Raw genomic sequence first — 144,179 nt, 5'->3', positions numbered from 1 at the left:
AAGGATTTAATCATCCCCTGCACCAGTGTGTTAATATCTATGTATGTAACAGTCAACCTCGACATACATACAATATATAGATATTCATACATACATACATACATACATACATACATATACATATGGAAATTAATTAAGCAACACCCGTATTTGCTCAGACTGAGCAACTTTAATGAACTGGTGCATGAAATGTGTCAAAGATTTCCATACCATATGAAATTTTCAGTGAACAGAAAGGGATGAGGAGAAACATAACCAATAATACCATGACATAATGTGGTTTATTTGAAGATGGTACAGATTTGGAAAATGACTTCATTTCATTCAACCGGCCTCGGTGGCGTCGTGGCAGGCCATCGGTCTACAGGCTGGTAGGTACTGGGTTCGGATCTCAGTCGAGGCATGGGATTTTTAATCCAGTTACCGACTCCAAACCCTGAGTGAGTGCTCCGCAAGGCTCAATGGGTAGGTGTAAACCACTTGCACCGACCAGTGATCCATAACTGGTTCAATAACGGCCATGGTTTGTGCTATCCTGCCTGTGGGAAGCGCAAATAAAAGATCCCTTGCTGCCTGTCGTAAAAAGAGTAGCCTATGTGGCGACAGCGGGTTTCCTCTAAAAACAGTGTCAGAATGACCATATGTTTGACGTCCAATAGCCGATGATAAGATAAAAAATCAATGTGCTCTAGCGGCGTCGTTAAATAAAACAAACTTCTTCATTTCATTCAAAAACATTACAAATTTCACTGTTGTTGCACAGACTTAACCGTCAGTACCATGCATACATCTGGTTCACGGAAGTGAAGAATAATGTCTGGCAAGTCCAAATATTGACTTTCCATCAGTATTTCGTGTAACCTCCCTGCACACGAACAACTGCTTCAAGATGCCTCCTCATTCCTTGAATCAATCTCTGGATTTGATTTTGAGGAATCCTGTTCCAATCATCATGCAAAGCAGCAGTCAATTCATTGAGAGTCTGGACAGGTGGGTCTCTCTGTCGAACACGACGGCCTAAAATGTCCCACATATGTTCAATGGGATTGAAATCTGGACTCATGGCTGGCAATGGAATGGTCTCAACAGCATTCTGTTGCAAGAACTGGGTGACAGCATGTGCTCTGTGAGGACTGGCATTGTCATGCATGAAGATGGGTCTTGTGGCTAGAGGATGATTATCAAAATGGGGGACAACAGCTCTCTCAAGGATCTCCTGTTGATACTGAGGCCCATTAAGGTTACCACGAATGGTGATGAGGTCCATCTTGCAACCCAAGGAAATGCATCCCCATACCATGACTGACCCTCCCACAAAGGGAACCGTCTTCTGAATATTGTGGGGAACCATGGCTGTGTTCCTTTGTCTCCAGACACGTGTACGACCATCCACCATATGCAATAAGAAACGACTAACATCGGAAAAGTGAACCCTCCGCCATGATGCAATGTTCCAGCGAACACGTTAATTATACCAGGCAAGTCGTCTTTTGTGAGCTGGAGACAAGTTTTATATGTTTGATGGGTCTTCTGGCCCTGTATCCTGCTGTTTTCAGCCGATTCCTGACGGTCCTGTAGGAAATGGCTCTCCCTGGTAACCACTGTTGTTTTAAAGATGTGCTTGAGTCCCATGAAATACGCCCAACAAGCCTCAACAATACTCTATCCTCTCTTATTGTTGTCTTACGGGGTCTGCCAGGTCTTGGACAATCTTTAACATCATTGGTAGCCCAGTGTTTGGTCAACAGTCTTGAAATGATGGAAATATTGCGCCCAAGTTAACGTCCAATTTGTCTGAGGGACATTCCTGCATTTCTCATGCCAATAATTTGCCACCTTATAGCCTCTGACAATTTACGACGTGCCATGACAATTATGGTACTGAATATTCAATGCAAATTGACAAGAGAGAGTGTGACATGTAATCATTACAAACTTGATTTCAACACTGTTGAGGGTATGACATTTCACGTGCATTGTTCGTCGTTGCACGTGCATTGAATATCTCCACGAAAGTCATGCTGTTCAGCAAGATGCCACATGTCAATATATCATTCAAGAAAATGCTCTGTTTTCTTAATTCACAGAATTATAGGTCTATGAATTGGGTGTTGCTTAATTTATTTCCATATGTATACATATATATATATATATATATACACACAACCGTCTCAGTTGTATCGGCGCGTCCGGTGATTCAGCGCACTTGGTATTTTGCTTAAGTATGCTTAGGAAGTTGTCATGTTGTCGGGGTTTTTAACGGATTAACGTTCAATTCCTTTTTCAGTGGTTAATCAAGTATCAACATATTTATTGTTACGGGTGCAATAAAAACAAATATTAGAATTATCAATAATTATATCATAATTTCAAAATAAATCATTCACCTGTTTTCGTGTCTATAAACGCGAACTAGGTCAGCCTTATTGATATTAAGAATGTTAAAACCAATCTAAAAACACCTGTTCCGCATTTTTTAAATTATAGTAAACCGTAATTATTTTTGTTTAAACTGAAAAGGAAAACGCAGACAAATACCAACAAAACAAAACTTTTACACCTTAATTGATAGTCATTCCAGTTCACAATTGTCACATTGTTATAAAATATAAAAGCGAAATAAGATCCACGTGTGTGCACAATCTACCCGAGAAAAATAAAATCCACGTAGGCATCTTAAATAGCCATGCATGACAATGAACATGTATACATCTGAAGTACTGTGCCACTCAAGAAAACGATTCCAAAATTGATCATGAGATGGGTCATGTGTGATCGTTCATTTTCATAGTAATATTTTTAACAAGACAAAACAAAAAAGTACTAAAATAATTCTGGGACAACAGTGTAACGTTTATGGGCTAAAAGTGAGGTCATGAAACAATTTGTAGTGTATTTCAGATTGTGCACTGCTTCATTGGTGAGAGACACATTTTATTAAGTATTTCACAGTGTTCACATAGAAAATGGTCCTTGAATGCTTAGGTGCGCCGATACACCGGACAGCACTGTATATATATATACTACTCAAAAGAATTTAAGGGTCAAAAATTTATAACCAAATAAGTTTCAGAGTGTATTAGATTGATGATGTAAACTACACAAAAAATTTAATTTATTGTTCCATATTTACCAAAAAACCCCAAATAAACGTCACTGTATACAAGAAAGTCACATGACATGCTGTCAAAGTTGAAGGTTGTCAAACATGGATTTTACACATTAGAACATTCGTTTAATAGTGTGTGAATCCACCCCTGGCGCGAATACACTCGACACATCGTTGCCTCATGCTGTTGATCAGACGTCTGAAGAACTCTTGGGGAATGGCCTGCCCCTCTGCCATAAGAAGTTGACCCAGATCATGAAGGTTGGCCGGAGGGGCATGGTTATCCCGAACTCTCCTGCCTAATTCGTCCCAGGCGCACTCTATTGGGGCCAAGTCAGGCGAATATGCTGGCCAATCCATCCTGGCGATACCCTGTTGTCTGAGAAAGTCCGTTACCACCCTGGCGCGGTGGGGTCTGGCATTGTCATCCTGCAGAACTGCCCCGCCGCCAATCTGCTGAAGGCCTGGGAGAACCAACGGCCGGATAATCTCATTCAGATAGCGGATTCCATTCAGATTGCCATCCACCACATAGAGGGGGGTCCTGTGGTGGATAGAGATGCCGCCCCACACCATGACGCTGCCACCACCGAACCGGTGACGTTGTCCAACGTTAACGTCAGCGAAGCGCTCCCCAGGACGTCTGTAGACACGAACCCGACCGTCGTTGAAATGGAGACTAAACCTGAACTCATCAGTGAACATCACTCGACCCCACTGAACATGTTGCCACTGCAGATGAAGCGTGCACCAGTGACGTCTGGCCGTTCTGTGACGTGGTAGGAGTGGTGGTCAAACAGCCTGGCGATGGCAGCGTAGATTATTGGCTCTCAGACGATTGTGTATGGTTTGATCAGACACTCGAGTTCCAGTCGCAGTCCGCAGATTGTCACGTAATCGACGTGCAGTGGTTGTGAGTTGACGTAGAGCCATATTGGTGATGTAGCGGTCCTCTCTATTTGTAGTGCTTCGGGGTCTTCCCGAACGTGGACGATTTCGAACAGAATTCGTTGCTTGGTACCGTTGCCACAGTCGGCCAACGACACTGACTGACACTAAGTCTCAGAGCAACATTTCTTTGCGTATTGCCATCCTGAAGCCAAGCAATAGCCCTTCCTCGATCTTCGATAGTCAGTTGAAGTCGTACCATTGTCGAATTTGGAGTGTGCACCGTACATGAACGCAAGCTCCAATTATACGGAAATTCAGCATTGGGAACATGGAATACACATGCAAAGCGTGCAAATGAAGTGCTTTGTGAAAAAGCTAGTTATGGGCACTTAGCAGACCTTTCGCGTTTGCCCTAATTTACGTGCAAATGTAAGCATGTTTTCGCCATTAGAACTAGTCGACAGTGTCAATGACAGTGGATTTTAATTCATTTATGGGTTGCTTAGACCCACTTTCGTCAAAATGGAACAATACCATGCGTGACATTATGATCTAGCTAATATAATTGACATTCAGAAAATAATGTCGAAAATATCGTCTGACCCTTAAATTCTTTTGAATAGTATATATATATATATATATATATATATATATATATATATATATATATATACTCTTCAAAAAAAGAAATGCAAAAGGGTACAAATGGGTTACAACTCCGATTTTATGTTTCCTACCGGTTCATGCTTTGTGAATATAAGGTCATTGCATGTCCCAAACACATTCCCACGGTTACATTCGATAAAACGCAGCTACTGTACAATAAAGTTCCAAAATGTGAATATTCGCAAAAACGCAGCCACGTGCAAACCATGTCACCACTGCACGTGCGTTGTCTGCACGTGCAACATGAACACCGACAGTATAAAAGTGCAGGGTGTTCGCTTGCCTGGCCTCTGTATCTGGCCGACAGTTGACAATCCAGGACATGCCACGTCTCAGTGAACCGCAGAGAAACAATGCCATCGGCCGACTAGACGCAGGCGAATCCAGAACGGCCGTTGCCAGGGCATTCCATGTGTCCCCAAGCACCATCTCCAGACTGTGGGACCGTTACCAGCAACATGGATCAACACGTGACCTCCCTAGATCCGGTCGACCACGGGTCACTACCCCCGGGCAGGACCGCTACATCCGGGTACGCCACCTTCGGGAACGATTGACTACTGCCACCTCCACAGCCGCAGCAATACCAGGTTTGCGCAGGATATCCGACCAGACCGTACGGAACCGCCTACGTGAGGTAGGAATTCGTGCCAGACGTCCAGTTCGAGGTGTCATCTTAACACCACAACACCGTCGACTCCGACTGCAGTGGTGCCAGATTCATCGACAATGGCCTCAACTGCGATGGAGACAGGTGTGGTTCAGTGACGAGTCCCGATTTCTGCTCCGACGTCATGATGGAAGATGTCGCGTGTATAGGCGTCGTGGTGAACGTTATGCGGCAAACTGCGTGCAGGAAGTGGACAGATTCGGCGGCGGTAGTGTCATGGTGTGGGCAGCCATCTCACACACTGGCAGAACTAACCTGGTCCACGTGCAGGGCAACCTGAATGCACAGGGCTACATTGACCAGATCCTCCGGCCACACATCGTTCCAGTTATGGCCAACGCCAACGCAGTGTTCCAACATGACAACGCCAGGCCTCACACAGCACGTCTCACAACGGCTTTCCTACAGAACAACAACATTAATGTCCTTCCTTGGCCATCGATATCACCGGATTTGAACCCAATTGAGCATCTATGGGACGAGTTGGACCGACGCCTCCAACAGCGACAACCACAGCCCCAGACCCTGCCCGAGCTGGCAGCAGCCTTGCAGGCCGAGTGGGCCACCATCCCCCGGGACGTCATCCGTACTCTGGTTGCTTCAATGGGCAGGCGGTGCCAGGCAGTTGTCAACACACGCGGAGGCCACACCCGGTATTGACTCCAGATGACCTTGACCTTGGTGGTGTGTCCTATCACTTACTCACAATGGACTAGAGTGAATTGTGAACAATCCTGCAACATTTGGTAATTATCGGACTCACCATTCAATAATTAAATCAATTCTCCAAATGTTACGACAATGTGGTTTTGCGTTTCTTCTTTTGAAGAGTATATATATATATATATATATATAGTTATCCTGCAATCACTGTATATATTGACAAGATATGATGACTAGATAAATCTATATATTTTTGGTCACTGACGAAAAATATAGGTCACGTGACATAAGCCCGACTCGACTGAGTATTCCAGACTAGATTTTTAATAAACATACTCTTTAAATCATTTGTTTAAGTACAGTAAATACAAAAAAAAACTTTTACTTTTGCAATAACAATACAAAACCTGTATATTTATTTATGAATTACAGTTTAGAAACGCTTGAATGTGACAGAATATAGCTAGCGTCTTACAAATAATGACGCCATGTACCTTGTATGACGTCATACGGCAAAAGCCTTCCTAGGTTGACGATACTCTATTTACATATACAAAAAAGGAATAAATAATGATTTTCCAACTATTCCCATAAGATTGCAGGATAAAAGAAATAACTGGTTACTGTCTTAAGATATCGGCTTTATCCTGCTCAGGTCAAATGGCGAATGCCATTCTAACCTTCGCAGAATAAAGCCAATATCTTAAGACAGTAACCAGATATTCCCTATATATATTACCCTCCCAAAAAAACCAAAAAAACCCAGCAGTCCAATACTTAAGCGGTGACACCAGGGAGTAGAGAAAAGCAACCTTTTAAGTGGCCGCTGATTACAGGTTGCAACATATACAGTCTTTAAAACTTTAATTTTTTTGCCATTTGTACTGCTAATTATCAATTACTAAATGGTTATATGCTCCACAGTTGACTATAAATAAACTTTCGACATGTCGCCTCCTTCAGAAATAAGGTGATTGGAAAGTACCAGCCTCGGTGGCGCAGTGGTTAAGCCATTGGACTACAGGCTGGTAGGTATCCTTGAAGGATCGTGAAGCGTCCTATTAACGGGAAAATGGCTACAACACACACGCATTGTAATTGCACGATCAACTTGATTATTTGATCTATTACCTTATTCAATTAACTACAAATATCAATTAATAAAATGTTTATATCCTTACCAGTGTATTCTGTCGATAGATAAAACACATGCCACAGTTGAATGTGTACATTCCAAGGTTGTTAAAATATCCCTTTTATATAATAGTAAACTTTTAATGTGGACGTTTAATACAGGTACTTTAGGGATTTGGGATCTGATTTAGGTGGCCGCTGGCCGTGTTAGACAGGTGACCGCTTATTACAGGTGCATTTACATTATAAATTGCCTGGAAGGAAAAAAGTGGCCGCTTAAGGCAGACGACTGCTGATTACAGGTGGCTGCTAGGACAGGTTATATATATATATTTACAGTCGAAACAGGTATAATGGCTACCTGTATATAATGGCCACCTGTCCATAATGGTCACCATTTATATAATAGTAAACATTTACTGTGGCCAGGATTCATTTTAGGTGGCCGCTGGTTGCGTTAGACGGGTGACCACTTATTACAGGTGCATTTACATTAAAAAGTGCTTGGGAGGGAAAAAGTGGCCAATTAAGGCAGGTGACTGCTAATTATCTAGGACAGGTTTGATTATATATACATATACAACTGGTCAAAGGCTGTGATATGTACTTTCCTGTCTGGGAAAGTGTATATGTAAGATTCCATGCTTCGTTCGGAAAAATTTAACTAGTTTCCTCTGATGACTACGAGTCAGAATGACCAAATGTTTGACAACCAATAGCCTATGATTAATTAATCAATGTGCTTTAGTGACTGTGTGTGTGTATATATACTGAGCAGCATTGAAAACGCACCACCAAGAAATGTTTGGATTTCAAAAAGAATACCTGAGCAATAAATGTTTTTGTTGTGAACAGCAATAGATGGATGATTGATAATGATAACAAACAAAAAAGGATGCACAATCATTGATTAGTTTTAATTCATCTATGTATGAAAGACGTGGGGTCACAATGAAGTCAATAGCGCATATGACCACCATCTGCATCAACACAAGCCACGCAACGTCTTCTCATCAACCCGACAAGTCTGCGAATAGTATTGTAGGGGATAGCATTCCACTCCTTCTGTAGTGCATTTTCCATTTCTCTAAGGTTATTCATTTGTGGACAGCGTGAGATGCGTTGACCAAAGTAATCCCAAAGATCCTCTATTGGCGATAAATCAGGGGACAGTGCTGGCCATTCAAGCAAAGGGACATTATTGTTCGCTAGATACTGTGTTGTAACGTGCTGTGTGTGCTCGGGCGTTGTCTTGCTGAAATGTGTGCATATCCCGATGCTGATGAAAGAAGGGAATGACATGATTTTGGAAGATGTTATCCCGGTAGTAAATGGCATTTATTCTGCCACGGCAAACATGGAGTGCTGTTTGGTGATGATAACTGATCCCGCCCCACACAATGACACTCCCTCCACCCCTACCGGAAGTTGGGGCTAGGGCGTAGGCGTTTTTGGTCGTAAGGTGTGATAAAGTATGTCCGGGGGTCTACCCAGCCCCCCCCCTCCCCTCCTTCCTCCTGGCGGCAGGTCACACCAATGTTCCTAATAGATGGATGCCCCTCACCATCCCAACTACTAATTAACTTCCTGGGACATTGACCCAACCTCTCCTACCTAACCTCCCCTCCTCATAAGGGCCAAATTAATTGTTGTTGTTTTAATTTTTAAAATTAGGAAGCCTGATCATAATTTGCGACTAAATTAGTAATTAGATATTTTATTATTAATTTTTGTTTAGAAATGCACTTTAAAATTTTAAACTCTCCTTTTGAAATATTTTAAATCATAATTTCAAAATTGCCCCGGTAATGATTTCTGTCCCGAGTCATGCCCTTGGCTATCCAGAGTCAGGACCCGGGATAGACATGCTCGAAACCTTAATGGTAGAGGAGCATGTTAAAATTATCCTCCGCCACACCCGCAACCGACCATCAGCATTCCTTAAATGGAAACGGGATTCGTCAGAGAATAGCACACCATGCCAACATTGTAATCTTTAATGACGATACCTTCCTGCCAAACGTCGGCGCTCATTTTGATGTCAATCAGTCAGGATAGGTCAAACATATGGTCGTTGAGCACGCACCCCAGCAGAACGAAGATGGCGATGCACAGTGTCTGCACTAATAACCCCTCGTCGACTGTGAACAGTTGGTTCAGTTCTGGCAGCTGGCAGCGTTCGATCACGAATATGGAAGCTATCTCCTGTGGAGTCTAGTGATTGTTGAATGGTGGCATCCAAACCACTGTGCGATGACTACTCGAAATGCCGACTTGAAGCATGCCTAAGGCACGTTCACGTTACTCAGCTGTCAACCTTGCCATCACTTGTTTAACGTTCCCTCAAAGACTACTTCATAAATGAAAGTTGCTTTTCAGAGACCATCTTTTATAGCCCCAATCAGCATGATTTGCACATTCAATTTATTTTGTTCATGCTATGCATACAATATGTTGTGTTTCATGGAGTGTTCAGGCAATCGTTTTTGTAAGTTATTCGTTGCCATGCATGGTCTGTAAGGTAGTACAGTACTTATTCATTGATATTTTTAATGCTGATATACACTCAGTGCTGTTCAGTATACACAAACGCGCACACACACACACATGCGCGCACACACACACACACACACACAGTCGGACCTCGTTACAACGACCACATTCGTCCATGGGTCACTATCGTTATATTTAAATTGCTGTTGTATCAAAATTGCTGTTATATCAAAATTACCATTATAAAAATTTGTTTTGTTTAAAGACATCACTGGACCACACTGATTTATTAATCATCGGCTATTGGGTGTCAAACATTTTGTAATTTTAACTATTGTCTTAGAGAAGACTCGCTACATTTTTCCAGTAGTAGCAAGGGATCTTTCATGTACACCATCCCACAGACCGGGTAACACATACCATGGCATTTGATATACCAGTCGTGGTGCACTGGCTTGAATGAGAAATAGCCCAATGGGCACACTGACGGGGATTGGTCACAGACCATTATTAAATATAGTATATTAATCAAGGCGCATTAAACCGTTATTCTAATCATTCCTTGGTTAAAGACATCTATGATTGGTATATGATTGGTACCTACTTCATAATGTCGTAAAATAGTAAGACTTGAATGTTTGAAGTTGATCCTTTAATTGAATGACTAAAGGCTTATTTTCAAAAGCAATACACATCTACAGCACACGAACCAACCATAATTGCGTCTAGACGGCGACTCCGTCCAAGCTAGACGGCGTCTAGACTAGTCGGCAAAATTTTAAAATTTCCTGTTTAGACGGTTGATCGGCGGTAGCTGCAGACACTGAAAACGTGCACGAGCTACTTGATTTGAGCCTCTAAGCTTTTTTTGTGGGTTGTCAATTGCCAGTACATGATGTTATGAAGTAAAAAAAAAAAAAAAAAAAAAAAAAATATATATATATATATATATATATTTATTTCACGTGGGGGGTTTTTAAATCGCGATTGACGTGTTTACAAGGCATTCGCACTACATTGAAAATAATAATTAAATAATAGATTTTTATTAACCAATAGCCCTTGTAAATCGTTCAGTGGGAAACGATTACAATAAACAAACAATGAACAGGAGTGTATGGAGAAGGAAGAGTTCTTCGGTTTACTAAGGAAAGAAGTGAAATCGAGAGAAAAAGGGGGAAATGAAAGAATAAGCTTGCTTTTGCGTACATGATAATTAGCACAGCAGTGGACAGTTCATTTCATTTGTGAGGGGATGTCGAATCTGTTTTTACGTTTACTACATTTAAAAAAGTTAAATAAATAATAATAATAAGAAAAGAAAAATGATAAAAATAAGTGTTTTTAAAAGGGTGGTGGGGGTGGTGGGGATACTGCGTGTTAATAAATATTTAAAAATAATAATAAGTTTGCTTTTGCCTACGTGACGATTGTCATGGGCAGCTATGAATATTGTTTTATTTGTCGGAGGGAATCAGGTTCCCAGGTCCGTAGGAATAATATCTGGGAGAGGGTGCACAACTTAGCGGGGGGTCACAGCCTCCATAATGTGGAGATGGGACACAGGCCATATTTTTACTTTATTTTTGTCCTCGAGTGCAAGCGGGGCGGGCTGCTCCCCCCCCCCCCCCCCCCCCCCCCCGGTCCACCTAAATTCCCACAGGCCTGGGATGTCGAATCTGTTCGCTGGGGCGTTATTTTTCAAATTTTATTAATGTTCTTGTTTAGCCAATAAAATACATTACATATATGGTATTTGATCCCTGCTAAGTCTATTGGTATGTTTTATGATACCTTTTCAGGTGCTGCCACACATTTTGGAGCAAGTAGTATATTGTAGTATTTACTTTATTTTTGTGTGTGTCTTCGTTAACGTTTTCAACAATAATAATAAAATGTGACTACAAAACTCATTGTATATTCACCGGCGATGTGACCAACGATCCCAACGATCGCGGGTTACATGTCGTTTACGAGTTTTGTTCAATAAATGTGTGTTGGCGTGATTTCCAAAAAGAACATGGGTACAGGTTTTTTCTTGAGCTGTTGTTTCAGGTTTATTCTCTCTAGCACCCATTTATATTTTCCTCCATTAACTATACCAATATTACCTGTATACGTTCACCGCCGATGTGACCAACGATCCCAACGATCGCGGGTTGCATGTCGTTTACGAGTTTTGTTCAATAAATGTGTGTTGGCGTGATTTCCAAAAAGAACATGGGTACAGGTTTTTTCTTGAGCTGTTGTTGTTTCAGGTTTATTCTCTCTATAGCACCCATTTATCTTTTCCTCCATTAGCTATACCAATATTACCTGTATACGTTCACCGCCGATGTGACCAACGATCCCAACGATCGCGGGTTGCATGTCGTTTACGAGTTTTGTTCAATAAATGTGTGTTGGCGTGATTTCCAAAAAGAACATGGGTACAGGTTTTTTCTTGAGCTGTTGTTGTTTCAGGTTTATTCTCTCTATAGCACCCATTTATCTTTTCCTCCATTAGCTATACCAATATTACCTGTATACGTTCACCGCCGATGTGACCAACGATCGCGGGTTACATGTCGTTTACGAGTTTTGTTAAATAAATGTGTGTTGGCGTGATTTCCAAAATGAACATGGGTACAGGTTTTATCTGGAGCTATTGTTGTTGCAGATGTATTCTCTCTAACACCCATTTACCATATCCTCCACTAATTGTACCAATATTACCTGTAAACGTGTACCGCCGATTTGACCAACGATCACATTGATCGCGGGTTACATGTTGTTTACGAACTTTGTTAAATAAATGTGTGTTGGCGTGATTTCAAAAAGGAACGTGGATATAGGTTTTATCTGGAGCTGTTGTTGCAGATGTATTCTATCACCCATTTACCTTTTCCTCCACTAATTGTACCAATATTACCTGTATACGTTTACCGCCGATTTGACCAACGATCACGAGTCGTTTCGTCTGCGAGCTACTTTGTTAAAGGGACATTCGCGACTTTGCTGTAATTTTTAAGATGTTATTGACTAACAGATACTTTTTAATGATTGTAATTACATATCAAACATATTTTTTCTGCATAAAATATTAGTGGCTGTATATTAAACGTGTTTCTGATCGTTCTAATATTTGTACTAGGTTAAATTTCATTTTATTTCCTAAAATAAATTTGTTTCGTACGTACGAAATTATTTGAAGACAAAATCCAGTTTGGGCTTCTTACAAATATTAAGACGACCAGAAACACATTGAATATACAGACACTGATATTCTAAACGAGAAAATATATTTAATATGCAAGTTTAATCGTAGAAATATTTTATTAGTCAGAAACTTCTTATAATGCAGCAAACTCAGGAATGTCCCTTTAAAGGGACATTCCTGAGTTTGCTGCAATTTTTAAGATGTTATCGACTAACAAGAGACCTTTTAACGATTGTAATTATATATCAAATATATTTTTATGCATAAAATATTAGTGGCTATATATTAAACGTGTTTCTGATCATTCTAATATGTGTAAAATTTCATTTTATTTCCTAAAATATTTTTGTCCCTTTAAGACAAATTCCAGTTTGGGCTTCTTACAAATAGAAACACATTGAATATACAGACACAAGAAAATATATTTAATATGCAAGTTTAATCGTAGAAATATTTTATTAGTGGGAAACATCTTACAATGCAGCAAACTCAAGAATGTCCCTTTAACACAGGCACCTAGCGTTAGCAAGCAGAACAATACTGTCGAATTACGTACTTTACATGAACATGCACGCTCTTTGAACTGAATACACATTACGCAATACGGTTTTATGGCTCTTTGCTGTGTAGCTTTGTACTTGCTTTGGTGGGCTATATGGAGAGATGGTAAGAACACATGTACGTACACCTGGTTGTGATGCAATTCACATGAACACCTACATACATGTGCAGATGCGGACAATGACATAAAAACAAGTTTGTCAACTGGATTTTGAATACGGGGTTGTTGGGGGTTTTGGGGGGTTTGTGTTGTTGTTTTTTTTGGTATGTTTGTTGTTGTTTTATCTGTTGCTTTGATATTGCAAGGACTGTGCGGTCACGATGAAGCTTCATTTTGTCAATCCAATCTTGGAATAGTGGTAGTCCTCTTACTTCCGGTGCAGGAAGGATGAAGTTGTCTTGTGCCTTGCTCGGACGCATTCATTTAAGTCTAGAATCGTGGTCGATCCCCGCCAGTGGGATTATGTCTCGTTCCAGCTACTAAGTATGTACTATCATGGGGGGAAGGGGGAGATATTTATAAATAATAAAACTGAAGTGAAAATATTTTATTTTGATTTTTTTTTTTGGGGTGGGGTGGGGAGGGATATAGCCTATAACAATGACTGCGGGGTGTATTTGAAAGGCGTGGAGAGGGTGGGGGCATGGTGTCGGTTCAGTGGCCTGGGAGATGAAAATAAATATATTTCACGGTCTGAACCTGCTTCTCTGAGAAAAGTTTGAATTTCAGGTGTTAAAATGTCACATTTCCGGCCTTCTGAACAGAGTAACTGGTAAAGTGGGAGAATGAGGACTATTATGTCGGTACCTTTTAGGATATAAAAGGGACATTCCTGAGTTTGCTGCATTATAAGAAGTTTCCGACTAATAAAATATTTCTACGATTAAACTTGCATATTAAATATATTTTCTCGTTTAGAATATCAGTGTCTGTATATTAAATGTGTTTTTGGTCGTCTTAATATTTGTAAAAAGCCCAAACTGGATTTTGTCTTCAAATAATTTCGTACGTACGAAAAAAGGTTATTTTAGGAAATAAAATGAAATTTAACCTAGTACAAATATTAGAACGATCAGAAACACGTTTAATATACAGCCACTAATATTTTATGCAGAAAAATATGTTTGATATGTAATTACAATCGTTAAAAAGTATCTGTTAGTCAATAATATCTTAAAAATTGCAGCAGAGTCGGGAATGTCCCTTTAATAGTTACATAGTAGGAGGGGAAGGGGAAATGCAATACATTTAGTCTAATTCAGCCAAACAAGTGAACACTAGATTAACAGTTGGACACAAATTTAGAGGGTTCACCAAAAATAAAAATGCAGACATTGGTCTCAAATTGTGTTCGTCAATAAGAACCAAAATTGTTCTGAATGTGCAATTTAAACATGACTTGACCTGACTGAAATTTTAAACGGAGTGCTTTAAAAATCAGGGTAGGTCAGGTCATAGGGTTTAACGTGCACATTCAGAGCAAGCTGTTTTAGCGCATGCCTGTCATGGGCACAGGTGCCGGCCTCAGCTGGCTCCTCCGTCCAGGTCAGGAAAGGGTTGGGGTGGGTGGGAGAGGGGACTGTCTGCGCTGGCAGGTGTAAGAGAGTAGCACGTCCAATCGGTAGCAGGTGGAGGTGGTTTTGGTGCTATGGCATTTGGGATATCCCGTAGGATTAAGCATAATTGAATGTAGGAAATTTGACGCATTTTTGAACGGTCCGCCTAAATGGAAATGGGGAGCTATATATACTACTCAAAAGAATTTAAGGGTCAGACGATATTTTCGACATTATTTTTTGAATGTCAATTATATTAGCTAGACCATAATGTCACGCATGGTATTGTTCCATTTTGACGAAAGTGGGTCTAAGCAACCCATAAATGAATTAAAATACACTGTCATTGACACTGTCGACTAGTTCTAATGGCGAAAACATGCTTACATTTGCACGTAAATTAGGGCAAAAGCGAAAGGTCTGCTAAGTGCCCATAACTTGCTTTTTTACAAAGCGCTTCATTTGCACGCTTTGCACGTGTATTCCATGTTCCCAATGCTGAATTTCCGTATAATTGGAGCTTGCGTTCGTGTACGGTGCACACTCCAAATTCGACAATGGTACGACTTCAACTGACTATCGAAGATCGAGAAAGGGCTATTGCTTGGCTTCAGGATGGCAATACGCAAAGAAATGTTGCTCTGAGACTTGGTGTCAGTCAGAGTGTCGTTGGCCGACTGTGCCAACGGTACCAAGCAACGAATTCTGTTCGAAATCGTCCACGTTCGGGAAGACCCCGAAGCACTACAAATAGAGAGGACCGCTACATCACCAATATGGCTCTACGTCAACGCACAACCACTGCACGCCGATTACGTGACAATCTGCGGACTGCGACTGGAACTCGAGAGTCTGATCAAACCATAGCAATCGTCTGAGAGGCAATAATCTACGCTGCTGTCGCCAGGCTGTTCGACCGCCACTCCTACCACGTCACAGAACGGCCAGACGTCACTGATGCACGCTTCATCTGCGGTGGCAACGTGTTCAGTGGGGTCGAGTGATGTTCACTGATGAGTCCAGGTTTAGTCTCCAGTTCAACGACGGTCGGGTTCGTGTCTACAGACGTCCTGGGGAGCGCTTCGCTGACGTTAACGTTAGACAACGTCACCGGTTCGGTGGTGGCAGCGTCATGGTGTGGGGCGGCACCTCTATCCACCACAGGACCACCCTCTATGTGGTGGATGGCAATCTGAATGGAATCCGCTATCTGAATGAGATTATCCGGCCGTTGGTTCTCCCAGGCCTTCAGCAGATTGGCGGCGGGGCAGTTCTGCAGGATGACAATGCCAGACCCCACCGCGCCAGGGTGGTAACGGACTTTCTCAGACAGCAAGGTATCGCCAGGATGGATTGGCCAGCATATTCGCCTGACTTGGCCCCAATAGAGTGCGCCTGGGACGAATTAGGCAGGAGAGTTCGGGATAACCATGCCCCTCCGGCCAACCTTCATGATCTGGGTCAACTTCTTATGGCAGAGTGGCAGGCCATTCCCCAAGAGTTCTTCAGACGTCTGATCAACAGCATGAGGCAACGATGTGTCGAGTGTATTCGCGCCAGGGGTGGATTCACACACTATTAAACGAATGTTCTAATGTGTAAAATCCATGTTTGACAACCTTCAACTTTGACAGCATGTCATGTGACTTTCTTGTATACAGTGACATTTATTTGTGGGTTTTTTTTGTAAATATGGAACAATAAATAAAAAATTTGGTGTAGTTTACATCATCAATCTAATACACTCTGAAACTTATTTGGTTATAAATTTTTGACCCTTAAATTCTTTTGAGTAGTATATATATTTTTGAACTATAGTTACGAGAGTAGCTCGTTACTGGGACCTTGTTGGAGTTAAGATGTCTCCCTAGGTTGCCCATAGTGGCCCTTAAAAGGGCCCGATCTGTTCAGAAAAGGAAATATTCACTTTGTTTCACACACACAAACCGATTGCCACATTTAGTAAAAATTGTAGGCATTAGGACAAATATTGTTAAAATAGCAACTGATTCAAAATTGTAAGTACAAAAATACTAAATAAATTAAGAATAAAAGTACACAATATTTCAACTCAATATCTTTGTTGAGTGCTCGCTTGCGGTGTTTGGGCCGCATGATCGAACCACCTCGGTGTATCCATTCACCTGATTGGATTTGTTTCTTGTTCCAACTAGTGCACCACATCTGGTCAAAGGCTGTCATATGTATTTTCCTGTCTGTGGGAAAGAGCTTAAAAAAGATCCCTTGCTGCATCAGAGAAAAAAATGTAGCGGGGTTTCTTCTGATGACAACGTGGTGTTTGACATCCAATAGCCTATGATCAATGTATTCTAGTGGTGTTATTAAACAATGCACTTTAACTTCTAACAATATTAAAGTACAGATAAATGTTCATAAATGGTAAATTTTTAAAGAACACCACAGTAAAAACGAGTAATATAAATAAATATTATGTACCGGCTTCGGTGGCGTCGTGGTTAGGCCATCGGTCTACAGGCTGGTAGGTACTGGGTTCGGATCCCAGTCGAGGCATGGGATTTTTAATCCAGATACCGACTCCAAACCCTGAGTGAGTGCTCAGCGAGGCTCAATGGGTAGGTATTGGTTCAACAAAGGCCATGGTTTGTGCTATTCTGTCTGTGGGAAGCTGCCTATCGTAAAAAGAGTAGCCTATGTAGCGCCAGCGGGTTTCCTCTAAAAAACATAAAATATTGTCAGAATGACCATATGTTTGACGTCCAATAGCCGATGATAAAATAAAAAAATCAATGTGCTCTAGTGGCGTCGTTAAATAAAACAAACACACTTTACAAATATTACGTAGTAACACGAAAATAACTGCGATTTGGCTTAGATGATAAAACGTTCTCAATTTCATGTCGGCTTTTTCTTTGACCTACAAGCCCAAGTCAAAACTAAAACAATGTTTATTTCTCAAGCAGCTCGTGCGTCTTGTATCAGGGACAGTTCTAACATTGTCTGGGTCACCATAATGGATTAAGTACTAGCCAGTGCACTGTTCGACGATTAGTCTTCGAAATAATTATTATCTTTTGGATATAAATTAATAAATTAATTGTGCTAAATAATAATAACTACATTTTTAGGGGTGATTTTAAAAAGTCAATGCAATAATTTGGATAAATAAAATCATGGGCTCCGTTTGTTTCGATGTTTGATCTCCCCGAGCAGTATGGTCTAATCGTGTGTGTGCGTGTGTGTGTGTGAGAGAGAGGTCAGATGACGTCACACTGTTGCAGCATGCCACATTCATTGTATGTGACAATCGGTTGAATCGACCGTTGCCAAGCATGCAAATCGGGCCAGTATTAGGCTAACCCAGCAGTGGCCGTAAGAAGCTGCCAAAAGGGACGGAGGTGGGTGGGGGGCGCACACCTATACACGCACACATATATATATATGCATGGATCATCAAAGGGGAGAAACAATCATCACACTGATAAGTGTGGGGATTCTGTTTCCAAGTTTCGTGCAGGGCCGTATTATCCACAAGGCTAACTACGCTGAAGCCTAGGGGCCACACAGGTACTACGGAGCTCGTCAATTTTAATTTATTTATTCTTCTTTTTTTAAAATTTATTTATTTTTTTTTGTTGTTGAGGCACTGTAGTGGGGTGAAAGATTGAAGTACCGGAAGGGACCCGAAGCCTTGTGGCCCGACCATGGGTTCGTGTAATCCACTACAATACCGTTCAGCTGGTATAATGTATTCTAAACAAAATAATATACTGGACACTGCAAGTGGTTCTATCGAATACTAAATGTGATATTTCACAAATTATTGTTGATACCTGTCACACTGAGTCCAGTGAATTGTTGCAAGTTGTACTTTCAGGAAAACGTTAGTATTTTCAGTTAAATTTCCCATAAATTAATCACAGACAATTTGCAATAGAGTCATAGGGTTTTACCTGCACATTCAGAACAAGATGTAGCGCACGCCTGTTATGGGCGCATGTGCCTCCGCCCAGGAAAGGAAAATGGTTGTGGTGGGTGGGAGAGGGGGCAATTTTGATACTATTGAATTTTGAATATTCCAAGCACATTGATTATTAATCACCGGCTATTGGATGTCAAACATTTGGTAATTCTGACTCGTAGTCAATAGAGGAGACCCGCGATATTTTCTTAATGCAGCAAGGGATCTTTCATATGCACTTTCCCACATACCACGGCCTTTGACCAGTTGTGGTGCACTGGTTGGAACGAGAAAAAACCCAATCAGTTGAACGGATCCATTGAGGTGGTTCAATCCTGCGACGCAAACACCTCAAGCGAGCGCTCAATTGACTGAGCTAAATCCCGCCCCTTCTTGAAGGAATTTTGGCGTATTTTAGAACGGTTCACCAAGCAAACAGTATAACATTGTTAACATTTATGAGTTTGGTGGAGTTCTACATTTATAGGGCTATTTTAAAAAAATGACCATACGGGGGGAGGGGGGGGTTGAAGGCATTGCAATTGTAGTACTCGTTCCGATGATAAGAAGAGACGTACGCTTCTACTTGGGTCAGAAAAAGGGGCGGGGGTGGGGTTGTGGCAGTATCAGTTGTGGGTGGCATAACGGTAAATAATTATTGGGTGGAGGGGTTTTTTTTTCGGGGTGAGGGTAGGAATAGAGTCTGTAACTCACTTTGGTGAAAACAACGTCCCCTCCGATTACATGCCACATAAATGATGTATAGACTTTCTTCTCTCTTTTTTGTTAATTCAAGATGTCTGTGGGTGCATTCTGGGATATTTAATTTCATTATTCATTATTGGGGTGGGTTAAATTCTTTAACCATTAAATGCGTTTTTGGTTAATATATCTTGATAATTTTATTTTATTCTACAAATACATAAAATATATCAGACACTACTGTAACGGTCTTTCTTCGTTGTCTTCTTATTATTTGGCTTTTAACTTACTGTATTAAATACCTGAAAAAGAGAAAGAAATCCAATGACAGTCCAAATATAAATTAAAAACAAAGTAAATTAAGTGTGGATGAAACCAATCTTCGTCATCTCATTTATTTTTTACTTTACTGATTGATTGATTGATTTTTCTAGGAAGATAGACAATTTACTGTCATCACTGCTGATAGATCGCAACTATATAAATAACATCCAGGCGCGGATACAAGTAGTTTTTTTTTTTATTAAAGCAGAGTACACATCTAAAATTTCAGTTGCTATATGTAGTACCGTAGCGTCATCTTCCATGTATATATTTACCATCGGTTGATACCGTGCGCATATGGTGTAGATTTAAAAAAAAAAATTATTATTAAAAAAATGTTTAACCAAAGATCCACAGGTTTTTATTTTATTTTATCAAATTTAGTAAACGTTATTCTTATCGAGTCTTACCCATTGTTGGTCCCAGCACGAGGAATTCGCACCTCCACCCCCTGGCCTAGTTGTGCCTCATCGCCGGCCCAATGACACCTATTTTCTCCCACCTTTTACAATTACCGGCCATCCCATATAACACGTGGAAAAGAGGGAATTAACACCCAGGCACGGTGTGGTGATTTGCTTCCTTTGAGAGTCTGTGTATTCGAGACGTCTGGAGTCTGTGTATTCGAAACGTCTGGTGGTTTGCTGTAAGGCAGGCAAAACAAGACCATAAAAGAGAAATGTTTTGCATACTTCGGATTGTGGTTAGGTTGTGGGGAGCATAATTGTATATAATTATTATTATTTTTGCTTTTTAAGCCTGTAACACATTTTGTTCGATGAAGGGGACCTAGGTACTATGCCTACACAGTTTTAATTCAGTATGTGAGTAGATGAATTCTAGGATATTTGATTGCATTATTCATAAATACAGTCGGAAAATATACTAGATACTAAGTTATAAAGGTCTTATTTCATCTGCCGTGTTATTTTATTTTTGAACTTACTGTATTAAACACCTATGGGGGGGGGGGGGGGGGGGGTGTGTGTCCAGAAAGTGAAAATATAAAACAATAAATATAGCGTGGATGAATCCAATCTTCAGACTGTAGTTGTTTCTCCACTCCCGCTGCACTGAATTTTATGTGCTTAAAAAGGAACAGCTGCGAGACAAAATTTGAATTAAAATGTTGTTGTTTGGGGTTTTTGTTGTTGTTTTTTAAATCGTCACAATATTGTAAATCGTCACAATATTGTAAATACTAATCAAAGTCAAAACTGATATATTTGAAGAAAAAGACCCTAATAAAAATAAAAGAAAAGTAATTAACACCTGAAATAACCCCAGAACCCCTCTATCTGTGTGTGTGTGTGGGGGGGGGGGGGGGGGGGAGTGTTGAGTCGCGAACACCAGACAAACGTGCACCCAAATTACTTTCGTAAATCGATCCTTTTGTAATTGCTGACACGTTTTGAGTTATTAAAAGAAAGCTCCTAGACAAAATAACATAGGACCGTTGGTAAAAAAAATATACTAGTAAGCATACTGGTACAGCTATTGGAACACAGGTAACTGAGGGATATATATATATATATATATATATATATATATATATATATATATATATATATATATATATATATATATATATATGTATATATATGTATATATATATATATATATGTGTGTATATGTGTATATATGTATATATGTATATATGTATATATATATATATATATATATATCCCGCAACAACAACAGTCCCAGATAAATCAGGTACCCAAGTTTCTTTTGGAAATCACGCCAGCTCACAATAACTATTAACAGGAGTTATGAAACGAAACAACAGGTGATCATCGTTGGTCAAATCGGCGGTAAACATAATATTTGTACAGCAAGTGGAGAAAGGGTAAATGGTGGCTAGAGAGAATACACCAGTGACAACAACAGCCCCAGATAAAACCGGTACACACGTTCCTTTTTGAAATTACGCCAGCTCACATATTAACAAAGCAGCACACAAACGATCGGCGATCGGCGATCGTTGGTCAAATCGGCGGTGTGACGGTACATGCTCTTAAATTTGTTTCGCCTGTGGCGATTTTAATTGTGTTAGAGGGCCGTGTGCAGTTTCATTGCACTTAAGCCCAGATGGGCAACTTGTTACGTAATACTTCTGCGCGACGGTCCTCGATCGGTACGCCTAATACACACCCAGCCAGGTGCGGAGGCCATGTGGCTAGTAGTTACGTAATATCTCCGGTAGTGCTGTTTATGGCCAGGAGATTGCTCGCGGTTGGCGACAGCCAGACTGACGATCAGAGAGAAAATATACGGACTCTAGTAGAGTTGGAATATCAGATGATAGGGGGAGGTACCGCCTTGTACCCCCAGGCGTATTCTGATTTATAATAAATAGCTAGGATTTAGAGATATCTGGGGAAACGGAAAAGGAAGCTTCCTGGGAACGTTAGTCCGTTTGGACTTTGGTAAATATCATTTCTGCTCTGTGTATAACCTTGATGTGATTGATGTGACTTTAAATATTTTAATACTGTATTATACCAATATTCTTTAGACAGTGTCTTCGGTCATCTGACGAAGTAAATCGTAGACTTTTTGTTCTAACATTATACGAGTATTTGGTAATATAAAGCTTAGCCAGTCATCCTAGACGACCTAGGTAAACTGTAGGTTATTGTCTTTATTGTGATAGGTACCAGTATTAATTCTGTGTCACAAGGTTACTGAATGAGTAGTTAGGGTTAATTAAAAATTAACCCGTTAGGAATAGAGCTGTAATTCCTTTATTAATTAAGTTCCCCAAGAAGCGTTCCTAAATTATCACACGTTACTGAACGAGTAGTAAGGGTTAATTAAAAATTAACCAGTTAGGAATGGTGTTGTAATTCCTTTATTAATTAACTTCTCCTGTAAGCGTTTCTCAATTATCACACGTGTGGGTGTGGTGTAACGGTGAGGTGATTCGCATATTGTGTAACTAGACACCTAGAGATTAACTAATTAAGTGATCAGTTCTGGGTTGTTATTATTGTTGTTATTAATTAACTACTACGGCTGTACATTTGTCAGCGTAGATTAATACAGATTCCAAAGTGTATTGTGTTTTTGTTGTGTTTTCTAGAGAACTAACGTGCTATAATAATATATACTTTATATAAGATCGTATCTCTGATCATACCTAGACGAGCCATACTAGGGTTTAACAGCCTGTTACAGAGAGATCTAATAGATATACAGTTAGGAGAGATATTTTGATAATCGTGTTTTATTCAGTTACGGGAATTATAGAATCCCCGTGACAGGCGGTAAACAAGTATACAATGTTATTGATACAGCAAGTGGAGAAAGGGTAAATGGTGGCTAGAGAGAATACACCAGTAACAATAACAGCCCAGATAAAACCTGTACCCAAGTTCCTTTTTGAAATTACGCCAGCTCACATATTAACAAAGCAGCACACAAACGATCGGCGTTCGTTGGTCAAATCGGCGGTAAACAAGTATACAATGTTATTGATACAGCTAGTAGAGAAATGTAATTGGGGGTTAGAGATGATATACCGGGCCCATAACAACAGCACCAGATAAAACCTGTATCCAAGATCCTTTAGGAAATGACGCTAACTCACATTAATTAAATAAAACAGCTCGCAGACGAAAAGATGGTTCGGATCGTTGGACAACTCGGCGGTAAACATGATATTGGTACAGCTAGAGCAGAAAGGGTAAATGGTGGCTAGAGAGAATATTCTTGCAACAACAACAGCCCCAGATACAACCTTTACCAATACGCGCCTGCATTGGCAAAAACAGAAAAAGAAAAAAAGAAACGAATTTTAAAAAACACCCTAAATAATTACATATAATAATAATACAAATAAAATGAAGTTTTTGTTAGCGGCTTGTGACAGACGTCACGTAGGCAAGCCACATGCACATTTCTTTTCTCTCAAAACCGCAATACCCCACCCCCCGACACATGCAGTGACGCTCCTTTTCCTTTATAGTTTTTTTTTTTTTTTTTTTTTTTTAAATTAAATTAAATTTATAACATATCGGCAGTTAACAACAACCGACAGATAAAGAGGTCACAGATTCGCAGCAAAGTGACCGGTGCGAATTTGCAGAATCGCAGCAAGTTGTTACTGGTGTGGAACAAAATAGTCTGATAGCCAATTTGGTTTTAAACATCCGTCCCTCAAACCACCCCCCTTTTTAAATCGGTGGCACATCGAAAAGTCAAACTGATCCCCATCATATATAATGAATTCTTCCACAGCTGACGCAAGTTGCACGTGAGTCAGTTTCACACTTTATTTATTTTTAAAAATTGGTGTTTCACTTTTATGACTTGAAGCTGTTAATAACAATGTGCATGTAAACATGGTCAATATAATCATAATGAACAGTTCTGCGCGTTGGATGAAGTGCAAACGTAATTCTTGTTGAAATAAATATTTTACAAAATTGCTGATCCGCCGATCGGAAACATATTTTTTTTCCAAGACCGCCGAAACCGCCGAGCCGATCTCCGATATTGCCACTATGGTTGGTTCGTGTACTGTACAGCTGACATCGGAACCTTGGACATCATGCGACACTGTCGGCTCACGATGAGATGAAGGATGCCAAATGGTTGTGTGTACTGCCAACATGCTACGGCTTCTATGATTATGTAACGCTGTTCTAAAGTTTTCAGACGTCAAATGCACGTTTGTTCTTAATTTGCTATCCGTGTCGTAAGGTGTGAATTCTTGTGTAACGAACAGAATAACATTGATGCACATTTGTTCCTGACAATTTGTGGTCAGATGGTGTAAATGTCCAATGTTTTTGTCACGAGGTCCGACTATATATATATGTGTGTGTGTGTGTGTGTCCATCTATCTACCAACCTACCTATCTATAATTAAGTTGGACAGTGTAAATGTATCTTTTAATCATGTCGATGTCAAGTATTATTCCTTGTATGCACTACCATTACATTATAACAACCATTATGCTGTCAATTTAATTATTTATTTAAATATTTTTGTACATACTTATATGTTACATGCTCCCGTCAAAATCATGGATTTGATGAATGTTCAGTTGAGTCCTGATGACCAATAATACCACATTATTTATAAAACACATTAAAAAGTTGAAGTTTACTGGTTAAAAGCATAGAAACTACCAAAATGACCTTGCCCTTGGTTACATGCACAGGGTTGATGTGTGTGCACTGTTCGTGTTACTTGATGAACGTCAACTTCATATCAAATAAGCAGGCCATCCATTCAAAGATACAAAGTTATTAACACCTAAACTTCTGCAAAACAGAAGAAATTAATATTTGTAAACATTAGGGCCAATAAACAAGTGGAAATACGATCAAATATGAATGTTAGTCAACCAAATGTCACAGTCAAACCATGGACAGATTTGCTTTTTTTTTAATTGCATTATTCATTGCATCAAAGACAAAAACAATTTGCACAGAACGTGATAATTCCAATATTATTCTTTGGTCTTAGTTGGTAGAGTGCCCACTTGAGATGCTTGTGTCATAGGATCAAATCACCTCGGTGAACCCATTCTCTGACTGTTTCCTGTTCCAACCAGTGCACCACGAATGGTATATCAAAGGCCATGGTATGTGCTGTCTTGTACAAAGTACATATAAAAGATACCTTGCTATTAATGGAAAAATGTAGCAGGTTTCCTTTCTAAGACTGTCAGAATTAAAAAAACATTTGGCCTCCAATAGCTGATGATTAATAAATCAATGTGCTCTACTTTTGTACATTGATTCATTATAACAATTGCAATACTTCAGTATCCTAGATTCGAAATTCTTAAAAATCTTTTTAACCTGTAAACAAAATGTTTTAACATTGTGCCACCATTTTTATTATTTTAATAATGATAAATAAGACAGAACAACTTTTAGTACTACATTTTATTATCAAATAAGGATTAAAATACAATTTGGTGTAAAAAAAAGGGACCCTAAAATACTTATGTTTACCTAATAAGAATATGACATCTTTAATAGTTTGGCATTGGGTTCCTCTATTTCTTAAACATGCAAATTGTGATCAAACTTTCAAAATATATTTGTACAAAAAAATCCCAAACACTTGTAGTTACAAATCGTTGAAAAATATAAACATCAGCAGTTATTTTTGTGACTTGAAATATTTGTAAATTGAGAATATTACAAAAAAATTTCTAATCAACCAGGCAACATAAATTTTGAATTAAATTCCAAAAGGATAATAAACGGATCTAATATCAAAAAACATATTTAATTTTAAAAATATAAACATGCTTTCCAACTAAACCTGGTAAACCTGCGGTTATCAGGTTTATAGCCTGTGTAAAAACCTTAGCACAGCTTGATCTCTAAATTCTGTAATGGACAAAATTAAATATTAATCTGCTGTGAAAAAAAACCCCACCAAGAAAATGGTAACATTATACTCTGACAGTATGCAAACATCATACCAGTAATATATAATACTGGATATGAGCAATAATATTATGACATTAAGAAAATAACCATGTTACCATCAACTCTCTTTGCAACTTCCAAATTTCTTTAAATGTGCAATATTTTACTGCATATACACCCCAAATATCACTGTTAAATATATGTTATCTATATAATTTGGAGATGTGAACCCAACCAGTTCATGTGTGTTTTAGTCACATAACTGACTGTACAAACTACAAGTACAATCAGTGATGAAGGTCAGGAGAGAACAAAGGGTATGGCAGTAGTTTTTTTTTAATTACCAATAATATCTTTACAGATGACATGCACATTATTATACTTGTAACAAACAATACAAAGAAAATGCACTTTTGTTCTTCTAAAACAGTGTTAATGCTTAACAAATGTACAATGATTTGAATTTGTTTCAAGCTAAATACTGCAAATAACAAAATTTGCGATTGTATGAAGGTTGATGTACATGTAAGCAGATTATGTATACCTACTAATAGTAATTTCCAGAAAGATCATACTAGACCAATCAGAAAGTCTTATTTCAAAAGCAGTTGCACACTGTAGTCATGCTTAAAAAAAATAAAAAATAAAAATTACTGCTTGAAAACTCTTCAACAAACACTGAAATCATGAAATTGATGAGACGAGTCCACAACAAAGCAGTTTTTGATACTGTGTATCAAGTGATTAAATCAACTTACGTTTTGAAATAACTTTATATCAGTCACACGAGAGAGAGAGAGAGAGAGAGAGAGAGAGAGAGAGAGAGAGAGAGAGAGAGAGAGAGAGAGAGAGAGAGAGAGAGAGAGAGAGAGAGAGAGAGAGAGAGAGAGAGTAGAGGAGAGGAGAAGAGAGAGGAGAAGAGAGAGAGAGAGAGAGAAGAGAGAGACATTTATTTATATGCCAGTACAATAATGTAAATAATAAATGCAGTGGCAAGGTAAAATTTAGCACAGTACATACATAACAATACTAAAGTTAACAAACTGAACATACATCACGCCTACCAAGGCAAAGTTGTGTTTGAGAGAATGGCTATATGTTGAATGAAGTAGGTTTGGAAAGCAAAATGTTGGTATATAAATGAATAATGAAGAATGACATAAAAGAAAAATGCTTTATATGCTGAATACTACAATATAAACTAGAAAAATCTGAACCAAGCAGATTGATATTTTAAACATTCAGTCACCCATGGAATCTAAAGGTACATGTAATTACATGAATTTAAATACTTTGGTTGAGATTGACAACAGTACAAAACCATGAAATACTTTAGACAAACACTAAAAACATACACAAGCAGATTCGACACAAAACAACTTTACATTTTTAATGATTAATTTAGAACATTCTCACAAGTACTCAACATTGAACTGTAATAACATTGTAACCGAGTTTCAAAGCTTGAGCTGTACATAAATACAAAACTTTTGTTTATACAAAACAATACTAAAAGCAGTGTGCATGTGTGTCTGTATGTCTAACCTATATCTCACTACATTTGAGATAATTAAATGTACATATTTTGTGGAGAAAAGTAATACAAAACAAGAGTACCAGTGAGGTACATGATACATCCATCAAGAGTTTGATGGAAAAGCACACAACTTATTCAATGTGTTATATGAATTGATAAGGAAGATATGACGAGACGAAGATTTCCTTTATGTGCAGTAATGCATGAAAGGTAGGTCACAGTAATCTAGTTATTATATGCGACACACCACCATCTCAGATTATACTTGCATGCAAGGTTTGAAGATTCAGTATGAATTGATAAGATATGGCCCAGACAAGGAAAAGGACTTCCTTTAATTTGCAGTAATGTATGAAAGTAGGTCATGGTGACCTAGTTATGGTTCACGACACATCGCTACCCTAAGTTCTACTTGCATACAAGATTCGATGGTCCTATATGAATTGACAAGACATGCCCCAAAAACAAAAAGTTTATGGATGTACAGACAACGCAATACCATTATACAACCCATCAAAGACATATGTATAATAAATTAGAATAATGGGATTTCAAATTCTTCAAATTCATTATGTGCATCAAATCAGTTTAACAAGAAACTTTATTGCAGACCTTTTAGATGTGGGTGATCAGGTGGGTAATGATTTCTTTTAGGTTTTCCTTTGATGTTGATCAATCATTTTATCACCGGCAAAACACCAATCAGTGAGCACTGCAGATGTCATCCATGCTGTCTTGTACAGTACTGGCATGACAACTATTATACAGGCTTCAACTGGACAGGCTGACTACTACTCTGTAAGCATCAACTTATCTGTTCCATTGAGGTTACAAAGAACAAAATTAGATCAACAGCTTTTCTTTTCAAGTTTTGCTACCATGACAATTCACATCTTTAAATCCCAGTAGACATTCTGGCATGGTGAGATGACATACTGTAGTTCTATCTTCAGGACATTTTATTATTATTATTATTTTGGCCCCTCTTTGGTGATCTGTTATGACCTAATTATGTTTACTTCAAAATGGCAAGACAAACATTTTCTTTGCGTTTATGAACTAAGTGGCAATATGATTGGCTGAAAGCCGCTGGATCTTTTGTTTTCATGTCTTGAACCCTGAAATTTATGCCAGACTCTCCCCCCCCCCCCCCCCCCCCTTCTATAAATAGCTGCATTATTCAGGCACCCATGTTTAAACTAAAGTTGATGATTATACATTCTGGCATCATTATTTTGCCTTCGTACACAATAAGTTTCATATATTTTATCACCACTGTTTTATATTTTAAAAACACTTTTCCTGTTCTGGTTGTTTTGACACAAATTTAATTGGTATTGGTGGTATACTGACTTTTTACACAGGTATTACATTTATCTGTGAAGCCTACTACAGGTTATTTGTGAACCTGTATCAGTCACTTCCTTAATTAGTATATAATAGAGATTAACAACAGTCTCAAATGATGGCTCTGTTTTGAGGATCATGACTGTTAATGCCACAAAAATAGCAATGAATGTGTGCCTTAAGACTTCATCTGTTGACACAATTTCTAAATAAATATAGATTTTTCTAATGGGATGGTATAAGAATTGAGGTTGTCATTAGGTGTGCTTTCACTGTGTGTGTGTGTGTGTGTGTGTGTGTGTGTGTGTGTGTGTGTGTGTGTGTGTGTGTGTGTGTGTGTATGTATGTGTGAAATCACCAAATGTAAAATTTCAAAACTTAATTGTTAAATTTTAGCACTAAAATTACCTCTGGCACATAAAAAATAGTGATTTTTAAGCAAATAAATTTATTTTGAAATGAAAGTTAAGTTCTATAAACATATTAAAACTATTCAAAACTGTAATTTCTGACAAGTTCCCCAATATTGAATATGAGACATTAAAGTATCGCAAAAGGCCAACAGTAGATCAAACTGCGAATAGAAAGTATTACGATGTCATCTCTAACTTACACAATAAATATTTCATCATCTGTTACTCAAAGACAATAAAAATTAACACCATTTCCAAATGAAATGAATGCTTTCAAGCTACTTAGGCACATTTCCCCCGGAATAGTTAACAGAGGAATTTATTTACTGCCATTTAAATATGCCTGTTGTCACGTAATCAAGCCATTTGATGGGTGGTAGGATTGTTTTTTGTATTAAACTGTTGAAAGAGAAAAAAATAGTTATGCATGGCTGGTGTTTATGGGTTTTATGTGCTCTAATCTGATTTGAACTTCAGTGAAGAGACAACACCTGGACAATTTACAATGATCCACAATGTTTTTGTGGGTTTCTGTTTAATGACAGTAATAGTGCAAAATATTTAAATTTGTGCATTCTTTTATTTGTAGCAAGGTTATTAAATTATTACTGTGATGTGTTAGAATCCTCATTTATTTGCAATTTTTGCAAAAAATTAATGATCTACAGTATAAATTATTTTCCTTTTGCATATGTTCTAATTTTGTACTTAGCATATAATTAATTGCTAATCATACAGGGTTTTTTTTTTATGGGGGGGGGGGGGGGGAGAGAAGAAAGAAGAGCAAGTATATATATATACCAATCCTTGAACTTTTTTTTCATCTTTTTAAGATCTTAAAACTTAAGAATTAACAAAATTAGTTAATATCAACACTTCACTACAGGTACAGGAGAAAGAGCAAGTATATATAGGTATACATGCCCTTAACTTTAAAAAAAAATCTTTTTAAGATCTTAAAACTTAAGAATATCAAAATTAGTTAATGACAACACTTCACTACAGGTACAAAAAACCCATATTTGCACAGATAATGTAAGTGCCTAAATTAAAATATTTATTTAAGAAACTGTTAAAAATGTATGATGTATATGTTGAATGACACTGCTAAATGTCATAAATAATCCCATCAAGTACATTTTTTAAATCTAGATTCTGCACCCACATAAGCCACAATATTGTTTCTAAATGAGCTAATAAGCAATATTATAATACATATTAAAGGGACATACCCTAGTTTTTAAACACTAACGCAGATTTTTACTATTATAACCATACTTAGATTTTATTGTTTAGATTACCAATTTCCGTACATTCAAAGTTTTTTTTTATCATCCTGGTGTTTTTAATATCACAAAATGCATTTCTCATATTTTAAAAAATGCACGTCCGTTTGAGAAGTAACAGTTATGGAGTCAAGTTTTAGTCTATTTCTAGAGGGTATTTCACCATTTCAAAGTAACAGACTCATGTTTCACTCAATTGTAACTTTATCCAAATGTGTTACAGGTTTGTAGATTAAATAAACTTAGTGTTAATTTTCACGGGCTGTAACCAGGGTATGTCCCTTTAATGAATTACAACAAATTTACAATTAAATATATTGAAATAAATTTTATCTGCAAGCTTTCACTGTATAATTCTTCTTTTTAAGAGAATGTCAACAATCAGCACATTTAATTGGTTATTTTGTACACCTATGCTGACTACTTATTACAGTAAAACATTCTGAGTACATGGTAAATGAATCATTTTTGTGAGCGACTGAACTCAATGACTGTCCTAACAGTCTCTTACTTTGGCATACATCATGAAAATACTGCAGTGATGATGTTCATGATAAATTTTCCTTTATATTGCAACCTCCAACCACTCTAATGTGATCTTGCTTCTAAACTGAGAAAGGTCAGTTTCTTTGCTCGAAGAACAGAACTTAAGTTTATTGTTATTAGCATTCCTCTACTGTCAACACTGTTCACATTTTTACACATAACTTCATTTAAGTCAATATGACAACAGCTAATAAGATGACCACATTTCGATCAACACAAACAGATGATTTCAAACACCTTTTCTTCCACTGGAACTTTATACATGCTTTTATACACTTATTATGTCCTATACACAATGCATACCTTTACAGACACATATATACATATGTACACTTAACAGAAATAAAAAATGATATTATTTCCCCAAGACAAACATGATTGTAACTGGTATTGAGTTTATAATTCTATATATTACTCAAGGCTCATAAAACTGTTCTTTTAAAATGTTCTCTTTGTTCGATAAATGGAAGCTTAGTAAATAACTCTATGCCCCATTTTCATAATTGGGGTCGTAATAACATTTTGCTTTAATTTTATTTTAAAGAACATTCACAGAATAACAGGTTGTTCAGTTCAAGAGATCAATAAAATTAACTTTCTCAAAACTAAAATCTTAGCAATGGAAAACTGAAGTGTCATTTTGAACGTTGACATCATTTTTAATACACGACTGAACTCTGGGGTAATAACTTTTATATTGACAAAATGCTGAATTTAAATATTAAATGTAATTTTGCTCATGCTGTTTTCTGCTCAAATAATTTTAATGACAACAAGAAGCACTGATAGCAAACATTTTTGCAGATGTCAAACCAACATGGATATACCAAATGATAAAATCCAGCATAGTTATCTGCATTTTTATTTAAAAAAACCCCACCCCTAATACAATGAATAAATTTCTTAAATGTCCCCAAAAAGGAGAGGGGGTGGGGGCTCTTAATCAAAGACATTAGCCAATTTCCAGTCAAATACAGGAATCATTTTTCAGAAATAAAGAATAAAGTATGAACAAAAGCCTGATCACTGTTTTCAAAAGGTTTTTTTAGTAATCATCTGCCTATAAAACAGAGCAAGCAAATTAAAAAGATACTTTTGGGGGGAAATATAACAGTTGTCCCCGTTTAGTTATTTAAAAAAAAATAATGATCATGTCAACAATTATTATTCAGTCTTTGCCAGGAAAGGTGAGTGATCACTCCCACTCGCCTTGAATGTTTCAGGAGAACTATAAAATGATCATCTTTCAATACATTTTTTAAGCCTGACATCATTTCAGGAGAGTGATCTTCAGCTCACCTTGATTTTGCTCATGGCAAAGACTATTATTGATGTTACTTGTGCTGGCTACTTATCAAAATAAACTGTCAAATGTTCTAAGTTGCATTCAGCATACTTTGTGGTTACCTGTATAAGGGTTTACCAAGCACTATGCTGATGTGTGGGTCACGAGTATCATGATACATGTCATAATACTCAACTTTTCATATGAAAAGTATGTTTGGTTGTATAATGATAATACACATTCATGTTTTCAGAAATATTCTTAGAATATTATAGAACATGTTTGTGCATCATGACATAGCAATACCTAACACATTTTAGAGATATAGATGTCTTGAATGCTAATGGTTAAATTTGTAATTTGATCTGTTTTTCCATCAATACCAACATTTTATGGACTAGCATTATAGTTTTAACTTCTGTAGCTCATGCTTGGTAGTTCAAATATGGACAAAATAAACATGAAGGCTCCATAACAAGCTATAGTTTTACATCCACACAACTAATGGTAGACTCACACTGACACAAGTAACAGATATAGAACTCTCAAACTTTACATCCACAGGTCTTATGATAGATGAAGTAACATACATGTACAACATAGAAATTTGTTTACATTTGCTCGCAATAGATTACATTTTATTAGATGCAGTGAAATTTATGAAATAAATCTATTCCCCCTCCTTAAAAAAACAAACAAAAACAAAACAAACCCAGTAACCAGATAATTATGACATTATATTTGAGGTAATATTTTAAACTTTTCACATTAGTTTCTCACATCATAAATTAAAAAAAAAAAAATGCAGTAATTGCATTTAAAGAGAAGACATCAAGTCTTTTTTCAGTTCAATTTTGCACACTGTATCGATTATGTAAGATGCTGAAATATATGTGTGTGCAAAAACACAGGCAACTATGTGATAGGGTGGAAACCTTTGTTCATGGGTATGAGCCTAAACTCTTGTTATAATACTAGAATTTGTACATGCACTAACAAAAATACATTATTTCTGAAAACTAATTTATATATGACATCCATTTATTCATAAAAATTGTACTAAAAAAAATTCAGTATAAGATATTTATTCATATTGTCAAAAAAAAATATTGTTGGTAATTTCCAAAAATAAATTTAAAAAACCCCACTCAGGAATCTACCACTTGGTATGCATCTGTTAAACAGTGAGCATTTAAAAATATGGAAGGGCCAACGCTCAGTTTCATAATGAACTGATATTAATTCCCCAATGCAGAAACACTACATAAGTTATTCTTTGTCGTAAACAGTCATTCTGTAGTTTCGATAGATGTACTGACTTCTCAGTCAAATTCACTATCAGTTAATTGTATTTTGAATAATAAAAACCAAGCTTCTATGTTAACATCATGCAAAATCTACATAAACTAACAAGTGATAAGGAAAATCAATTTCCAAAGCACTCTGAGACATGTTGTAATGATGGAATGCATATTGTCTTATGATTCCTACGTTGCAAGTGATTTAGTCTGGAGACTCCAATGTCATTTAAGTCATTTGTTATCATGAAACTGATGAAATTGGATTATGAGGTGATCCCATTTGGGTCAAGACTTTGTCCAACCACTGAAGAGGGCCATTCAAATGAATTTCAACCCAGCACGGGGTACTGGTTACATCCTGACGATGGTACTCTGCACCCCATCCTTTCACAAAGCTCATGCGAATCGTGCACATCTTGGTAAGTTCATATACAGCTTCAAAGCCATGGTTTACCGACTGACTAAGCAGTGTAGCAAACTCCTGGTTGTTGAAGATCTTCAGACTACAGCCAGGTGGAATCTTACACACGGTTGTCGGATGGAAGCCATGATGGTAGTTGCAATTACGACTTTGTACAAAAATACTGCTGTCACTCAAACACTCTGCATAGACCTCTCCACCAACATAATACAAGTGAACACCTGTAATCAAAATTAGCTGTTAAAAATATGGTAATAAACATAATAGACAAAACAAAAATGGCAAAAATAGTTTCAGCATCTTACAACATTAATATTTTAAAGATATAACAATCATTCTTTGCGATTACTGAATCCATACCATATATATTGCCATATATTAGCTGAGTTTTGAAGACCACTAATACTTCCCACAAAAGGGCAGTCGGCTTTTACACAGAGAGTCAACAGATAGGTACATAAAATCCCGATCGCAAACTTCTGCCATTCTGGTCTCGACTCACCGAGTTCAACTTCTGATAAGTCAAATGTTTACACCTTATTTCAAAGCTTAGATAGCAGTAACTTGCACAAAATATAAAACACCACATCATGTAATAGTGTGTTGTTTATATATAATAAATTACTTGTTTTATTTTCAGTGGAATAAAAAACCAGTGTTATTGCCCTTGTGTGTTGTCTGCCATCTTTGATGAAGACCGGTTTTTGTATCTATAGTACATGACGCGTTTTTTCTTCCATTCCTTGTATATCTTATTATACTATTATCTTTAATAGGCAGACTGCTTTAAATACTATAAGTGATGTAACAATTAAATAACATGTATTGACCATACCGAGTAAAAATGATACATTATTTTTTTTAAAATCTAAACTTCTCCAAGCAAAGTCACACGTTCTGGTTTAAGACTATAAAAAACATGTGACAGTCTTCATCTTTGTTTTTCAAAGCCGGTGGTCACTAATTATTGTGACCGCTGAACTTTTAGTTCCATAGTACAAGCAGAGTAAGAAAAGGGTCGGATTGGGAGTAGCGATTAAATATACTGGGGTTAATTAGATTGATATTTTACCATCCTACTAATAAGATATTTTTGGTATACAGTGTCTCTGGGCAACACCATTCTCATCAATACTGTCATGCAGCACCACAAGTTCGAAAACAAAAATGATCAACATACGATGTCAGTTTTAAACTACGGGTTGTCAAATTTGCCAAGATGAACAACAACTGTGTAGCTGCTCGAGAGTTTGACATAAATGAAAAACAAGTACGGAACTGGAGAAAAGATACAGACTCGATAGCTGAAATGCCGAAGACGAAGAAGACGAGATGACACTCGTTATCACCAAATCTACCACTCAAAGAAGTCCTGGCACCCTGGGTCAGAGAACAACTACAGTGCTGTAACATCATTACACGTATGATGATACGACAGTGGGCCATGTACATCTGCAAGACCAGGACAGACCTAGAAATTCCCCCCACATTTAAGACATCAGGCAAATGGTGTTCCAGATTTATGGAGAGAAACAACTTGGTACTCTGGCAGAGAAAACATATTGCTCAGAAGCTACCAGCTTAAGTCGACAACAAAGTTGAACTGTTTCACCAGTTTGTAATAAAGGAAAAGAAAGGAAACGATTCGAGTTCGATGTGGGACAGATCAGGAACATGGATGAGACGCCCATGTTATGCCAGGCAACAGAACGGTAGATAGAAAGGGGACACACACAGTCCAGGTGAAGACGTGGTGCCAAAACACAGCACTTCACAGTGGTCCTTGCATGTATGGCTGACAGGACCAAACTGAAGCCGATGGTAATTTAAAAAAAAGAAGACAATGACAAATAATTAGTTCCCGAAAGGTGTTGTAATTGCAGTAAACGAGAAAGGGTGGATGAATGAGTTGCTGATTCTACAGTGGTTGAAAGATGTGTGGATGATGAGGCCCAGTGGTCCAGGTCACTCCTTGCCTGGGACATGTTCCGCACTCATCTGACCGAGTCGGTGAAAACGAAACTAAAAGAGATGCGCATTTGACAGGCTGTCAATCTGGGTGGATGTACATCAGTATTGCAGCCGCTCAATGTTAGCTTGAACAAGCCATTGAAGTGTAATGTGAGAAATGCTTGGAATGAGTGAATGGCGACCACAGCTACACCAAAACTGGCAGCAGATGCCGAGCACCCCTTACCACTGTCGTCCAGTGGGTGAAGGACGCGTCGGACCAGATCCCAAGTGTAATAGTTGCAAACAATTTTTTGAAGATGGGAATTTCAAACGCTATGGACAGATCAGAAGATGAAGCACTGTTTTCCGAGCACTTATTGAACAGATATCAGTGAAAACACCAAAGAAACAGAAATGGCTGACTACTATGACGACAATGTAGATGAAGCTATCTGGGCTATAATCTCTGCACAGGATCCAGATTCCGAATTTAACTGCTTCAGAACAACCAATCTCCCATCTGACGACAGATCAAGTGACTGACCAATTAATCAGACAATGACATTTTAATTTGTGTTTGATTCATTACTTAATTCACTTGTGACAAATATATACATGTGTAAAATATTTATAAATGTATCTATTACATAGGAATAATAATCTAAAAACATGTTCAGCATTTATTCCTTTGTTACAATACTTTATGAGTGCTAAATTATGCATATACCACCAGTGTGGCACCGACAGCAATGTTTTTAGGAGGGCGGACACTTGTGAACAAGTTTGACTAACAAGATTGTGTTCCATTATATCACAAAAAAGAAAACGGTTCAACAAACGTTTGTAAGCAATCGCCCTTCTGAACATGCCTCTGACATCACTTTCAAAATGGGCCTACTCAGACTACAGCAAGACATAACAATAACAGAATAAGACAATCCCAAGTCATTTGTGTTTTTTGACATGTTTACCAAAATCGTTGGTTCGATTAAAAAAAAGGAGAAAGAATGAATTACACGGGACCGATCATTTTGTAATAGATATTTAGGGTCAAACTAAGGGGTTGGTTTATACATGGAGCCAGCTAATACACAGCAATATATGTTAAGTTACTCTTCACAATACTTCACCTGATTGTAACCTGTATGTAGCTACCATGATCTACGACTGAAACGGTGGCATATTTATTTGCGTTGACAAGCTATCCATATAATTTCAAAAGGTGACTGGAAAATAAGGAGACCTATTATCTCAAGTAAGAGGATCTGAATCCCTTTGACTACTTTAGGTGTGGCCCTGCAAGAAAACCCAAATCTCAACTGTTTTTTTTAATATACACTTTCTCATGGAGAGTAGCTTAGTGCAAATAACTAAACACCTCTCCTATTGAGTCGGGTCCTGTACTGGAGCTGGTACTTGCATTTGAACCCAATAACTATAAGCAATGCTTGATGTTATTAATAGATATGATTGAATTACAAAATAGCAATATGTTCTCACTGTGTACACAAAACATTTGGTAATTCAATCATATTGCCTTTGCAGAGATACGGTCTTGGTCTCGGATAATGGTTTTGTTGTTCAGATTTGTTACCTACAACAAAATTCAGCTACCACGGAATAGGGATCACAATCATGTTAGTTTGCCAAAACATCTTCACATGCAAACCACGTTACCAGTGCATGCACACATTACATACATGGAACATGAATTGAGCAAGATGCAAGTTAGCTGTAACGAGGACATTCCATGCATCCTCTAGTATCATATATCGAGATTGGCATCAGTTCCAGCAACAGACAACACATGACCTTTCTAGATCAGGTAGACCATGTGTGACCACGCTAATTTATCTAAAGCAAATAATCACCATAGCAACCTCTACTGCATCTACAATACTAGGTTTGCGTTGCATGTATGCTTAGATGATGTGGAAGCAACTGCATTAAGCAGCTACTTGAATCAAACAGGTTATCACATTTTATAAAATGTTACAGTCAAGGCCTAACTGTGTGGCATAGAAGATCTTGTTTTCTGCTTATCGTGCTGATGGAAAATGTCAAGTGTACAATTCAATTTCAATTTTTTGTACAGTCGTTGTGAAAGTTATTCTGTAAACTGTATATAGATATTCAGCATTGGTGGGGTGAAGGAGTGGGCAGTAATCTCACATTGGCTGAACCAATCTGATTCACATCCAAGGCAAATTAACAGCACAGAGATACCAAGATGAAATTAAGCCGTCACATTTTCGTTCCCATTATTAAACGGCAGCACAGTATTCCAGTACAATAATGCAAGACTCATAACAGCAAAGCTACACAAAATTCATGTCGTGTCTTGAATCCTCTTTTACGTAGCGATCTTAGTGACAAAATCACCTTAAATGCATAATAAGCATTTAAGGTGATTTTTAGCACTAAGAGTCCCATTTTAAAGAAATGAACTAAGCCTAAGATCATCTTACGGTAGCTATTCACTTTTAAAGTTCATTTTAGTGTTAAAACGGGCCTCTGCCCTGCTAGATCTCCGGATTTGAAAACACTGAATGTTTACATGATACAACCAACCACAATTTTTTTTTTAAAGGAGTTCAGGCCGTAGGAACATGGGGTGGTGTATGAGGACGAAAATGGTTTTTTTTGGTTCTACTCTATATAAAGATAGATAAAAATATGGCTTGTGTGCAACCCCACCATGACCTACTGACTAGAGATTGACCCCCCCCCCCCCCCCACACACTTCAGATATTGTGAGGGAGTGTCTCGATCACATTTTATTACTTTGCAATTAATACATTCAGGAATCTTTGGATATATTTGGGATTTGCCGATAAATAGCTGGGTTTTTTTTTTTTATGCCGACAATGTGTTTGCATGCTGAATAAAAAAGTTGACCCCGACCCCGGTCTATGTCAATAATTTCTTGTTCAAGTTGTATATTATCACGATTGTAATGTTTTGTTAAAAGCTATTACCTTCCTTTTATTTATAAGATGTATAACAAAAACAAATAACTATTTAGATAATTTTTTCAGTGATAATATTTACTTGTTAAAATTTGATTTTGATCCTTTGGTGGTGACCATATTATCGATGATATAACTTTTAACTAAACTAAGGTGAAGTGAATTTCATTCAAACACTTTAGTTTAGAGGTATATATGACTATTTTGCCATAATGGCCCCCAAAGATGCAGAGGATGAGGATGCCAGGTGGGTGCAGAGAAGTACACAGAGACTGCACCCGTGGAGAAAGTTGAAACAAGTAGGCGATGGTGTGGACAGCTCAGAGGAAACTGACAGAAAGGGTTGAAATCGTGGGAGAAATTGTAAATTTTTTTTTTATATTAAGATAATGAGAATGATAGGCAGAGGGTGATAGATGAGAAAGATGAATGAATGTATGAACCAGCTTTGACAGGATTTGAACCACTGTCATCAGCTTAATTGTCCAGCAGCTTATCCACTAGACCACGGAGCTCAATGTGTTGATCTAGGACTTGATAGTTTGTGTGAAACTGATCAATAGCCCTTTCCATCATGGAATGTTGTTTTCTTACTGTTATTTACTACAATTACTTATTTCTGAGCCGATTGTTTTTTAAATTGCACACAAGAAGTCGGTTTTTGTGATTTCTAAAACACTTTTACTTTTCTTCTTATATGTTCAAGGAGGATGTGAAGGACTATAAATGCAAAATTTTAACACAAAAGTTGATGCTGTTGCCATGTCTATACTTCATAGGGACTAGACAAAAAGACCAGCTCATCTGACCTCAAATGACAGTGTCAGGGAATAATTTGTTGGGGTTCGCATCACAGTTTGCTAGTCATTCTAGCTCACGTGCGAACCAATTTTGCACTATGGATCGCTGTTACTGCGAATCAAATAATCTAATCGTTTTCGCGGTTGTAGCAAAATTACCATCGTGTTTTTTTCCACTCTTTCAATTGGCAAAGTTCGGCTTGAATAATTCAATGTTAGAATGTCACATTCAGTATTCAATCGAAATTTCAATGACGTCACGTGTATTCGGTAAAACTCGGAATTAATACCGGTAGTTGACTCTATGTGTTCTAAAAATAACTTTTGTGCTGACGTCACTTGTGCAAACCATGGATCAAAATGGTTGTTAATTTGTCAATGGTAAACAAGTGGATTTGCGAAATTGACCCAAGGGAGAAGTGGATACATCCTCTAACATCAAAACTGATAACACTGGAACTTTCAATCAAGGTACACAAATCATTTTATTAAGGTACACATCAAATGATGATTTATTCACACTCCGCAGTATATCTTATTGCTTAGAATACATCCTGAAGACATACAGTAGCTAACAAAATCTCTTGAGCTCTGAAGGGATTCATTGTGCTGTCCATAACTTACATGCTTGAGCCTACGTGGAAACTGCTAATTAAATTTACAAATGTGCTAATCAAATCACAAAATGATTAGCAGCAACTGCTAACCATTTTTTTCTGTACAAATTATTCCCTGAGTGTAACTTAGCTACTCTTCAAAACATGATATTAATACTATATCACAAGACCGTTGACTTTTAAAATATCACGATCAGCTCTTGAAATTTACAGCAGAAAACAACAGTGCAGGATTCATACACCTTGGAAACAAAAACAAATCCAGACTTTTTCCAAGACAAAAAAATATTTTTCAAGACTCACGTTACTCAATAATCAGTATATAAAATTACCTGAAATTGACAAAGTAAATACATCTGCCCATATTTTCGGAAAATTTAACAAATGGACTATCTTTTTGTCATATGCATTGCACAAGTATGAATCTTCGGTAAATGTTGGCAATTGTGAGTCTCAATTTCCCAAATGTATGTTAGTGCTTAGATCGGAAAACGTTGTCAGATTCCGCTGGTTTCACGCAACCAAAATTTCCATACTTTTTCCAAAACAACTCACAAAAAAGGTATTTTTCCATACTTTTTCCAGGTTTGGAAAATGGATGTTCAAAATTCCATACTTTTCAAGCTTTTTCCAGACTCCGTACGAACCCTGACAGTGCTGCCATAAAACTGATTTGCAACAGCATTTTAATAATTATTTGGCATTTACTTTTATATTTGTACTAAACTGATGGTGCAAATTGATCAGAACCTCAAAGTTTATGGTATTATTTATATACAAACCTTTTCCAATGTGTCTGCGAGTATTTTCAATAGTAGAGTTTCTGTTAACATTTGACAGAAGTCCCAGGCAGAATCGGTCAGCATTATTTGATGGATCTGTGAATCCATCAACCACAATGCTGGTGTGTGATGCATGGAAAGCCTCTCCCACACGATTGTTTAGCTCATAGTACACTATTGAACACCAGTATTGTGGCTCCTGGTATGTCACAGGTTGAAGATCTAGAAAAAAGGAAAGGAATGTTTGGTTAACACCACCACATGACATTGTTTAATTAACCATTTTAAAGTGCCCACATCATGTTTATCTGCCTCTTAGTCACAAAGCATACTGACACTATAACTACTCTTATTATTAACAGTAATAACATTTTCTTAAACAATTTCAGAGTTCAAATTGAAGTGCCAAAATTAGTAGCTATTTGGCAAATTAGGTCAAAAGATCTGTAGCCGAAGACGTGATTTAATTAGCTCAATAGCCAAAATGCCCGAGAACACATTTTAATCAGCTTTTTGGTCAATTAATAATTTGCCTGTTAAGGATCAGCAAAACAATATATATTTAATGGGATAAAAAACCAAACATTATTTAACTTCTACGGAGAAGAAAAGTGGAATTTTCACAGTAGTTTAATTTACCTATGTGATCATTTCTGATCATGAGAGGAGCCTGCGGTGTAGATCTGGCACATTGCTGCGGTATACGAAGGTGACTTCTATCTAAAAGAAGAAAAATATAACTGCTAAAACAGACCTAATACAGACCAATTTACCAATCAGTTTCTTTCACCAGCAAAAATAGTTTTGGTATTATTAGACTAGTTTCAGTATCAAATTAGTTTCAAACCTGAGCTTATTTTAACTTAAATCAACTGAATCAATTTCAGTTTCAATAATGTTAAGAACTACAATAATTTACTCTCCTACCTTTAATTACCATTAGATTTTCTCCACTTTTTGACCAAACATAAATTGTGAAAAAACCTATTACATTGACATGGATTCCACATATTAGACTGAAACCATATCACCTATATCGACTTTGTTAAAACCTCCAAGGCAATTTTTCACCACTTGTCATTTTGCTTTGCTGTGGAATACGCTTCAAGAGGGGTGGATGCCTCCTAAGGATGTGACATAATTAATCTGATGTCATGATGAGTGTGTTATATTGTAACGCATGTCATGACATTGTTAGATTATGTCATATCAACCGACCCCTCTTGTGACAGTCTTGTATGTGGAATCTGTATCACTGTAATGGCTGGGTGTTTTTTTTACCACAATGGAGATGATTGACATGTAGGCAAGTACTGTTCCCCACTAGCAGGTTAATTTAACTTTTATTACTTTAGAGAAAGGCCCCTGATCAAGGTAGATATTATTTTTTTAAAACTTCGAAATATAATTTTTCTAAAGTCACCACATGCATAAGTTATTTTAAAAGTAATATTCTAATTTTAAAAATATATGCAGTACTTGATATTTCTGCTTGATTTCCCATTGATGTGTCCATAGGCTGTGGGCCACTAGCTGGGTTAGCCTGCTGCAGATTATTGGGTGGATTCATTCCCAAACTATTTTGACTGTTGTCATCTGGAGGTTGGTATGCTGGTGGAGGTGTGTCCGCTGCAAATAAATGCTAAATTATCTACATACTCTCCATAGTAAAATTGAGCACAGAAAATAACATGTGCTTATAAACAACAATGTTGTACTTACAAAGTAAGAATCTTGCAGTATTTTAAATGAAACCTTTTTCATCAATTTGCTCACAAATGCTTGATGTTTGGGAATTAGCTCATACTGACATGGTCAGCTGCTGGCATCCACAATAAAAATCTATATTAATAGACAAAGTGTTATAATCTACCAGTTCATAAAATCACATGTAATCTCAATTCAGCAGTTATCTATCTTAATTGGCACATAAAATCCTCCTAAACAATCATCAGTGACCTGTATTAAGCCATCTAAATTGGATCTCAAATTGCTAAAATACCTATGGTTAAGCAGTCACAGTACATATTTTTTATATACATTAAGGTCGACAACAGTTCCTTTTTTAACCCTTATTTTGGCTTCGTACACAATAAATATAGCATATCTCACCGTAATTTGACTTGAAATCCATATTTTGCAAAAGATACAATTTTTTAACTACAAAATTTTCTTTAAACACATTCAGGTACATTAATAATGTTGAAACAAAAAACTTTCAATAGCAATTTTGCATTGGATTTTTCCAGCGTTCTGGAAACGGAAACGTCATGTACCCAGTTTATTGTTATTGTAAGATGCAAAGTGACGCCATTAGAATATTGACGTCATTCAATTTCAAATATTAGCTGTATTATTACAATGCTTTGCCACATTAAAATAAAATATTAAGTTTAAATATTAAAAGAAATAAAAAGTAATTTTTGTCAAATATATTACATCAAAACATGATCACTGGATATGTTATAGTTATTGTGTACGAAGCCAAAACAAGGGTGTGAAAAGTGACTGTCGTTGACCATAGTTAACACAAAAGAACTATTTTAAACAAAAGCTTCAGGAAATAAGTAATCTTCAATGAATCTAATGGCCTCTGAATAGGCTAAGCTTGACATTTGTAGATTCATCTTATATTCATTGATCACCTGTCTTAAATGACCACTTTTTACTACTCCCTTGCAGTGTTTCTGCCAGAAAGAAATTTTTGGGTATGGCTCTGTGGAATTGAATGCAACCAGAGTTAACAGTGGGTATGGGGGACCTCCCCCAGAACGAAAATGAGTTAAGTTTAGAGTTAGGGTTAAGAAAAGCATACAGTAATGATAAGAATTAATTTTGTCAAAAGGTTAAATAAAAAATAATAATATCTGCAAAAATTTGGGTATGGCGCCATACCCGTCTTACCCTCTGGCAGAAAGCCTGCGGCTTGTGTGGCCGCTTAAGACATTTGACTATACATAGTTTATTGTAAGTTGTGACAGCAGTGTTATCAAGAATACTAGTAGGTGAATTCACAGCAGGGTTTCCAGGGCTCGAACTTAACGGCGTCAACGATGGCAATTGCCATCGGTGACATATAAACTGTCGTCAGTCTGGGGTGTCACCGATGGCACTTTTGTGCTGTCGGATAAAAATCCCTGCCATCGGTAAAGCTCCTGACCTATAGCAAAATGTATAAATGTGTATGAACATTATCTGCCAATATTTAACACGGGCTTTTGGGTCCTGGTTGGAGTTAATGGGTGTTTAGTTAGTACCACGCGACGGAACTATATTTAGTTATTTTAGTAATAAAAACATTTTATATTATTGTTTCAGCAATCTTGACTGAAAAACCCCCCACTTATTTGGCGCCAACTTCGTCACGTGATCAGAATGGTCATTCTGTATTTTGTGTCCACTAACTCGTGTCTGATATTTTAATCTCAGTTGCAGATTTAATTGGTCGTAATTGATGATTTTTACTTACTGTCATTTGTTTATTCAGCAATTCCTTATAAAATATTAGAAACGTTTATTATTATTTTTTAATTAAAAATTTTGGGGGGGGGGGGGGGGGGGGAAGGGGATATCACCGCTTATAAAAACGGAAGTGGTAATGTTCATTATTAAAATCATTTATCTTAGATACCAAATAATATATGCACTGCCTTTACAAAAACGAAACTATGTTTTATCATCTGGCAATATCAATTGCGATCGATTCACTCGATGAAGATGGAAATAACACACACACCCCCCCCCCCCCCCCGAAAAATGTTATCCCAAGGTAGGGGATCGCTTAAAAAATATCTTTATTATTTTTCAGATATCTTAAAATCTTTATTAAAATAATATTAAAACTTTGATCGGTTTAGCAAAACGAATACCCGTGAATGTCAGACCGACACTCCGTTTTAACTGAACTATGTTTTAACTAACAGTCCACAAAAGATAAGGCAGTTAGCTTGTTCATTGTACCAACTTTTCAGTACCAGATACCAATTAAGGGGCAAAAGTTGTTTTATTATTAATTTTTTTAATGGTGCAGTGGGGTGGGGGCTGTATGACCATCCTCTTTTAATTTTCACCCAGCAAGAACACTATATACATGTAGGCACAATTTTTATGTCATATTCACCGAACACTTGAGCAACTTCGTCTCAGAAACACCAACTTCCGTTAAATGTTAGCTTATACTAGTAGTCCATGGTTCATTTATAATAAATTCTTGTTTATTGAAGTTTATTGACATAATTTGAAGAAATTTTACTACATGTACATACAGAAAAATAACCTTTCAGATAAGTTTATTTGCTGCAAAAATCAGTTTAAAAAAATTGCCGTCGGTCAGCCCTTTCACCGACGGCAATTTGTATTTTTAATTGCCGTGAGTGATAAATTCTTAGGTTCGAGCCCTGGGTTTCTGCCAGAGGGTAAAATGGGTATGGCGCCATACCCAAATGTTTTTTTTTTCAGTTAACTTTTTGTCAAAATTAATTACTCTTATCATTACTGTATGATTTTCTTAACTCTAACCCTAAACTTAGCCCATTTTCTTTCTGGGGGAGGCCCTCATACCCCATTGACTGTGGTTGTATTCAATTCCATAGCGCCATACCCAAAAATTTCTTTCCTGCAGAAACACTGCACAGGTTCAGAAAATTTAACACCTGGATGATTTCATTTCTGCAATGACTTGTCAACTGGCAGAACCTCATCAAGAAGTTTCAAATACATTTTGAAATTCATCAATCTTACCAAAAAATCCATAACTAATCTCAAAATTCCTGATGCAACTGTTACCTGGCACAAAATACATTAATTACAGACAAATGTGTTTTATATTTATAAGCTTTATCAGTTTACGGTGCACACATATATATATATTACCTGGCAATCCAAATGGGCTGCCTGGACCAGAATTTGGCGGTGACTGTGGTTGCTGCTGGAAAGGGTAGGTAACATTGTGGGGCATAGAAGGTTCAGGAACTTGCTGAAATGGTGCCAATGCTCCAGGGTGAGCTGGGAACTCGCTGTATCGAGGAACCAGAACAGGCGGAAGCACTAAAATAATAATAATAATACACACACACACACACACATTAAATAGGTGCAACAGATAAACTAGCAGGCACATAGAAATCAGGAGTCTATAACCCACATTTTTTACAATTTAAGTGAACTTGACTCACTGTTTAAATGAACAAATTACGATTATATACTGTATCATATAGAAATAATTATTTTCTTAGTTTTGTTTTTGTTTGTGCTCTAGAATTTATATTTTAAAAAATAATAATAATCACTTGTAGCCATAGGCGAGCAGATTCCATGGTATTTGTGCCATGAAGAGTGATTTTTTTCTTTCATCGTTTTGGTTAGTTGTCAGATAATTCAACTTTTAGGAAATGGATTTTTTTTTTAACGAAAACGTATATCTGCATTTATCTACATAAGAGAAAAAATTGTTATGGATAGAATAATAATTTTCTGGCGGTATCTTTCTTTTAACAAAATGTTTTTAATAAAAAAAGTTATTATGGGGATACATTCATTACATGAAAGAACCAAGAATACCATCATAACATTTAAAGTAGTTTTACATTATTTTTTCAATAGGCTTCATTAGTGTCTTATCCTGTCAGCAACATTCAACATCAAAAAGTTTTAATAACTTTGATCCCGAAGTTAAGAAAGATCAAATGTTTTGTATTCTCTTCCTTGGCATATTGCTGCTTTCAACTATGTATAAAAGAGAAATTAAAAACCAATAATTTTAAGATATTGGAATTTTAAAATTGTTGTGAACGGGATATTTAAAAAGCAATTTTTTATTTACAAGTGTAACCGTCTAAATACATGTACCATCAACAAGCATTAGATAAGCAACTGTGTTTGGTCTAAAGACCATTTAACACGCCTATTTAAAATGCTCAGACATTTAGTAACAAAGAAAAATATTTTTGCTACCGACGGTTAATGAACTTCAAGGCTCATCCTGTACAGTGTCAAATTTGCCAATTGCTAATTTTTATACAAAGTGGCTACAATATTTAGTCTTTGGCTAATAAAATAATCCTTAAATTAACCATATGAAACTTACTGTTTTATATAAAATATGGCATCTTGTATTAGCCATGTGAAATAATATTTACATGATTTCTTTTACTCATTGCAACACCCATAGTATGCCGTATATGTATGTCTACTAGAAAATTTCTAACAAACACCAATAAAAAATATCAATGGTTGAAGTCTGTGAATGTCCTGTCCACGACAAAATGAATACAGAGGAATTGCCCTAAATGATTATTCTTTGTGGTTACCCGTTAACATATTTCACATTCAAATATTGAATACTGTCTAAATCAGATTACACTAGGGACCTAATATATATTTGATTTTGACAAGATTTGGTGTTAGAGGGTCAAGTTTTATAATTTAGAAAATTCGGGACCATGAAAGATGGCTGGTTTTGACAGGATTCAGTTTCTTCAAGGTCCATTTTATACAGGTTTCACTGAAAATAAATACTTCAATCAATTGCAGAAATGTACTGACACAAGTTACTCCTTATGGTCCTATGTAAACTGCAAAATGAAGGTTTCTTTTTTCCAATACCCCCCCCCCCCCCCCCCCTCCGTAGTGATTAGCAGTAGTTACAAATTGAAGTCCCCGTAATATGAAATCAACCTTTTTTCTTGGAATGGTGAAGTCACTTTTCCTACTTTCTCAATTCTAGACTAACAGTAGTGCCAGAGTTACTGACTGGGTAAAAAGTACAAAATTCACATACCTGGACTTTCCACTCTTTTGTAGTGGTACGGGTTAATACAAACTTCTTTTTGCTTAGCACTAAAAGGGTATTCACAGCACTCTAGTGGCTTTAGTTCATGATGGCTTTGTAGATCAGGCCATCGCCACACTCGGCAATAAATTACATGGGGCAAGCCTTTTCGGTGTGACACCTGTAGTCGTCCATCCAGTGAACGTGGAATAGTAACACACTTGCTGTTTTGACCCGGACAGCTTAGTGCCTTTTCTAAATCTTCCAAAGCTCCTTTCTTTTTCTTCAGTTTTTTAACTAAAGAATCAACTGCCTTTTCTGCCCATTTTTCTTCTTCATCTCCCTGCTTCCAACCCAACAAACGCTTAACTGCAGGGCTTGTGAATGAAAATATGCTGGACAGTGGTGATGTCATGGCAATCCTTTGTACAACTAAAAAAAGAAGAACTGGTAATATTATTTTGCTACTGTAAATATTACTCTAAATGCTAAATGAATTTTTAAAAAGGCCTTTGAAAATTGCGAGAATGGCTGTCTTGTTTGTGCATTGCCTGCGTAACCAATTTTTTTGTCCGCTCAAAATTTCAAGCACCATTTACATGGATGGAACGGGTTACATGGATTTATTTCTGCGTAACCGATAAATGGGCAATGCAGATTTTCAATTCTCAGAGGCTAGAAGTCATTAAGTTACATGGAATAAAATACCTTGCACAAAGCAGGGGTGGAAAAATACCTTTGTCCGACTCCTGTGTACAGTAATATTTCACAGTCAGGCAACCCAACTTGCCCATAGGCAAGTAAGGAATTAAAAAAAAAAAATTAAATACTTACTTTACACTAGGAAAAGTTCTGTGAATAACTTACTCAACAAAACAACAAACGATTGATAACGTGTTTTAATTAGTTACGTGCAACCGCCTTCACTAGTTAAGAGTAGTCTCCCTTGTGAAAAATTATTTTTATCATAGCACAGAACAAGGCGTTTTTTGCCGCCAACGGCAAATCGACAGAAAAAAGAAAAGGGACCTTGGTAAATGAGACATTATTAGCGAAGAATATATTAATTGATAATTTGTCACAAAATAACTGGGTATCTATACAATTTGGAAGTTTAATAGATATTTTGGCGAAAATATCTGCTGATCCAGAGCTATAGTCCATCCAATCATTCTATTAAAAACATTTTTGTTAATAATTTCAGTTTGGTTTGACGTAAGAAGAGTGAAAGTGTTTTGGATATAACAAAGAAATAGAATTTGTGTGTGCTATTTACAGATCAATCGGCTCTGAAATAATTAACTTGTAGTAAATTACATAGTATGAAAAAAATGTGATACCTGTGGGACGGACTATAGCCGTGACACATACCAGGGTTCATACACTTAACACATTTTCATTTTCCAGGACTTTTAAGCACCATTTTGGTTCATTTTCCAGGGCTATTTTACATTTTTCCAGGAGCACTGGAAAATATTTTTTTAACGGCACCACAATAAACTGTTTATTCAGTGGTTGTTATGTCTCAAACATAAGCTACACCTAATCTAGATATATCACATGGATGTTAAAGTTGTAAAAATACATAAATAAAAAAAAATTATAGTGTACATATCTTTTTTGACTGTGTGTGCAGGTGTGCATGCATCTGTGTCTTAATGCTGGATCTTACAGCAAAACACCCCATAACCATAATACATATCTAACCACATTGTGGAAATGTTTTTGAGGGTTTCAGTTATTTTTGGTAAAAATTCATTTATTTTTATCCATGATTCAGAATTATATAACTTTATATAGATGGGACTTTTGGACTGCACCAAAGCCAAGACGAAAGGCCTAAAATTGTGCCCAAAACAAGCAGGCCGAAATTGAGCATAAACAATGTTATATGCTAACCTTAATACCACTAAAATATTATGATTAATTTGACCGATATAAATTGAAATGGATTTTAGCAACATCTTTACCAGCTGTTAACATTACTATACTAACAAGATCTAAGACTAATAGTGCTCAGAACAGACAAAAAAACACAACAAAAAAACAGTTGTGCTCAAATTAATGAGATTTAAAACCCTGATAGAATAATAATCCATCAAAGTATATATATTTTTTAAAAGACTTGTAATTCACTTACAAATAAACAATTAATAAATAAACAATGTACTGGGGTGTCATTATGTAAAAATAAATAAATAAAATTTAATGTATAATTTATATTTAATATAAATTATTTTTTAAAGTTTAAAAATCTGGATAATATCCAGATTTTAAAATTTTAAATAAATCACTCTTCTACCCAAAACTATCAAGAAAAAGAAACAGTAATGTTTAAATACCGGTATTATGCAGCTCTATTATTTAAAAAAAATAATAATATATATATATTTTTTTTTTAAAGAATTAAAAAAATTGTAAGTCACAAAACGTCTAACATTAATTAATACATTTACGGTATTACATTTATAGGTCAGTGCTTATAGAGTACATGTATGTACTTTAAATCATTATCTATTTGTTTGTTAAAAAGTACCTAATGACAAAATTACATAAATCATATAAACATGTTTTATTTTCATTAATAATTATTTTAAACTCATTAGTGACATTGTGTTTTAAATACGAAATTTACCAGAATTATACTCATTTCCCTGAGTAACTAAATGTCAACCACATTATTCATTGATAGCACAAACATAATCTCTTGAAGTGGACTCTGTTACCACCAATTTATATCAAACCAATCAAAACTAACCCATAAAATGATTGTTTTAGTTAATTGGTTGCTTCGTTGACATGTGGATACCATTTTGCTGTGTATTCGGTCATCTAAGACTTCAATGGAGATCAAAAGAATATGTGTCAACTACAAGTTATCAACTTTTGCATGAGTCTCACTGCACAGAAGCATAGCAGACATAAGCCTTATGAGTATTTGTTTTGTTGGAAGGCGCTGGTTACAGCTATCTACTAAATTATTTATCTTGACAGTAGTTTCGAACTCACAAACGTCAGAAACAAGACTGCTTACAGTTACATAATTTATTCAATCAATCACAAGTTGTGTTCATATATGTCCACGCCTTCTTACTGTGTATACATTTTAACAGTTGACCAATGACAGTCGACCTCTTATAATTACTGTTGCATGAAGGATATAGTTTGGAACCAGGCGTCAAATGCGATTATTTATAAATATATTTTCAAAATAATAATTATTAAATGAAAAAATATACATATATTAAAAATAGTAAAATTCCAGGTCTTTCCAGGGGGGTTAATTAATTTTTCCAGGAGTTTTAAGCACTTTCAAGGATGAAAATAAAATTTAAGCACTTTCCAGGGTTTTCCAGGATGCGTGCGAACCCTGCATACAGCCTGTAAAGTACATGCAGGTCTGCAAATCAGTTGAGCTGATATTTGTAATGAGCCCATGCACAGCTATATGTGAGAGAATGTTCTCTAGTATGAACTTAGTTAAGACGAATCACAGGACTGTCCTAAACCAAGAGACACTTGAAAACACACCGACAATAATGACACATAAATGTTTCTTTATACATTTTTTATTCACTTATAAATTTGATCTACTCAAAAATTGAACGGGCAAGTCAAAGTGCTAACATGACTCGCCTAAATAGCAAGTAAAAAAAAAAAATCCCAAGTGCACAAGCTGTCATAAGAAATCTGAAAGGCAATAAACAATTCAAGAAATAAAAATAATTAGAGAAATTGGCAAAGATCCAATTATTTTATATTTCAGAATCGAATACAAGCTTGAATTGTGACAATATTTCTCCAAAAACAAATACATACATGTGTACACATGTATCTGTTTCAGGATTGATGGACATGACCCAAAAATCAAAGAATATTTTGGAATATAGCCACGCCTGTATTATAAAACAAAATCCATACAAGTCTTCAAATCAATAATTTATACAGTAACTCTTACAAAAACCAACTTGTGATGATCCACTTATAATATGTGACCAACATGAAAGTGAGTCATGCAATCAGCTCATGACAACACTATGAACCTCTATCAGTCAATCAAGGAAATGGTTTCAAATTATCTTCTGAATCCTCAAATGTTGAATAAAGATCATATTTCTGATTTATGTGAAAGAAGAAGAAGAAATCAATAAATGGAATTTGGTTTGAATAACATTTCCCTTGTATTCGACACTTGTGTGCAGAGTGTACAGATTACTCCCTAGAGCATTGGCCAATCAATTTATAGCACTTTCAACTGAAATCTTCCAGAATAAAATGCATGCGGTTTCAATCAGAAAAGGAAAAGACAATTAAAATTAATTCACCAAAGGCTAAGTAACAGTAACAAGATGATGGAAACGGTAATTACATTTCAATCAATATTCTAAAATTACAAAAGACCAAAAAAAAAAAAAAAAACCTGTTGAGCCTATACCTTTCAGCAAGTAACTCAATTTTGTATACAGTAGTATATTAAAAAAAAAAAATTCAATTAAATTTTACTTAGTGTAATACCGTAAAGGTAATTAATGTTTAAATTTCTTGTTCATGTTTTATATTTTTTGATAAAAGAATTATTTTTGTAAATATGTATTAAATCATAATATTTAAACTTAAAAATTTGTTATCTGTCAATCTTTTTCATTCTGTTGATCATACAGTTGTTATTGTTTGAATTTGTGATTTACTAATAAAAAAACGTCAACTTTCAAATTTCACTTCTGACCCCAATCGTCCTTCAAGATCTTTGGTGGTCATAAAACCTACTGTAATACTGAACTACCGGTTGTAATGTTTACCCAATTAATTCACTATTATCATATAACCATTCCCCACAGCTAATATACCATACAATTTTGGCAATTGTAAATTCTTATTAGAGTTCCCCTACTTTTTTTGAAGAGTATACACACACATACATATTTTGTAAAATTAATTAAAGGGACATTCCTGATAGTTATTTCTTTGACATTGTAATCGTATCTTAACATTATTCTGTGGTATACTATAACCAAAAAAGTAAAATTATCATGCCCCGGACGATTCGTCCACTCGCTCGTACATTATCTCGCATGTCACGATGTGGTAAATAGGTAATGCAAGCCTCCGCGTCGGAAGACTTTATTACCCCCCCCCCCCATGTCATCCTTCAATGGCGTACATTATATCCACTGTACCCTCCCTCGTCACATGTTATCCCCATATGCCTAATAACCTCGAAATAAAATAAAAACTTGTTGTCTTCAATTCCAATATAATTAAATGTACATTAAAAAACAATTCAACAAATGTCATTCAAACAAAGCGTGTTGTTTTAGACGCAACTTGATTCAACTTTCCGGATCTCGTTTCACGGACTGCGATTTTGTGTTTCCGTTGACTGGTGATCGCATTGAGTCAGTTTTGTCGGAATCGAACGAAAGGATCGATGATCTCCGTAACCACCCCCTCCCATTTGTGCTATTGGCCCCGCGAATCCTTAAACTGGTTCTGAATACATAATTCTAAACAGTTTATGTAATTTGTGCACACGGCACGCTAGTTAGGTTACATAGAAACATATATGTGTAATCGAGTGGGTACTAGTCATTCTTACTTGTGCACTTTTATTTTTTGGTTCACGTTTTGTAATAATACTGGACCAAATAAAATGTTATCATGTATTTATTTATTTATATATTTTTGGCAACTAATGTAAGATTACAAACAATGCATTACCAAGTTCTTGTTAATATTTTCATGAAAATAGCGGGGTTTGTCAAATGTGTGTTTTGTTTATGAATCTTAACCATAATCCATTAAATGAAATGAAACTGAAAGCCACACAATCAACAATTATGTATTGTTTGAATTTAAGGGAGAATGGATCTCTTTATTATTATTATTAAATACAAACAATAATTAACAGTAATTAAGTTTGCAACTTTGTTTTAACTGCGGCTTATGTACGGACGAAGGTCGAAACTTTGTCTAAAACCAAACGGTGCGGTTTATACACCAATGCGTGTAATAGGCCAGAAAATATGGTGCATCACGTTTTTAGTCTTTATTAGTGGCAAGTAAACATTACTTAACTTCTTCTTTTTTAAAGTTTGTGTCAACAAAAATGTTTACAGGTATTTAAAAAATAGCAATAGCCAACAAGCTCAGAGCTGGAACAATAAAACACAAATGGATATAGTTTATAATAATAAAACATGACACTAATTAACACACAAAAAGGAAAACCCCCAAAACAAACACGGAATTTGCAAAAATCTGAAACGAAAAATCATCCCCTCTACTAAAGCATCAGTCGAAATCACATGGGTTTGTTTGCCACTCGGAACTCCTCGGCCGATTCTGTGAGACATCAGGAAACATCGTATTCCGAATAGTAAACATTCCAGTGCATTCGATTAGAAAATAGCTGATGTGTCGCCAAATCACAACAATCTTAAGCAATTAGGCCCTATGTGTACATGTGTATAACAAAAAACATTTAAAAACATTATTAAAAAGTTTCAAAACACTGATGAAATCAGGGCAACCAAATTTTTGGAGGGGCAACCTCAATGTGAACCCATACTTGCCCTCCGGGCAAGCAACCAAAATCCTTAAAATTGAGCACTGAAAACCCACAAAAATAATACTTACCAATTCAAATATGAGCCTTATTTAATGTTTTTATAAAACATTTAAGTGAATATATATGAGTAAAAATTTAAAACTTGTACCCACTCAACGTGGTTTTTGTCAAAAATTAATCCAGTAGGCTAAAGATTAAAGGTGCATTCTGAAAGTACCAAGTGTCCTATTTTGCTATTTTTACTTAATATTTATTTATAATAAATGACTACAAATTAATTGATATTACACAGGGCCATTAAACTAACAATTATTGCAAGGCAAAATTAGCCAAATGCCAATTTTTATACAAAGTGGATACAACATTTAGTATTTTTTCACTCTTTTCAAGTGAAGTGTATAATTTGGAACCTAACAGTTAATACTCAGAGGTAGGTGCATTTAACAAAATATGAAACATATGAAACAAATATGAAAATATGAAACATATATGAAAATATGAAATATGTATTTCATGGCAGAAAGACTTCCAAACATTCCAGCGTGCATACTAATTCTATTCCTGAATGAACTGAATGCCGGAATATTAGAAAGTCTTGCCTCTATTTTTAAAAATAATTTCAATTTGGTTTAACGTAAGAAAATAAGTGTTTTGGAAATAACAATTACTAAAACATATCCAACGGTAAATTTCGTATATGATACGTTTGACAAAAGGTACTTTTTATTTCATCTTTCAATACTTAAAGTTAATATTTTGTCCAGAGTTATGAAAAAAAAAAAAAACTACCGACCTGTAAACAGCATTGTCTGCTTGTTATAGACATTTGGCATGGGTCACGGTTAGTAGACCAGTTTTTATTTTAATGTGGCGAAGCATTGTAATAATATAGCTAATTTTGAATTTGAATGACATAACTTAGCCATAAACTGGTTACATGATGTTTGTGTTTTAAAAATGCTACACAAATTTCAATGGAAAATTGCTATTGAATTTTTTTTTTTTAATATTATACCTGAATGTGTTTTTAAAAAATCTTGTCATTAAAAAATTGTGCCTTTTACGAAATATGGATTTCAAATGAAATTACAATAAGATATGCTATATTTATTGTGTATTTATTGCGAAAAATATGCTGTTATTAGCAGGCCCGTATTTGGGGGTGTGGGGGGTGTGTCCGGGGCCGAGGTCCACTTTTTCTTTTTTTAATATTGCACAAATAGTTGACTGTTACTATTTCAACTCTTCCATAAAACAATATTTGCTTGTCTTCATCACTTAGCAATCCCCTTACCAAAGCTGCAGTGTATATGATTCAGAATTTCTAACTAATCTGGCAAAAAGAAGAAAAAAAAGGAACCTACATGTAGCAAACGTGTTTAATTATTGTACTTTCTGCTGTATTGATGACCTTGTAACATTCGATACTCACATATATATAACAAGACAGCAGTTCGCCTTCCACTGTTTATCAACCAAAGTTATAAACAAAAGGTTAACAACAGAAAATAATCCTGTTAGGTCAGGTCAGAGGTTTTAGATCAAGTCATAGGTTTTAATGTGCACATTCAGAACAAGCTGTTGTAGCACATGCATGTCATGGGCACAGGTGTCAACATTTGCGGGTTCCTCCGTCCAGGACAAGAAAAGGTTTGAATTGGGTGGGCACTGGGAGAGGGGGGTCACCTATCCTGGCATGTGCAATGGAGCACAAGCAAGCCCGACCAGGGTCGTTAGCGGGTGAGGGTTGGTTTTGGTGCTCTTGAATTTGTAAATGTCTTGTAAGATTAAGGCCAATTAGAAAATGTTGCATACTTTCTTGAAAGTAATTTCCAAGCATTTCAAAAGGTTTTATGGCCAGCATGTAGATGCCATTTTAATAATATAACGCATCAGCGACAAAAATTAAATGGGATGCAATACATTATGCAATACCTGTTGCTGAAAATGTTTGATGACTACACTTGTACTCTTAACAGGCTCAATGTTTCTGTCAGAAAGAAATATTTGGGTATTGCACTATGGAATTGAATGCAACCACAGTCAACAGGGGGTATGGGAGGCCTCCCCCAGATAGAAAATTGGTTACGTTTAGGGTTAGGATTAAGTAAATCATACATTAATGATAAAGAGTAATTAATTTGGTCAAAAGGTTAACTTAGTTTTTTTTTTAATCTGCCAAAAAATCTGGGTATGGCACCATACCCATTTTACCCTCTGGCAGAAACCCTGAGAGGGACTGCATGTGTTGGCAGTGATTGGTGATAATACAATTTTTATGAACGTATTTGTGTTTTATTTTTCATAAATATGTTCATTATTAAAGTAACTGATAATAGTTCTGAGGTACACGTACCTTTTCTGTTACTAAGGTTATAACAAATGTCGAACATATTTAACATATACCTCAGGTCAATACCTTTAACTCTGTTGTGTGTTAAAATTTCATCTTGAATTTATTATTATTTTTTAAATAACCTTAATAACAAAAATACAATCTACAAAATAGTAAAAAATCATTATTTTAAAATATAAAATTTTAAGTTCCAGATGCCAGGAAAACATATTTTAGGCTTTCAGAGATTAAAAAATTTCAGGGGACACATGCCCCTGGAACCTCATACAAAGATTGGGCACTTCGCACCCTCAAGCAACTCGTATCCAAAAGGCCCTGGCAAATAGCTACATGCGACAACAGTCACTTTTCGCACCCTTGTTTTGGCTTCGTACACAGTAACTAAAACATATCCAATGGTAATTTTTTGATATAATATATTTGACAAAAGGTACTTTTTATTTCTTTCATCTTTTGAAACTTAAAATTAATATTTTGTCCAGAATTATGAAAAGTAACAAAATGCCAACCTGTAAACAACGTTGTCTGCTTGTTATAGAAATTTGACAGGGGTCACGGTTAGTAGACCAGTTTTTATTTTAATGTGGCAAAGCAATGTAATAATATAGCTGATTTTGAATTTGAATGACATCAGTATTCCAATGAGGTCACTTTGAATCGCCTTACAATAACCATACACTGGGTACATGACGTTTCCGTTTTAAGAATGCTGGAAAAATTCCAATGCAAACTTGCTAGTGAAATTATAGTAAGATATGCTATATTTATTGTGTACGAACCCAAAACAAGTGTGCGGGCCTGATCAGTTGTTTAAAACCAAGATCTGTCATTAAAATTGGTTCCCCTCCCCCCTCCGTGACACCAGCTAGCTATGTACCTTTTTTTTCAAATCTATATTTTATTATTAGTTCAAAGAGTGCTCCATAAACAAACATGCTGTCATGTAAATGATCTTGTGTGGTGATGGTTTTATTTGTGTATTGTTTGACCATTTGTGTACTCTCATATTTTTTATAATGATAATCCACTGTAAGATTATTAACATGCCCAAACCATTAATTCAGATATAGACAAGTACAATAGTAATTTCTTAAAAATTCAATAAGTTTTAATTACTTAATTATAGGGCAGGATAACCCGACATTAGATTAGTGAATTAGGCCTATCCACTTCACACAAACGAAACCAATCCGACGATCACAACTGCACAAACAAGACGTATTTTTTTTACCTGTACTAATCCTCCTGCTGTTAATTCAGTGGTTAATTGGATAAAGAACACTAATTATAACGTCTGGATAAAACTGTAAGGCGGGAAATCACATCCATGAAAAAAAAAATTCATCAAAATTAGTTGCAGTGCAAGGCAGCGAATTTCTCCGCTATTGTAACTGGCGACAGTCAGACGGGAAGTCGATTCACAAAAATAGGGTGTAAAATACCATTCCGCGATTCTAGTATATTGTTGCTTCCTGTTTATTTATATTGCATTAAATATAAGTTACATACATACATAATAATTAAAATATATCTGTGATACGTACTAGTATATTTAGAAAATTTTACGAATTAATATTCTGTAAGTTGATGGCATTTATGTTAAGAACTATATTCAGGTGTATTCACAAACGACTGGTTCTTAGTTGTCAGGTCAGCAGAAAGTGACGTCACGAGCAAGTGGCGACATAAAGTCGGCGAGTTTGATCCATTGCGTCGAAGGGGTGATGATTTAGAACAGATAAAATATTAGTGTGTAGCATACAGTTGCACCACAGTAGTGTCGTACAAACAAACATTGCCGTCCTCATTTTTCAAAACTTATTTATTAACGACATCAATCCACAACTTTAAAAAATATTATTTATGTCATAATATAGATTGATTGGTGAACAACCCCTTTATTGTAACAATAATGCAATGATCTGCAGAATTTAGGGAAACACCGTCTGGTACATTGCAAAGTCAACACAGTGCTTTGAAAAATCACCGAACACTTGTGTGACCCCGAAACACGTTCAGTTCTCGTTCACATCTCTGTTTACTCAACTCGTATAACAGATTAGCAGGTGCAGCCACTGATGCACCAAATGTGCGAATTTGTGATGTCATTAATGGAACACCCTGACTTAATTGATGATTGATTGGTGAGAGAAAACTAAAGGAAATGTCAACAGTGGTGGCAGACTTAAAGGTCCATTATCATAAACTTACATGTACAAACACCAATTCCACTATTTTTACATTTATATGTTTAAAGGTTTTTATCTAAATATTGTTTTAATATTTATTAAAATGAATACTGACTATTATATTGTAGTAATAGTCATATTTTTAAAGTAAAACTATTGATCTACATCCTTAGTTTACGTTTTCAAATTTTAATGCCCTTATTTGCTTCCATAGAAAAATTATTAATGTGTGACCTCACATTTTTACTTACGTCACTCACTATTAGGCCCTTATGTCAAAATAAACATGCACATGAAGATGAAACTTGATATATATTTTTGGGCATTGTCACCATAAATTAAGAAAACTACAAATATTTTTATTGACATACAGGTCATGTGTTTCTGACCTGTTTTGGTTCCTGTGTAGAAAAAGGAATTTTTAAGGTAAAAATTGGATATACTTAAAATTTCTTACCTACTTGACTGTCTACTCATCTTACTATGAATCCCAAATGGCACAACTTAATAGAAACACCGACTCAACAGGGTGAGAGTATATATCCTGGGTGAGCCCTGTATTGAATTACTTGATTACCCTTGTTTGGCTTCGCACACAATAAATATAACATATCCAAAGGTAATTTTTTTATATGATATGATATATTTAATAAATGGTACTTATTAGTTCTTTTATTTTTTAAAACTAAAACTTAATATTTTGTCTGAAATAATGAAAAATAAAAGCATACAAACCTGTAAATGGAGTTGTCTGCTTCTCAGTATAAAACTTGGAACAATTTTGACAGGAGTCCAGGTAAGTAGACCAGTTTTTATTTTAATATGGCAAAGTGTTGTAATAATCTAGCAAATTTTGATTTTGAATGATATCAGTATCCCAATGATGTCATTTTGCATCTCTTTACAATATTTAACACTAAGACGTTTCTGTTTTTAGAATGCTGGAAAATTACAATGCAAAATCGTTGCTAAAAATTCTGTGTTTGAGAATTATTATAGCACCTGATTTGTAGTTAATTTTTTTTAACTAGGGCCTATATATATGGATTTGAAGTGAAATTACTGTAAGATATGTTATATTTATTGTGTACGAAGCCAAAAAGCAGGTTGCAAAAAATGACTGACCAAACTTAGTTAATGCAAAGTTTGGCATTTTAATACTTTGTAATACACCCTCCATGTAATATTTTGTAATATGGCTAACACCTAACCTCTCTAAACTTATTATGTTATATAATATGTGTCGACTTCCCCATTATACATGTAACATACTTTGACTAATATTATTACCGGTAGTTTCTGTTTGTGTTGGTTTGGTTTGGTAATAAATACTAGAGAAAAAAAACATTGAATAAAAAACAAAATTTAGCAATTACTGGTTGCATGTTATATTATAAATAAAATGAGACAATTGTTTTGAAAATTTTACTGGCACATTTAACATTTTGTAACAAATACCATGATACACCCAGGACTTGAATTTAACCCCTTAGTCGTATATGCACCAATGCCCTGAAATGCCATATTTGGCATGTTAATAATTGGTCATCATACTCTAACTTGACTCCAGAAAGTTGTATGAAACTTCACAATTATTTATTTTGAATAGGTGCTTTGTTCAGACATTTGTTGAAGTTTGCCTTGTTGCCTTGCCTTTTGGCCATAATAATCCCCCCCCCCCCCCCCCATCCCCTACCCCAATCCCAAATCTCTATTGGCCTTGCCCTTTTATTTGCCAACTTCAAGGCCTGTACCCATAGTGTTACATAGTTTTTTAATGGTGTAGGAAGACCAATTTCAGTGGACACAAGCAATTGAAGCATTCAATTCTAAAGTAAATCATTGTTTGGAAACTGTTGCCTATTCTGCACTTCAAATGAGCACAAAATTGGCTGCTATTTAGCTAAGTTTCTTGCTCAAGCATCAAAAACTGTAGCAGTCATCAGACCTAAATATTTTTAAGTATGTCCTCTGTTTTAGTGAGTGAAACATTTAGGGACCCATATAATATATAACCAGAACTTTCCAAAACAAAACTCTTCAGTGTTTTATCGAAACATGCTTATGATAATTTATAAAAATAAATATATTTTTAAGGCAAATTTAATACATAATTAAGTTCTTGACAGCCAATGTTAACAGATAACATTTTTGGAACACGAAATTAAACAATATAACAATTCTGATATCTTATAACTATTAGACACCGTCATGTGCGAGACTCCATGGCCGACGTCTTCCATTCCAACCTTTTGCTTGTGTCCGTGTTGAGACCCTCACCCCAGGCGGACTCCGCAGCGACTAAGCCGGATGTTGGTGTTGCAAAACGGAAGGCCGTCACTCCTCCGAGTAACCAGCCAGCCAAGGCCCGGCCTTCAGCCTCCGCCCGAGGCAGGGACTTTGCCACCTAGAGTCTCGCAGTGTCGAAGATAAAGGGCCAGTACTTGAAGTACTTAGTCGGGGACACACCACACATAGCCACACTGCCGGGAGGCGTCATTGAAGGATCCTTCGGCACTGAGGTCGGGATCCACGACATGGAGCTAGGGGACGGGACGTTTGGACTTTTGACGTCGTGCCGGGATGGACTCTACAGACAAGTTCTCTTCAGAGAAATGGACAACAACACCGTCCATAGAGTCCTGAAGATCATCGCCAGCACCCATTACGTCCAGCTAGCTAAGACCTTGCTAGCCCACCGGTAGAGGAAACTGGTGCTGCAGTTCAATGCGAAGCACTTCATCTTGTCCCCGTAGTCGGACTTTACAATTTTTGGCCAGCATTCAAAATTTTATTTTATTTCATTTTTTTTTTTTTTTTTTTTTTTTTTTTGTAAACAGTCCGACGCACTTTATTTTGGCAGCCTGTATAAAATGCTCAAATCACCTTAAAATCTGTCGAGCACTCTAATTTTATTCTTTGGACTAATTTTTTGTCCAAACATGAGTAGTATGAAATTAGCTCATTTTGGCTTTAGGTCTTTGACCTAACAACTAAATTCGTATTCCAAATTCCACCCACCTTAGATTCACCCCCCCACACCCCGGCCTGGACCATATAGATCGGACTTTAAACTTTTAGACTTCTGTTCAAAATTTTATGTCGAAATTACTTTCTTTTTTTAATATTATTAAATTGTCCTATCCTCTCTTCTATCTCTTATTTATTTTTGGACTGTCCTTCTAAAATGCTCCAAATTATATAAATATTCGGTCGAGCAGTCAATTATTTTTATTTTTGGCTTGTAACTTTTTATTATTATTATTTTTTTAATTCTACTAACTTTTTTAACTAATTGCTATTTTCAAAATTCTGCCCATTTCTAACTGCCCCCCGCCATCCCGAGTCAGGCCATCGATCTTATCGGAGGTCGGACTCTGGATGGGCGTGTTTGAAACCCTAGTGGTATATGGGCACATTAAACTAGTTATCAATCACTTATGTATCGTGAGAATATTAATTTATGGTAATATTACAACAAATCAGTGAGATGGTGTGCTTGTGAAAATCTTTAAATAACAAAAATCTCATTGACAAACTGGTCTTTAATTCATTTTAAATATTTCTCTTCATTTCAGCACGAATGGTAGATTGGTGGTTTAAACAACATTTACATGAAAACACCACAATGACTGAAGTTTACATTGAGGGCAGGCTGTCTAAGGATGATACCATCTGTCTTTCATTGACATCTAGTTCAATTTTGTTTGTCATACAATATTGTCAATCTGTTCCTATTAAGTTGGTAATTGTTGACAAAGGAACTCATAATAATGATTATGTCACTGTACAGTCCTTGGATTCACTTTGTAATTTGAACTACCTGTTTGCCGATGAAGCTTCATTGCCAGGATTGATTAAAAACTGTTCTTTGCCGGTGGCATATGATTCCCATGCAGCAATGATCCGTTCGGGTTTGTGCTGCACAGTTCGACACATTATCAAGTTGGCCCACACTGCCATTCCAGACAACAGTTTTCAAGATCTTCTGGTGAGATAAAAATGTTTCATTATCCTAAATAGTACATTTGTCCACAATTTGTTTTCCACTTTGATTTTCAACTACGTAATATTGTGATATTATCATGTTTTTTAAAACTGTCTAGATTTTTGCAATACATATATATTGATCTGTTTTTTTCAAATCTCTAAAAGTGTATGTGACCTGTCTTTTCCCAAATTTTAAAATCATAATTCTTGATAATTCTTGATATTGGTTTATTTAATTACATGTAGATGTTTTGTGTGTAATATATATTTTATAGCCTTTGTGGTGGGAGTCAGTTTAATGTTTAGTCCAGCTGAAGGGGACTATAGGTTTTGTACATATGTCTGCCTGGCTGGCTGTCTATCTGTCTGTCACACATTTAGTTTTCCTTACCTTTTTTCACAATACTTCAAGATATAGAGCTGACATCTTGTGTATAGCTTAACCATATATATAGTTGCAGACAAAGTTTGACTTTCATGGCTTATTTTTCCAGTTATGGCCCTTGAACTTAAGAGATACAGAAATTTGTTTGGACTGCTAGGGGACTGCTGTGTTGCTTTAGCAGTAGGCTCAGAATATTTGTTTATATACTCATAACCTACCATGTATGAAATAAATTTATTTCATATACATTGTATGGTTCTAAGCTAAAAGATGGGAGTTACTGCATATTCATTATTTTCCTAAAAAATTACATAATATGTTTAGTATTCTCAAAGTACTTTATTAGTCCTCTACTGGTCCAACTGGAAGGGACTGTAGGTTTTGTTTTAATCTGTCTGTCTGTTTGTCCTACATAGACATTTTTTGACTTTTGTTTTTACAATGCATCAAGATATTGAGCTGAAATTTTGTGTATAGCTTTATCATTTAAAGTTACATATCAAGTTTGACATTCTATTATTTTTTAACATAGTTATGGCCCTTAAACATAGGAGATATGGACATTTCTTGGACCTGATATATTGTGTTAGCAGTACTCCTACTTGCTTGTTTTGATTATGGTATTAACAACTTTATTATGTAATGGACATATACAGTAAAGTACACTTATAATGAACACGCTTAGAATGAACTACTGCATAGAATGAACTGAACATAAAGTCCCATTTTATCTCCCTATATTTTAATAACCAACTTATGCAAATGTGTACAATGAACAAACTACTGCTATAACGAACTAACTATCATGGTCCCTTGCGGTTCATTATAAGAGTACTTTGGTCTCACTACACAGATCACTTCCGGGTGAGAGTTTATTGATGACGGTCCACTATAGTTCCTAATTGTGACACATGTTATGGTTCACATATTCACTTCTAGGAAATGGTGAAGAATTAAAACAATACGTATGTTTAATGTTAAGCCTTCTGGCTGTATTTTGCCCATGTTATTTTGTAATATTGTGCATCGACCTTTTGGGACATGGGTGTATAGCGCAAGTGACAGCCGGAGTAAATCGGTTAATGAACCACCTGTTCGGACTGGTACTACAGCCAGATGCGGTCATATAGCAAAAAACTGAGACGGAAATGTTCTCAATTTTGGAGTGAATATAAATGCTTATATAATGTATGTTCACAATGGTGCATGTTGTTAGTGCCAACAAGAACCCATTCTATGGGCAATCTTTGCTTGAAGTTGGGCAGTTTAACATGGGTTTCAATGGCAGATGACATCTGTGTAGTGAGACCATAATTTACTGTACATGTGTTTTATCTTCATGAGATATTGAAAGTCTTTTCATAGTTGTTAAAAAACCCTTAAAGGTAGAGTAAACTCTAACAAGAGATTTATGTGTTGGAAAGATGCATACCCAACACATACTGACACTTTAACAAATGAAAAATGCGTAATTTTAGAGTTAATTAAAAAACATGATTATTCCTGCTAACTGGGGGCAGCCATTTTGTTTAGTTTTTGTGACGTCCGGTGGTATAGCTTGGGGCGAAGTGACGTCAGCTCCGTCCATCTTCTCTACGCACAGTGTAAACAAACTCTAATTTACGACAAGGCGCTTCGCTTTCATCAACCTGACTTGTAAAACAACATAAATGACTTGATAGTATAATAAACTATTTAACTAAATATATTTCAATTTGCATCAGTAGAACAAAATGGAGTTATAGTATTTTTCTTTTTAAAAAAATCTAAACAAAAAAATGCATATTATTAGGCCTATTGGTATGCTACGTTCAAGCAAAAACGACCACTCACGATACCCAAGTGATAATTTTCTTTTCTTTGGGACTATGTAATTGGTTAGTTTTGTGGTTTTGGATGGGAAAGCCTACTTAATCAAGGGTCTTACAGAACGATTGGAGGGGTATCCGTGCGGTTACCACACAATACCATGTGATCTTAATAAAAGAGGCACGTCTTTTTAGTGTGCCTAGACACAGTGTCTGGGGACTCTCTAAATATACACCTGCCAATTAGGAACCACAGGTACAGGCCACGGAAAGAAAAGACCAATTAACTAAGAAAACACTCCGATTATTATTTCGGTACATGTGTTAATTTATGTACAAACCACAATACAGTTATTTCAACACTTTGACAATGGTGGTTTATTTTGTATTAATAATATATAATTGTTGCTGGCTTACTGGGATGACTATTATTACAGAATATTGCGATGCATCCGCATAAATCAGGTATGTTTTGTTTCTTCAGTTCGAAGACTAATTCCTGACGTGACAGGTTAGGTATTACGTAACTACCAGCTCTCCAGAGGGCGTATTCACTGGGATGGTACAAAATGGCTGTGCCCATTATATATAATAGCCGTCACATTTAACCGTTTTATTAATTAACTGTACGATTATACTTGTTGATAGTAAGCAATAATGTGCATTATATATCGTTGAATATGCATACCAGGTCAAATGCCTTGTTTGTCCCTTCCTTTAATGAATCATTGTCTCAGTGTAATTTATGATGTTTTAACATGTCAGTTGTTGTTTATTTCCAGGGATTTCGACAGGGAAGTCTGAGAATGTGTGCAGAGGTATGTGATGTTTCATAACTTTACTTCACAGTCTTAGAATAGGCCGACTATCAACCTTTTTTCAGTAGAGACATGCCACATTTGTTCATTTCTAGACATGCAATATATATGTTGAAAAATGTGGAGCAAATGTATTTTGTGTAATCAAATCTTTCAGGAGCAACACATAATGAGACCAAATAGAATGTCAATTTTCGTCTATCCAGCAGTCTAACTGCATCAACATTTGGTTAAAATTAGGTTAAAGTTTGGTTGAAGTTCAAGTATGACCACATTTCCACTTCTGCTTTTGTCCCTGTGTTTACAAACATTATTCTAATATATGTTGGGAATATTGTGTGATACATTTGCCGAATTTTACTTAAGCTGGGTTAATGTTTGGTTAAAGTTTTTCTTCAGAATTGCATTTAACTCTGTAAGTACTATATAACCTTGGTCAGCTTTTTAGGACCAGTTGGTTAAAATGTCCATCTGACCTGAAGGACTAATAAGATACTCTGAATATACATGTTGTCTCTACACTTATAGCTGAGCACATGCACCCTTATGACAGTGAATATTCAGGACTGTTATATAAATATTGTTTTTGTACCTAACTTTATACAATATTTTTGCCTTATATTACTTTAGGTTGCACTGTAGAAACAACAGTTTCAATGACGTTGTCAGTTGATGTCAGAATACACCAGATCCTGATAGTCATAAAAACTCATGACACTTTTAAATATATATATATTATGAGTTTAGGTAGCACTAAACCAAATAACATCAGGCTGGGTCAAAGTTTGAGGTGCACTAGTCCTGACATGGGTTATAAACGTTTGTTGTCAAAAACAAATAATTTTATCTTGGCAATAAATGTATGCAATTTTATTTCATCTAGTACCACTGTGTCAAGTAGTCTTCTGCTTAAACATATTTGGAGTACCTTTTGTGGAGTAGTCATAATTATGGGTTTAATTGGTTGATACATTACATGTAGTGTTTTTAACCACATACGTTAACATTGTCGCTCATGGAATTTTACTTGGTATAGTACAACTTTAAGCAAGTCTTTTAACCACACATCTTTCTGACCCATGCATTTGACCTTCAGTGTAAGGTCAAGGTCATTTTGAACTTTGTTAGGTTTATAATTGCTTATAACTTTTGAATTAATTTGCTTTAGTATTTGATATACATTTTCATCAAGTGATATACTTTAAACTGCATTTCTCTGTGTTCATAAATTAATACCAGAATACGGTAGAAATCCATTAACAAATATAAAAAAGTAACTGTTTCAAGTTTTCAGCTGCTAAGGAAAATATTGTAATGTACTGTAATATGCTATGAATGAAAAAGGGTTATGGTATGTATTACAAAATATTAGTTATCACTATTCAGCATATGACATGCTAATCAAGACTCAAGGTGGCTTTGCCATTCTAGACTTTAAAATTATTAGAACATTTGCATTTATGATATCATTACAATGATCTTGTCTGTTTCATGTGAATGCTTTTGTAATGTATTTAGTATGAGTTTTTCTGTTGACTAATGTATGTTTATTGGAAATACTGCCTTCTGAGTAATGAGGCAGTTTCTGTGTTTCCAAAATTTATCAGGTTATCTGCATATGAAGTTGTAATATATTTGTTAGTTTTTCTGTTGACATTAAAACAAACGGTTCCTTTTTTCAGGTTTCAGGTTGGACTAAATTATGTGAAGTGGAACTTAGTTCTAGTGTTGCTCAGTTAATAGGTGAAATCAGGCAAGTCCAGCATTATTGTTAAGAATATTAATGCATTGATGGGGTGGGATGTATCTCAGTGGTAGAACACTAGCCAGAGGTGTAGTGGGATGTATCTCAATGGTAGCACAGTAGCCAGAGGTGTGGTGGGATGTATCTCAATGGTAGCACACTAGCCAGAGGTGTGGTGGGATGTATCTCAATAGTAGAACAGTAGTCGGAGGTGTGGTGGGATGTATCTCAGTGGTAGAACACTAGCCAGAGGTGTGGTGGGATGTATCTCAATGGTAGCACACTAGCCAGAGGTGTAGTGGGATGTATCTCAATGGTAGCACACTAGCCAGAGGTGTGATGGGATGTATCTCAATGGTAGAACACTAGCCAGAGGTGTGGTGGGATGTATCTCAATGGTAGCACACTAGCCAGAGGTGTAGTGGGATGTATCTCAATGGTAGCACACTAGCCAGAGGTGTGATGGGATGTATCTCAATGGTAGCACACTAGCCAGAGGTGTGGTGGGATGTATCTCAGTGGTAGAACACTAGCCAGAGGTGTGGTGGGATGTATCTCAATGGTAGCACACTAGCCAGAGGTGTAGTGGGATGTATCTCAATGGTAGCACACTAGCCAGAGGTGTGATGGGATGTATCTCAATGGTAGAACACTAGCCAGAGGTGTGGTGGGATGTATCTCAATGGTAGAACACTAGCCAGAGGTGTAGTGGGATGTATCTCAATGGTAGCACACTAGCCAGAGGTGTGATGGGATGTATCTCAGTGGTAGCACACTAGCCAGAGGTGTGGTGGGATGTATCTCAATGGTAGCACACTAGCCAGAGGTGTGATGGGATGTATCTCAGTGGTAGAACACTAGCCAGAGGTGTGGTGGGATGTATCTCAATGGTAGCACACTAGCCAGAGGTGTGGTGGGATGTATCTCAGTGGTAGAACACTAGCCAGAGGTGTGGTGGGATGTATCTCAATGGTAGCACACTAGCCAGAGGTGTGGTGGGATGTATCTCAGTGGTAGAACACTAGCCAGAGGTGTGGTGGGATGTATCTCAATGGTAGAACAGTAGTCGGAGGTGTGGTGGGATGTATCTCAATGGTAGCACACTAGCCAGAGGTGTGATGGGATGTATCTCAATAGTAGAACAGTAGTCTGAGGTGTGGTGGGATATATCTCAATGGTAGCACACTAGTCTGAGGTGTGGTGGGATGTATCTCAGTGGTAGAACACTAGCCAGAGGTGTGGTGGGATGTATCTCAATGGTAGCACACTAGCCAGAGGTGTGATGGGATGTATCTCAGTAGTAGAACAGTAGTCGGAGGTGTGGTGGGATGTATCTCAGTGGTAGAACACTAGCCAGAGGTGTGGTGGGATGTATCTCAATAGTAGAACAGTAGTCGGAGGTGTGGCGGGATGTATCTCAATAGTAGAACAGTAGTCAGAGGTGTGGCGGGATGTATCTCAATGGTAGCACACTAGCCAGAGGTGTGATGGGATGTATCTCAATGGTAGCACACTAGCCAGAGGTGTGGTGGGATGTATCTCAATGGTAGCACACTAGCCAGAGGTGTGGTGGGATGTATCTCAATAGTAGAACAGTAGTCGGAGGTGTGGCGGGATGTATTTCAATAGTAGAACAGTAGTCGGAGGTGTGGTGGGATGTATATCAATGGTAGCACACTAGCCAGAGGTGTGGTGGGATGTATCTCAATGGTAGCACAGTAGCCAGAGGTGTGGTGGGATGTATCTCAATGGTAGCACACTAGCCAGAGGTGTGGTGGGATGTATCTCAATGGTAGCACACTAGCCAGAGATGTGGTGGGATGTATCTCAATGGTAGAACAGTAGTCGGAGGTGTGGCGGGATGTATCTCAATAGTAGAACAGTAGTCGGAGGTGTGGCGGGATGTATCTCAATGGTAGCACACTAGCCAGAGGTGTGGTGGGATGTATCTCAATGGTAGAACACTAGCTGGTGTGATGGGATGCATCCCGGTGGTAGAACACTAGCTGGTGTGATGGGATGTATCCCGGTGGTAGAACACTAGCTGGAGGTGTGAGGGATGCATCTCGGTGGTAGAACACTAGCTGGAGGTGTGATGGGATGTATCCTGGTGGTAGAACACTAGCCGGAGGTATGATGTGATGCATCCTGGTGGTAGAACACTAGCCGGAGGTGTGATGGGATGCAAGATTGATTGCCCTTAGTGGATTCTTCTTCTTTTTTCTTTCTTTTTTAACCTGTTCTAGGCAGACACCAAATTGCCTGCCTTAGTGTCTTCAAGTAAATTTTCATTCCTTTTACTTTCTTTAATTCATTGTCTGATTATTACATCTGTCACCTTTTTCTTGCTTCTCTTGAATATTGCTTAGCTCAATATAAATCTCTAGTTGTTTTCCAATGTAAAATTAATGGGTTAAAGCAATAAAGTTTCAGAAACCGTAATTTCGGAGGTGTGTGTGTGTGTGTGTGTGTGTGTTAACATCACATTGCTCAAACTCTTGTTTTGAATAAGAAATCCAATTTATTTCAGAATTTGAACATTTATACAAGTATGATGTAAAACAATATTTGACGTAATGATTTTGCTTTTTGATGACAAATAATGAATTCACAAATTAGTTAATTTTCATTAAGCAGTGGTCAAATTCAATTTTAATTTCTTTGTGACCTAGAGCAGATGTAAATCTACATAGAACTTTGTTCTTTACATTAACACTGGAGAATAGCTCTTCAATCATGGATTTTTACATTTACACTTGTACATTTTTAAGAATATAGCTTCTGGTGTTTAGTAATACATGCATTTTGTAAGAGTTTTGTTTTGAATTTACTGAAAATAGTTTTGTTTTATTTATTAACTGTTTACCTTTTTAACAGATAAAGAAGTTTGTTGATTTAAAAATTTAGTAAATTAAATTGATCTAGTGGAAATCCCAAGTTTGATAAAACATATTGTATGATGCAAACCAGATGTTTTCAGTTTCACATTTAATATGATTTTTTGTTCTTTTTAAATACAGGAAAGCTGATATAAATGAATCGGTGAACATACCACAAGATTTGGCCAGATTAGAAGCTCATATGAAAACATCACCTCTTGTTCACAATGATAACAAACTCAAAAGAAAAATTGTTCAGTTTTTAAAGAAAGATGTGCAAGATCCCAAAGAAAGAGAACATGTTCTGCAATGTTGTCGTAGAGAAAACAATTGTTTGGTGCTGGAAACAGATGAGACTTTTCCCCATGGTATCCGAAGATATGTATGCAAAAAAGTGGAAATATGTGAGGTTGATGTAACAGATGTTGGTTCAAGTAAAATGAAAAGTGTTGATGGTGTAACTGGTACTGGGAATCATGTTTGTGAAGGGAATAAGGGAAGCAACTCTTTTGACTTTGTTTCAGCCATAATGAGATTATCTTTCATGGATGTGGAAATAGTACACTTGTATTCTGAAGGGATTGAGATGACGATTGCTGACCTTATTCTGTTTGTTTATTTTTATCATTTGATGGTAAGACTATATAATGTTAATTGAGTTGGTTACTTACTACCGATGCATGAATGACTAATTCCAGGCCATTTCAACAGTTTTTATAAAAGAGTCACAAGTTACCCCCTTGTAATTACTGATGCCATCTCCTGATAAATTCTTTACATTTCATACCAACAACTGTTCTAGATCAAAGGTCATGAGCTGTATAAATGACAAAAATTAACATGTAAAAAAAAATGGATGGAGGAACCGGTGAAAGTCGACACCTGCACCCATGACAGGTGTGTGTTACAACAACTTGTTCTGAATGTGCACGTTAAAACCCATGACCTGACCTGACCTAATGTCAAAAAAAGCATGCAAACTGTCCTGATGGAAGGAAGTTCTGCTGTGTTTTACAATAATATCTCAATAAGTTTATGTTTGTGTCCACTTTCACAGCCATCACAATTCACATTATGATTGGTGAGTTGTCCTAATTGTCATCTGACTGTAGATGACCTACTGTATGGTTTTATATTTTGACAATGGTAAAAACTAGGTCAGTTGGAATGGTTATAGAATAAGATTCCCTTCTCTCCAATAATTCACTCCCTGCCTGTTATGAGGTCACTTGAGGGTAGGTTTGAGTGGGCATTGCTAAATGACGTAAGATGGCCATTTCTAGTTAGTGGGAATAATAATTGTTTAAAATTATATCTAAAACTACCTGTTTGGTAAATTGTTGTTACAGTGAAACCTCTCAAGACCAGACCCTCTGTAAACCGGAATTCCCTCAAACCCGGCGTTTTACAGTGTTTTCCTAAAAACCAGGACATAACTTGACCTCTCTAAACCAGATCCCTCTGAAACTGGAAATTTGTCTTGGTCTCAGGGGTGTCTGGTTTAGATGGGTTTCACTGTATGTGTTGGTGCTAGGTATGTATCTTTCAAACATATAAACCTTACATTTCATGGTTATACTCTATAAGAGGGTCATATTTTCAAAACTATCTGTTGAAGTACATACATGTATATCCAAACATAGTTGAATTCTGAGGTTGTCACGCAATGATCCCTTGTTGAATTGACTTGGAATGATCCGTATGTCTCGATCATATGTCTTCTCCATGTGGGTAGATGACCAGAATGTAGCTCATGTTGGGTGATAGGATCAATCTCTCTTTAAGTAAACCACATTTCAAGAAGTCCTTAATGTTTGATATATGAAATGTGCTGTTCTGCCCAAGAGAAAATGTATTCTCTATACCAAAATTGGCAAATCTTGTAATGTTGGTCTGAACAAATATTGAGTCTTTTAATTACAGTCAAGTAAATCGTATTCTTAATTGAATGGTTACTATAATTTGATAATGATGATAATAAGACAGAATAATCTGAAACAGACAGATTACTGAATGCTGGACAAATCGGTATTGAAATATTCTGTTTTTACAGAAGGACAGGATGTATCCCAGTGATATAGGGTCATTCCATGTCAAATCACCCAATGGATGTCACCTCACCCTCTCTGATTTTGCTGTTATTGGGGCTAAAAACGATCATATTCCAATTTTTAGAGAAATAGGACCAGCGGTTTCCGAGATATAGCCCACCCAAATTTGGCGATTTTGACCAAAACAGGCATCGCCGCCAATATTCAAATGACCATATTTCAGTAACCAATTGGTCAATCTTGATGAAATAGATATTTCTAGAAAGGTAATTCCACAAGGATTCCAAAAATGCCATTATTTTTGGCATATGAGTAAGGTAAATAGTGGTGACCTGACCTTTACTTTGACCTTGAATTTGGCCATGTGGGACAGGTTACCTTGAAATTAACTCGCCTTGAAAATTTAGCCCAACATGTTGTCTAAACAATATAAAAGAATTGAAGATATAATATTTCTTATTAGCCTGTAAAATAAAGTCAAACTAGGCATACCCGCGCCTAAAGCGCAGTATCTGTTGATTATAGTGCATGTACTACATGTACTATGTACTAACAAGCAGTATGAAGTCCATAACATAGCCAACCTGTTGCTTGTTTTGTTTCACAAGGTTCTTGTCCTTAGTCCAAGTCAATTTCCCAGCTTTGACAGACCTGTGAAATCCCCAATAACCCCAAATACCAACTTTCAGCAAAATCGGAGAGGGTGGGGTGACATTTTTCCATTTTTTTGGGTGATTTGACATGGAATGACCCTATAGAGCTTGGTCTAGGATCAATCACCATCTGTGGGCCAGTGCACCACAACTGGTATATCAAAGGCTGTAGTATGTGCTATCCTGTCTGTGGAAAGGTGCATTTAAAAGATCCATTGCTACTAATGGTAAAATGTAGCAGGTTTCCTCTTTCAGACATATATTAGAATTACCAAATATTTGACATCCAATAGCCGATGATTAATGAATCAATGTGCTCTAGTGGTGTTGTTAAACAAAACAAAACTTTTCTTTTCTTTTTTACATAATTATGGCCATTTTGATCTTACTTTCCAAGTTTTAGGAGAAGTTGAATATCTCTTTTTAATAACCATTTTATAGTTTCAGGGATCAAATTTTAATTTATGAGGGTCATGTCAAATGTTGCCTTCGGTTTAATAATAAAAAATTAGGTCACCAAGGCAAGTTGGAGGGGCACCAAGTCAAACTTTTCCTTCAAAAGGCAATTACTTTCTATCAAGTTTTGTGATAAAAATGGTACCTTTGATTCTAGCCTATTGAGTTTGTTGGATTCAGATGCCTTGTTATTATATTAGCAATGGTAACTTTACTATCTTACATATTATACAAAATTGTATCTGTGGGAAGGGCACAACGGCAAACGAGGCAGGGCACCATGGCAGTAGTAGTAGTTTTTTTTTTATAATAGGTGAACATCATGTGGTTTATTAAAAAAAAATTATAACTCACATTTTCGGTAATACAGTAAAATACCTCTAAACTGGACACCAGGTAAAATGTCTGGTTTAGCGAGGTTAAATTCTGTACTGCTTTTTAAGAAGGGACCATAAAAAATGCCTGGTTTTGAGGGATTTCCGGTTTACAGAGGGTCTGGCTTTGAGAGGTTTCACTGTACCTGGAGTTGACTGATAACAGAATTTGATTGAAATCTCTAGATTAATATTATTTTTATAACCTTAATTATATTTATATATTACAGCCTTATTTGACAATATTTCTGATTTTCGTTTGTTTGTAGGAATCTGTCAATTTTGAGCTGCATGTTCTCAAAGATTACATTCCACGAATCGTCCAGTGGTTTTGTCACATGTGTTCTATAAATCAAATTCAGAAGACCGGTGAAAGCTGTGGTTTCAACATGGATGGCCTAATACAGGGTTTAAATCAAACATCACCATCAGATCAACATTTCCATCTAGTCTTGCCAGATACATCAAACACTGAACATGAAGATGTTGAACTTTGGTAATTTTCACAATGATAAAATTATAGTCTTCTACAATAGTTAGTCAGTTTTAAAGGTTAACTTTATAATAAAGTTGTGAATTTGAACTGTATTGTTTAAATCTATTTACTGTATGTATACTTTAACTTCACAATAATGAGAAAAATGTGTTATACTAATTTTGCAAAATACCAGAGCTAAACGGAAAGGAAAGGAAAGAAATGTTTTATTTAATGAAAACAAGGATGCATTACAGGCCTTTGATAATTAGCTTGATCTTGAAATAAAAAATGTTGGTGCCCATTACTTTTTAATCAAAATTAACAATACTGACAGCTTCTAAATTTGAGTGTTTAAAATGTTATCTTTTGCATTAAATCGGTGTATAGGTAAATAATGATTAAAATCGAGAACATAGCAATAATTTCTTATCTTGTATATGATTAGTTCACATGATTTCTATGTCCAGGGTGAGTATAAAATGGGGAACAGACAACCCACAGTTCTCTAACATCAGTGCATGACTTTTTTTTTCTTTTTTGTGTGTGCGTTACTTGAACAAAAGCAACATTGGAAACCAGGTCTTGAAATTGAGAAGGACCAGGCAGTAATTTCCACTCGACATGCTTTCTGATTATCAACTTAAACAAGCAGCTATTGCTTTCCATCTGAGTTAGTTTTGACAGTATTTCAGATACAGAGAAACCCATCTAACCTGGACCCCCATGGCACCAAATAAAAAGTTTCGTTTTAAAGGGTATCCGGTACTAATATTTAAATGTATGGTACTGTATTTATTAATTTCTTTCTTTACAGCCGAAGAAATAAGAGCAATTTTAAAGCCTACAAGCCGGATGTTGTGCAAGTATTAAACAAAATCAAAGTAATTAAAAATACCAACATTTCTGATTTCATTAGTTCTCTACTGGTCACAACAAACAAAACCAAATTCCCAAATTAGTGAAATCTAAATTCCTGTTCTGAACTTGTTTTTGCAAAGCCTTAAGATATTGAGCTGAAATTTTGTATATAACTTTATCATGTACAGATCAAGTTTGACTCATGGCATTTTACCCCTTCACCCTTGGACTTAGGAAATACAACAAATTATTGGGCGCAGTAGGGGACATGTATTGGTTTAACAGTACTCTCAGAATGCTTGCTTTTTTATTGTCTTTTGTTGACAAAGTGTGATAAGGATATTACTTTTCAGATGGCATCAGTGTTACGTTTTTGCATGTAGCAGCATTTCTTGCAAACTATAAATCCTAGATAAATGAAACTTGGTTTATAGTTGTATGTTTGTCTCAATGCATGCTAAAAATACTTTTGAGTTTAATGTTAAGTTCTAGTGTGTAGCTCTGTTTCTCATGAACTCCTAGATTAATGAAACTTATGGAGATACTACAGATGTTCATCTCAGTGTTTAAGTATTTAAAAAAAATAAGAACTAGATTGACACTGAGCAGTACCATCAACTGATCTTGTTATCAGGTCTTTCCATAAATGTTACAACATTTTATTATCTGACTGAATGATTTAATTTTAATGAGTATGTGTAAAAACTAATTGATGTTTTAGTAACCAATTGCACATTTGATACAATGAAACTCATTTATTAGCTAAACTAAATTAATTAAAGAAATTTCCAGGCCCGTAGCCAATGGGGGGTCGGGCTGTTGGTCGACTCCCCCTACCAGTGACTTTTTTTTCAATATCATCAACAATTCGTGCCCTCCTAAACGACACCCCCCTCGCAAAATCCTGGCTACGAGCCTGATTTCAAGTCATTATAATTGTTCTTTGCATGCTGTCATTGTCTGTGATTACATGTTATAAAATTAATGTAGCCGTGGGTCTGTAAACCAAGACAGCTGAGACAGACATTTTGTTCTGCTCTGTACCGAGATACGTTTTGTTTTCACAGGAGAGTACAATTCATGTTCGGACAGGTCAGCACACCCGTGGACAAAATGTTCAACTTGCATGGGATCAGTTGCCTTCAGGAGTCCATCCAAAAGAAGGTGAGCATGCATGCAGTAACATAAAAAAAACTTTTAAAATACATGTACTGTAAATCATAAAATATTAGCGTTCATAAAATTTCGTAAAATCAAAATGAGTGACATATTAGCAGCATAAATGTTTTTTCTATTTGACCTGAGTATGTTTAAGCTTATAATCTGTAGTGAAGGTATGAAAACTTATTAGTTAATAATAACTCTTGTTTTTAGTTGTTGCTTATTTATGTTTGTTCTGCAGGATCTGTGCCAGAAAAGCGAGTGGAGCGCAAGTGTCTACAGCTGGAAAACCTGATTACTGCTGTCATGGACATTGCTCGTGAAGGAAATATCATTGTTGACTTCTGCAGTGGTGGTGTAAGTTCACTACAAGAGAATAGTGAATGACTGTAAATCTACTACCTATTTCATAATGAAATCATTACATATGGCCAACAATAACCTAAATTGCACATAGAAAGGGTTTCATCTTCTTAATATATACAGAAATATTAGTTTAACAGCATATCAGTATATAGTTTAAACTACAGACAGAGATACTAAGTTAATGTAAAACTAAAAGGACAGCATACTTGATATAAGCATAGCATTTAAATATCAAATAACAATAATATTCAATTCTCTTGGATTATTTTGTAATCTGACCTTTCAATAGCCAGTATATTTATTTTGCACCTAACTTATATTTTGCCTTTTTGTCTTTTTAACAGGGACATCTTGGGATTGCAATAGCCTATCTTCTACCTAGCTGTAAGGTAACACATTGTTTTGAAATTGTTCATGTCATCATAGTAACTATATAATCTTTCTATCTCAATTTCTTATGTATTCTCTTCTTATAATATGGTTCTGAAATAAAGATACTGTTCAGTACATGTTTATTTTATATCAAAGTTAACCTTACATTTGAGACATTAGTCTTTTTAAGATCTTTGTAATTTGATTTATGTAGTACTTAACTGTATGTATCACGTACTCTTGCTTTTCAAGTGAGTGACGTGGGACTAAAAGTAGGATGATAGTTTTGTGTGGAATAAAGTGTTTTTTTCGCCAAAAATAGGCTCAAGTCTCTGAGTTATTAGCAGTAGTGAGAAGTCAAAGTTGCCATAATATTCTGGACCTAATCCAATTTCAAAAATGAAATCACACGACAGACGTCAAAACCCCGACTTGTTTATTGTCATAACTCACTTGCACCTTGTCGCCGTATGTCGGACAGTGTTTTTACTTTGGCTCCAGACTGTATCCTCAGTAATCGAGAGCCCGCCTATTAACGGGAAATTATTTCTGCACACTTGCACTGTAATGTACGATTGATTTGATGAAATAATGTTTTACCTTGTTAAATTTATTACCGCTATCAAAATCAACCAACAAATGTTACTACTCATGCAAGTTTCTGTTATGAAGAGATAATGCATGTCGTAGTCTAATGTTGACATTTTTCAGATACACCCGTAAACTGGGCTATTGTTTTTCAAAGTGATGCCTGTTGCTCCATGTGCTGTGACCAGTGAAGCATTGTTAACTCTCGGCTACATTCATTTCAGTAATGCCAGAAAATACTAATTAATACTTTAATGTTAACATAACGGCATATATTCAACTACTTAATAATATCACGTTTTTAATAAAACATATAACTATATTTAAATTTTATTACCGGAAATAGTATTTTTTATCATCCATTAAAGACTTTTGTAGGCGATATCCCTGGCACTATAATTTGCGATATCTCCTGCGATATTCTCCACAGGAGATATTGCTTCTTATAATCTTGATTGGTCAAATTTTAATCACAAGACAATGTTTTGTTACGTCACTGTGTTTGTTTCAGTGCTAAACCTACCATGAGTCTACTGCTGACATTCAACCCACATTATTGACATTGTTTACAACTGTCGCAAATGAAAAGAATGATAATGGATGATAAAAAGTATACCCTCCTCGTGTCTTGTGATACATGTGTATTATAATTTATCAGCACTCGTTGATAAAAGTATAAAATCATCGGCAAGCCTCGAATTTCATACTTTTATTAACTCGTGCTGATAAATTATGATATCACAAGACACTCGGGGAGTATCCTCTATATATTGAAATATTACTATTAGAACTGAGTGTAAAATTCTGAATTTTTCCGATTGACCGCAGAAACTGGTGAAACGTTACAAAATGTACCCATAAATGTTCACTTCGTCTATTTTTATCAAACTTCTCCTACTTTTTCAATCCTAGATTAGGGCTTGGAGGGTAGTCAAGGACAATTAACCCAGCAGACCCATAGTAGTAATCAAAACTATGCCTCATATGTTAAATAATATAATTGATTCTGTTAGATTCTTCAAACAACTTCCAGCATAGAAGGCATTGAAACAGCTTGGTGGCCATAACATGTCTAAAATCATAATAGAAAAGGTCCACTTTATGATGACCATAACCCACCTAGTCCAGTTCCGTCCAGGCTAGCTGTGGATATGCTCAGTATTGAAGGTTTAAATTATTTTTTATTATTATGCGTTTAGTACAATATTATTTGACGATTTAGTGCTTACAAACCAGTGGTTTTATTGGAACTAAATATGACATCATCAAGATTTGGCAAACACAATGATGTTTGAAGAGTTGACATTTACAAACTCAGTTTCTTTGGGTTTTTTATATCAAATGTTCTATAATACAATTCATTACAGATGATTTAAACTGAATAAATAGAACTTGGGTTTATTAAAAGAATTTGTGAATCTGAATAAAGTAAAAGTTATATCAATACTTAGAGCAGTATTTAAAGTGGTTTACATTGTTTGTATGAATATCAAAAATAAAAGACAATACCAGTTATTATCAAATTTATGTCTCTTATGAAATAATGTTTTATTTGTCACTTACTGAAAATTATTATAAATTTTATAAAAACTGTTACTCATTTATTATCCTCTATTTATAATGTTACAGTGTTATGAACAATGATTAAAACACTGCATTACTGACATACGATTACTGTGAACATGGACCTGCTGTTTTTGTATGCTGGTGTTTGACTGCAGGTTTACATGATTGAGAATAAAGAAGAATCATTGATGAAAGCCAGACAGAGGATGGACCAGCTTAGACTCACCAATGTGGTCTTATTCCAAGTAAGTTCTAGTAACACTGTACTCTGTATAAATATGTGGTCATCTAAAATATTACCCAGTACTTCTTGTTGATACAAAGTATAGTGCTTTCAATATTCATCTCTACATCTTGGGCTGTGTGCATCACGGGCAGATAAGTCCACTATCCGGGAATAGTGCCGATACACGGGATAAATATAGACATTTGGTATGCATGATGGCAGGATAGAGCTACCTGAATAGCATAAACACGAATAATGCTATTCACCAGATAAGTCTAAAAAGAGAATGGCCATGGTTGTGTGTTGCGATATAGAAACAGGCAAATAAATTGAGAAAACTGGATATTTTGTGATTGACTATTTCACCTGCTAGATCCAAAAATGGATTGCTTTTCTCTAATCAGTATTTTGAGCCCTGCTCAGCCATGTTGAATTTCTCTCTCCACATTTTAGATCCCAACTTTGTGTTTCAATGGGTGTTTATTTTAAGAAATTTTCATTTTGTCTCTACTGAACCTGATGTCAAACAATGACATATTCCCCTAGGATATTAGTCTGGTCTGAACATCTCTACAACAAATGGGATGGCTAAAATCTTCAAATTAATCCTCTGCTTTCTGTTCCAGTCACACGACTAAAGCTTCTTTCTTTCTCCTTCACTGTTTCGGTTTGGACATTTGGTTTTTCTTGTTCATGACGATTGCCTGGAGCAGAAAGAAGTTAGCTGTACATGTCAACTTGATCCTTCGGTTCCTTTGGTGTCTCAGGTGGATGTCAGTCAGCACAAGTCTCAGTTGCTACCAACACAAAGTCTTCAGTTCATTGGTGCCCTGCTGTGAACAGACCTGGACCTAGTACAGGTTCCTTCCAACAGATGGGAGAAGATCCAGATAGCGATCACCAGGGTTTTGAATGGCACTATTGGCAAAGTGTGTTGGGACTTCTGACATCAGCTCAAGATATTAGTCTTGGAGGCCGATTGCAGTTATGTTGGATTCAAGTCTTCTTGAACCCTTACATGACATTGGACAACCCCAATTTGATGATCAGTCTTCCACACGACTTTCGGCCCAGTCTTCAGTAGTGGCAGATCAAGTCGAACGTCTTAGGTGGAGTTTCTTTGAGGTTGTTTCAAGCCACTCACCATCTTTATGTTGATTCATCACTGGAAGGAGGCTCAACTGGACGATCAGATAACTTTGGGGCGGTGGTCGTCAGAAACCTGTCTCCACATCATCGTGTTAGAGCTTCTAACGGTCTTCAATGCGGTTCTAAACTGGCATCAGTGGTTGATCAATGCAAGCCTCGTGGTGGCAACAGACTTACATAAACTGTCTTACATAAACTTACATCAACCGTGCAGGCAGGACTCATTTGATGCCATTCTGCTGAACCTAAGAGCAAGACAAATTTTCCTGATCTAAAAATAATCCCGCCAGCGTTATTTATTTTTATGCATACCAAAAAGTGAATAAATTTAAACGTGAATAGCTATCCCCATTTAGTTTTATTTGGTATCCATGTTTAGTTTTATCTGGTATTTGCGTATAGTTTTATCCCCTATCCATGTTTAGTTTTATCCGCTATCTGTGTTTAGTTTTATCTGCTCCTCATGCATACCAGCATGTTCTTATGCCAAATGTATGCTGGTGAATGTGGTGATGTGTGATAATTCACAACTCCTTATCACAAACATAAGAATTTACTTTAAGCTCTCAACAATTTTGGTTGTGTGCAAAATAATTTTTGGAGGTGAATACATAGGCCTACTCAGAAATAAACATTAAAAACAAAATGTGTAAAATTCACTACTTCAAACCAATAAGTTTTATTAAAAAATACCAAACAGTTATGTTCAGTGAGATTATAAATTATTCAATTACATTCATAATAGATTGCAGTTTTGAAAATATTCATTCTGTGATGTTTGCTCAATCTACATGTATATATAGCTGGTCTAGCTAGTCTGAAATATTTCTCCAGTGGTCTCATGAATTTTTTATTTATTTATTTATTTTTTGTAAAATGGATTATACAAGCTATGGTAGTGTTTTTAATTTTGCCTGTTAAAATTATTATCTTGGAGATGTGTTTTCCCTTATTTTATGTTTTTAGTGCAATCTCGAGTACTTCGATGGCCATTTTGACATTGGTGTCAGTCTGCATGCCTGTGGAGTTGCCACAGATATGGTATTGCAACACTGTCTTGACCACAATGCAGCATTCGTCATTTGTCCTTGTTGTTATGGCAGCATGCAGAAGACTCATTTGATTTCCTACCCAAGAAGTGAACTCTTTACTGAAGCAGGAATAACCTACAAGGTAAACAATATAAACAAGTATGTTTCTAAACATGTCTTTCCATTTGGACTTTAGCACCATTAAATAATCCATGCCAGTGTTTAAACCTGCTTTACAACTAGCCTACCATTCATATATAACACAATTATTTCAAGCATTTACAATAACCATTTTTCTCATTTAGACATAACAGTAACTGGCATACTACGTCACTATTTATGTACTTGACTTCATCAGCCATAGATATTTATTTTTAAAGACAGTTGTTTATATGCAACTAAAAATATGTGAAAGTGAACATTGGTGATTGCACTTATTGGTTCTTTCTTCTCAAGATCTGGGCCCCGTTCCATGAAGCGATCTTAGCCCTAAGATCATCGTAACTGCATAGACAATGTATGCGTTTAAGGTGATCTTAGCGCTAAGATCGCTTTGTGAAATGGGGCCCTGGGCTAGAAATAGGCAAGTCACAATGGCCAAGAAACAAGTGTAGGTCATTCATTGATTAAAAATATTCTTGCATTGGTGTTTTGTGTAATACTTGATCAATTTGGATATTGACTTGGTGGTAAATTATACTGTGTCAATAATATGTAGCTTATATTAGTTATTATATGAAATACCAGTATGTATAGAAATTTGTGAAATTAATGCAATCAAGATTTTAATGCGAAAAATTTCCGATGTATCTGTTTTCGCCAACCGGCCTTGGTGGTGTCCATAAGCCATCAGACACTAAAGCTGCTAGGTACAGGGTTCGCAGCCCGGTACCGACTCCCACCCAGAGCGAGTTTTAACAACACAATGAGTAGGTGTAAGACAACTACAACCTTGTCTCTCTCACTAATCTCTAACAACTAACCCACTGTCCTGGACAGACTGCCCAGATAGCTGAGGTGTGTGCCCAGAATAGCATGCTTGAACCTTAATTGGATATAAGTACAAAAATTAGTTGAAACGAATGTTTTCACCAGGAAAGGCGAGTGATTACTCACGCTGCCCTCCACACTCACCTGGATAGTTTTAGGAGAGTGGCAAATTTATTGCCTTACAACATTTATATGTATTTTATTTAAAACATCATCTCCTAGCCTTCCTTTTGCTTCATGTGAATACAAAAAATTTGAAACATGCCATTTAAAAAAAAAATTGAGTTGCTTTCACAGAATTTACTTTAGTTTTAGCTTACCTCAGTTAAACATTTGTTGTTTTGACAGTCAAACCAGTGGAAGCTAGCTACAAGTCTCTGAGCCTTATCTTCCTAATTCATGCAGGTCTATCACATGTGTGTAGTGACCTGTGTTTAATGCCATTACTAGGTCACTGAGACCTAAATTTTAGTTTACTGCACATAGAAGATATTTCTTTCAGCACCATATCTTCTATACTAAGTAATGAAGTACTATCAAACCTTGCAAGTACAACTTGGGATGGCAGTGTGTAGTATACAATTACTAGGTCAGCACGACCTACTTTTTATGATATATAATAACATCATATGTCTGAACTAAGACGATTTACTTTCTCAGAGATTAATACAACTTGTTCCCATTCTAATAAAGAACAGTAACTTCATTAATCAGACAGTACTTTCTCCAACTGGGTACAGTAGTTGACCCAAAACAAACTGTCAATCCATACTATTGGACAGATTTCACATAATTATTATAATTCATTAATACAGTAATGCATTTATGTTTTGCTACTAAAATTTCATTTATTTTTTTAACAAACTTTGTATGAAACTGGGTCACACCTCTTGCCAACTTCACAACAATGCTGTGTACTTTTGTGTGAAAATTGATATGTGGTCAGTGTTATTTATTCAAAGATTGGCATGGATTTGATAAAAAAATATCAGTGATGTCATTCTTGTGGGTTTTTTTTTTTTTACAGTTATACCGGTACTTCCAATAACATTGTGTACAATGATGAAATAAAACTTCATACTAACAGAAGCAGGTTATAAAATGAAAGTAAAAGTGTGTTTTGTTTAACAACACCATTAAAGCACATTGATTTATTAATCATCGACTATTGCAGATCAAACACTTGGTAACTTTACATATAGTCTTAGAGAGGAAACCCGCTACATTTTTTCATTAGTAGCAAGGGATCTTTTATATGCACCATCCCAGACAAGATAGCACATACCACAGCCTTTGATTTACTAGTCATGGTACACTGACTGGAACGATGAAACTAAAAGGTCAGATATAAAAACCACACCTTTATACATATATATATGTATATATTATATAAATGGCCCATTCAGATTTTGTTTAAAGTAAACAAAACGTAGTGAATTAAATTCACACATGTAAGTAACTACATAAATGGGTTCAGTGGCTCATAGTATGAAAGCTGAACTCTAATTAGATTCTTTAATTGTGCTATTAATGTCCGTTTTGTTTTGCAGGAGTTCCTAACACTGGGCCATGCAGCAGATCAAACAGAGTTTAAAATGAAGTTGGAGGACCAAGGTATAGTGATGAGTTATAATGGAAGTTTGCTAAGTTTGTTACAGTTTGTTTAAAATGAAGTTGGAGGACCAAGGTATAGTGATGAGTTATAATGGAAGTTTGCTAAGTTTGCTACAGTTTGTTTAAAATGAAGTTGGAGGACCAAGGTATAGTGATGAGTTATAATGGAAGTTTGCTAAGTTTGCTACAGTTTGTTTAAAATGAAGTTGGAGGACCAAGGTATAGTGATGAGTTATAATGGAAGTTTGCTACAGTTTGTTTAAAATGAAGTTGGAGGACCAAGGTATAGTGATGAGTTATAATGGAAGTTTGCTAAGTTTGCTACAGTTTGTTTAAAATGAAGTTGGAGGACCAAGGTATAGTGATGAGTTATAATGGAAGTTTGCTACAGTTTGTTTAAAATGAAGTTGGAGGACCAAGGTATAGTGATGAGTTATAATGGAAGTTTGCTACAGTTTGTTTAAAATGAAGTTGGAGGACCAAGGTATAGTGATGAGTTATAATGGAAGTTTGCTAAGTTTGCTACAGTTTGTTTAAAATGAAGTTGGAGGACCAAGGTATAGTGATGAGTTATAATGGAAGTTTGCTACAGTTTGTTTAAAATGAAGTTGGAGGACCAAGGTATAGTGATGAGTTATAATGGAAGTTTGCTACAGTTTGTTTAAAATGAAGTTGGAGGACCAAGGTATAGTGATGAGTTATAATGGAAGTTTGCTAAGTTTGCTACAGTTTGTTTAAAATGAAGTTGGAGGACCAAGGTATAGTGATGAGTTATAATGGAAGTTTGCTACAGTTTGTTTAAAATGAAGTTGGAGGACCAAGGTATAGTGATGAGTTATAATGGAAGTTTGCTAAGTTTGCTACAGTTTGTTTAAAATGAAGTTGGAGGACCAAGGTATAGTGATGAGTTATAATGGAAGTTTGCTAAGTTTGCTACAGTTTGTTTAAAAAGAAGTTGGAGGATCAAGGTATAGTGATGAGTTATAATGGAAGTTTGCTACAGTTTGTTTTTAAGCTATATAGCATTGTCAATTTGGGTTTTTTAATCCCAGTCTTCTATGTTAAAGAAAACATTTTTTTTTTTTTTAATTATTAGATATTTCCATAAAAAACCCCGATTGGAACTCTTTATGAAAGTTGCTGACCTTTAATGAGTAGGACAATAGTTGGTCCATGACACACGTTCACAGGAAAACCCATCACTCAGTACATGTGCCACTAAATAACCACAGGGGGTAAATGCTGTGTGAATGTGTGTGTGTGTGTGTGTGTGTGTGTGTGTGTGTGTGTGAGTGTGTGCATGTGTGTACTAGTATGTTTTCAATATAAGTATAGAACAGAAGATATAAATATAAAAAGGACAAATAATTAAGAAATAAATATAAAATATGAAATGTAGCTTTTCAGACAGAAATATTCAGTCAAATAAAAATAAAAGTTATAAGGTTTAATATAATTACTGACTTTAATTAATTTAATAAACAAACAAATTATTAATATTATACATGACTATATAAATGATGTCATAAGTTCAATGCACAAACGAAAAATGGGCATGCAAAACTATAGTTATGCGAGCGATGAACGAACAAAACTATAGTTATGCGAGCGATGAACGAACAAAACTATAGTTATGCGAGCGATGAATGAACAAAACTATCACTCTTGCAATTTTCAGAGGCTGTGCTTAGTAATGACAAAGAGTTGTGAATGGAATAAAAACTGGATTTGTTTTTGTCGTACATACAATTAGGACTGTGAATGTGATTAAACTGTAATTTATGAGACTATTTATATTTCAGGACGATATTGCAGCAATTTAGTCGACACAGACCGGGCAGAGCTTGCCAGAGAGAAAGGCTATCATGTGACACTGTGTTCTCTTTATCCTCTGTCGTGCACTCCAAAAAATAATCTGTTGATTGGGACACTTAAAATATAATCCATGTGCAATATTCCACGAACTATGCAGTACCAAGTTTTGAAAAAAACACCATTAACTAGTTCTAGTTGAGTTTGTAGTACCGGTACAAGAGACAAAAGAAGAGGAAAACATATTTTCATGAACCTAACCTCCCCTCCTGACATCTCTACTCCACTACACTACAATCAACAGGTTAAGTATTCATTAAAAAAACCACTAAAAAAATTGTCTTCATTTTCTTTAGTTGAATGTTGAAATGTTGTGTTGTGACGGGATCTTAAATATTTTGAACAATGTTTACAATTTTCTTTTATTACAAAATTGTTTAACCCTTTTTACAGTACCAATTCTTTCCTAAATGATGGATTGATTTCTTTTAATTGAGAGTGAAGAATTTAAGTTGATAACTTTGTAAAGAGAAATCTTGTCTCTTAATAATCATGTCTTAAAGACATACTGTCACAGATTTAAGGACCTTATTTCTCCAAAAGTATATAATAAATGAAAATCACATCAATGTTTGGAAACCAAATTTGGCTATTGAATCACCGTAACTAAACTCTGATGGAGTGAAATCCATGTCAATCCTATTGACAATATTAATTTTTAAATTATGGACCATTGCCATAATTAAATAATTTTTTTACAAAATATCATTAATAAGTGGAGTATGATGGTTAATTAGATTGTTGAATAAAGTACATTTTGGGACAAATCAAATACATATTTTTCATGTAATACTTTGTTAGGCCATTTAATAGGTCAGTGGTCTGTGACAATATGCCTTTAATAACAACTTAAACAAACCTGTAGTCTGTCAAAAAAGAAGCAACTAATGAATTCAGAAGAAGACCTTTAATTTGAAAGTGTATACTATATGTCCAAAGCCAGCAATTGGTGGAATATTGGAAAGTATTTTATAATTCCAACGATCTTGCTTACAATACATTTTAAATATACATACAATTACTACTTTATGCAATTGTTATTTTGTGTTTAAAATTCCCATTTGTATGAAAACATATTTAAAACCACTGAGACTACAAGCAATCACAAAAGGAAAGTAATGTAAATTACTTTTAGAGTTTACAAGATACATATTAATGTGTACTGTACATGTATGTTATGTAATTTTTATATTTTGTATAATCAAATTTATTTTGTAAAATTTTTAGTAGAAGAAATAAACCATATCATTAAGCATAGTACTAAGTAGTTTGTCCTAATTTCAAATAATTAAATGAATTATATTAGTGCATGCAATAGTATAGAATAGAGGGATTCTAGATTATGGTAGCCCCACACCCATCGTTAGTGATATTTAATTTTTGGGCTAGTAAATAACTACTATCACCATGCCCAAAAGCTAGTAAATATGACTTTACTGCCCCACCCACCTACCCAAATCAAAGGGTTTTTAAGCTCTATCTCCCTCTTTTGGTGACATACCTGATATTTTTTTAAAGTAGGGCTAGTGAATTTATAATAAAAAAATTTAAATCACTGATCCCATGGCTAGTGGATTTTTATAAAATTCTAGAAGCCCTGAGAACACTTTGCATCAAACAGAAAGTGGGTACATAGACTATATGTCAAAATTACCAAATGTTTGACATATAGCCGAAGAGAGGAAACCTGCTACATTTTTCCATTAGTAACAAAGGATCTTTTATATGCACCATCCCACAGACAGGATAGCACATACCGCAGCCTTTGATATACCAGTCGTGGTGCACTGGCTGGAAAGTGGCTACAAGTACAAATAATTAAATTTGTTATATTCATTACAATAATGTATTGGTGCAGATGTAGCAACACAAGTTTGTTCATTTCTCAATGAATGTCAAAATATGTTGTCCAGGAATGTCATATTTGATGATGTCATTTTATATGGGCAAGTTGTCTTATTGAGTTTTATTGTTTATGGACCAAAAATAATTCAAAATAAAGTGTGAACTTTTAGTGTTAGTATGATTCAAATTTAATTATTTCTTTCACGTTCATCTGGGTATGAAAAAAAAACAATCATCCAAAAACTTATGTGATAACAACTTCGCCAATTCCCAAAGTTTGTGGATGATTTTTTTTGGTTCATACCACGATAAACATAAAAGAAATAATAGACAATCCTTAAATGACAAAGCAATTCCTGTCGAGTAATCCTGCAAGAACAAGTAGAAAATCATAATTTTGGAATTGTTATTGCATTATTATTCCCCACATACGAAATTATTCAGAATTCAAACATAGTAAAAAAAGAATGTTATGGGAACATAAATCTACATGTTTAAGTTATGCAAATGTAACAGCCTTTGAATTTGTTAGCATGGCATTGTAATTCAAGGTGATTAACAGACGTGTCAGTTTCTGACAAATAAATATTTAGATAGCTTATGCAGACAGCAATGCATACATGTATATGTGACATTGGGTTACATGTAAAAAGTGTGTAAATATATATGCCATGAAGTCCTTTAATTCTGCTTCTGTTCAGGATATAACATTTATTTTTCTATTAATACGTTGTCCAGTATACTGGGAATAAAACACTCCAAACGGACATTTCATATTTTGTGCCATAGTTGAATAGTCAGTTGCCTTCCAAGACAACTTTTTTCTCTCCTTTTGGTCAAAAATTATTTTATTCATAATTCGCCACACCCCCGAATATTTGAAGCTGTATAATTCTATTTCTGTTCAGGATATGGCATTTACTTGTCCTATTTAACATTTTAACAATGGTTTTTCATTGCCTTTATAAAAATCCCTTGCTGCTAATCGGAAGAGTAATTAATGGCGACAAATTACGATCAAAATAGTTACTGGTAAAACGTAAAATCATGTTATTTTAACAATGCCAAGAAATGAAGATGTCACTTTAAGTTTATAAATTTTAAAATTCAAAATCCAGTTTAGAAATAACTTTGAAAATTTAATTGCTGTCTTAAAATATAGATATAGAATTATATTTTATGAACAGATCTGATCAATATTTGCTTAATTATTTTTATTGATTTGCCAATCAAGGGAAATAAATTCTTCAGGTTTAATTTAGTACTAGGGAAATTTGTTAATCTGGTCACTTTTAGGAAAAACCATACTTCACGAGGATTAAATATCAGTGCTCAATGTGGCAGCAATTAATTACTCTCCTCAAATTTCGTTTTTATGTCTGCTATACACAAAATTTCAGCTAGCATCATGAAGCATTGCAAAAAACAAATGTCCAGAAAACTATGTGGAACAGATTGTTGAACAGTTAAAGTTTGTTGGCCTACGTATGTTGAGCTGCGACCACAATATTTATTTTTCCTAATAGCAAATCTTTTAATTTTAAAATATCACAATTCAGTTGTGGTAACTTTCTGAGAAAAAAACAATTAGCTGATCCTGAGTGCAAACCCCTCAGGTGAGCGCTCAACCGACTGAGATAAATCCCACCCCTAGATGGATGGACAGACGGTCTGTAACAAAACCTACATTCCCTTCTGGTTGGACTGGTAGGACTAATAACTATAAACCAGTTTCAATCTTAATAAAGGTATTCAGGTTAAAAATTCTAGGGTATAAGACATAAATAGTTTTAATTTAAGTCAGTCTGCATATAACTAAACAAAATGCCTATTGGCCTACGTATGTTGAGCTCCAAAATTTTCAATATAAATCTAATTTTAAAATACAAATTCTAAATATCTCCATTAGTTTGTGGAGAGTGCCTCAGTGGATCATTGTACCAAGTTTCAGAACAATGAAATCCAAATTCTATAAGAAAATAGACTTAACACCACCAAATAGGTACTGAAAAACACCTCCACTGACGATTGTCATAGTGGAGATAAAATATTTATTTAAATCTTTTAAATTTAAAACTCTAGGAGAAAAAAACTTAAAATGTTCAATGATAATTTTTTAATATAATTTAAAAATTGCAAAATATTTATTAGTTTAAGACTGCCCCAAAGAATGATAGTACCAAATTTCAGAACTATTCAATCAAAACCCTAGAAGATATCCTTTTAAATTATCTATAATAAATTTCTTTAAAAAAAAAAAAAAAATCTTTATTAGTTTGTGAAGACTGTCCTAGAGAATCATTGTACCAAGTTTCAAAACTATCAAATCGAAATTCTCAGAGCAAGTTGGCGTCTAAGAAAGTTTTTTTTTTCATTTGTGAAGGAGTCGCTCGCCAGTGTTTTGACAGCAAAGATGTTTTCTTTGTCTTTATTTTGGGTGCCTGGCTACAATCTTGGCTAATTAGGAGTGGAGTGGATATGGGATATGCTACAAAATGATGTCATGAAGTGTGGTTTATGTTTTGTTTTTAAAACGAAAATCTAATATTATAATGTTGGTATGGAGCCATCAATAATTTTCAACATTTTCACAAGTGTACAAAGAGTACACTTTTGACCTCCCTCCCCCCTCCTAAACGTGTACATCCCCAAATGAAAAATGTTGATAGACATTTTTCATTTTCAAAAAAAAGTGTACGCTGGCCCTTTAACCCCCTCCCCACTGCGTACTGTTTGTATGCTGAGAAAATTATGGACGGCCCCTAAAATTAACTGAATGACAAGAAAAGAAGTGGGGTGTGTTGTTGAGCAGAGACAATCATGTAACTTTGAGGGGTGAGTATTGTCACTGTACAAAATGTTACATGGAAACAAGAGTCCGTTTTGTTATGTAATCGTTTAACAGCTGCTAAATTAAACGAAGAACTGTTCTGCTCTGGACTACATTCCTTCCAATTCATATTCACATATATATATGCGCATACAGTTGAATCCTGTTGGCTTGAACCCTGTTGGTGCTCGACAACAGGTATTTCCGTAACATCAGTTAGAAAGTTGAATTAAGATACAAATCACGTAATACTTGTAAATGCAATGCAATAAAATAAACAACTGACAAATTCTTAATCTGTATTTACATGAATTTATTGATAATTAATTTGAACATGTCAGAAAAGCACAACATTATCCACTTTCCAGAAATGTAAATATATTTGAAATTAGGCCTATTATGTGATACAGAAACCCTTGTCGGTAGTAATTAAGTATATGGTTGCTGAAGTGATTACGGTTCATCAAGTCGCCCATCGTTTCAGTGTGTTAAAAGTAAAGCTTTATGCCGAGACCCGTGTGTGCACCAACTATTCAATTGGTATCACAATTCATCTAACAGTTAAACTAACACTAGCTGTACTTGAAATATCATTACCAATATCCACTTAACAAACAACTTGGCAAGTGTGGTAAAGAAAGGATCGCATGTCTACTGTTGCGATTCCCGAATTCATCAATAGATAGTTCATTCTTTCTAAATAATTAATCCTGAGGTAGTAATAACCAACTGCACAAGCTCAGCAATTGTTAGTCCTGTTCGGTGGTTTCCCAGTTGATATTTTATGGATCACCAGTTTGAGGGAAATATCGTAATAACACCGACGGGACCAATAATTTAGTTCGAGAGAAGGCTTATAGTCAACCAAGGACATGTTCGACCTGTCAGCACTTAATATAAGTGTTTACTGAACAAAAAACATGGGACTTTGTTTTTGGTTCGGGCGTTGCAGTATATTCAAACCTTCTGAGTTCGACCCGAGATTCTAGTATGTACATGTAAACACACACACACACACACACGCATTTTAATTTAATCTAACGCCCACCCAATAAAGGTCCTACACTGTACAGATTTCAACAAAATCTAACATCTAAAACTAATCTCCAACAAAATGTAAGACGACTTGTTTTATGGACTTAGTGTGATAATTTGATCTCCATCGTCATATGGTTCAATCACAGCTACATCCACATTGGCTGCTATGGTGGATAAAGTATCATTCAAACAAAACCGAGTCCGTTTAACTGAAGCTATATGTCTTTTTAATGGAGTACTTGTTTGTTTCTGTAGTCGTTTTATATGAACATTCTTTTGCATCAGTCCCCGTTTGATTAAATTTGCATGTACTATAGAATGCTCAAAATTAGAAGGAAAGTTCAAGAGACCATTTACATTGTCTTTTGTGATTCTATTCATCTGATGCCAATGTTCTGAGCATCTTGATGGTAGATCTGTATCTTTGGGGGAATTGAGCAATCTATATTCTGAGCTACCTATTGCCTTTGAACATTTAGAATTTGAACTGACAACAGCTCCATTAGATTTCGGCATTTTGTAACTGAAGTTGCTTGCTGGTGTTTGTTGACAGTTGGGAGACCTATCTGAATACATTTGCTCTTTGTGAGGGTTTGCTGTAGCATTTTCTAGCTGTGAGTTGTTTACTTTCCTTGTTTTCTGCGAACTGGGTGAAACGTCTGCTGCAGTTGTATATTTGGGACAACTTGGAAATACACTGGAAATCCTTATTCTGCTGGAGTTTTCAGGAGTCAACAAGACTCCATCTGACTTGCTTTCATCATGGAGATGTTTGTAAGTACCTTTATTTTTTCTTGTACTGGATACAACTCTCATTTTTGTGGATGGAATGGGACTTGATAGTCTCAGAGATGACAGACGACTGACTGGGGACATCTCTAGTGGTTTCTGGGACATGTTCACAGAGGTTCTCTCACACTGCTTATATATCCTTTTTTTGTCTTTAATAGTAGACCAACTTTGTCCTGAACCTGTGCTAACCATGTCATTGCATGACTGTTCATTGTCAGAAACTACTGTCAAATTGTTAATGACGGAAGAATCATCTTGGTCAGAGTCTTGGGCATTTACAGACAGGATCCTGTTACATGGCTGATTTGACATGACTAAAGGAACATATTGTTTCATCTGGTTTAGCATCTGCTTCACACTCCCGTGTATCTTTTTTTTCTCCAACATGTTTTCAAGTCTTTTCAAAGGTGTAACTTCAGATGCATTCACTAAAAACGTTGCATCTGCAGGAATCTGCTTCAATGTTGTGTCATGCTCGTCACCATTTCCATATGCACTTAGTGCAGTGCTAGATGTTGGTCTCAATTTGTTTTTTGCAGAAATGGTTGAGAATTCTAATTTAGTTGGTTTAAGTGAAGTTTCTCTTCGAGGCGGTTGACTGCTAACATAGTTAGTGGGGGCTGGTCTTGTTTCTAAAGCTGTCATTACTTCTCTGTTGGAGTCAGTGTCTGAAGCATTCAAGACATTTCCTTCAAATTTTTCACACTTTATTTCACCTTCTGACAGAATTTTATATCCAGTAATGCTGTTAACCTCTGATACCGAATCTTTACTCGTGTCACAAGCTAAAGTGGGATAGAACAATGTGAAATCTGGACATGGAGAGTCGAAGAATTCTTGTAACTGCTGTTCAGTCATTGACACTAGTGGTGGCTTACATTTAAATCGTTTTCTTGCTCTTAGTATGCGCCGTGAAGCTGAACATGGCAAGTATTTCTTAACACATACTGTCACATCATCTGAAATCATGCTGTGTTTCTGGGGAGAACAAACAGGTTCAGAATGCATCACTACCTTGTTTTTCTCACAAATATTTGGAAATCTGTCCGACAAATTACTGTTGTTGTTGTTGCAGTCCATAGGCTCGTTAACAGGAATGATGTAGGTGGCCCCCGAGTCTGTGGAACTGTTTAATTTACTAGTCACACTCATTCTCACAGCTCCGTTGTCTTCACTTTCATCTGGTACTTCTTTCTTTATCCTGGCACTGGCCACCCCACCCAGAGTGAAATGACTGCTATACAAACCAGTATCACAGAGTTCAGTGTTCTGGTGATTCTCCAATTGATCGTGGACCCATGCACGAACAATGTCAGCCTTATAGGACAAATGTGGAGAGTCTTCATGACATGGCTCAAAGGCCGAATCTTCTGAGCTACCTTCATACTCAACTGAGTCCTTAACAGATGATGTGCAATATTCACCATTCAGAAGAAGAGAATCACTACCTAATTTCTTCAAACCGGGAGACTGATCAAAGCTTTCCGACTTTTTTAGTTTAAGTTTCTTGCGTATTACAACTTTATTTGTTTTAGAAGCAATAGTCTTTTCCATGGGTAGACAATCTGGCTTGTTAATAGTAGATAATGTTTTTATACCAGATACACTAGCCACACTATTGCTTGATGATATACTGGTTGATTTCCTTAATGAGTACCATGACTTGCTGACAACTACATCACCGTCACTTTCCTGCAGGTTCTGCCCATCTTCTAGTTCATCGGATGTCTGTGACAGACCATTGTTTAAATCTTCCCAGGATATATCGCTCTGTGTGCTACAAGAGCTCAATGTTTCAGCATCACTTGGATCATTTTCTTCCACACAAATGAAGCTGAATATCTTGGTGCAGTTTTCTGCAAATTAAAAGTGAAACAGGGATTAAAAAGAGAAGCCATGTGCATGTAAAGGTCCATGTCAAAGTTCAAATCAATATAAACTATCTGTTCTGTCTGTGTGAAGCCAAGGAGAGATTTTGTATAACTTAGACTGCCAGACTTTCTATAACTTTTCCACCCACCCACCACCCCCAGCTCATTTCAAACCAGTTTGTGTACTTTTGTTAACTACAGGTCAACACACTTGCCAGGTATTTTTAAATAATTCTTTTGTCACTGAAATCTACACCATTCACAAAAGGGTCTGGGGCCATTTTGTTCTAAAACAGAAAACAAAAACACTATGCTTCATGGCCGCCCATGTCAAAAATATGAAAATAATAAAATTTTGTAATCCTTAAAACTAAAGACAAAAGATAAAACAATTGTTTTTATTCATTTTATTTACAGGAAGGACAAAAATTTCCATAACTTTTACCTAGATTAAATAAAAAAAAACTGGATTTATCTTTGCAGGACTGTTTTTTTTCCAACCTCCCCTCCTTTAAAGTCTGAACCACATTGTTAACAACTATGATAAATTCTCAAACCTTTAATTACATTGGTGGCACCTAATCAAGATGTGTTGTTTTAACAATTAAATTAATGTTGTTTGTTTGTTTACAAACATACACCAACACGTGTTTCAAGACGTAATGTAACGTCATTAACATGTGCAGACTAATGTGACACGAGTGTACCAAAAGATTTACCCCACACTTTGTCCAGATAGAAATCATGAGAAAAAACCCAATTACAATGACACAAATTCCACATACTAGATGATAAACATGTCACCTGTCTCGACTTTGCCAAGATCTTCTAGGACTAAAAGCATGCAGTTTTCCACCATCTGTCACTTTACTTTTTTATGGAATATGCTTCAAGAGGGATGGAAGCCTCCATAGTATGTAACTTTTTAATGTACATTTTGCATACAGAGATCCTGTTTAATCAATTTACACAACAAATAGGCTCATTAGGCATACTTTATGGTTGGTTTACAAAAACAATTTTCATCAGTTTAGAATAAAGTTACCTGTTAAAATTTTAAAGTAATTGTTTCCACTAAAACTACCTGTTGTAAAAAATAATCCATGTAACCTGTTACAACAATTAACAACATTAAAAACAAATGAATATCTTGTCACATATAAATGAGTATACATTTATTTACTTATGAATGGGAACTCCTCCCACCCCCCCCCCCCCATAAAAAGGAAGAAAAAGAAAAAAGACACAAGAACCTTCATTAGCATAAATTGTACTGTTTACGGCTTACACCCCCACCACCACCACCAAATTAGTAATTTTTCAATGTAGATACTTTGTTTAATTTATTTATTTCATGATATTGTGTACTTAATTATGTTTAAGTTTTATTTATTAATTTTTTTGCAATTTATGCGATATTCTATAAAGTAAACTGATAACTTACTCATTTAAAGTTTTGCAAACGTAAATGGTGACATGCAACCTTAAAACTAATAAAAGACGGGTTACCGTTTTGCAACATTATGCTTGCACTGTAATAGAGTAACAAATCTTTGGGTTCCAGTGTATAGAGAAGAAAATGGTGACAAAACCTTTTGGGTTATCAAATGTTTATACTTTATAACTTGAACAAAATTACATCGATAGGTACCGGTAAGTATATTAATGTCATGGATGGGTCAATGATTACTGGTGGCCAAATATTTGTTAGTGAAATATTATGACAGAAAATTGGACTGAAGTGACTTGAAGACGTTTCTTTTGTTTTCATAAGATCATAGCATTGTAGATTTGGGATTTTAAAAAATTAATTTTTTTTACCACTTGCCATTGGGATCACACAAGAAAGAAAGAATGAAATGTTTTATTTAACGATGCACTCAACACATTTGATTTACGGTTATATGGCGTCAGACATATGATTAAGGACCACACAGATTTTGAGATGAAACCCGCTGTCGCCACTACATGGGCTACTCTTTCCGATTAGCAGCAAGGGATCTTTTATTTGTGCTTCCCACAGGCAGGATAGCACAAACCATGGCCTTTGTTGAACCAGTTATGGATCACTGGTCGGTGCAAGTGGTTTACACCTACCCATTGAGCCTTGCGGAGCACTCACTCAGGGTTTGGAGTCGGTATCTGGATTAAAACTCCCATGCCTCGACTGGGATCCAAACCCAGTACCTACCAGCCTGTAGACTGATGGCCTAACCACGACGCCACCGAGGCCGGTAGGGATCGCACAAAGTAATTTTTAGTGGCCCTAATCTAAAAACCACTGGCCTTGGGCACCAAGCCATTGTATTCTAGAATCTCTGGAGGTGGTTCTATCCTGCGAAGCAAACACTTCAGGCGAGGGCTCAACTGACTGAGCTAAATCCTGTCCTCCCATTTGACAGAACCAAAACTGTGTTATCCACATTGTGATGGTGGGACAACAAACCAGGAATACACAAAATATCAAGGCTTTATATTACTAACCTTCAGCAACAGATGCATCAAGTTCATCATCCAGAAATGATTCACATATCTGAAAAGAAACAAATAACTGCATACAGCATAAACTTGTAAGAAAACTTCACCCTTTTCTGTTGTAAAATGTCTATTTTAGAAAACAGTGGAAACCCACGATTGATTGCATAGAAGATACATGTCAGAAATGTATGCAGACGTAATATTCTAACAAATGTTTGAGACTGATGTTAAACATTTGATGCTTAGCATACTAATAGACATCGTAATAATGCAATACTGATATCTTGTGACCACATATATATACTCTTCAAAAAAAGAAACGCAAAAGGGTACAGATGGGTTATAACTCCGATTTTATGTTTCCTACCGGTTCATGCTTTGTGAATATAAGGTCATTGCATGTCCCAAACACATTCCCACGGTTACATTCGATAAAACACAGCTACTGTACAATAAAGTTCCAAAATGTGAATATTCGCAAAAACGCAGCCACGTGCAAACCATGTCACCACTGCACGTGCGTTGTCTGCACGTGCAACATGAACACCGACAGTATAAAAGTGCAGGGTGTTCGCTTGCCTGGCCTCTGTATCTGGCCGACAGTTGACAATCCAGGACATGCCATGTCTCAGTGAACCGCAGAGAAACAATGCCATCGGCCGACTAGACGCAGGCGAATCCAGAACTGCCATTGCCAGGGCATTCCATGTGTCCCCAAGCACCATCTCCAGACTGTGGGACCGTTACCAGCAACATGGATCAACACGTGACCTCCCTAGATCCGGTCGACCACGGTTCACTACCCCCGGGCAGGACCGCTACATCCGGGTACGCCACCTTCGGGAACGATTGACTACTGCCACCTCCACAGCCGCAGCAATACCAGGTTTGCGCAGGATATCCGACCAGACCGTACGGAACCGCCTACGTGAGGTAGGAATTCGTGCCAGACGTCCAGTTCGAGGTGTCATCTTAACACCACAACACCGTCGACTCCGACTGCAGTGGTGCCAGATTCATCGACAATGGCCTCAACTGCGATGGAGACAGGTGTGGTTCAGTGACAAGTCCCGATTTCTGCTCTGACGTCATGATGGAAGATGTCGCGTGTATAGGCGTCGTGGTGAACGTTATGCGGCAAACTGCGTGCAGGAAGTGGACAGATTCGGCGGAGGTAGTGTCATGGTGTGGGCAGCCATCTCACACACTGGCAGAACTGACCTGGTCCACGTGCAGGGCAACCTGAATGCACAGGGCTACATTGACCAGATCCTCCGGCCACACATCGTTCCAGTTATGGCCAACGCCAACGCAGTGTTCCAACATGACAACGCCAGGCCTCACACAGCACGTCTCACAACGGCTTTCCTACAGAACAACAACATTGTCCTTCCTTGGCCATCGATATCACCGGATTTGAACCCAATTGAGCATCTATGGGACGAGTTGGACCGCCGCCTCCGACAGCGACAACCACAGCCCCAGACCCTGCCCGAGCTGGCAGCAGCCTTGCAGGCCGAGTGGGCCACCATCCCCCGGGACGTCATCCGTACTCTGGTTGCTTCAATGGGCAGGCGGTGCCAGGCAGTTGTCAACACACGCGGAGGCCACACCCGGTATTGACTCCAGATGACCTTGACCTTGGTGGTGTGTCCTATCACTTACTCACAATGGACTAGAGTGAATTGTGAACAATCCTGCAACATTTGGTAATTATCGCACTCACCATTCAATAATTAAATCAATTCTCCAAATGTTACGACAATGTGGTTTTGCGTTTCTTCTTTTGAAGAGTATATTTAGTCTCAATGATACACCAGTGAATGTTACATGTATCTGTTTTCCTGGAAATGTATCTATTTTGTATCAGTACTACAATGTCTGACATTTACCCCGTTGGCAATATTGTTCACTTTACTTTACGAAACTGTTTAATACCTTTTTTTCTTTTATAATAGTGTTTGTTTAAACTTTATGTATGAGGTAAAAATTATATTTTTACAAAGTAAGTTCAATGTAACAAATTAGGTAACCCATTGGTTTATGTAAATATAATTCACATAACCGAATTCAAAAACCCAACCCCAGAACCGACTTCTGGTTAATTAAAATATTGTGCTGTTTAATTTTACTTTATGATAAAGTTAACCTTTAAAAAACAAAGCCAACTATTTGGCAGATAGTTTAAATACACAGCTGAACTGAACATATAGCTGATAAAACTATAATTAAAATACACAATCGAGTTACTAACAGATTCTGGAGTTTTTCCATCACAGTTATTGCTGTTCCTCGTTTGATACTGTTCTGAAAACAGAATATATAAATAATACATCAAGTCAAAAACAGTCATACAATATGCAAAGAAGCCAGTTTCACATTCACAAATTATATATTTTTTAAATTACAATATTTTTTTCAAACAGTTAGATGCATTAATAATCTGCAAACAAAAACATTTCAAAACACATTTTGCATTGAACATTTATCGGTGTTCTGAAAACACTCATAAACGGAGGGACATTTTAGCAACTTTTATCCATAAAATTGTTTATACAGTTATTGATTTAAATTCTTGTCTGGATTGGTATTGTAGCTGATGGGTTCCTTTACACTGTTGCATTGAAATATTTAATTAATGCATAAATGGGCTTTTAAATTTGGGAACTGAGGAACAAAAAATGTAGGTCATAAAATTAATCCCATTTGTGTTTCATAATTGCTGCACATGCTAGGTACTATCCAATACTGGAACTAGTATAACTGAAATCAACAATATAAATCTGAAATATATCACTCAGTAATTATATTTTTAATAAAAATAAATTCATGGTTCATTGTTATATTATTTTGGATCTTGAACACAGTATATCCAAACTTGTACATAAATAATTTGCCAATTGCTTGTATTGAAGTTTAAAGTTAAATTATAACTTATTAATACTTCCAAGCAATTAATTGATCATACGGATTAAAAAAACTTTAAAATTTGCTTTAACATAATAAAAAAATCAATAAAAAAAAAAAAATCATGTTTTTCAGTAATGGATCCGAGGGACACCACAAGTATATTTTAATTAATTACTACTAATTACTTATAATATTTAAAAGTGAAAACATTGAGCTAAATATGTCAAGTAAAGAATGTTTTACAACCTAAAGTTGTTTAATATTTCTTCTAGATAATATTTTACTGTCTAGTACTATCTAAAAAAGGTAGAAATATTTGAGAAAAAGTTATTCTTGTTGAAGTCTAAAATGTGATTAGCTAAAATGGGCATAACTTTTGAATGGTTAAGTGTGTCTAGGAATTATAAACAGTTTTGTAAACAAATAATTTATTTTCTCAAATGTAGCATTTTGCTTGATCTTGCCCTGCTCTATTATTATGCATTGCCACATTTAAAAAAAAAAAAAAAAAGTATTTGCCATTACCCCTGTCAACATAATTTCATAACTAGCAGACATCATTTACACATTAGTATGCATTTATTTTTCTAACTGCAGACAAAATATTAAAGTTTAACATGATAAAAGAAAAAACAAATTACCATTTGTTAAATATAGCATAAAAAATAAAAATTACCATTGAATATGTTTCATGTTTATTATGTACAAAGCCACAATAGTGCAAGTATTGTCTGCCATAAACCTTAAAAAAAAAAAATCAGGTGTATGCAAAGCATTTCTATTTGTGTAATGTCTAATCATTGCACCACTGACAGAAACACCAAACAGTTAATGAATTAAACCCCCCCCCCCCCAAAAAAAAACCCCAACCCTGAATGCTACCCATATATTATTATCGTAAGGCCTTTTAAAGTAATATTATTTTTTATAATCACCACTCAACTCTCAAATAAGTCTGGTACTGAGTTTTTATCTTGCATGTTACATTGTATTCTGAATCTTGCGTTATTGCTTCCACTAAAAGACAATTTAAACAAGAGCCTCACACGAACTGTTCAAAGTTTCAATACAAGTCACACTAAAATAAATAGTTGAGATTAATACTTTATGAAATTTTTTGCCAAGAATAAAGAAGAAAGAAGTTTGTTTTATTTAACGACGCCACTGGAGCACATTGATTTTTTATCTTATCATCGGCTATTGGACGTCAAACATATGGTCATTCTGACACTGTTTTTAGAGGAAACCCGCTGTCACCACATAGGCTACTCTTTTACGACAGGCAGCAAGGGATCTTTTATTTGCACTTCCCACAGGCAGGATAGCACAAACCATGGCCTTTGTTGAACCAGTTATGGATCACTAGTCGGTGCAAGTGGTTTACACCTACCCATTGAGCCTTGCGGAGCACTCACTCAGGGTTTGGAGTCGGTATCTGGATTAAAAATCCCATGCCTCGACTGGGATCTGAACCCATTACCTACCAGCCTGTAGACCGATGGCCTAACCACGATGCCAACGAGGCCGGTCTTGCCAAGAATAAAACATATTAATTTTAATGTGAATTTTAAAATATTTTTTAATTCTGTGTCAGATTTATTTGTTGTAAACAAATAAAATAAAGTTTTGGACATGATTATTCTTTTTTCAATATAAATATTCATTCATGCAATGATGCATTAACCAACATGCATTCATGTGTATTACAGTATGACCAAACTGATGTTTATGAAATAATATTATGTACATCATTCGTGTGTGTTACAGTATGACCAAACTGATGTTTATTAAATAATATTATGTAAATCATTCAGGTGTGTAACAGTATGACCAAACTGTTGTATATTAAATAACATTATGTACATGTTGATAGGCACAGCAGTGATGACATTAAGAAAATAATTAACAGGTAAAAATTAAATTAAAGCCGGCTATTGGCATGTTGTGCGACAGGTTCATACCAAACCCAAAACTTGAATGAAATGATATAATTGGTTCATTTTAAACATTAACATTATACATTGATAATAAACTAACATTGACCAAACTTACAAACACATAGTCTATTATAAAAATAATGCATTCTGATATTATTGTGCGCACAATGAAATGCGTCTTTTTAAAAATTATTTAATAGATCACACTGGTTGTACACAACACAGAACTATATTACAACGAAGAATTGTATTACATACACTTTTGATAACGTTCCTTTCAGAAAGCACATGGATTAATTATATAAGAATTTTTTAGTAAATTTATACATCGATAAATTTGCAAAAAATGAGGGACAATTCTTATAATTACAAACAGCACAACTTATTTAGTTAAAACTACACATAATTCTTAAATCAGTTTTTGTGTTCTTCCCACGATCTGCTTTATGTAATGACCACAGGTACTCCCAAACAGAAACCCCTAATACAAATACTATAGCTGTACACAATTTTATGTAGTTTGCGACAGTTGTACATCGATAAATTGATTTTAAAAATTATAAACAGATTTTACATAAGTACAAAGACAGGAGCTTGTGCAGGGGGTGGGTTATGGCAATTGAATCCTCCCCTTGATCAAGAAAATGTTCTCTCTTTTTTTCAACACTTTTCTGGAGAAGCATGTCTTAACCACTCATAATTTCAACAGCCACAGTTTAGCTCCCCACCCTCTTCTAAATTTTTTTTTTAACCATTTCCGGGTTTTGCATTTTGACGTAGCCTGCCGATTGTGTAATCGGAGGAACTCGGAAAATAATGACGTAATGTTAGCCGAGTTGGGGGTATATAAGATGAAACGTAACGCTGTAACGGGGGCTTGAGGTTTTTACCCAGCTCCGAAGACTGGAACCAACAACAGCAAAGTGGAGACCAGAATGCAAGGGACGCAGTGCTAACGCAAGGGACGCAGAACAATGCAAGGAATGCAGTGTTAATACAAGGGACGCAGAACAATGCAAGGAATGCAGTGTTAATGCAAGGAATGCAGTGTTAATGCTAGGGACGCAGAACAATGCAAGGAATGCAGTGTTAATGCAAGGGACGCAGAACAATGCAAGGAATGCAGTGTTAATGCAAGGGACGCAGAACAATGCAAGGAATGCAGTGTTAATGCAAGGGACGCAGAACAATGCAAGGAATGCAGGGTTAACGCAAGGGACGCAGTGTTAACGCACGGAATACAGTGTTAACGCAAGAAACGCAGCACAACGCAAGGAACGCAGCACAACGCACGGAACACAGTGTTAATGCAAGAAACGCAGCACAACGCACAGAACACAGTGTTAACGCAAGAAACACAGCACAACGCAGTGTTAACGCAAGGAACGCAGAACAACGCACGGAGCGCGGTGTCAATGCAAGGAACGCAGCATTGATCGCTTTGTTAACGCATGGGACGCAGAATAACGCAGCTTAAGACGCATAGCATAGTAGATGTTCAGCGTGTATTTGTGATATTGTTTTGAAATATGTTAGCATCTGGGAACCCCTTACTTTCTTGTACTTTGTAATGTCTCAGTGTCAGTCATCAGCAGCAACGACTACCTCATCGCCATTGGTATTCTATGATTGTGAACATAGTGTATTCTATAATCGTGCTAGTGTATTCCAGAATTGTGGAATTAGTGCATTCTAGGATTGTGAACTTAAGTGTATTCTAGTGTTTTGGATGAGAGATTACAGGTTGAGGTTTCTCTGAATTCTCGCTACAGCTCGTGGTGAGCTGTGACGGAGGAGCGGGACAGGAACTGGAGGTAGATGCAGGTGTAAGGCGCGGCGACGCATCCATAAGGCATCCAGGGAACTCGAAGTATCGCTGTCACTCCTCAGCGGTGACTTTGATGTACTCCAGTTGTTGAAGACCGTCACCACTCTGTTGTTGGATGTTTGACCCAGACCGGTACAACTGTTGATGTTTAATTCCCACCAGAGACTCAAGACCTCTTATATTCTCGGAGTGGATCCACAGGGACAACGGCTTGACTACGGGCACCAACAAGATGCTGCCTTCTCTCCTTGTTAGCTTCACTAGGATATTAGACCTTGGACCTCCTGTGGTTCGATAACGTTTCCAGTGTACCAGACCGACGCCCCACCCCAGACGAAATCTGAGTGGATTTGCACATGGCCAGTGCAGTTCCAATACACTGTAAATGAGCAGTGTATACTACCAGACACAATAACTGGACAATAACACGCGTCGCAAAAATAACGTGATCGATCAATTCCATGTCAACCATTTGCTTTATTTGTGTTTTGTGACATATATGTTTATTCTCCAACTTCTGTGTTGTGTTTTAATTTGAATTTCTAGTGTTATCTAGTATCTTGTTATATTTGGATTTTAACTGGACCGTAACTCTTCTAAGACCCTGAAGAGAACGCTTCCTGCTCAGTTACGTTATTTCAAATTATCACTGGCGGGGCTCAGAAACACAATTGTTCGTGGCGCCTGCTACCAAATTTAAAGCGTGAGCAAATGTGGACATGAGCCGCCCCGTTACAATAATTTTTGGTGGAATGTTTATGTTGTGTATTAAACCTGTATTTTCTAAAACAGGTACAGAATAGCTAATGATGGGCTCACCTCTTCGTTGTGTGGTGGCTAACTTTGATAATCCAAAGCAACATGTTTTATGATTTTCCAATGAACCTGTAATGCAAATACACAAATGTGATTAATGACGAAAAGAAAAAAACCAAACCCGTATTTATTACCAAATGCCTGGTGTTGTCAATTCACTTCAAATTTAAAACTGAAAATCAAGATAAATATCAAAAACACCCCAAAAACATTTGAAAATCAATTTGGTCATAATTCAAATAATTTTGCTCAAAGAAAAAGATGAATACATGTTTATTAGAGTTAAATTGAAATATGCATACAGGTTCAGTTTACATATAATACAGTTTCTAGAATTTTTATATAATACACTATCCATGGGATCAGTGATTTTTTAAATTTTCCAGCCACAATTAAAAATTCACTAGCCCTACTTCTCTTTAAGTTAATACAATTTTACTAAATAATAGTAGTAATCAAATATGTCACCTAAACAGGGAGATAAAGCTTAAAAACACTAACATTGAGGGGTTGGGGGGCAAGATATTCATATTTACAAAATATATTTAATTGCAACATCTGACCAAAAACTTTCACTAAGGGTCGGGCATGCCAATAGTAGTTATTTACTAGCCCAACATCGAATATCACTAGCCATGGAAGTGGGGCTACCATAATCTAGAAGCCATGTATAATATGACGAACCATCAGTTTAAGGAAAGTTGTATGCAGAAAGCTTATAAGATCAAACACTCATAATTATCAATGTCATGATGAATAATTTTAGCATTAAATACAGATGTATACATTTGTTTATGTAAATAACTGAAACATGACAAAATACACATACCTCTATTGCTTAGAATTTGAAATGACTGTAGATCAATAATGTCATCACTGGGGTCTGGGTTTCCATACTGAAAACAGAAACAAGAAGCTAGTTTTTTCCCAAGCCAGAGTTCGATCTTACCAGTAGTCTGGTAATCTGAGACTACCTGAAAATTAACAGGACTACCTGATGCTGCAAACATGTAGTCCGTCAGACCACCTCGAATGTAAAAATTTATTTAGCACGTTTTGTGGATCTCCTGACCATGCTAACTTATTTCAAAGCAGAAACAGAGGCTTGTTTAGAAAACAATTGTATTGCATATAATTTGACTGGACCCCATCGTATCATATTCATGTACAGTACAAGATGAAAATTATTTTGGTATGAACTGATAACGCATCCGGTCTAACCTGAACATGCACAGTCTACACATTTTGTAGTCGATGCAGTCTTCTGCCAAAATACAATCATCTTGCATTCAGAACATAACTGGATTCCTCACATTTTCACAGAATGGTAGTTTAATTTACCAACATCACGTCGGAATGAAAGAACTGCGAAGTTGTCCATTCTCAGCAAACAATAATAATTATGAATCGATTGGCAATTGTAGTATGTTTTCATAAAATGGTACAGGTGTCAGTCACTGAAGTTACATTTAGGCGAGGTGTTCCGATAGAAATGTTGACACAGTGTGTTGCTTTTGTAGCAATCTGGCAAATTAATTGTAACCAATCTCACAATAAAACAATATTGCTATGTTTATTTACTTACTAGTAACTCCCCGTTGTATTTAATTATCGGTTTTACTTTCAAAATGTCCGCGTGTTGTTAGGGGGTGGAAATTATGCTTTGCCGAATTTGTCTCATACATTAAAAGGAAGAGTAAACTCAAACATGAGCCGTATGTGATGGAAAGATGCATACCCGGACCACCAACACATACTGACACTTTAACAAATGAAAAACACATAATTTTAGAGTTAATAAAAAAACATGATTATTCCTGCTAATTGGGGCTGCCATTTTGTTTCGTTTTTGAGGTGTCTGGTACCATAGCTTGGAGCGAGGTGACGTCAGCTACTTCCATCTCCTCTATGCACAGTGTAAACAAACGCTCTAATTTACGACAAAGTGCTTCGCTTTCATTAACCTGACTTGTAAAAGAACATAAATGACTTGATAGTATAATAAACTATTTAACTAAATATATTTCAATTTGCATCAATAGAACGAAATGGAGTTACAGTATTTTTATCTCTTAAAAATTCCAAAAACGACCACTCACAATATCCAAGTGATAATTTTCGTTTCTTTGGGACTATGTAGTTGGTCAGTTGTGTGATTTTAGATGGGAAAGTCTACTTAATCAAGGATTTTACTGAATTATTTACAGTAATAAAGCAGGACGGCTGATAATGTCCATTACTATTTTAGGGATGGCAGTTTAGCCCACAATACCCTGTGATGTAAATAATACCGGCACATATTTTTTAATGTCTAGACTATGGTAATTAATTACCGTGACTTGGTGACTTTCCAAATACACACCTGCCAATCAGGAATTACAGGTACAGGCCACGGAAAGAAAAGATGAATTAACTAAGAAAATACTCCAATTATCATTCGAGTCCGTGGGTTAATGTATGGACAAAACATGATACAGCTATTTTGACACTTTGACAATGGTGGTTTATTTTGTATTGAAAAATAATATATACTTATTGCTGGCTTACTAGGATGGATATTATTACAGAACATTGCGATACATCCACAAAAATCAGCTATGCTTGTTTCTTCAGTTCTAAGACTAATTCCCTACATGACACATTAAGTATTATGTAACCACTGGCTCGCCAGAGGGTGTATTCACTGGGAAGGTACAAAATGGCTGCACCCGTTATATATAATAGCCATCGGATCACATTTAACCATTTTATTAATGAATTATAAGATTATACTTGTTGATATTAAGCAATAATGTGTGTTATATATTGCTGAGTATGCATACCAGTCCAAAAGCCTTGCTTAAGCATTCCTTTAAGCCTGACGTCAGACATGAAGTAAGGAAGGTTAGTAATTAAATTTAATGACAGGGAAAACATTAAAAGAACAGTGATTAATAATTAATTATTTGACAGTGGTGGTTATATAGTGATAGTCATAAAGTTAATAAGTGAGGATGGTTAGTAATTATCAATGAGCAGTTAAAACTTCAAAATGACAGTTATTAAATTAATATTTGTTTGAAGATTATTAGTGGTGAACTTGTTGATAGGACTAAAACGAAAAGGATGGTTAGTATAATTATAAATGACAGTGAAACATGAACAAATGTTAATTTTATTGCTGTGTATATATATATATATATATATATATATATACACACACACACACACACACACACACACACATATATATACACACACACACACACACATATACACACATATATACACACACACAATTATATATATATATATATATTATCAGTTTGGTGACCTTTACATTTTAACAATTAAGTTATGCAATGACTCTCACCAAAAAAATTCCTGAAGATTTTACGAATGGCAGTCAATGGTCACAGTACAGTCAGTTTATCGATAATGGATCACAATGGATAAAAGATTGTTCAAAATAAAACAAATAGTTTAAAAATACTTCTTTACAAAACAGCTATCAATTTTTTTTATAAGGCAATACAAGCTATAATATTATTGCAAAGAAATATTTAAAACTATTTTGATTGTTATTCACTGTGTGGACCACCTGAAACTTCAAGGGATTATCTGAAATTATTTGTCAAAACTATTCAAATGTAGGTACTGTTGCACGCAAATGACGCAACCAGAAAAACAGGAACCTCTCTGAAATAAGGCAACGGACGATCATCATTGTGTGGACCTGATTCAGTGGTTGCAACGTCTGTGCGCTATAGTACATACATTTGAATATTTCTGATGTTGACTTTTGCATGGGGAAAGTAAACAAATGCATGTCATAATTACAGAAATGTTCGTAAAAATAAAGTTAAAACACGCAAAGAAAACAAGACTGAACTTAACCCGCTCATTAACAACACATTTCTTAATACCCTTTTCTATGATTTTTAAAGACTGTGATTTAAAAGAAAACATAATTTTAAAAACTATTTTGTACTGCTATCTGGTTATTGAAGTCATATGATTGTCACGGCGTCTGCTGGTAAAACTCTCTTTACAGATACTTTCCAAAAATATACTCTTCAAAAGAAGAAACGCAAAACCACATTGTCGTAACATTTGGAGAATTGATTTCATTATTGAATGGTATAATAAATTACCAAATGTTGCAGCATTGTTCACAATTCACTCTAGTCCATTGTGAGTAAGTGATAGGACACACCACCAAGGTCAAGGTCATCTGGAGTCAATACCGGGTGTGGCCTCCGCGTGTGTTGACAACTGCCTGGCACCGCCTGCCCATTGAAGCAACCAGAGTACGGATGACGTCCCGGGGGATGGTGGCCCACTCGGCCTGTAAGGCTGCTGCCAGCTCGGGCAGGGTCTGGGGCTGTGGTTGTCGCTGTCGGTCCAACTCGTCCCATAGATGCTCAATTGGGTTCAAATCCGGTGATATCGATGGCCAAGGAAGGACATTAATGTTGTTGTTCTGTAGGAAAGCCATTGTGAGACGTGCTGTGTGAGGCCTGGCGTTGTCATGTTGCAACACTGCGTTGGCGTTGTCCATAACTGGAACGATGTGTGGCCGGAGGATCTGGTCAATGTAGCCCTGTGCATTCAGGTTGCCCTGCACGTGGACCAGGTCAGTTTCTGCAGTGTGTGTGACATGGCTGCCCACACCATGACACTACCCCCGCCGAATCTGTCCACTTCCTGCACGCAGTTTGCTGCATAACGTTCACCACGACGCCTATACACGCGACTTCTTCCATCATGACGTCGGAGCAGAAATCGGGACTCGTCACTGAACCACACCTGTCTCCATCGCAGTTGAGGCCATTGTCGATGAATCTGGCACCACTGCAGTCGGAGTCGACGGTGTTGTGGTGTTAAGATGACACCTCGAACTGGACGTCTGGCACGAATTCCTACCTCACGTAGGCGGTTCCGTACGGTCTGGTCGGATATCCTGCGCAAACCTGGTATTGCTGCGGCTGTGGAGGTGGCAGTAGTCAATCGTTCCTGAAGGTGGCGTACCCGGATGTAGCGGTCCTGCCCGGGGGTAGTGACCCGTGGTCGACCGGATCTAGGGAGGTCACGTGTTGATCCATGTTGCTGGTAACGGTCCCACAGTCTGGAGATGGTGCTTGGGGACACATGGAATGCCCTGGCAACGGCCGTTCTGGATTCGCCTGCGTCTAGTCGGCCGATGGCATTGTTCTCTGCGGTTCACTGAGACGTGGCATGTCCTGGATTGTCAACTGTCGGCCAGATACAGAGGCCAGGCAAGCGAACACCCTGCACTTTTATACTGTCGGTGTTCATGTTGCATGTGCAGACAACGCACGTGCAGTGGTGACATGGTTTGCACGTGGCTGCGTTTTTGCGAATATTCACATTTTGGAACTTTATTGTACAGTAGCTGCATTTTATCGAATGTAACCGTGGGAATGTGTTTGGGACATGCAATGACCTTATATTCACAAAGCATGAACCGGTAGGAAACATAAAATCGGAGTTATAACCCATTTGTACCCTTTTGCATTTCTTTTTTTGAAGAGTATATATGGTCCTTATATGTTTTAATATAAATGTCTTTCTGGATATCTGTTTATACAGGGCTTCTAGAATTTTTATAAAATCCATTAGCCATAGGATAAGTGATTTAAAACTTCACTAGCCCTACTTTACTTTAAGTTAATACAATTTTATTAAATAATATTAAAAACTGCATAGATGTCAAATAAATAGAGAGATATAACTTAAAAACACCAACATTTGGGTGGGGGTGGAGGGCAGGATATTCATATTCACAAAACAGACTTAACTGTAACATTTGACAAACAAATTTCACTAGCCATCAGGCATAGCAATAGTAGTTATTGACTAGCCCAACAGTGAATACCATTAGCCATGGAAGAGGGGCTACCATAATCTAGAAGCCCTGGTTTATATATTCATTAAAACTCAAAATGAAGCTTATATTTTCTAACCAAACAATTTTACCATCACAACCATTCACTTGTTCAACTTATAACATGATTACAAGATATCAGAATTGTTATATTTATTTTCCTAAAATGTTCTTCGTTAATAATAACATTAGTTCTTGAGGACTCCATTTTGTAATTTGCCTTAAAATATTTTTTATCAATTATTATAAGTACATGTTTTATTGAACAACATGCATGTTTTGATGAAACACTGACACGTTTTGTGTTGGAAAGTTTTGCTGTAAGCTATACTACTAAATGTTTCACTCATCGAACAGGTTACCTAGTTAAAAATATTTATCGCTGATGCATGTTACACTTACAGCTTGTGACATACGTGTGGTAAATTTAGCTACTTAGTGGTCCATTTGGTACTCATTTAAGTGTAGAAATACTTATAAAAAGGTAGTTATTTGGATAATCATAACAAGTGTCTGTTTATAATTATTGATATGACTTAGAACTGAATGCTTAAAGGAATATACCCTAGTTTTTAAACACTAAAGGCATATTTTTTACCATTAGAGCCGTTTTTGATAACTGAAATCATACTTTACTTAGATTTTATTGTTTAGATTGCTTATAAATCTCTTTTAGAAACAGAAAAGTATATATTATATTTGTCACAATACAAAAATCTCTTGAGAATTGTTTCTAAATTTAGGTGTTTGTCACATAAATTAAAAGTACAGAAAAGCAGATATAATTCAGTAAAAGAAATAAATGAAACTATCTGTTTAAAGTGTAATCTTAATAAAGTGGAAGATGAATATCATTTTCTTTTAGTATGTCCATATTATGCTTTGAGCAGGAAATATTTCATATCAGAATACTTTATAGTAACTCCTTCAAGAGAAAAATTTAATCTATTGATTTCTACCCAAAATATAAAGTGTATTTAAGGAATAGCCTTGTTTCTAAAAAGAAATCTGCCAGTTTAAATTGATTATATATGTATTGTAATTTGTACACGCGTAGTGCACAATTAATTTGTTTTTAAAATACTTAGTTATCTTGGTCATATGGCCTTAATAACTGAATAAATATCTTGTCTTGTCTTGTATTGTTTAGATTATCCATTTCCATACATTCGAAGTGTTTTTGGTCATCCTAGTGTTTTAATATCACAAAATGCATTTCTCATATTTTTTAAAACGCATTTACGTCTGATAAGTACAACCGTGTCCGGTGTATCGGCACGTCTGGTGATTCGGTGCACTTGGTATTATGCTTAAGTATGCTTAGGAAGTTGTCATGGTGTCAGTGTTTTTAAAGAATTAAAGTTCAATTCCTTTTTCAATGGTTAATCAAGTATCAACATATTTATTGTTAAGGGTGCAATTAAAAAAAATATATTAGAATTATCAATAATTATATCATAATTTCAAAATAAATCCTTCACCTGTTTTCTTGTATAAAAACGCGAAGTAGGTCATCCTTATTAATATTAAGAATGTTAAAACCAGTCTAAAAACACCTTTCCCGCATTTTTAAAATTATAGTAAACAGTATAAATGTAACTATTTTTGTTCAGTTATTTTTATTTAAACTGAAATGGAAAACAGAGACAAATGCAAACAAAACAAAAATTTTACACCTTAACTGACAGTCATTCCAGTTCACAATTGTCACATTGTTATAAAAAAATAACAAAATAAGATCCATGTGTGTGCACAATCTACCTGAGAAAAATAAAATCCATGTAGGCATCTTAGCCATGCATGATAATGAACATGTATGCATCTGCAGTACTGTGCCACTCGAGAAAACGATTCTGAAACTGATCACGAGATGGGTCATGTGTGATCGTTCATTTTCATAGTAATATTTTTAACAAGACAAAACAAAAATGTATTAAAATAATTAGACAATAGTGTAGCGTTTATGGGCTAAAAGTGAGGTCATGGCGGTTTACAAATAGCGGGGTCAACGATCCACATCTACTGCGCCGAATCACCGGACATGCAAATCGTTTTGGATACAAGGGGGTGCCTATATTTATACATCATTTTAAAATGTTTATTTACCTCACACATAAAACAATTTGTAGTGTATTTCAGATTATGCACTGCTTCATTGGTGAGAGACACATTTTATTAAGTATTTCAGTGTTCACATAGAAAATGGTCCTTGAATGCTTAGGTGTACTGATACACCGGACAGCACTGTAACAGCTATGGAGTCCAGTTTTAATCTCTTTTTGGAGGATATTTCACCATTTCAAACTCACAGACTCATGTTTCACCCAGTTGTAACTTTATCCAAATGTGTTATAGGTTTATAGATTAAGTAAACTTTGTGTTAATTTTGGGTTGAAACTATGGTATCATGTACCATTGACGTCCCAAACTGCGTTTGGTGGAATTAGATTTTTTTTAAATATATAGTTCTGTATCTCTGTCAGAATACTTAAGGTGACAGTCTGAATTTAGGTGTCGTTGATATGTATAACAAGAGGATTAGCCATTAGCCTATGACGAAAACATAATGTAAATATGTTTTAAGTGAACACTGTCTATTGGTCTGAAGATTATTCAATATTTTTTACAAGTTACAAACATTATATGATTTTATTTTTATAAGAAGATTTTAATATAAATTATTGCACGGAGTATAGACCCTTCACTGCATAAAAAGGACAAAAATAGACAGCCAAACAAACTATCGAAAACATATGACGTTTGTGAAAATATAGCGGAAACACCTGTACGACTTAGCAGCTAGTGTTTTTGGAGGAAAATTCGGTGTTCATGGGAAATTATCACTGTTTTTCACAATAAACTAATGTGACTTGAGAAAGGTAAAGTAGTATTGTATGTACGAAGTATTGTTTTTATTATATTTTAATTGTTTGCTTATCGTATCGAAAACATATGACGCCAGGATATGTCCCTTTAAATCATAAATGTTCATGAAATTGGTTCACGCATGATAAAAAAAAAAAAAAAAAAAAAAAAAAACAATTTCAGGAATTAATTTTTCAAGCAGTTTTAAGCACTTTCCATATCGAAATTTAAAAAACCCACTTTCCATGATTTTTCAGGATGCGTGAAAACCCTGCAAAAAAGTGCCCATCGTCAACCTTAATTTTAACCCCCTCCCTTCCCACACACGTAAGACCCGCCAGATCTATCTGATGTAGGCCTAATTGTGAACATTTCTTTCTATCAAATTAAATGAACAATTACTGCAGATTAAAATAACTTAAATAATATACCCTTTCGATAATAGCATCAATATTAGTTCTAAATCTTCGATCATTATCTTTTGTTGACTGAATAAAACTCAAAACTCCAAATTTGCCCGCCATCGGTGGGTAGTAGTGATTTCCTCCTTTTCTTCACCTTGGAATTATCGCGTATAACATTTCAAATGCTAGTCACAAAATATGTTTTCCCTTCTGGGGGAAAAAAAAATAGGTGTAATTTTATTTTTAAATAATAAAAAAAATATAACCGAATTTGTCTTTAAAAGCAAAACAAATAAAATTATAAATCAACCCAATTAAGTTTGGTCGTTTGAGAACGACCAGGTCAGACGCAACATATCGATAAACAAAATACGTCACGGTGAATATCGCAGTATTCAAGGGAGCGAATGGCTTTTAAATGGTATTGATAATGAATTTATAAACTCTTTAAAACCACCGTCGTATACTTCTTCCCACACTGTTTTCATGTAGTTATAAAGTGGATCCTTGATTTTAGAAGTGAGACTGCTAGAGTGCATAAGCAATTTTAACATTAAAATCATACCAATCGATAAACCAAGTGGAAGAAAATGTCAAAAGCTGTTAAAAAACTAATAACTAGGCCCTATTTCTAACGATCATGGAGAATCTGCTGTAGTTTTTACCTAAATATGAATAATGTAAATAATGCAAAACTGTTTTATTATATTTAATATTGTAACTTTGTCAAAGTTTGTGGAATTACAAATTTGCTCTCCAACTTCACTTGCACATTTCAGGATTAGACACGTACAATACATGATCATTGCATGCAGTGGTGTAGGAAGGTACCAAAAAGGTGTGTGTGTGTGGGGGGGGGGGGGGGGACTTTTATATTTACACATTTTTACACTATTATAAAGCAAATATAAAGCAAAATATCTGAAAAGTGGGGGGGCGGCACATGCTCCCCTTGCCCCTCACCCCCTTCCTATGCCAATGATTGCATACATGTATAACTGTGACAATTAAGCTTAGTTACCAACACGCCAATCAACTTTCCACCACCAACATGCATATAAACTTGCATGTAATACATGTATATTAAAAAAAACCCCAGTTAACACCAAACAAAGTATTATTTGACAATATTATTTTAATGATTTGATACGGGTATGTTGCTAAACATTCACTTTCCAGTAAACACACCCAAACATGACTCTGGCCATGTTATCAACTGTGTTAAGAGTTATCAATTTTTTTTTTAATACAACACCCACAGAAATACCCGTGCAAATTAGCAGATAACCATTGGATTTTTAGATTTGCAGGTGTTAATTGTCTATTTGATCCCGCAAATGTTAGTTTTGACCCAAAGACGTTAAATTAGCCTGAGGTTAAGAATGAAACATTTGCAGGCATCAAATGGACAATAACACCCACTTTCTAATGATGTCATTAGCATTCCAGGTGTTATTTTCATTTGATCCCGGAAAAAGAATGTAATTAACCAATCACAATACAGAACAAATTTGCCATCAGTTTACAATACAAATTATATACATGTTCCCAATCGGGCCTTAATTTTGTTGTTGTTGTGTATCCTAAGTTCAAGGGCCATAAATCTGTGAAAAATGAGTAAATCACCATGAAAGTTAAACTTCATCTGTAGCTATATATATACAAAATTCATGTCAATATTTTGAGGCATTGCAAAACAAATATACAGTTCGGAAAACACATCTTCATATCTCCTGAGTTCAAGGACCATAACTGTCTAAAATGGGTAAATTGTCATGAAAGTCAAATTTGATCTGTAATAGTACATGATAAAGATATACATAAAATTTCATCTCTGTATATTGAGGCATTAGGGGGGAAAAGTCTGAAAAGCAAATTTTCATATCTCCTAAATTCAAGGGCCATAACTCTGTCAAATTAGGTATGAATGCAGGTTTGCAGACATCGACCAAATGAGACGATCCAACAGTGGTTGAATGTTGCATTATTCTTCAAACAGAACCATTTCCACCGCATCTAGTGAAATAGAGAATCATACAGTTGTGGAATGTTGCATTATTCTTCAAACAGAACCATTTCCATCTCTTCTAGGAATCATACAGTGGTGGAATGTTGCATTATTCTTCAAACAGAACCATTTCCACCTCATCTACTCTAGTGAAGTTGAGGATCATGCAGGCAGTGATATTGTTTGACTGGAATGATCTGTCCCAGACCAGATCACTGGCTATCCAGAGACCGGGCCCGGGACAGACATGCTTGAAACCTTAGTGGTATACTAGTATAAGCATGTAAATAAATATTGGTAATGGTAATGCCTGGAATGCAGCAATGACTACTTGTGAACCATGGGGTCAGGCATTATCATCCATGAAAATAAAATCTGCTACTTGATGTTAGGCTAGAGGGATGACTCTATAGGTATAGTTAATTCATCCATGTATCTCAACCAGCCATTGCACCCTTTCTGATGATAATAATATCAGTTCTTTATCAGTGATAGAAATAAGCAGAATCTTTCACTAGTCCACCGGACAAACACACCTAGAAATCGACTTGTCCGACAATACTTTCACTTGTCTACAACAATAATTTGTTTTATTCAAGTACAAGGACGATGTTTTTCATTGCTCAAAATGAAACTTCATTGAAATTTTTAACTTGTCCACTGAACAACCACCGAATTACATTTTTATTTGTCCGAGCAGATTTTCACTTGTCAGGACAAACGGACAAGTGCTCATTTCGAACACCCCAAACCATAAGGCTGCCCCACTAAAATGATTGTGTGAAGCATTTTCTAGCTTCTTCACACTTTACATCATCTATCATTAAAGTCTTTACATAATTTTGACTCATGTGTGATAAGTCATTGCTAGCGGTTGACATGTTACATCACCCACTGCATTCATATCTGTCCATGATGCAGTGGGAGTGGGATGCATTGTTGTGGTCTTCTGCAGTGCAGGACACCAGCTTGAAATCTGTTCTGGATGATTTTGTCTGAGGACATATTTGATTATCATGTACTTTTGCTAATTACTTTCGAGACATAATGCATTCCATTCCAATATTTATTTACATGCTTATATACCACTATGGTTTCAAGCATGTCCGTCCCGGGCCCGTTCTCTGGTTAGCCAGACAACTGGTCTGGGACAGAAGAGACATAATGCAGTCAAAAATCTGTTTCTTCTAGCCACTGCAGTCCATGACATCTTTCATTGAAACCTCCTTCAGTCAGGCCTGTGCCACCTCAGTGGACGTTAAATGATGCCTAACCATTGCTTCGATTTTATGTCTATGGGTGTTGTATTCCAGAGTAGATAATTCTGACACAACTTACAGTACGACCAATGTCATGTTTGTGTGTGTTACTGGATGGTACAGGTTTAATACCACATCAGATCATTTCAAGAATAGTGTCCAGGCCCGTACGCAGAAATTTATATGGGGTGTGTGTGTGTAATCGATGGCCCAAAGGGCCGGAGTTGCTTGGGGGGTCCGGAGACATGCCCCCTGAAGTTTTTTTAAATATAGAATGCAGGAGATGCATTTTCCTGCATTCTGGGAAGTAAATTGGACTATTTTCTTTTTTACACATCCATGAATGGACCTCGGCAGACTATGGGTGTGTGTGTGTGCACCCCTCGCACTCCCCCTGTATACGGGCCTGGTGTCAAATGATACCTACTGATACTTCATATACTTCATTGGTTGTTTCTTAACTTTTTGTGAGGAGTATATAATCAAGTCTCCATTCTATTATCATAGGGACTTCCCCAGTTAGTTTAAACTGCCCCCTCCCCACTCTTCCACCATCAAGCATATAGGCTATTTCCATATATAGCCAATGATTGATAATGGGAGGGTTGTAAACTATTTTCTAGAGAATCATGTGCTAAATTAAAAAGATAACAAAAGTACTGACCAATGGTTGATGATGGGAGGGGTGTAAACTATTTTCTAGAGAATCATGTGCTAAATTAAAAAGATAACAAAAGTACTGACCAATGATTGATGATGGGAGGGGTGTTCATTTCATTTCAACTTATTTTCGTGCTTATATCCAATTAAGGTTCAAGCACACTGTCTTGGACACACACCTCAGCTATCTGGGCTGTCTGTTCAAGACAGTGAGTTACTTGTTAGTTGGTTAGTGGATAGTGAGAGAGAAGAAGGTGCAGTGGCCTTACACCTACCCAGCCTGTAATCCGATGGCTTAACCACCGTGCCACCGAGGCCAGTGGGAGGTGTGTAAACTATTTTCTAAAGAATCATGTGCTAAATTAGAAGGATAACAAAGTACTGACCAATTATTGATAATGTGTATGTGTGTGTGTGTGTGTGGGGAGGGGGGTTAAACTATTTTCAGCCAGTTGGTGTTAAAAATGTGGCTACTATTTAAAAGTTAACTTTGTATTAAAATTATGAGCTACATGTGTACTGTTTAAGTCTATTTTACTGTATACTTTATATTTGCAATAACAAGCAAAAAGTGTTATTCCTACTTTTGTTTTCACATAAGTATTGCAAAACATCTTACAAAACACCTACATTAAACGTTCCAAACTTTTATCCAAAAGCAAGGATGTCTAATGTTTCCAGTACATACACTATACAGCAAATCAAAAAAAAATTACATCTCTGTTCAAGAGAAAATGTATGTTTGAATATTTGAATGCATCTTGGCAAAACACATTTTAATCAAGTTAATCAAGTATTTAGGGTAACCTTCTGTTAAAGAGTGAATGTATAAAATGACATTGGTTTTGCCTGTATCTTACAGATAATGTCAAAACGTGTTTTAATCACTGGTGCCTCTGGTCTCCTAGGCAGAGCTTTGTTTAAGGAATTTGAATCTGATGCATCATGGGATGTTCTTGGACTTGCCTTTTCAAGAATTAAAGACCCTCTTAGGAAAGTTGATCTGCGCAACAAAGATGATGTTGAACAAGTGATTATCACATTCAAGGTTTGGCTCACACAGTCTGTTCCAAAATATTGTACACATTAAGTGTTTTAGCTGATTTTCAAGGTAGACTGAGCAACTGGCAAATATAGCATCACTGACATTGGGTGGAAGTTGTTCTTCATAAAACTTGGTTTTGGGAGGGAGGTGAATTAGAGTATCAGTCCAGCATACTGTCAGTGTCACCTGGTGTTTAATATATATGCAATGAAGCCTACACACATTCCAGAATTACTGATAATGTGTTTATTAAATTCAGATTTATTAATTTATTAATGTACCTAATACATGAAGTGCTTATAAATTATCATGTGGTTTAAAAGCACAAAAGGAATGGCTAAGGAAATATGAATGAGTTTGCGTTTTGCATTTCCTTTCTCTGCATTGCAGGTCAATGTCATTGTTACTAAAAATAAAAATATGACATCATCACTCTTAGCTAGTTTATTTCTCATGCAAATTTTAATGAAACCTCATATTTAGGAATAGGATCATGATATCTTGAACGAGTTAGCATTTCGCCTCTCTGTCAAGGTCACTAGTACCAAAAATAGAAATACAATATACCCACTTTAGCAACTTCATTTCTGATCCGATTTCATGAAATTTCATAAATGAGAATAGGATCATGATATTTTGAATGAGTTTGTGTTTCGCTGTCTACGTTGAAGGTCAATGTCACTTTACTTGAAATAAAAATACGTCACTGCTCTAGCGACTTCATTTCTCATTAAATTTTCATCAAACTTCAAATATAGGAATAGGATCATGGTATGTTGAACGAGTTTGCATTTCGTCTCTATGCAATGAAGGTCAAGGTCACTGTTACCAAAAAAAGAAATACAATATACCCACTTTAGCAACTTCATTTCTCATCCGATTTTCATGAAATTTCATATATGGGAATAGGATCATATATTAAATGAGTTTGAGTTTCGCCTCTTTGCGTTAGGTCATGGTGACTACTACCAAAAATAAAAATACGATGCTCTACTGACTTTTTTCATTTGATTTTTATGAAATTTCAAATATAGGAATAGCATCATATGTTGAATGAGTTCGCATTGAAGGTTAACGTCACTGTTACTAAAAATAAAAATATGATATCACCGTTCTAGATAGCCACTTCATTTCTCATTGTGATTTTCATTAAACTTCAAATATAGTATAGTATTCAATTATGAGGGGATTTGCAGCGTTTCTGATGCCTTGTTGATATTGTTATATAACTATTAGATCATACTTTTTGTTTGTAGCCAAATGTAATAATTCACAGTGCTGCAGAGAGAAGGCCTGATGTAGTTGAAAAGCAAGAGGAGGCAACTCACCAGCTTAATGTAGCTGCGACACAGTTTATTTGTGAAGCAGCAGGTGTGTTATTCAAGGAAGGGAGGGAAGTCTAAGTATGAATGTGTACATATTGCAGAAGAGATGAGGCATATGGTGATATTGATAATAAATTTGTACTGGAATGTATCACTGGAAAGAACAGGAAACAATTTCAGAAAACATTGTAAGTTTACTTCTGCGACTAGCAGTTATACCAGTCATACGTTTACACATGTTTGGCATCTATTTCATGCATATCAATGTTTTGTGAAACTGGGTCCAGATCTCTGAGGAATTTTAATGCATTACCGAGATTTCCTGTACTTAAGCTCAAACGAAATGAAGTCTTGGGCTTCAAAATGGGAAATTTTACTGTATTTAAGCCCATAGGCTTATATTCGGATAGTATTTTTCAACAGGAATCTAACCTAGTTAATAGAAAATTATATTGTATTTACTATTAAGAATACAAATTTCATAGCAACAAATTTTAAATGTACTAGAATTAAAGATGCTTTATCATAGTCGAAATGTCGAATTTCAATATCTTTACATTTAACTGATAAAAACAGAAAATAGTAATAATAAAAACACCTTTAAATTAATTGGTATCAAATATATTTACATAATTAAATAACTCAATAATATGATAATTGTAATGTCCTCGCTTTACCAAGAATCCTTAGCTAATATAAGGAGATATTACACATTAAAATAATAACAATTATACTGACTGACGTCGGAAGCACTATAGCTCTTCCCTTTCCTCAACTATGAAACTGAAGTGGCTAGAATGAATGTATGCATTGTCAAATTAATAACTGCCACCCACCCCCGATATTGAAACATATTTTGTATTTACCGGTACTTGTCTTGGAACAATACTTATTATGTACTCTGTTGCTATTTTAACTTGCACCATTTGTCTTTATATAATAAATAAAAATATTTTTTCTAACTTTTTATTAACTTCTTAATTTAAGCCCTGGACCTAATTATAGATAATGGGGGTGAGACGTAGCCCAGTTGTACAGCGTTCGCTCGATGCATGGTCGGTGTGGGATCGATCCCCGTCGGTGGACCCATTGGGCTATTTCTCATTCCAGACAGTGCACCACGACTGGTATATCAAAGGTCGTGGTATGTACTACCCTGTCTGTGGGGTGGTGCATATAAAAGATCCCTTGCTGCTAATCGAAAAGAGTAGCCCATGAAATGGCGACAATGGGTTTCCTCTCTTGATATCTGTGTGGTCCTTAACCATATGTCTGACGCCATATAACCCGTAAATACAATGTGTTGAGTGCGTTGTTAAATAAAACATTTCTTTTTTAATTATAGATAAAGTTTTATCTTCTCCTAAGCCCAGCAATATGTGAAATCCCGGTATGAGTATTTACAGTATATATTAATATAAGCTAGTGAAATTTCGTATCAAATTACTCTTTGATAAATATTACTTTCAAATTTCAAAACAGGTTTTTAAAAAATACAATGCCCTTTCTGAAGAACTAGTGTTTAATTCTGGTTTATTTTAAAGTATTTTTTAAAATGTAATTTCAAGAATAATATTTTTAAAGTCTAATTTTCTATGCAATGTATTATTTTACAGATAAATATGTAATATATTTAGTTATTGAATAGGAAACCGTTTCAGAAAGGGAAGTTTGTGTGTGCTATATTTAAAATATTCACGATCGTCCAAAGTGATACCAGTGCATGTATATCCATATCCTGTTTTCAAACTTTGTTTTTTAGTAAAAGTTGGAGCTTGGGTCCTCTTCATCAGTACAGATTATGTATTTGATGGAAAAAATCCTCCACATGCAGTCGGTGACCTGCCAAATCCATTGAACAAATATGGAAAGAGTAAGCTAGAGGGAGAGAAAGTGACCCTTAGTGTGAACCCAGGTATAGATGCTAATAATTTTTACATTTCTCTTTTATAAAAGCAGTTTTAGATTAATCATATTTATTATGTCTGTAATTTTAAACACTAGATAAGTGGGAAAACATTGACAGAGGCAAATCCTTTTGGTAATAAAAAAAGTGTGCTGTAGGGTTGCACAGTTTTAATAAACACTGATATATTGTGTTTTCTTTTTACTTTTATTCTTATTTTATTATGTTAAACTCAGGCTGTCAAACAACAGCATATGATAAAAGATAAATAAATATGTATTACTATACACCCTACCTATACGTATACACTTGGTAATTTCCATACTACATGTCTGTTGTCAGTGAAAAACACAGATCGTTTGGCTTCTACTGGTTGCTTTAACGTCTCTGTCAATAGTTGTGGAAAAAGTACGAGACTGACATTACTAAATAAACTTTAATACACTGAAGTTTTGAGGTTTAAATAATCAAGTAAACTTGTACCATGAGTATTCTTTATTTTATTAGATACTTTCTTCTGAATATTGTTTAAGTGCTGCTATTAAAATGATCCATTTCGTGATACATCAATATACAAGAATTCTCATAATACACATCTGTGCAGCCAGTGAGAAACATTTCTTTTCTCGTCCTTTAACAGTGTGTCTTACATTCTCCAACTCAGTGTCTCTCATCCTCCAAGAACAGTGTCTTGTCCTCCAATAGTATGTCTCATTCTCCAACAACAGTGTCTCTCGTCCTCCAATAGTGTGTCTTATTCTCCAACAGTGTCTCTCATCCTCCAACAACAGTGTGTCTCGTCCTCCAGTAGTGTGTCTCATTCTCCAACAGGGTTTCGCATCCTCCAACAGTAACTGGCGTAGCCAGGATTTCAGATTGGGGGCTGGGACAGCCAATACTATGTATGTATATATGATTTTATAAAATTTAATACAGTGAAAAAAAAGAAGAAAAAAAGATCTGATTTGGGGGAGGCATGGCCCCTGTCTCATCCTTCAACAGTGTCTCTCATCCTCCAACAGTGTCTTTCATTCTCCAACAGTGTTTCTGATCCTATAGCAGTGTCTCTCATCCTATAACAGTGTCTCTCATCCTCCAACAGTGTCATCAGTGTCTCTCATCCTGAAATAGTGTCTGTCATCCTCCAACAGTGTTTCTCATCCTCAAATAGTGTCTTTCATCCTCCAACAGTGTCTCTCATCATCCAATAGTGTCTGTCATCCTCCAACAGTGTTTCTCATCTTCAAATAGTGTTTTTCATTCTCCAACAGTGTGTCTCATCCTATAACAGTGTCGCTCATCCTCCAGCAGTGTCTTACATCCTCCAATAGTGTTTCTCATCCTCCAACTGTGTCTCTCATCCTTCAACAGTGTCTGTCAACCTCCAACAGTGCCTGTCATCCTTCAACAGTGTTTTTCATCCTCTAACAGTGTCTGTCATCCTCCCTTCAACAGTGTCTCAATTGTCAACAGTGCCTGTCATCCTTCAACAGTGTCTGTCATCCTCCAACAGTGTCTCAACCTCCAACAGTGCCTGTCATCCTTCAACAGTGTCTGTCATCCTCCAACAGTGTCTGTCATCCTCCCTTCAACAGTGTCTGTCATCCTCCCTTCAACAGTGTCTGTCATCCTCCCTTCAACAGTGCCTCAACCTCCAACAGTGCCTGTCATCCTTCAACAGTGTCTGTCATCCTTCAACAGTGTCTGTCATCCTCCAACAGTGTCTGTCATCCTCCCTTCAACAGTGTCTGTCATCCTTCAACAGTGTCTGTCATCCTCCCTTCAACAGTGTCAGTCATCCTCCAACAGTGTCTGTCATCCTCCCTTCAACAGTGTCTCAACCTCCAACAGTGTCTGTCATCCTCCCTTCAACAGTGTCTCAACCTCCAACAACAGTGTCTGTCATCCTTCAACAGTGTCTGTCATCCTTCAATAGTGTCTCTCACCATCAATAACCACTCGCCCTATTAAGTATCATATATGGATTGTAAAACAAACCAATATATAAAGTGAAGGGGAAAAGATGTGACTGGCAGGGTCATGGCCATCATGTCTATGCCAGTAACAAGATCGTTGGTTAGATCCATGTGTGTGATAATTTCTGAGGATATGCTTAGTAGATCAGACATCAAGTTTCTAAAACGTTAAAGTCTATACTCAGGCTTTAATATAGTCTGACTCTCACTCATATTCATATAACATAGTTAAAGTCTGGAGACAGTTAGTCTTGAGACTGGATTTGTAAAGTTTCCTGTCTGTATTTGAGTGCATAAAGCCAACATTGCAATCAGAAAACAATGACTAAGAACCCAAGAAACAAACACTGATAAAAGAACAAAACCTTTATGAACAATGATTGATCGTTTGCAAGTTGCATAAATACGAAACTTTGTATCAATACTTCAATATGGATCAATAATAGAGGGAATCCCAGATATATGAGTGTAAATGTGGTGTCGTTAAACAAAGCAATCAACAAACAATGGTGCATATAAAAGATCCCTTGCTATTAATGGAAAAACATAGCGGGTTTCCTCTCTAAGACTTATATGTCAGAATTACCAAATGTATGACATCCAATAACCAATGATTAATAAATCAATGTGCTCTAGTGGTGTCATTAAACAAAACAAATTTTAACTTTTTTTTCTTTTCTTTTTTTCTTTTTTTCAGGCAATGCATTGTTACGAGTTCCAATTCTGTATGGTGAACTGGAGTACCTTGAAGAAAGTGCAGTGACTGTTCTGTTTACGAAGGTCCGTGCCACCGACACTCCTTGTGTGATGTCCGACTACGAACGCCGATATCCCACTTCCTGTCAGGACATTGCCATTGTGGTCAGACAACTCACCGAATGCAGACTGAAGGTTTTATACTGTTTATTATTCTCTAATCATATTTGAAATCATCATATCTGTTAAATTACACTCAAAAGGGTTGAACAGAATAACCACCCACTGTCATGCTGACTTTAAAATTATTGGCCTCACAAAATACTCCTTAATATACACATTTACTAATTTACACCATGTGGAAAATAGTTAAGTATTTTGAAAACACCTGTGCTCAGTTGTTTGAAGGAAGGAAATGGTTTATTTAACGATGCACTCAACACATTTTATTTACGGTTATATGGCATCGGACATATGGTTAAGGACCACACAGATATTGAGGGAAGAAACCCATTGTCGCCACTTCATGGGCTACTCTTTTCGATTAGTAGCAAGGAATCTTTTATATGCACCATCCCACAGACAGGATAGCACATACCACGACCTTTGATGTACCAGTCGTGGTGCACTGGCTGGAACGAGAAATATCCCAATGGGCCCACTGACGGGGTTCGATCCCAAACCGACCGCACATCAAACAAGCGCTTTACCACTGGGCTACATCTCGCCCTCAGTTGTTTGAAGCCTGGGTTAACGTAAACCACTGGTTAACACTACCTGCGAGTTAAATCCCTTAATCCAGGATTGGCTAATCGCTGGTTAACACTACCTGCGAGTTAAATCCCTTAATCCAGGATTGGCTAATCGCTGGTTAACACTACCTGCGAGTTAAATCCCTTAATCCAGGATTGGCTAATCGCTGGTTAACACTAACTGCGAGTTAAATCCCTTACTCCAGGATTGGCTAATCGCTGGTTAACACTAACTGCGAGTTAAATCCCTTACTCCAGGATTGGCTAATCGCTGGTTAACACTAACTGCGAGTTAAATCCCTTACTCCAGGATTGGCTAATCGCTGGTTAACACTAACTGCGAGTTAAATCCCTTACTCCAGGATTGGCTAATCGCTGGTTAACACTAACTGCGAGTTAAATCCCTTACTCCAGGATTGGCTAATCGCTGGTTAACACTAACTGCGAGTTAAATCCCTTACTCCAGGATTGGCTAATCGCTGGTTAACACTAACTGCGAGTTAAATCCCTTACTCCAGGATTGGCTAATCGCTGGTTAACACTAACTGCGAGTTAAATCCCTTACTCCAGGATTGGCTAATCGCTGGTTAACACTAACTGCGAGTTAAATCCCTTAATCCAGGATTGGCTAATCGCTGGTTAACACTAACTGCGAGTTAAATCCCTTAATCCAGGATTGGCTAATCACTGGTTAACACTAACTGCGAGTTAAATTCCTTAATCCAGGATTGGCTAATCACTGGTTAACACTAACTGAGTTAAATTCCTTAATCCAGGATTGGCTAATCACTGGTTAAAAAGCCGTTGCTGATACACACTTTTGAGATAAATTAGTGAAAACAACAAGGCAGAAACTAGTGGGGGGAGAGCAGTTGCTAAAACATGCCCTTATATCTTTAACTTTGACGACAGAACATTGTGGCATCATTGTTTTGATAGGTAGTACTAAACCAAATAACTTTCGGCTGGGTCAAAGTTCGAGGTGCGCCCGACTTTTGACAGAGAAGTGAACACCACAAGTCCTGTGATTGGTTATAAATGTGAATGTTGGTTGTAAAAAATAATAGTTTCATCTGGGTTAAAAAAAATGCAATTTTATTTCATCTAGTACCAATTTTTGTGTCAAGTAGCCTTGTGCTTGAAACATATATGGGGTACCTGTAAAAAAAAGTACTCGAATTTTGTGCGGAACTAGGGTAGTCATAGACGCTACCCGTTATCTCAGAAACAAGCAGCTTGACCCCCATTTTTTACTGATTCACTTTAAGTGTGAGGGGTGGTAGTATTTATATCCATGGCGTTTATGTCGATTGATATGCTGCAGGTAGGAATTTTAGCCACATATGTTACTATTGTCGTCTATGGGATTTGATTTGGTAGTATACACCCTTAAGGAGTTGTGTAGAGACTGGCAAGTGAAATTTACAGATGGAGTTTAAGTCATGCTTCCCCAGAAAATATATATATATTTTTATTATATTGAATGGATGGTGTCAATATGGATGGTGTCAATCACCCTCCCCACCCCCCTGCAAATGCACCTGCTTTTGATATCACAAAAAAGACAGGCCTTTAGCAACAGTTACCCCAAGTCTTTTCACCCCCAGGACAGTTCACCCCCAACACATTACCTGTTTGCCCCACAAACCAGCCTCAGTGGCGTCGTGGTTAGGCCATCAGTCAACAGGCTGGTAGGTACTGAATTCGGATCCCAGTCGAGGCATGGGATTTTTTATCCAGATACCGACTCCAAACCCTGAGTGAATGCTTCGCAAGGCTCAGTGGGTAGGTGTAAACCACTTGCACGACCAGTGATCCATAACTGGTTCAACAAAGGCCATGGTTTGTGCTATCCTGCCTGTGGGAAGCGCAAATAAAAGATCCCTTACTGCTAATCGGAAGAGTAGCCCATGAAGTGGCAATAGCGGGTTTCCTCTCAAAATCTGTGTGGTCCTTAACCATATGTCTGACGCCATATAACCATAAATTAAATGTGTTAAGTGCGTCGTTAAATAAAACATTTCTTTCTTTTGTTTGCCCCACAAACGGGAACATAACATTACTGTAATTTATGCTGATATTCTATTTTAGTACAACTTTACATTTAAAATGCATCTAAATATACAAATGGAAGAAAATTCACCATTTTTAATCACTGGTTAGACAGTTATCCACAGATCAGAGCTGCTTTAACTTTAATCCAGGTTTTAACCATGGTTAGCATTAACCAACGTTCGAACAACACATTTTTTCATTGGTGATTAAAGTTAACTCAGCGTTAGGCAGCACTAACTCTGATTTTGAACAACGAGCCCTAAATATTAATAATGTCATTATGAAAACAATTGAATATTAATTATTTAATGTTTGTATTTTTAAAATATATAATATCTTAATCAATGGATCTAAATATTATTTACAGGATAGCAGTATTTGTGGGATATTTCACTGGAGTGGAAATGAAGAAATGACCAAATATGACATGGCTGTTGATATGGCAGAAGTGTTTGGATTGCCAACCAATCATATCCAACGAGACAAAAGTGCTTCAGGTGGAGCCATAAGACCATATAATGCCAAGCTTGATATCTCCAGACTAGAACACATGGGTATTACTCAAAGAACTCCATTTAAAACAGCAATAAAATGTGTTCTCGAAAGATTTATGACAAATTAGTAATGGTGAACAAATGTTCCTATTCAAATGGTTCTGTCCACGGAGTTGATTTACTACTGAAAAATGGTATTATTTGCGTGTTTGTAATTTTCACATTTTTAATTTAACTGTGAAAATTACACTTCTGCGAATAATTACTAAACAAATAATAGTTCAGGGTCTTGAGACCACTGTTGTTAACATGTTGTTATTAAACAGTTCTTCAACCTTGGTCTCATCTATACTGAACACAAGGGATAATGTTTTCCTTTTCTTAGTCCCTGTATCTACCAGGAGGTCTTCTCATATGGTTTGTTGTTATTGGTAAAACTCAACAAATAATCTGTATAATGTAATCCCATTTCAAATTACAGAGAAGCACATATCTGTTACACACATAATTTTATAAAAATATCCTTTAGTGTTAGGCAACTGTTTTTAATGTACAGTGTCTAATTAAAATGTATTTTGATATGCAGAAGCTATTTTTGCTGGGATTGTTTTGCTATCATGCATTGTGGATTTTAAATAATGATTTTGTTATGGTGTTGCATAAAAATATATTTTGAATAATGAATGTTAATCTTCAAATATATTTTGTCTATATTATATATATTTTGTAGGTGTTACATTCAAATAAATTATTGGCAGTGGATGTTACATCTGGATATATATTTTCTTGATGATTTAATTTGGTGGTGGGTATTACCTTCCTATAATTGATACGTTCAATGAGTTGTTTATTTTATTTATTGTCACCTGTTGATTACAAGGATCTCAACAGGATACCGGTATATACTAAGAGCTATTATTATCCACATGGTTTAACATAACCAAGTTTTATATGACGTCATTTCGTCATCTCCTTCTAGTTGTGGTTGAAACATTTTGAGATGGACCATGTTATTCATTAAAAAAATAACAATAATAATATAGTATCGTATTGTATCATACTGATTTTACAAAACTTGTGTCAGGGTTTATATATTACCCGAGCGAGAGCGAGGATAATGTAAAAATTCTGACACGAGTTTCGTAAAATCAGTATGACACATAAGGTCGTATAATAATCTCTATTTATTATGTGGTAGTCGTTATTGAAGAGGAATATATTACATATTGAATATTGAATATAAAGTAAAACATTGTGCTTTTAATGTTGAAGGGATCAAATAAAATATCTGAAGATAACAGTGGTTCAAGATAACTGTATTAATTGTTGGTGAAAACATATATACATGGTACAATTAATTAATATTTTCTTCGATTGACATGTCATTTTTCATTATCTTTAGCAGCAGGCACTCATCTTTGTCAGATAGTGTATATTATTTACATGCTTACACAATTGTATGTTGGATCAGCAGATTCAATGCAACTATACTCTTTCAATAGTGCAGTTACTACATAATTTTAAACACCAACTGTATTTTACATTCAAGGCTGAGGCAATGGGGATGCACCCTTTTTTTGTGAAAATAGTTGCCCTAAAATGTTTCTGAAGAGTAAATTGGTTTGGAACATATACATATTTTTTTGTTTCAATAAATCATGTAACATCTATATAGGACTGAAAGCATGCATTGTTTTGTAAGCGCTCACTAAATGACTAACTGTGCCCTTAACCAGTCTAGTACCTCCCACGCCCCCCCCACCCCTCCCCCAATATTCAACATGTTGCATCGACCCTGGCATTAGTAAACATTATTATAGGACAGGATACAACATTGCAGCTTTAACAAAATGTTTGGAATGTAGTTGACTTAACAAACTAATCCAGGACCTGTTTTGGTAGACAATATGGTTAACTACATTTATACATTGTTATATTTATCCATGTAAATATTAAGAGTTATCTGCACTTAGACCATATAATAAATTTGTTTCCTTCACTTTTATTGGATTTAATTTAAAAATCAAAGAATATGGTTGGCTTACCACTAGAGTTGACATAAAGTTTAAAAGTGACATCACTAGCAAAACTGAGATCCATTGTTATAATCTACACCTATAGTCCATCCCACAGGTAACACCTTTTATCATACTATGGAATTTACTACAAGCTATTTATTTCTAAGCCGGTGGTTTTCTAAATTTTCTAAATTCAGTATACATTATATTCTGAGAGAAATGAGAATTTTAAATTGTATGTAGGTGTGTTTTGTTTTATAATAGTATTTCTTAATATATTCATTTAGTATACATTATATACTGAGAGAAACAAGACTTTAAAATTGTATGTACGTGTTTTTGTTTTATAATAGTATTTCTTAATATATTCATTCAGTATACATTATATTCTGAGAGAAATGAGAATTTTAAATTGTATGTATGTGTTTTTGTTTTATAATAGTATTTCTTAATATATTCATTTAGTATACATTATATACTGAGAGAAACGAGACTTTAAAATTGTATGTATGTGTTTTTGTTTTATAATAGTATTTCTTAATATATTCATTCAGTATACATTATATTCTGAGAGAAATGAGAATTTTAAATTGTATGTATGTGTTTTTGTTTTATAATAGTATTTCTTAATATATTCATTTAGTATACATTATATTGTGAGAGAAACAAGTAAAGTACTGTAGACAAGTTTGACATACATTTATCTATATTTTAAATATGTTTGTAAATATACATTATCCTAATGTATTGTTGCATACTGTGTTATATAATTTAGAATATTTTTTAAAGGGAGAGTAAACTAAAACATGAGCCTTATGTGTTGGGAAGATGCATACCCGGACCACCAACACATACTGACACTTTAACAAATGCTTTTGTAGCAATCTGGCAAATTAATTATAACCAATGTCACAATAAAACAATATTGCTATGTTTATTTACTTGTTTACTTACTAGTAACTCCCCGTTGTATTTAATTATCGGTTTTACTTTCAAAATATCCTTGTGTTGTTAGGGGGTGGAAATTATGCTTTGCTGAATTTGTCGCATACACTTAAAGGGAGAGTAAACTAAAACATGAGCCTTATGTGTTGAAAAGATGCATACCCGGACCACCAATACATAATGACACTTTAAAAACATGTAATTTTAGTGTTAATAAAAAAACCATGTTTATTCCTGCTAACTGGGGGCAGCCATTCTTTTCGAGTCGTCTGGTACAGCTAGCTTGGGGTGAAGTGACGTCAGCTCCTGACCAACTCCTGTATGCACAGTGTAAACAAAAGCAGTAATTTTTTATCAACCTGACTTGTAAAACAACATAAATGACGTGATAATATAATAAACTATTTAACTAAATATATTTCAAGTTGTATTAATGGAACGAAATGGGGTTATAGTATTTTTGTCTGTTAAATAATCCAAAAGAAAAATATAGGCCTACACTATTAGGCCTATTGGTATGCTACGTTGGAGCAAAAACGACAACCCACAATACAAAAGTGATAAATTTTCCTTTCTTTGGGACTTCATAATTGGTCAGTTCTGTGGTTTTAGATGGGAAAGTCTATTTAATCAATAGTTTTACAGAACTATTTACAGTAATAAACCATGTCCATTTCCATTTTAGGGGCAACAGTAATATTACACAATACCAGTATGTATTTTTATGTCTAGACAGCGTCAATTGGCTTGTCTAGTTACCAATCAAATACACACCCGCCAATTTAGAATCACAGGTAGAGAATAGACCAATTAACTGAGAAAACACTCCATGTATCATTTCAGTACGTAGGTTAATGCATGGACAAAACATGGTATAATTATTTCAACTTGTTGTGTAGCCACTTCGACAATGGTGGTTTATTTTGTATTGAAAAATAATGTGTACTTATTGCTGGCTCACTGGGATGTATATTATTACAGAACATTGCAATGCATGACTATTTTATCATCCTGCAAAAACAGGTAGATTTGTTTCTCTAGTTCTAAGATGTTACGCGTTAAGTATTATGTAACCACCAGCTTGCCAGAGGGCATATTCACTGGAATGGGACAAATGGTTGTGCCTGCTATATCTAATAGCCGTCACATTTAACCATTTTATTAATTAAATATAATAATATGCTTGTTTATATTAAGCAATAATATATCGTTTGAATATGCATACCAGTCCAAAAGCCTTGTTTAAGCATTCCTTTAACTTTGCAAAAGAAAGGTTTGTTATTGTACATAATTTTACTTACTAGTATATTGAAGATCTGTATTATTTTCCTATAGTATTGGCACAGACTTGCTTGACCAGGCAACACACTTGGCACAGTGAGACTAAAGAATGCTGCGATCGTCACAGGCTATTCTTTCAAAATAGCAGCAAGGGATCTTTTATGTGTAGTTTCTCAGACAGAACAGTACATACCATGACCTTGATGTACCAGTTGTGGGGTATCGGAGAACCCATTACATCATAGGCAACTGCTCTACCACTGAGCTACATCCTGCCCCTGTAATGTATTCTGACCTGCCCCTGTAATGTATTCTGACCTGCCCCTGTAATGTATTCTGACCTGCCCCTGTAATGTATTCTGACCTGCCCCTGTAATGTATTCTGACAGAATATAACTAAGATTTTTTAGTGCTAAATTGGCAATCACAGATTACTACACATTTAGCAGGTGTATCTTGCTTAAGGTGATGCCTTATGATATAAAGTTTGTTTTGTTTAACAACACAACTAGAGCACATTGATTTATTAATCATCGGCTATTGGATGTCAAACATTTGGTAATTCTGACACATAGTCTTAGAGAGGAAACCTGCTACATTTTTCCATTAGTAGCAAGAGATCCCATAGACAGGATAGGACATACCACGGCCTTTGATATACCAGTTGTGGTGCACTGGCTGGAACGAGTAATAACCCAATAAGTCCACTGATGGGGATCGATCCCAGACCGACCTCACATCAGGCGGGCGATTTACCACTGGACTACATCCCGCCCCACCCACATGATATAAGTGCCTCACATGAGAACAGCCACGAGAAAAGCTGATTGTGACAAAACAACATTACAGTTTCATCCTGTGTTGTGTGGTGTTGCCTTTAATGTTGGTCTTCAGTGGCTGTTATAAGCATACAAGATGGGGGAAGTTGTCTCCCCCTCCCCGTGCTGGAGCAAAACCTCAAATTAAGGCAAAAATTATATAGATATTTTGATTATGTATTTCCATCATTCTACCCACAATATTAGTTGTAATCCATGTACAAAATCCATGTACAAATGTGCAGTGATTTGTTAGCAAACCTAAATAGCTGTTTCGCAGTAATGCTGATATGAATAGTGTTATCCAGATTAGGATATTTTCATTTAAATTGGGCAAAAATCAGCCTGCCCGTACAAACATGGGAGCTTGTACGCCTATGATGGCTGTGCATTTTCAGGTGTTAACAGTAGTTAAAATGAGCAAGTTGTACATTTACAGGTAGTGATTTAAAGGGACTATCACGAGTTTGCTACAATGGTAACATGTTTACGACTAACGGATCCTTTTTCATGACTAAAATTACATATTAAACATATTTTCTTGTTTAGCATATCAGTGGCTGTATAAATAAGTTGTTTGTTCTTGTCCTAATGTTTACAGTAGACCAAACCAGATTTTACCTTCAGATAATTTGTATGTACAAAAACATTTATATTGTGAAGTAAAATGAAAAGACATGGCTGGATATACAGACACTGGTATTATAAACAAGACAATATATTCCATATATAATTTTAGTTGAAAAAAGGCTCTGTTAGATGAAAATATCTTATGGATGCAAACTCAGGACAGTCCCTTAAAAGGACTTAATGATTATGTTATTAAAATATTTTTTGTCAGTATTGTTGTCTGGTATAATTTACCAAAGTTCATGTTTCCATAAACATGGTAAAAAATACTACAAATGTGTGATGTAACTAACTCATCTGTACTCATTAATGTTGATTAAACATCTGTACTCATTAATGTTGATTAAACTGCTACAAAGAGAGCTGTGTGGAAAGGTGACTGTATACTTAGTCTTGGGCAGGATTTAGCTCAGTCAGCTGAGTGCTCGCTTGAGGTGCCTGCATATCAGGATTGAACCACCTTGGTGGATCCATTCAGCTGATTGTGTTTTTCTTGTTCCAGTCAGTGAAGCACTGTGGGAAAGTGCATATAGAAGATCCCTTGCTGGATCAAGAAAAGTGTAGCAGGTTTCCTCATGACTATGTGTCAGAATTACCAAATGTTTGACATCCAAGAGCTGATGATTAGTTAATCAATGTGCTCTAGTGGTGTCGTTGTGCAAAACAAATTTTAACTTTAACATTGTATACTTTGTCCATTCATATCTCCCTTCTCCCTCCCTCCCTCCCTCTCTCTCTCTCTCTCTCTCTCTCTCTCTCTCTCTCTCTCTCTCTCTCTCTCTCTCTCTCTCTCTCTCTCTCTCTCTCTCTGTTTCTGACTTTTTTGTGTCTGTCTGTCTCACTCTCTGATATTTATAATTATTAGTACAAAGTGCTAGTGGGAATCCCCCTGTTAGCTTAGTTGGTAGACTGTTGACATTGGTTGGTTCATGTATCCCCTCAGTGAATAACTGCTATACAAACATATTATGATTCAAAATATAACAAGCATTACTACTGGGCCCAAAATGTTTTCATATCTCCTAAATTCAAGGGCCACAACTCTGTCAAAAGGGGTAAAGCACCATAAAAGTCAAACTTGATCTGGAACTGTACATGATACGGTTACAGACAAAATGTCAGCTCAATATCGTGGCATTGTGAAAAAAGAGTAAAAAAAACTATATGTGGGACAGACAGACATACAGACAAAAAGACAGACTGACAGACCGATGGAAAAGAAACCTATAGTCCCCTCCATTTGGACTGGTATGGGACTAATAACATATTACAATACACTATCAATACTAATAGACTCAACATTTTCTGTAAAAGTTCATTATCACTCAGATACCTCTATCTCTGAACTCCATCCATGATTGTGAAAAATAAAGGGTTCGATATTAATATTTAAACTTGAGCACATTCTGGTGGCTCATTATGTTTCAAGGTTTCAATAATAAAATTCAACTTGTTAGATGTTTACCAATACCTGGAATTTTGTTGATACAGGTTATGTAACACACTATAATATTCATCCCTGCTGTAACACACTATAATATTCATCCCTGCTGTAACACACTATAATATTCATCCCTGCTGTAACACACTATAATATTCATCCCTACTGTAACACATAATATTCATCCCTACTGTAAGACTAGTCTTCCAACCAATCACCTACCTACTTATAAAATGAAATAACCTAACAGTCTGACTGTTTTGTATTTAAAGAACTTCATTTACCCATGTTTAATAGAACATAAATATACTGATGATGCAGGAAAACGAGACCATACCTAATGCATAACAGAAAAATCCAAGAATGTGCCTTTTTGTGTAGTTGGAGAAAAGATATCATCTTACTATGCCTAGATTCTTTTTTACTGGTCAATACCGTAAGCCTCAAACACATGCACAAAGTTTACTGTAAATTTGCTCGCGGGTAAATTTACTCATGTAAGTAAAAGCAAAATTGCTAAGCGTTCACATGATAACAATAAAATGTAAGTACTTTATTAATAAACAAAGTCTGATAAATTTTCTTTCTTTTCCATAAGATAGAAAGATTGTTATTCCAAAGAAAAATAGCCCAAATTTTATTTCAACTTATTTTCGGACTTGTATTCAATTGAGGTTCAAACATGCTGTCCTGGGCACACACCTCCGCTCTCTGGGCTGTCTGTCCAGGACAGTGGGTTAGTTGTTAGTGAGAGAAGATGGTGTAGTGGTCTTACACCTACCCATTGTGTCGTTAAAACTCGCTCTAGGTGGGAGCCGGTACCGGGCTGCGAACCCAGTAGCTAGTACCACAGACCACTGAGGCTGGTATATAAAGGTAAAAGACCGGTAATCAACATAGTGAATTAATTATCTTTAAGAATGGTTTCTGAATTGACAGGAATGTTCTTGAGTTCGTTTGTAGTAAGCTATTTTTTTTTTTTAATAAAAAAATTAAACCCCCAAAACTGGGTTCGTTTATTACTCATATGAGTGGGTATCAACTATTGTAGACGCCAGATGGATGTCGGTGAAGCTATAATAAATGTCTCAATGTATCGGTATGTTGGTGTTTCTAAAAGAAATGATATTTTCCAATTAATTGTGCACAAGTAATTGACATTACATTCTCGTCAACGAATGATCACAAGCCTCCGAGCCGGTTTATCATAGTAGCACATATAGCACGTGCTACGCGCCCCGCGGCGATATGTACATTTATTTTCCCCAGGTCATTTTCACCCCTCTGCCCAAGGGGGTTGCAAAATATATATCCTGAAAAGGGGACCCGCTGTTATTTGTACTACAGGCCCCGCGGATCCTTAAACCGGCTCTGATACGCCTCCCATGAAGATTATTTAAATAGAAAAAGTTCATACTCTATGAGAGTCTGACCATACTAGATACAAGTCAACGTCAAATGGCATGGACGTGTATATGGTGTCGGTTTTGACGTGTCATTCCGAGCTCATCAAGGGTGAAAAGGATGCCTTGGCTAAAAACATTATCTCTTCTAGAATAATATGTTAATCCACCGTTTGGTCTTATTGGTGACTCACCTTATCCTATAAGGGATTTTGAATTATTGAACCGTATCTCGTCCCTTGGATCTTGCAAAACATTGTCTGCAATGTATACTATTATACATTGTATGTACAAAGGCACGCACATGTACACAAACACACACACACACACACACACACACACACACACACACACACACACTGTTTATCGCAAACCTTTCCATGATTCACACACACCTTAGTTCATGATTGTATGTGTACCTGTTATGACCTGGACAAGGACTTGCTCTGGAAAATGTATGCAATGTTCATCTGCATACTCCCCTCTCTCCTATGTCATTTTGTTTCCATCTTGAGTTTTTTCCCCAGTTTATTATTTTCATTTTAAATCGAATATCTGTTTTTCTGAAGTTATCAAATTTCATCATTAGCAGCCAGGTCATTCTGTCTTTTCATTTGTGTCCACTATCGCCTAATTGGTGATTTTTACTTACTACCATTTGTTTATTTAGCAATTATGTATAAAATATTAGAAACTTCATTTTGGGGAATGTCACCGCTTATAAAAACAACGGAAGTGGTGGTATTCACCATTAAAATCTTTTATCTTGGGTGTCAAATAATATATACTCCGCCTTTACAAAAATGAAACTGCCGATATCAATGCGATAGATTCGATGAAGTTGGAAATATATCGAACATTAGGGGATCACTTTTTTAAAACGAATCTTTGTTATTTTTTTTAGATATTTTGAAATCTATATTAAAATAATATTATTAAAACTTTGATCGGTTAAGCAAAACGAATGCCATGAATGTCACTGTCAGACCAACATAATATCTCCGGTTCAACCAACGGCAGGGTTGAAAATTAACATGAAAACCATGGTTGCCAGCAGGACCATTGTCACGGGGATCCTATAATACCCGTAACTGAATGAAACACACGATTATCCAAATATCTCTCCTAACTGTATATCTATTAGATCTCTCTGTAACGGGCCGTTCAAAACCCGCGTGGCTCGTCTAGGTATGATCAGAAATAAGATCTTATATAAAGTATATGTGATATAGCACGTTTAGTTCACTAGAAAACACAACGAAAACACAATACACTTTGGAATCTGTATTAATACTACGCTGACTAATGTACTGCCGCAGTAGTTAATTAACAACAACAAATAATAACAACCCAGACTTGATCACTTAATTTGTTAATCTCTAGGTGTCTAGTTTACACAATATTCTAATCACTTCACCGTGACACAACACCCACACGTGTGATAATTGAGAAACGCTTCCAGGGGAACTTAATTAATAAAGGAATTACAACTATTCCTAACTGGTTAATTTTTAATTAACCCTTATTTACTCATTCAGTAACCTTGTAATACAGAATTAATACTGGTACCTATCACAATAAAGACAATAACCTACAACCTATCACAATAAAGACAATAACCTACAGTTTACCTAGGTCTTCTAGGATGACTGGTTAAGCTTTATATATATTAGACAGTGAACCTACAGTTTACTGCGTCAGATTACCGGCAGCACCGTCTAAATAATATTGGTATAATACAGTATTAAAATATTTAAAGTCACATCAATCACATCAAGGTTATACAACAGAGCAGAAATAATATATTTACCAGTCCGGACGGACAACGTTCCCCCTGGAAGCCTTCCTATGTTTCTCCCTGATATCTCTAAAACCCTAGCCATTAATTATAAAACCCAGTATCGCCTGGGGGTACATCGCTGCACCGAATACTTACAAGTGATATTTCCTCAGCTACCAAGACGACAATTTTCCTTAAATGGCCAGACTTGATGACGCCTAGTCGCCAAAATCACGGTCGTAAAAACCGCACTCGCGGAGGTATTACGTAACTACTGGCCACATGGCCTCCGCATCTGGGCTGGGTGTGTATTAGGCACAGCTCGACCACGGTCGCGCGGAGGTATTATGTAACAAAGTGCCCACCTGGGCTTAAGTGCATATTGGAACTGCACACGGCCCTCTAAAACAATTAATATCGCCACAGGCGAAAACAAAATTAAGAGCATGTTCTGTCACAACCATTTAAAGCAAAAGCTCACTGGCCCTTCTCAAATTCAACCAGCCCTCCAATTATCATGTTGAAATTTAACTGCGCAGCCAAATTAAATAATCATGTTCTCACCGTAGGCCTATATAGTCCGTTTGCATCAAAAGAAAACCGATAATAAATAAATGAATAAAGTTAAAATTCATATAAAAAAAACATGTTATTCAGTTTTAAACCCATACCAACTCAAATAAAAAAATTTTGAAAAAGAAATCCCGTATAAATAAAAATGTCTCTTTACAAATTACCATTAAATTATATACAGATTAAATATAATTTTTAATGCCGTGGTGAAGACGAAATGCTATAACAGCCAAGGTATGCAGCTTTACTTGCATTGTCTCTGAAATAAAATATAATGCAGTACAAAGAGACTAAAGTTAGAACTGTGCGTGCTTTAGTAAACTAGTATGGGAGTGGGAGTCCTCTTTATGGCGATACAAGAGGGATGAACTTTCCAGTAAAGGATTTCCTCGAGGGTGGCTGACCTGTAGACGAGGCACTAAACAGAGATACATGGAATCATGAACTATTTTGCCTTGGATGTTCCATGAACTCTCTTAAAACCTGTATTAGAAAAGAAGATTTAACCATGCAGTTTGATGGTAATTTGTAAAGAATTTTTTATTTAATGTACACAAAACTCTTCCCCCCCCCCCCCCCACCTTTTCCTTTTTAACTGGCACCATGCTCGCCAGACCCTAAAATCGATGGTGGCCCAACGGACTATTTTTTTTAAATTCACAGTTGCCCTTAGCCAATAAAGTTTGCCACGGGCAACCGGGCGACTGCTAATTTCAACCCTGCAACGGTACATCGTACCGACTTGTTTTTGGATCAGATACTGAGGGACAAAGCAAGGTGGTAAGCCTTTCCACAAAGTTGACCAACACACAACGATATACGGTAACCAAGCTTTTCATTTTTTCTTTTTTCTTTAGAGGGTTCCAACCAGTGCACCACAACTGGTCAAAGGTCGTGGTGTGTGCTTTCCTGTCTGTGGGAAAGTGAATATAAAAGTTCCCTTGCTGCTAAATGAAAAAATGTAGCGGGTTTTCTCTGATGACTACGTGTCAGAATTATCAAATGTTTGACGTCCAATAGCTGATGATTAATAGTTAATCAATGTGCCATAGTGGTGTCGTTAAACAAAACAAACTTTTATTCCTCAGCAAGAACCATTCAGAATGAAATTCAAAGAGTTGTTGGGAGCTGGATATCTGCCCAGAATGTACCCATTATGTTTCATGCTGCTGGTCTTCATTCGAGAATAGGGTTCCATATAGGGTTGAGATCATCATACCGTGTTACATTCCTGCTGAACAACAACGTGGTCCTAACTTCATATTCATGGACTGACGGTGACGGCCGTCAAAGCCCGACCACCAAATCTTAATCTAATAGAATATGCTTGGCACATTATCAGATGTGCGCATGGTCACCATGGAGCAGGGCAACGGAAGATTGGAAGAATATCCCCCACCACCAACTAGAATCTAGATCGACTGATCTTGTCAGTACCATGGTACATATATACACGCTACTGAAACGGTCTAAACAATTTAAACTCATTTGTTGTACCCGTTGTTCTGTGCACATGGCTGATTATAACACTTGTGTGGCATTTTATCAAACTACATGTACGTGGCCTTTCCTAATCACTTGGTTGACGAGTATTTAGCCTTGAAGCTGGGCATGTATCTCATTAAAGTTAAGACAATGTATGATTTGGATCATAAACTGGTTGTTTTGTAGGTACTCTTAATTTACTATAAACGTGTTCATCAACATACACACAAAACACACACACACACACACACGAGAGAGAGAGAGAGAGAGAGAGAGAGAGAGAGAGAGAGAGAGAGAGAGAGAGAGAGAGAGAGAGAGAGAGATGTATATATCCTTATTACTTGCAACATACATGCATGTGTACGTTTACCTTATTGAACAAATAAAGGAAAAGAAATAAAATGATATATTTTACCCTTTATTGTTTACTATTTACCATTACAGGTATATAAAAGAACAAATAAAAGCAAACAATTATAATAATAATGAAACAAAATCTTAGACGTTATCTCCAGTTTATAGTCATGTTCAAAACCAAAGCGATTGCTTAACACACCTTTGTATAGCTATCAGTTAAAACTAATTATTTTCATTTTCTTTAAGGCGAATATGAACAGAATTAATTATGAACAGACGAATCACAGTTAGTGCATGTGTAATTCTGTCACAATCTGGCAAAGTAAAAGAAATCAGAATTCATAAATAAAAAGTACTTCAGTTTTTAGACATATATCGTATCATCGCTTGTTGCAATATATCTCTTGAGGTGTCGCAGGATTCTTGCGACGTACCATAGAACTTAAAGGCACACATGTCTCCAAACTCCAACTCCACAGAAGTGACTCCATCCACCTGACGCGCTTCTTGGATGTTTGCTCCGCCGGCACCAATAGCCACATCAATGAGGTCTTCTACAACATAGAACTGCTCCATAAATTGACATTTTGCAATATGGCCTGGAAGAACTTTCTTCGCTTCGTCAGTCTTCAATGTCTCGACGTTATCCTTTGGTGTAGACTTTACGAGCTCATGAGAAGCACTTTTCATCAGACCACGTTTCACCAATGTGTTCAAGTACTTGAAGTCCGGTAACTGCCCCGAAACAGTCTTTAGACTTGGATCAAGGTCATGAAGTAAAATACTGGAACCTCTAGATCTTTCAACTACTGGCATGTAGATAGATAAAAATTCCATAGGATCTGAGATACTCAAAACCTTTAATATTTCCGAACTTAGATTTTGAACCATTTCGGAAGAAGCAGCAGTGTCCTTTTCAAGACTATCCAAAATAGTTTTCTTCTGCTGCACATCATTTCGAATCTTTTCTGCTATTTCATTCTCGCGGCATTGGATATGACTTACTATTTTGACGACTTCTTTACGCATGTATTCCAGTTGTGTTGTTTTAATAGCATCCAGCTTGCACGAATACTCAACTATTGCGTCTTTTCTTTTCAATAAGTTAAGTTGCATCTCTTCAACTCTGAGATGCTCGTCTTCAAGCAAGCGCTTTCCCATTCTGAGGGCCGATCGCAGTTTAACTATGTCATGACCTTTATGGTCACCGAATAGTGCGCACGAAGAACAAACCAATCTGTTGCAGGTGTTGCAAAACATTTTATTTCTCTTGCCATTATGTTGTGCACAAACCAGCACATCGGAGACTGCAGACTTGCTTTCTTTGCTTGCCGATTTATTGACATCATTGTCTGTGACGGTGGACTCGCCCAGCTCGTCCTCTGAATCGGTCATCGAGTCTAACACCTTGCGACTACTCTTGTAGGTAGCTACGATGTTTTCCAGAGTCAGGTTCTTGGGGAATTGGTCAACTCCATCTGGACCTACATCATACTTTGCTCTACACTGTGGGCAAAGTATAATTCGACCAGCAAGAGTCTTTGCTTTATTTGTGTTATTCGCTGTTATGTGGGTTGAAAACCAATTCGACAGTTGATGTATTGCATCCGACATGGATTCACTAATACTAGAATCTACCAACTGCGATTCATCTGCCTCTGGACCAGACATTGTTTGGGCATCGCCATGACCGGTGTTGTCTTTTATCAAAGTCCGAACACACTCTCGACATAAGTTGTGTGAACATGGGAGTAGATGCGGTTCTGTATACAAATCTAAACACACAGTACACGTAAGGTCGGCTTCCATTGCTGCGTTAACTGAACCAAAGTAGGCTACTTTCAAAACGGTTTTTATCACAAGTTATCTGCATTCATCAGGTCGGCGTCCATTGCTGTGTTAACCAATGTAGGCTACTTTTAAACCTGGTTGTTGTTTTTTTTATCACAAAAAGCTGTCGGTATCTATCATCCGAAATTGTGAACCAAGTGAAATCAAATATATATACAATAGCCACAACAGTTGTCAGTCACGTGATACTACTCGCCTGACTGCATATCGAATATGTATAACTCCTTCCTGAATAGAGCACACATGTTATTTATAGAATAAACTTCATAATATTACCTGGTCTGTCTGCTTAGCTTTATTCATGTATATTAAGGCATGGTTCGGCGAACCGGATCTTATTTTATCTTTACACTAGTTAGTTGTTTACTTCGTTGATGTTAGGTCACACCACTCTGACTCACCCCTACGGCCATACTTATGGGTACTTTGACATTTGGACAGTCAAACTACACAAGGAAGGAAGGAATTAACAAACTTGAACACAAAAGTTTAACCTTATTGCTGAACCAGAGCCGTAGGAACAATATGGAGGAGGCGGCACAAGCACATTAGATAGTAATGATAAAATATAGTAAAACTAAAAAACAAAAAGGTTTTGGACTTCAAGTGGGGTCTTTTATATGCACCATCCCACAGACTGGATAACACATACCACGGCCATTGATATATCAGTACATGACAGATTACGCTTTTAAAACAAAATAAAAGTTGATAAATAAAGAAGTCCTTATAAATATAAATTTTTAGTGTCTGTTAGTACGCTCTGTATCCGTTTGAAATTGGTGATAATTATGAATGGTCCCTAATACATGTATTTAATTTTAATGGGGAAGGTGTAATATCTTGGTCGGCTGGACGGGTGGCTCTGGTGGGGGTAAGTTGTAATATCTTGGTCGGCTGTACGGGTGGTTCTGGTGGGGGGAAGGTGTAATATCTTGGTCGGCTGGACGGGTGGTTCTGGTGGGGGGAAAGTGTAATATCTTGGTCGGCTGGACGATGGTTCTGGTGGGGGGAAGGTGTAATATCTTGGTCGGTTGGACGCGT

The 144,179-nt window shown here is 36.2% G+C and overlaps 5 protein-coding genes and 1 long non-coding RNA gene across 7 annotated transcripts; 2 read left to right on the top strand and 4 right to left on the bottom strand.

Annotated features, from left to right (window-relative positions):
* Positions 1-19,669: 19,669 nt before the first annotated feature.
* On the bottom strand, positions 19,670-20,606 carry LOC121374189. The gene is made up of 2 exons (XR_005958197.1): positions 20,320-20,606; positions 19,670-19,887 (listed from the first exon to the last, which is right to left on the bottom strand). It is a non-coding gene; the product is annotated as an uncharacterized LOC121374189 (long non-coding RNA).
* A 10,507-nt stretch (positions 20,607-31,113) lies between these two features.
* On the bottom strand, positions 31,114-58,651 carry LOC121375845 (mothers against decapentaplegic homolog 5-like). Its single transcript, XM_041503513.1, has 7 exons — positions 58,490-58,651; positions 48,344-48,766; positions 46,438-46,611; positions 43,045-43,194; positions 42,205-42,285; positions 41,566-41,787; positions 31,114-34,665 (listed from the first exon to the last, which is right to left on the bottom strand). The coding sequence occupies exons 2-7, from the start codon at positions 48,747-48,749 to the stop codon at positions 34,265-34,267; spliced, it is 1,434 nt and encodes a 477-aa protein (XP_041359447.1). The 5' UTR covers positions 48,750-48,766; positions 58,490-58,651; the 3' UTR covers positions 31,114-34,264.
* Positions 58,652-59,199: 548 nt separating this feature from the next.
* On the top strand, positions 59,200-88,129 carry LOC121375367 (glutathione S-transferase C-terminal domain-containing protein-like). 2 transcript variants are annotated; one of them, XM_041502785.1, is made up of 14 exons: positions 59,200-59,402; positions 63,026-63,438; positions 66,413-66,448; positions 68,131-68,201; positions 71,213-71,705; positions 74,875-75,101; positions 75,898-75,964; positions 77,009-77,105; positions 77,344-77,459; positions 77,813-77,857; positions 80,150-80,239; positions 82,336-82,542; positions 84,941-85,004; positions 86,807-88,129. In XM_041502785.1, exons 2-14 carry the CDS (start codon positions 63,031-63,033, stop codon positions 86,944-86,946), a joined length of 2,061 nt encoding a protein of 686 aa, XP_041358719.1. In that variant the 5' UTR covers positions 59,200-59,402; positions 63,026-63,030; the 3' UTR covers positions 86,947-88,129. The 2 variants fall into 2 exon arrangements, with proteins under 2 accessions (XP_041358719.1, XP_041358720.1); XM_041502786.1 differs by having other exon boundaries at positions 59,200-59,449.
* A 3,718-nt stretch (positions 88,130-91,847) lies between these two features.
* LOC121376433 lies at positions 91,848-114,504 on the bottom strand. Its single transcript, XM_041504300.1, has 6 exons — positions 114,405-114,504; positions 106,051-106,117; positions 105,225-105,290; positions 99,985-100,037; positions 97,737-97,785; positions 91,848-95,237 (listed from the first exon to the last, which is right to left on the bottom strand). Exons 1-6 carry the CDS (start codon positions 114,495-114,497, stop codon positions 92,683-92,685), a joined length of 2,883 nt encoding a protein of 960 aa, XP_041360234.1. The 5' UTR covers positions 114,498-114,504; the 3' UTR covers positions 91,848-92,682.
* A 205-nt stretch (positions 114,505-114,709) lies between these two features.
* On the top strand, positions 114,710-129,583 carry LOC121375815 (methionine adenosyltransferase 2 subunit beta-like). The gene is made up of 6 exons (XM_041503470.1): positions 114,710-114,798; positions 119,167-119,352; positions 120,606-120,720; positions 122,437-122,589; positions 125,254-125,447; positions 128,427-129,583. The coding sequence occupies exons 1-6, from the start codon at positions 114,796-114,798 to the stop codon at positions 128,679-128,681; spliced, it is 906 nt and encodes a 301-aa protein (XP_041359404.1). The 5' UTR covers positions 114,710-114,795; the 3' UTR covers positions 128,682-129,583.
* Positions 129,584-141,332: 11,749 nt separating this feature from the next.
* LOC121375121 (E3 ubiquitin-protein ligase Trim36-like) lies at positions 141,333-143,309 on the bottom strand. Its single transcript, XM_041502366.1, has one exon. The coding sequence runs from the start codon at positions 143,091-143,093 to the stop codon at positions 141,642-141,644; it is 1,452 nt and encodes a 483-aa protein (XP_041358300.1). The 5' UTR covers positions 143,094-143,309; the 3' UTR covers positions 141,333-141,641.
* Positions 143,310-144,179: the final 870 nt, after the last annotated feature.

Source organism: Gigantopelta aegis, chromosome 6, assembly GCF_016097555.1.
Source record: "Gigantopelta aegis isolate Gae_Host chromosome 6, Gae_host_genome, whole genome shotgun sequence".
NCBI lineage: Eukaryota > Metazoa > Mollusca > Gastropoda > Neomphalida > Peltospiridae > Gigantopelta > Gigantopelta aegis.
This window is presented reverse-complemented; position numbering and strand designations above follow the sequence as displayed.

Excerpts from the sequence above, each read along its gene's own strand:
- LOC121375845 (XM_041503513.1), bottom strand. The coding sequence starts at position 48,749 with ATGACATCACCACTGTCCAGCATATTTTCATTCACAAGCCCTGCAGTT. Across the intron at positions 46,612-48,343 it reads CAAAAGAGTGGAAAGTCCAG|TGCTTCCGCCTGTTCTGGTT; the intron begins GTATGTGAATTT and ends TTATTATTTTAG. Across the intron at positions 43,195-46,437 it reads CAGCCCATTTGGATTGCCAG|CGGACACACCTCCACCAGCA; the intron begins GTAATATATATA and ends ATTTATTTGCAG.
- LOC121375367 (XM_041502785.1), top strand. The coding sequence starts at position 63,031 with ATGGTAGATTGGTGGTTTAAACAACATTTACATGAAAACACCACAATG. Across the intron at positions 63,439-66,412 it reads ACAGTTTTCAAGATCTTCTG|GGATTTCGACAGGGAAGTCT; the intron begins GTGAGATAAAAA and ends GTTTATTTCCAG. Across the intron at positions 77,460-77,812 it reads TTGACTTCTGCAGTGGTGGT|GGACATCTTGGGATTGCAAT; the intron begins GTAAGTTCACTA and ends TCTTTTTAACAG.
- LOC121376433 (XM_041504300.1), bottom strand. The coding sequence starts at position 114,497 with ATGGCGGGCAAATTTGGAGTTTTGAGTTTTATTCAGTCAACAAAAGAT. Across the intron at positions 100,038-105,224 it reads AGCCACCACACAACGAAGAG|AACAGTATCAAACGAGGAAC; the intron begins GTGAGCCCATCA and ends TTCTGTTTTCAG. Across the intron at positions 97,786-99,984 it reads ATGGAAAAACTCCAGAATCT|ATATGTGAATCATTTCTGGA; the intron begins GTTAGTAACTCG and ends GTTTCTTTTCAG.
- LOC121375815 (XM_041503470.1), top strand. Across the intron at positions 122,590-125,253 it reads GACCCTTAGTGTGAACCCAG|GCAATGCATTGTTACGAGTT; the intron begins GTATAGATGCTA and ends TCTTTTTTTCAG. Across the intron at positions 125,448-128,426 it reads TCACCGAATGCAGACTGAAG|GATAGCAGTATTTGTGGGAT; the intron begins GTTTTATACTGT and ends TATTATTTACAG.
- LOC121375121 (XM_041502366.1), bottom strand. The coding sequence starts at position 143,093 with ATGGAAGCCGACCTTACGTGTACTGTGTGTTTAGATTTGTATACAGAA.